This window comes from Citrus sinensis, chromosome 8 (assembly GCF_022201045.2).
Source record: "Citrus sinensis cultivar Valencia sweet orange chromosome 8, DVS_A1.0, whole genome shotgun sequence".
Taxonomy (NCBI): Eukaryota; Viridiplantae; Streptophyta; class Magnoliopsida; order Sapindales; family Rutaceae; genus Citrus; species Citrus sinensis.
The window spans coordinates 23,029,385-23,169,231 of record NC_068563.1 but is presented as its reverse complement, the minus strand read 5'-3'; the positions used below and the strand labels follow the sequence as shown (position 1 = coordinate 23,169,231).

The 139,847-nt window shown below is 35.0% G+C and overlaps 10 protein-coding genes across 23 annotated transcripts in view; 6 read left to right on the top strand and 4 right to left on the bottom strand.

The window, feature by feature from the left end:
• Nucleotides 1-30,203: 30,203 nt before the first annotated feature.
• Nucleotides 30,204-34,609, top strand: LOC102629793 (outer envelope protein 39, chloroplastic). Its single transcript, XM_006487792.4, has 11 exons — nucleotides 30,204-30,458; nucleotides 30,565-30,631; nucleotides 30,727-30,762; nucleotides 31,140-31,284; nucleotides 31,449-31,607; nucleotides 31,737-31,807; nucleotides 31,892-31,970; nucleotides 32,083-32,198; nucleotides 32,661-32,808; nucleotides 33,423-33,492; nucleotides 34,056-34,609. The coding sequence occupies exons 1-11, from the start codon at nucleotides 30,425-30,427 to the stop codon at nucleotides 34,211-34,213; spliced, it is 1,083 nt and encodes a 360-aa protein (XP_006487855.1). The 5' UTR covers nucleotides 30,204-30,424; the 3' UTR covers nucleotides 34,214-34,609.
• Nucleotides 34,610-47,561: 12,952 nt separating this feature from the next.
• LOC102629505 (glycosyltransferase BC10) lies at nucleotides 47,562-49,881 on the bottom strand. The gene is made up of 2 exons (XM_006487791.4): nucleotides 48,592-49,881; nucleotides 47,562-48,002 (listed from the first exon to the last, which is right to left on the bottom strand). Exon 1 carries the CDS (start codon nucleotides 49,722-49,724, stop codon nucleotides 48,618-48,620), a length of 1,107 nt encoding a protein of 368 aa, XP_006487854.1. The 5' UTR covers nucleotides 49,725-49,881; the 3' UTR covers nucleotides 47,562-48,002; nucleotides 48,592-48,617.
• Nucleotides 49,882-51,004: 1,123 nt separating this feature from the next.
• Nucleotides 51,005-54,260, bottom strand: LOC102629216 (B3 domain-containing transcription factor VRN1). 3 transcript variants are annotated; one of them, XM_025101949.2, is made up of 4 exons: nucleotides 54,025-54,260; nucleotides 53,776-53,869; nucleotides 51,504-52,064; nucleotides 51,005-51,422 (listed from the first exon to the last, which is right to left on the bottom strand). In XM_025101949.2, exons 3-4 carry the CDS (start codon nucleotides 51,966-51,968, stop codon nucleotides 51,162-51,164), a joined length of 726 nt encoding a protein of 241 aa, XP_024957717.1. In that variant the 5' UTR covers nucleotides 51,969-52,064; nucleotides 53,776-53,869; nucleotides 54,025-54,260; the 3' UTR covers nucleotides 51,005-51,161. The 3 variants fall into 3 exon arrangements, with proteins under 3 accessions (XP_024957717.1, XP_006487853.1, XP_052288953.1); XM_006487790.4 differs by having other exon boundaries at nucleotides 53,776-53,866; XM_052432993.1 differs by lacking the exons at nucleotides 53,776-53,869; nucleotides 54,025-54,260 and adding an exon at nucleotides 52,615-53,759.
• A 2,742-nt stretch (nucleotides 54,261-57,002) lies between these two features.
• On the bottom strand, nucleotides 57,003-62,558 carry LOC102627596 (protein IQ-DOMAIN 5). 8 transcript variants are annotated; one of them, XM_006487789.4, is made up of 9 exons: nucleotides 62,199-62,532; nucleotides 61,727-61,842; nucleotides 61,181-61,258; nucleotides 60,848-60,965; nucleotides 60,133-60,378; nucleotides 59,171-59,398; nucleotides 58,559-58,672; nucleotides 57,652-58,144; nucleotides 57,003-57,551 (listed from the first exon to the last, which is right to left on the bottom strand). In XM_006487789.4, exons 4-9 carry the CDS (start codon nucleotides 60,929-60,931, stop codon nucleotides 57,397-57,399), a joined length of 1,320 nt encoding a protein of 439 aa, XP_006487852.1. In that variant the 5' UTR covers nucleotides 60,932-60,965; nucleotides 61,181-61,258; nucleotides 61,727-61,842; nucleotides 62,199-62,532; the 3' UTR covers nucleotides 57,003-57,396. The 8 variants fall into 8 exon arrangements, with proteins under 8 accessions (XP_006487852.1, XP_052288253.1, XP_006487848.1 ...); XM_052432293.1 differs by having other exon boundaries at nucleotides 60,848-60,932; XM_006487785.4 differs by having other exon boundaries at nucleotides 62,288-62,532.
• An 8,418-nt stretch (nucleotides 62,559-70,976) lies between these two features.
• On the top strand, nucleotides 70,977-73,137 carry LOC102627308 (dnaJ protein homolog ANJ1). Its single transcript, XM_006487781.4, has 6 exons — nucleotides 70,977-71,260; nucleotides 71,417-71,582; nucleotides 71,690-71,828; nucleotides 71,926-72,202; nucleotides 72,312-72,510; nucleotides 72,609-73,137. The coding sequence occupies exons 1-6, from the start codon at nucleotides 71,111-71,113 to the stop codon at nucleotides 72,926-72,928; spliced, it is 1,251 nt and encodes a 416-aa protein (XP_006487844.2). The 5' UTR covers nucleotides 70,977-71,110; the 3' UTR covers nucleotides 72,929-73,137.
• A 93-nt stretch (nucleotides 73,138-73,230) lies between these two features.
• Nucleotides 73,231-76,520, bottom strand: LOC102627019 (probable receptor-like protein kinase At1g49730). Its single transcript, XM_006487780.4, has 7 exons — nucleotides 76,256-76,520; nucleotides 74,845-75,100; nucleotides 74,343-74,395; nucleotides 74,196-74,263; nucleotides 73,887-73,976; nucleotides 73,660-73,729; nucleotides 73,231-73,577 (listed from the first exon to the last, which is right to left on the bottom strand). Exons 1-7 carry the CDS (start codon nucleotides 76,317-76,319, stop codon nucleotides 73,249-73,251), a joined length of 930 nt encoding a protein of 309 aa, XP_006487843.2. The 5' UTR covers nucleotides 76,320-76,520; the 3' UTR covers nucleotides 73,231-73,248.
• A 22,145-nt stretch (nucleotides 76,521-98,665) lies between these two features.
• Nucleotides 98,666-101,302, top strand: LOC102626243 (uncharacterized). Its single transcript, XM_006487777.4, has 4 exons — nucleotides 98,666-98,936; nucleotides 99,060-99,161; nucleotides 99,981-100,141; nucleotides 100,776-101,302. Exons 1-4 carry the CDS (start codon nucleotides 98,858-98,860, stop codon nucleotides 100,881-100,883), a joined length of 450 nt encoding a protein of 149 aa, XP_006487840.2. The 5' UTR covers nucleotides 98,666-98,857; the 3' UTR covers nucleotides 100,884-101,302.
• A 1,953-nt stretch (nucleotides 101,303-103,255) lies between these two features.
• On the top strand, nucleotides 103,256-106,057 carry LOC102625954 (uncharacterized). Its single transcript, XM_006487776.4, has 4 exons — nucleotides 103,256-103,443; nucleotides 103,572-103,673; nucleotides 104,407-104,567; nucleotides 105,712-106,057. Exons 1-4 carry the CDS (start codon nucleotides 103,365-103,367, stop codon nucleotides 105,817-105,819), a joined length of 450 nt encoding a protein of 149 aa, XP_006487839.2. The 5' UTR covers nucleotides 103,256-103,364; the 3' UTR covers nucleotides 105,820-106,057.
• A 3,172-nt stretch (nucleotides 106,058-109,229) lies between these two features.
• LOC102625293 (uncharacterized) lies at nucleotides 109,230-114,925 on the top strand. Of its 4 annotated transcripts, none has more exons than XM_006487775.4 (4): nucleotides 109,230-109,410; nucleotides 110,957-111,194; nucleotides 112,157-112,404; nucleotides 114,286-114,925. In XM_006487775.4, exons 2-4 carry the CDS (start codon nucleotides 110,957-110,959, stop codon nucleotides 114,622-114,624), a joined length of 825 nt encoding a protein of 274 aa, XP_006487838.2. In that variant the 5' UTR covers nucleotides 109,230-109,410; the 3' UTR covers nucleotides 114,625-114,925. The 4 variants fall into 4 exon arrangements, with proteins under 4 accessions (XP_006487838.2, XP_015388644.2, XP_006487837.2 ...); XM_015533158.3 differs by having other exon boundaries at nucleotides 109,233-109,410; nucleotides 110,913-111,194; nucleotides 114,283-114,925; XM_006487774.4 differs by having other exon boundaries at nucleotides 109,234-109,410; nucleotides 110,952-111,194; nucleotides 114,283-114,925.
• A 22,435-nt stretch (nucleotides 114,926-137,360) lies between these two features.
• Nucleotides 137,361-139,847, top strand: part of LOC102625008 (ubiquitin carboxyl-terminal hydrolase 8) — a 10,218-nt gene continuing 7,731 nt past the window's right edge. For both annotated transcript variants that reach the window (XM_052431722.1, XM_006487772.4), the window contains exons 1-2: nucleotides 137,361-137,642; nucleotides 137,927-138,181. In XM_052431722.1, the coding sequence (XP_052287682.1) occupies nucleotides 137,527-137,642; nucleotides 137,927-138,181 (371 nt within the window). In that variant the 5' untranslated portion in view covers nucleotides 137,361-137,526. The remainder of the gene's footprint in view (nucleotides 137,643-137,926; nucleotides 138,182-139,847) is intronic.

Sequence of the window (139,847 nt, the reverse complement as noted above, 5' to 3'; positions counted from 1 at the left end):
TGCGTTTCTAGAGTAACTACACTCCATATTCAGCCATCTTCAACAAAAAACGTTAGCAACAGTTAGTTTCTACAACAAAAAATCAGTAAAAACTTAACCAAGATTCCACAATTGTCGACTATTTCCTCCCCCCAACTAGAACGAAACATTGTCCTCAATGTTTTAAAGGAAAGAAGTAGAGTTTAGAAGACATCACCTGGGTGGTGCAACACAGAAGAAAATATTTACAGGCGGAGAGTTAAATCTAATTTGTACTTCTTACTGCGGCTACTGTTACCATCATTATTTGGTCGCTCTAACACAAAGGTCCAGGGGTCTGGCTCCGATTTATAAGCTTGTAACATATCAAGTAGCTCATTAGCAGTGTGAGCACAAATAAAGAATTTTTTCACATTAGAAGGAATGAAATAGTTTTTTATTGCATGGTTAAGAAATGCGATAAAGCCATCATAAAAGTTATTGACATTTAACAAACCGATGGGTTTCTGGTGGATGTGCAGATGGGCCCAAGATGCTAGTGTGATAAGTGCCTCTAGTGTTGCAAGATCTCCTGGAAGGAAAATAAAAGCATCAGCATGGTTAAGCATTTCAGTTATTCTTTCTTGCATACATGAGATGACTAACTCTTCTCCAGTTGATGAGTCAGACGAACTGCCCAATGGTTTTAGGACTCTTGGGATGATGCCTAACACTTGACTTCCTATGATAAAAGCTGCTTCTGAGACCATTTTTGATAACCCTCGGTTACCTCCTCCATACACCAAATGTAATTTTCTCGCTGCTATGCTTCGACCAAGATCTATGGTTGCCTCAACAAACTCTTTATGTTTGCCATAGGTAAATCCAGAAAGCACACAAATGTTCTTGAATTGTCTATTGGGAGTAGCTGCCATTGGAATACTTCTCAAAAACAATTTGGGAGTGCTTGACAAAAAAGAAATCACATTTAAGAATCTTGGTGACAGTGGATCACAACTGTGAATGAGGTAACATGTCTGTGTTAAATAACGCGTGAAGCACATGGCTCGCGAGTAAAAAAGGAAACAGTAAAAAGGAAAAAGCAAACAATAATAAAATTATTAAAGACAATAATGCAAACAATAGAACAACAGTGAAATGAAATAAAATAACAGTAAAGTAAAAAGGCTATGTACAAGTAGTTGCGACTGTGGCTCACATCTTCCTCTGGTTTTACGTCCAAAAACGGCTTGAACGCCCTCTATGGGTCGAGGATAGGCTTCCCATCCAGTTTTCTTATAAACTGGCAAACATGGTCGTTTATAGTCAGATTCCCGAGACTATATCGTGCATGCTCTTTTTGGAATAATGGCCATAACTGGAGAATCGCTCCTTGCATATATCCACTGGGATGCGTTTCAAGAGACAGAAGGATATCATCCAATGACTCCTTATTCAAGCCATCCCTAATGAATTGAATCTTATCTTCCCTGTTATCAGACACTGTTCTTAAAGAACATGGATTTTTATCGCAACTCATTCTAGCACACTTATGACAAGCAACAGAAATTTTTCGAGCTCGTCGTTTTCTTGCATAATTTCCTTTACCACAACCAGGCATGTATGCAATAAATTTTGGAGGTAACTCACCTGCCGATCGTACTTTAGCCTCGATTAACCAACGGATGTCAGCAGGTATGTTATTCCTCATGAGTAATCGCATGCGTTCGGACCGAGCTTTATAGATCGTAAGGAGGGCATTCTGAGGAAGTGAAGGGAATCGCTTATGAAGCTTCGCTAGAATCTCGTTTCTGTCCATACTTTTGCCTCAGATTGTTAGTTATTATGGGAAACTGAAGTAACCGACTTGATTGTCACGGAGTACCGTTATCTGCCACTTCACCGGGGTAACAAACTAAAGCACACAAACAGAAAAACAAATTAAAATACACAAAGAAAATTAAAATCGTCCTCTTATTGAATTTACCTCAAGCTCCAACTGGATGTCGTAAACACTTCTCTCAATGTCTCTGAGTTGGCTTTCTAAACCCTCAACATACGCTACTAACTCTGGTGGTTGTAGAGCCCAAATGCGTTATGTTTTACAAAATTGAATCTGCTTTTTGAGATGAGTTTTGACACGTTGAAGTGGTTTAAGAGTGTTCAGGAGGAACGGTCTAAGTATGGTACTCATGATTAAAAATGATAAGAGAAAACTTAATAGTTAAACAAACACACTTATGCAAAAATAATTTCAACTAGCAAAAGAATAATAAAAAGAAAGAAAGAAAAATCAAATCAACGAAAAGAAAAAAATAAATCAATTCAAATCTGGTGGGTCACTCAAATTTATTTCGGTGTCTTCTCCATGTGGTTGGTATTCTAGATATGGCTTTAATCTTTGACCATTAACTTTAAACGTGACACCGTTCTTTGGGTCCTTAATTTCAATTGCCCCATGTGGAAAAACAGTATGAACAATAAAGGGACCAGACCATCGAGAGCGTAACTTACCTAGGAATAGGTGCAAGCGAGAATTGAATAAAAGCACTTTCTGACCTAGAGTGAAAGATTTTCTCATAATGTGCTTGTCATGAAAGACTTTCATTCGTTGTTTGTAAATTTTGGCATTTTCGTATGCATCATTGCGAATTTCTTCAAGTTCTGCCAGTTGTAATCTTCTTTCTGAGCTGGCTTGCTGCATGTCAAAGTTGAATTTCTTGATGGCCCAATATGCACGATGCCCGAGTTCCACAGGTAGGTGGCAAGCTTTTCCATACACTAGCCTGTAGGGTGACATCCCAATCGGGGTCTTGAAAGCCGTTCTATATGCCCATAATGCATCATCAAGTCTTAATGACCAATCTTTTCTGTCTGGCCTCACCGTCTTTTCTAATATGTGCTTTATTTCTCGATTGGAGATCTCAACTTGGCCACTGGTTTGCAGATGATATGAGGTCGCCACTTTGTGAGTGATTGAATACTTTGTCAAAAGAGCTTTGAATGCTTTGTTACAAAAGTGGGCACCACCATCACTGATTATTGCTCGAGGGAATCCAAAGCGTGAAACAATGTTGCTTTTCAAAAATCCTATCACCACCTTGTGATCATTGGTTGTATATGGAATTGCTTCTACCCATTTTGAGACGTAGTCAACAGCAACCAATATGTATTGATGGCCAAAAGAAGGGGGAAAGGGTCTCATGAAGTCGATACCCCACACATAAAAAATCTCAACCACTAAAATTGGATTTAATGGCATCATGTTCCTTCGCGTAATGCTCCCCATTCGTTGACACCTATCACATGAAGAACAGAAAGTGTAAGCGTCTCGAAATATAGTTGGCCAATAGAAACCACATTGTAAAACTTTAGTAGCTATTTTCTTAGCACTGAAATGGCCTCCACAAGCTTGTTCATGGCAGAATGAAAGAATATTCTGAATTTCATTTTCTGGGACATATCGTCTAACAATTTGATCTGCACAATACTTGAACAAATACGGGTCATCCCAAAAGAAATTCTTCATTTCTGCAAAGAATTTAGCCTTGTCTTGCTTAGTCCAATGCTCTGGAAGTTGACCTGTAATAAGATAATTAACTATATCAGCCTACCAAGGTAATACTTCCACACTCATCAATTGTTCATTTGGAAATGACTCATTCAATATTAATGGCTCTGTAATTGTGTCAAAATGGAGACGAGAGAGGTGGTCCGCCACAACATTTTCTGTCTATTTCTTATCTTTGAATTCCAAGTCAAATTCCTGCAAAAGTAACATCCAACGAATTAGTCTAGCTTTTGCATCTTTCTTTGTGAGAAGATATTTAAGAGCAGCATGATTTGTGAATATAATTATTTTACAACCAATGAGATAAGATCGAAATTTCTCTAATGCAAACACTACTGCTATCATTTCTTTTTCAGTAGTTGAATAGTTCAACTGTGCATCATTTAATGTCATACTAGCATAGTAAATAACATAGGGAATTCGATCAACTCTTTGTCTAAAACTGCTCCTACTGCATAATCAGATGCATCACACATTAGTTCAAATGGTAAGCTCCAGTTTGGGGCCTGAATGGTGGGTGATGATGTCAACAACTGCTTTAATTTTTCAAACGCCACAAGACATGAATCATTAAAGATAAAAGGTACATCCTTAGCAAGTAAATTACATAAGGGTCTAGAAACTTTGTTAAAATCTTTAATGAAACGTCTATAGAAACCAGCATGTCCAAGGAAAGATCTTACTTCTCTGACTGTTTTGGGTGGAGGAAGATTAGAAATGAGATCCACCTTAGCTTTGTCAACCTCAATACCTTTGCTCGAAATGATGTGACCGAGAATAATACCTTGTTTTACCATAACATGACATTTCTCCCAATTTAAAATTAAGTTCTTTTCGATACATCTCTGCAGAACTAATGTTAGATGATGTAAATATTGATCAAATGAGTCACCAAAAATAGCAAAATCATCCATAAAGACTTTAAGGAATCGTTCAACCATATCAGAAAAAATACTCAACATGCATCGTTGAAATGTAGCAGGTGCATTACATAATCCAAATGGCATTCTCCTATATGCAAATGTGCCAAAAGGGCAAGTGAAAGTAGTTTTCTCCTGATCTTTTGGTGCTATGGGAATCTGATTGTATCCTGAGTAGCCATCTAGAAAGCAATAAAATTCATGGCCTGCTAATCTATCAAGCATTTGATCGATAAATGGTAAAGGAAAATGATCTTTACGTGTGACAGAATTCAACTTTCTATAATCAATGCATACAAGTCATCCTGTAGTCACTCTAGTGGGTATCAATTCATTATCGGCATTCGTAACTACTGTAACTCCTGATTTTTTGGGGACAACTTGTACAGGACTGACCCATGAACTATCAGAAATTGGGTAAATGATACCTGCATCTAATAGCTTAAGGACTTCAGTTCTAACAACTTCTTTCATATTAGGATTTAACCGACGTTGCATTTCCCTAGTAGATTTAGCATTTTTATCAAGGTGAATGTAATGCATGCAGTCTACTGGGTTTATACATTTTATGTCCGCTATGGTCCATCCTAATGCTCTTTTATACTCTTTTAAAACATTCAACAACTTACCTTTTTGTTCGTCATTTAAGGATGATGAGATGATTACCGGCAAAGTACTTTCTTCTCCCAAAAATGCATATTCCAATGTGTTGGGCAATGATTTGAGCTCGAGTTTCGGTAGTGATTCTGATGATGGGATGAGTTTCTTCTCTGATGGTGCTAGTTCTTCAACTCTTAACTTCAATTTATTAGTGTCCATGGATGGTGCTGAGTCAAGTAGAGCGTTGACCTCATCGACCGATCTGTCAATATCAAAATCCAAACCAAAGTGAGTTAAACATGTTTGTAAAGGATCATCACTAAGGTTTGAAAGAAAAGTATTATCAACTATTGTTTCTATTAAATCCACATCAACAATTCCATCATCTGCACTGTGAGGTTGTTTGGCAATGTTGAAAATATTTAGCTCCATAGTCATGTTGCCGAAGGACAATTGCATATTTCCGGTCCTACATTGAATATGAGCATCTGCAGTTGCCAAGAAAGGTCGGCCTAGAATAATAGGGATGTGCTTCCTTGAATCCTGTATTGGTTGAGTGTCAATTACAATGAAATTAACAGGAAAATAAAACTTGTCTACCTGGATAAGCATGTTCTCTACAATACCACGAGGTATTTTCGTGGATCGATCTGCAAGCTGTAACACCACTGGAGTTGGGTGTAATTCTCCAAGTCCAAGTTTCAAAAATACTGAGTAAGGCAACAAATTTACACTAGCTCCTAAATCCAACAAAGCATTCTCAATTGTGTGGTTCCCTATGCTACATGAAATAGTGGGGGAGCCTGGGTCTTTACATTTCAGAGGAATTTTATGTTGGAGTATAGAACTAACATTTTCTGTTAAAAATGCATTCTTTTGAACATGAATGTTTCTCTTTTTAGTACAAAGGTCTTTAAGAAACTTGGTATAAGATGGAACTTGTTTAATAGCATCAAGCAAATGGATGTTAACACTTACCTGTTTGAAGATTTCAAGAATCTCACCTGTGGATTTTCCATTTTTTCCTTTCGCTAACCTCTGAGGAAATGGAGCTTTGGGAACATATTCTCGTGGGTTGGTTTCTTCTTTCTCCTCTGGTGGTGAGTCTTCAACATTTACAGGTACAATTTGATTTTCTTTTGTCACCGGCATCTCCACTTTGTTGTCGACTTCTTTTCCTTTTCGCAAGGTCATGATTGCTTTGACCTCTCCATGCTGTTGTGGTGAACTAGTACTTGCTTCATGTACTCCTTTAGAATTAGGCACTGGTTGACTTGGAAACTTTCCTTTCTCAACAGTTATTGCCAAGATCTGAACTGAAGAAGCAAGTTGTCTCACCATTTTCTCGAGGCTTGAAACTGATTGAGCTTGTGAGTTGAAGCCTGCTCTCAACTCATTTCGTAGTCCATCAATGGTGCGGTTCTGTTGCTCAATCGTGGAGTGAGTAATATTCTTGAAATTCTGGAATGCATCCTCCCATGGTCTGGGTTGAGAGTAGTTTTGGTTCTGATTGAATGGTCTAAATGGGGGCTGAGAGGCTTGAGGAATTTGAGAAATTTGTTGCATTGGTGGAGCTGGAGCCGCTGGTCCATTTTGTTGGAATCCTTGAGACCATGAAAAATTGGGGTGGTCTCTCCATCCAAGATTATATGTGTTGGAGTATGGGTTGTAATTTGATGGCTTTCTCATTACACATATGGCATTGGCTTGATCTGGGTATGAGTCATGGTCATGTGGTTCTGTTGATTTAGCAGTCGATAATGATGCTATTTGTCGAGCAAGACCTTCAACCATCTCCTTGACTTCTTTGATTTCTGAAGTTGACTCGCCAATTTGAACCTCATTCACTCCTTTAATTCTTTTAGTATTCCTGAGTGATCGACTCCGTTGTTGTGAATTATCTGCTTGTCGCTGGAAAAATTCCCAAATCTCTGATGCACTTTTTGACATTAGCTCTCATCCACTTGTTGCCATTAGCCATTCTTGCACATTCGGCAATAATCCCTCCAAAAGGTATTGGCATTGGTGTCATTTCTCGTACCCATGATGTGGACACTTCAAGAGTAGCCCATTAAATCGCTCCCATGTTTCGAAAAACTGCTCGTCCTCTCTCTGGGTAAACTCTGAAATTTCCCTGCAAATAGCATTGATTTTATGCACTGGGAAATATTTATTCAAAAATTTTGTAACCATTTGTTCCCATGATGCAATGCTATTAGCAGGCAATGTATTAAGCCATGAACGAGCTCTATCCTTTAAAGAAAATGGGAATAATCTGAGTTTAACATCATCGTCTGAAAAATTCTCATATTTAAATGTTTGACAAATAGCATGAAAATCATTCAGATGATTATATGGGTCCTCATTTTCTAAGCCATAGAATTTGGGGAGACAATTTAGCACACTAGGTTTTAGTTCAAAGCTCCTAGCAGCTACATTTGGGTATCTTATACATGATGTGCTCAAATTAGCTAAGGGACTAAAATAGTCCTTAAATGGCCTCTCCTGTGGTGCTTGTAAATCCATTCCAAATTTATTTTTAACGTGCTTGTGTGTGCGAAGTGTTTTCTCAAGTTTAAAGTCTATAGGTTCAAGATTAGGTAATAATGACCTACGACCATGCATGCAAAACAAATAAAATAAAAATAATGATGGGAACAAAACAAGTAAAAATAAAGAAGAGAGAGAAATTACGATACTAACCTTATTGCGCTATTACAACTTTACTATAAAAATACATAAAAAAAATACGTGAAATAAATTAACTAAAAATAAATTAATAAGATAAACCAAAAAAAAATTACAAAGAAAAATAAATTGAAAATTAAATTACAGAATTTTAAAGAAGAGAAAAAAAATACTAACCTTTAAATGTAGATTCACCCTTTTTTTCTTTTTCTTTTTTTTTAATAAAAAAAATACAAGAAAACAAATAAAAGAAATTATTCACAAAAATTAATTCTATGAATTACAATTACTTACCTCCCCGGCAATGGCGCCAAAAACTTGTTGTGCAAATTTTAATGTACTCGCAAGCGCACGAATCTATTGTAGTATGATCAATGGTGACGAGTGTCAATCCCACGAGGAGGTGGATTTTAATTGTGTAAAATTAATTTTGTAAATGGGTGATTGGATTTCTGGTGAAATTGATTTGGAATATTCTAAAACTTAAATTAAAATGGCGAGAATAAATTGAAGATAGATCTATTGAAATGAAGCACTTGGGTATCCGTATCCGTATCAACATGCATCATGGGCTATATAATCCTTATTAATGCCAATTAAATCATGAGGGGGGAATCCACACCTCATGAACCACGCTCTAATCAATATGGTGCTAAGGGCTTATCGTGCCAAATAATAATAACCTTGTACTAGGGGGCCGGTGAAACCAAGGCGGTACTAGACAAGATTAGTATTATTTGTCGACGAGAAGTCAAAACATCCACAAAAATTAAAGAGGAAGAGAAAGTAAATTTACCAAATAAAGCCCATGACATATGTTGAGACTTCACCTTCAACCCAAGCTTGAAAGAAAATTAGCCACTCATAATTGAACTAGAGGCAAAAAAAGAATTTATTAAAATACGTAGAAAATACAAGATGGAGAAGGAATTACAGAAAATGGATTCAGAGATATCAAATTCGAGGGGGGGGGAAGCCCCCTTTTTATAGATACATGGAGTAAATCATGGCCATCAGATTAAAAACAGTTTGGACGCTCAGGATTGCGCCACATCATCAGTCAACAGTACGCGGTTTGACCACGCGGATGAACAGTAACACGGTTTGACCCGGGTGAACAGTGACGCGGTTTGGTTAAAAATAATCCTATGTGATGCATGTACCGTACGCGGATTTTTCGTCCACTGATATGCTGCCACGTCACCATCAACAGTACATAAGAATTTTAGCCCAACAGGATCGTAACACCTCATCAACCAATGCCACATCATCGGTCAATGCCACGTCATCGATCCGTCTATGTGAACATTGTCATGAACAGTAATGTAGACAGTACCGTACACGTGAATAGTACCGTACATGTGAATAGTGCCATTTTTCTTTTTATGCTCCTCCTAAGGTTTTCAACCGTCCTGAGTTCAAAAGTGATGTCCGTTTTGCCGTCTGATCTCTCGTTTATTGTGAAATGACCATGATGCCCCTAAAATACATAAAATACTTAATTAAAATCAAACACACATAATTAAATTGCAAGAAGCTTAAACACATAAAAGTAAGGGTTGTTAGTAAAACTTGAAATGTAAAATGATGATTTTCTCCTTTATAAATATACATTTTCTAACACTCAACACTTTCCAAATAAGATTTTTTTTCCTTATAATTCCTATGAATCTGAATAGAAATAAATCTGATCTTTTTGTTTTGCTTGTCTCTCAAGAAACATTTAGAGCATTTAATAAACTTCTTATTTGAACCAACTTCTTATTGTAAATAGATCTCATGCGTCAATTATAGAATCTCATCATTAATTGACTTGCTAAATTAGACATCTAATTAAATTAGGAAATAAATATTCCTAATAAATTGGAATCTAACTAAATTAGGGAATTAATAAATTAATCATTATTACAAGATATGTGATAAATAAAATTCCAATTTAACTAAACTTGCCATAAGATCCCAACTCTATAAATAATGAACTTAACAGAACAACCAATTTCAAATGAATTAAAAAATGACGAAACAGTGAATGAAATAAACAACATTGAACATGATAACAATAAAAATACAGACAAAGTTGATGTAGGAAATTTATTTGTTTTAAATAATATTTATAATCTAGGAACATGGGAAAATGTTGATACAAAGTTAAGAGATCTTTTAGTAGAACAAGGCCCAAATAGAGAGAATGATTTAACTTTCCCCAAAGATGAAAGTCCTAGACATTTCTCTACTGCATTTCATGTCAAAATTACCGAATGGAGAAAAACATGATAGAAAATGGTTAATATAATCAACGGATTTTGACAAAGTATATTGTTTTTGTTGCAATTACTCAAAACAAATTGTAGCAAAAATCAGCTTAATGATGACGGAACAAGAGATTGGAAAAATCTTTATTCTAAACTTAAAAGTCACAAAAAAACCAATGTGAATGCATGGGTTGATTTAGAAGTAAGACTATCGAAAAGAAAAATGATTGATAAAGATGTTCAAGAAAGAATTGACAAAGAAAAAGAACATTGACAAAAAGCACTAATAAGAATTATGGTTGTTGTAATGAATCTTGCCAAAAATAATTTAGCATTTTAGCATCTTGCTAAAAATAATTGAACTTAATTTTTTTTTAATTTTAATTGAAATGATTGTAGAGTTTGATCCAACAATGCAAGAATATATTCAGCGTATTAAAATCCGAAATTCATGATCATTGTCTTGGAAATAATATACAAAATGAATTGGTATTGATGGTAGCACTTGAAATAAAAAAAAATATATATATATATATCAATTGTTAACAAAGCTAAGGAAGCAAAGTATTTTTCAGTTATACTTGATTATACTCCAAATGCAAGCCACCAAGAAAAAATGTCTCGTATATTAAGATGTGTGGATATTTCAACAAATCTAATCAAGGTAGAATAATATTTTTTAAGATTTTTATAAGTTGACAATACCATTAGAAAAGCTCTTTTGAATGAACTTGTGGATGTAATTAAAACTTTGACCTTGATATTAATAACATAAGAGGACAAGGATATGATAATGGATTTAATATGAAAGGAAAAAAAATCAAGGTGTGCAATAAAGATCATTAGATAAAAATCTCAGAGCATTTTATATACCATGTGGCTGTCGTAGTATTAACTTAGTACTTTGTGATGTGGCTAATTCTTGTCCTAAAGTTATTTCATTTTTTGGAGTTGTTCAACGTGTTTATTCACTATTTTCTTCTTCACCTAAGAGATGAAAAATTTTACAAGATAATATACCTAATTTAATTGTTAAATCATTGTCACAAACACGTTAGGAGAGTCGTATAGAAAGTGTCAAAGCAATAAGATTTCAAGCACCCCAAATTGGAGATGCTTTACTTCAATTAGTAGAAGTTGGTGAAGATCCTAAAATAAAAAGCGAAGCTAAACGTTTAGCAACATATGAAATGGAAAACTTTGAATTTTTGTTAGGTATGATTATTTGGTATGATATATTATTTGTTGTGAACACTGTTAGTTAAAGTTTACAGAAGGAAGATATGCAAATTGATGTTGCCATAAATCAATTAAGATGTCTTATGTACATCTGTCGAGGATTACAAAGAAAATGGTTTTGTCTCTACTATGATTTCATCTAAAGAGATTGCAAATGAAATGGAAATAGAACCAAAATTTCATGAAAAATGTATAATTTGTAGAAAAAATAAATTTAGTGAGAATAATAACAAAGAGAGAATTTTATCTCCTAAAGATTCTTTTAGAATTGATTACTTTGTATATGTAATAGATCAAGATATTTCTTCAATCAGCAATAGATTCAAGCAGCTTCAATTCTACGAAAATATTTTCAGATTTTTATTTAATTTTGAAAAATTAAAATCATTAGATGATGAAAGTTTAAAATGTTATTGTACTAATCTTGAAAATATCTTGAAATATGATATGTTTTCTGATGTTGATGGATTATATTTGTTTTCGGAGTTAAAAGTCTTAAAAGAAGTTTTACATATTGAAAGAAATACTCCACTTGATATACTTAATTATATTAAAAAAGTAGATTCTTTTCCAAATGCATTTCTTACTTGTAGAATATTATTTACAGTACCTGTAACAATTGCTTTTGTTGAGACAAGTTTTTCTAAATTAAAGTTAATAAAATCTTATTTAAGAACTACAATGTCACAAGAAAAATTGAATGGATTAGCTATATTAGCTATTGAAAAATATTTGTTAGCTAAATTAGAATATAACATTTTAATTAATAATTTTGCATCACAAAAAGAAAGAAGAATAAAACTTAATTGATTAGTAATTTGCATTAGTGATGGCTTGCAACAAGCAAGGATCATAGTAGGCAGGAGCAGTGATTTAAAGTTCATAGGAAGATTATGGTTGTAGCTAATGAAGATGCAGACTATCTTAAGGAGGTGGAATTTGTGGAAGATAAAGTCGGTTAATATTCGTGTGGAAATAAATAGATATCTTTCGTACTATGTTTTTTTTAGAATCTTGTTGATAATTTTTGTAATTCAAGATATTATTAAATATAGTTGAATTTTGAGTTACTTGATGTTCTTGTGAGAGTTTTTTGAACTATTTAATGTTCTTGTGGGAGTTGATATTTTAATATTAGAGGACCTAAAATAAAATTTTAAGGCCCCAATTGGTTAAAGCCAGCCTTGTAAAAGATTAAAGATTAGGTAGCTGTAACCTATAAGTATCGTAGAGGATCATGATCCTATACATATTTTCATGGAAAATTAAAATCTGAATTTTCTAACAAGCAATAATTAATGAAAAAGGACTAGAGGCTAAGTAGCTATAGCCTGTAAGTACATGGAATTTTAAATACAATATTTCATCTGAATTTTTCTAACAAGTAATAATTAATGACAAAAGATTAGAGGCTAGTAGCCTCTAAGTATTGTAGAATTTTAAATATAATACCCATTTTTAGAATAATGTGACATATTATTATTTGTTGAATTAAAAATATAGAAGAATATATATATATATATATTGAGGCCTGGATACCAAATGGGGATTTCATGCGGATCCACTATTACATCATATAGTATAATAGTTAATTGAGTAAAAACACTATAAATATATGTGTGTAATAATTCTTTTTTAGTGGGAATATTTGTATTTTATAATATACGAACGCACTATTTACAACACCAATTTTATGTCACAACCAACTTGAAGTTATACTTTAATCATTTTGGTGTCCATCAAAGAATGTTGAGTTTGCCATTGAGTAGGAGCACCGAATTTTTTTTTTTTTTCTATAATGAAGATACATACATAAAAAGTAGGTGAGATAATCTCCATATCACCTTATTGATATGGTGACATTTTTAAATTTAAATATGATAAGTATGACACTAGGGCTTAGTATTCGGTTCGTTTCTGAATTCAATTTTTAGATTAAAAAACACTAAATAGTTTAGAAATTTAAGAACCGAATGGTTCTTATTCAATTCGGTTCAAAATAAATTGGAGAACCAATTGGTTCACTGTTTAAAATAAAAAAGTATTACTTTTCAATAAATGACCATATTTATTTATTATAAAATTATTTTACATTAATATTTTGTATAAATCATGAATTGTAATGGTCACAACTGAATTGAATTAACAAAAGAATACAAATTTAGGTGAAAAGTCTAAAATTTTAGTAAATATAAAAGAAAAGTTATCAAAATTATTAATGCAAAGCAAACCGAACAAAACCGAACCAAAATAATTTGTTTCAGTTCGTTTCGATCTTAGTTTGGTTCTGCCCTCGAATCAAACCGACTTGTGCCCACCCGCATATGAGACAAGAATGGGGGGAAAGTCCCCTTGCAAATGAATTGGACAATGCTTGTTTTGATGAAAAGTCATTGTAAATTGCCTGCGTTTTACATCGAAGGGAGAGCGGACTTCTCTCCCTATGACAACAGATGTTGAAGTGTTCCTGATATTCGTTTGATAATTCAAGGATCACAAGTGCCAATAAGTAGAGTTTAACAAGAAAAATTGTGTGGCTTGACTTGTATTTGTGATAGATACCACCCATTTGATTCTGATATTTACAAAAACTGTGTGGCTCATTCATTGATTATGCGTGCTTTGTGGGTTACAACGTTTTTGTTAATCCTTAACCCGACTCAGAAGTCACAGTTGCAAAATCAATGAAAGAGAAGAAAATCCAATAAACCGAATATTTATATCACAGAGGCAAAAATTATTAATTCAATCTAATTTATTATGATTATTAACATTTTCAAGTAAAAAAAAATAATTATGAAAAGAGACAGAAACATAAAATACAAGTAATAGGTTCTAAGAAGCAATAATGATATGTTTATTCAGTTTTGAAAAATAAAATTATATGCATTAGAATTTTTAATCCTCTAAATTCTACAAAGTATTCATAATTTTCATGACATGAAGTAAAAAGAAAAATAATTAAATTACATTGATCTGATTATAGTAAATTGAATTTCCACCAAACTCTTCAATTAATTGATCGTGAGCCAAATTTATAAAAATTAAATAAAGTGAGAAACAAGAAAATTAAGTCAGCAACCTCTTTTATGGATTCACACTTAGGATAGGAATATCGGAAAAAATATATATGCATTCGACTTATTCAAGATGAAAATTGACTTGACTTATTTGCGTTTGTTTTTAATAATTTATTGACTGGAAAATGGTTGAAGGAAAGGGGCCTATATAATAACTTATATCTTCTCATTCATCTAATAATTTTGTATACATCTTTAGAAAACTCTTATGTGGTAAGAGGGCAATTAAAATGAGAAATGAGATGAAGCTGAACAATCTGCTTTGGTTTCTTTTGGAGTTATGCTGCATAATAATGCTTCTTCTTTTGCAACCATCCTTTGCTTTTCCATTCGGTCGCGGTTCCAGTCGCGGTCGTGTGAGAGATCATCCACGGGCTCCACCAGCACCTCCGAGAGGTCCAGCTGGCAGTCATCCATAAATTATTCAACAAGCATGCATGGAACCGCAATATGTGTCTATATTCTGTAACAATAATAACATCTTGCTAGTACGTAGCGCATGTTTTTGTAAGACCATAAGCGCATTCTGTGATTATGTTTCAATGCAATGTTTGAAAGATGTAGTTTTATATTATTACATAAATGATAAGTTCGCCGATATTCCTTGTGGGACTTTTGTATGCAGCCAAGTCCATTGGCGTAACCTGTATACAAATAATCGACAGGAAACTAAACTAAAAAAATAATCGAATTCTCACTTTGATAAGGCATATAACCTGTATTTGAGTGCTGATTTGGACTATGAGATGGGGACAGGTGGCTAATAAATGTAAACCAGAAGAAAGTTGGGAAGATATGCTCTCTGAGAAAGAACAGTTTTCGTAAAGAAGTCGACTTCAAGAGGTATAATCGAGACTCAAAAATAGCGGTTAGAGCCATGCACGTGTACAGTGGCATGCGATCAGTGAAGCAATAAATATCTATCTTTTTAGGTGTCCACCCAAGTTACAGCTGATTTACAGCTGTCCCGTAAAATTACATTTAGCCCCCTATCCTCTATATTATTTATAATTTATTCTCAAGTATTAAAAACTTTCTTCATTATAAAAATTCAATAAGCCCCTTCCATTCTGTTTTATTTCATTAAAATCTTTAGAGTACCAATTCGCTCTCCATAATTTTAAATTCTCAAAATATCTTTCATTTAATTAAAAAATATAATAATTATTAAATAAATTATAATTATAATAATTATTTTATTATAAATATAATTATAATTTTTAAATAGATTATTATTATTAATAACATGAATAAAAAGTATTATAATTAATTAATCTATTAGCAATAATTAATAATAATTTTTTTTGTTAAATTGTTAATAATCATAATTAATGATAATTATTATTAATAATCAATTTTTGAATAATAATAATAACAATAATTAAAATACAAAATAATAATTATGATAAAAATTAATTAAGGATTTTATAGTAATTTCTTACAATTTAACTCATTCTAATTTTGATTTTAAGACAAAGTAAACACATAAATGGTAATACAGCTTATTCTAATTACGATTCCTGAAGTTCAAGTAAATAAATTATTCTGATTCTAATTCCTCATTTCGATTATATCTATTTTCGGCTGATTTTGGGTCAATGAATAAAAAACCACAAAACCAATCTAAGAACAATAAATTTATTTTTTGTTGGGGAGTGGGGTGCCTCGCTTGTTCGGCACGTGCGGGCTGTATAGGCTTTTTGTGGAGTGAAGGAGGATTGAGATAGCGGCGGATATGAAGGGGGTCCGATTTAAGGTGCGGAAGGCTGGTGAAAATCGTCTTAAACCTGCGAAACAACCAAAAAATAGGCCAGAGGTGGAGTCGGGGGTGGTCGGCAACCACACTCCGATGCTCAAGTCAGAGTTGGGTTATCTCAGGTTAGAGATAACTCTTGGTAATGGAGGTTTTGAGGTTGAAGAAACCTTAGTTTTTCGTGTTGTGTGTGTTAACTTGATAAAAATTCAACCTTAGTATTTATATGGTGTACCCTGGGTCGCCATGCCACCTGACGTTATTATTGGCGTTCTCTGCGGTCATGTCAGGAATATTCTTATTTTCATGCATATGGCAGCTTAGGTATTTCAAAAATATGCGTAGAGAACAAGTTTGAGGTGTATTCACGTGCTAGGCGTAGTAGAGTGGTCTCGCGTACCTCTGCAATTCCGTTGTAATTTTGCAGGCATGGCAGGAAAAGTTGGTGGTCCTAACTGTCATAATATCGAACTTTTGGCTGATTCGCAGCTATCTCCTATTTTGTAGCACGAGATTTCCTCACTGATTCCTTATTTTTTGACACGTGTTCAGCCGATCCTTTTTAGATTTGGGGCCCATCTATCTCTTGATATTTTCCGAACATTTTTCCTAACCTTTTTGTCCTTGCTCGGTGTACCTCAGGTACCCCATGGAGCATCTGGGGTACCCGGTGTAAGCCAACCTTGTTTTGATGACTCCGGCTAATAAACTCTATATTGATAGAGGCGTTTCTCGTGACTGACTCTTTGGAGACTTTTCTTTGACCGTTTTGCGTCTGATCTGAGGTACCCTTCGTACATTTTTAATCTCCAGGTGTACCTCAGGTATCCGAATTCATGGTGAAGGTTAGGTATCTCGAGTAATAAGTTTATAGTGTAGGTCGGGTAACCAAGCTTATAGTGAATGTCGGGTACCGAGTTTATTGTGTAGGCTGAGTATCTTGGGTACCGAGCTAATAGTGTAGGTCGGGTACCTCGGGTATCGAATTTCTAGTGTAGATCGGGTATCTTAAGTACCAAGCTAATGATGTAGGTCGGGTACCTTGAGTACCGAATTTATTGTGTAGGCCGGGTATCTTAGGTACCGAGTTAATAATGTAGGTCGGGTACCTCCAGAAAATAACTAATAGTTACATAACCTTTGCATCGACACGTGGCGCTTCATTTTTAATACTCTATTTATCCCCAAACAATATCTATTTTAATTATAACTCATTATATTTCTAATTAATTTCGATTTTTGTTTAGTGAATGCAATATAAAGCTTGCATTGTAGAAAGAGATCTAAGAATTTTACAGCCTTGACACCATAACAATCACCCCAAACCTAGCATGATCATTAGTGACTCCACCTCTCACCTCGGTTTGCTATACTTTTACAGACCTCAAAGAGTGTTGAGACTTTTGGGATTTCATCCATTTTTCACCACTAAAACTTTGCCATATGCCGCTCTGAAAAGCACACCTTAGACTCGCTTAGGCAGCTGCACTCTTTAAAAACATACCTATTTGTTTTGATTAGATTTATCCAAAATTCGGTTAAAATATTTTTTATAAATTAAACTGGGGTATCTTAAGGAAAAAAAAAATTAAAAGTAGTATTAAAAGTTGGACTCTTTCAAATTTTAAAGTAAAATATTTTTTACCGGAAAGGGCCCAGCAGCAGGACACATTATTTTTTGAGTTCCAAAAATACCCTCAAATTTTTTTGGATACATTTATTATGTATTTATGCTTGTGAGTGATTAAAATGTTGAAATGTGTCATTTGCAATTGGCAAACTACTTCTAGAATAAGGAAAAGTATTTGGTGCTCCAAGATTATTGCTTCTTTTCCATTCGTTTCTTGCCACATTTCTGTTTCAATTAATCATGATAATATATATACTCACGTGGCAAGTATAGTATAATTAAGAAGTAATGCTCTAAGAGCATTAAAGACCTAATCTTAGAATAAATCCTCAAAAGCACTTTTTGAACAACAATCCTAAACTAACCTTGACGCTTTCTAACATCCTTTAGACATTGAAGTCGCATTTGTTATGTTGTGTTCTAATACACTATATTAATATAATCAATATTTAAAAATAAACTTAAAAGCAGCATTAAATTGCATTATTTTAATTATTTTGCAAGAGGTTTTTGAAATGAGATCCTCAATTGGGCTTGGACTCATGCGCGGGGGTGTTCATTTCATGAGTTTGTTACCATTTTAAAAGTAGGATATTGGTATTTTGAAATACCAACCTGTATGCTTAGTGTAGTTGAGAAGTTATGCCTGCATCATGGTTTTTTCATGTCCTAATCATATGTTGAACAAAAATTCAAGTTTTGAGTGGTGGTTACTAAATTTAAAAAATAAAGGAGCTAAATCATATACCCATACACTATTACAAAATGACACATAGCATAGGATCGCTTAATTCAAAGCTATATCTTTAAAGCATTTAATAAATACTTACGCCTGAAACTAAGGTGATTTCACACTACATATAGTTAGTTTAGTATGTTATATTTACCAAAATCATCATAACATCATTAGTTAACTTTTATTTCGTACAACAGTATTATGTACCAAACGTGGTTGCATTTTCCCAATATTTCACATTTCTTGTACTTAGCGCTACTTTCGGGTTAGAATTTCGACAAAAATAAAAAAAATTTGCTGCTGCATATTGCTTCGTTTTTAAAAATATCCACCCATTGATCATAAATATTTCAACTGGTGTTACTGCTGCTCTGTCTCGACTGGTGTTGTTGTTGCTCTCGCTCTCTTTTTCAAGTTGCTCCGATAACGAGATCTGAGCATATATGTTGAGGATCGACATTGGCTCACTAACATTATTCTTCTATTTGGGTAAATTTTGATTAATTATTATTTATCTTGTGCATATGATTTCATTATTCTTATATTTCCAAGCTTTACTTGTCCTTGCGTTTTAAGGAATGAGAAAAGAAAAGCAGTGTAAGAGAAATAATAAGAGTGGAAATGGCAATGTTGTCAATGAAGAAGAAACCTTTCATTTTTGCTTTGGTTCTGTGTCTTATTATGGATATAAGATTTGGTGTTGGTGTCTTATGAGAAAGCAAGTTATAGCCGTGGGTTTAGCAAATCTTTTGGCGAGATTTTTTATACTTCTAATTATGGAATTCTTCAACTCAATAACAGCTTGGCTTCTACACCTCAAATGGGGTAAGGGCTTTCATTTTTTTCTTATTGTCATGCTCCAATTTTCAAGGATTTAACTTAATAGCTACAAAAGGATAAACTTGCATATCATGTGACCTTGATGGTATGAGGATTTTGGTATTAGTGGGATTTTGGATTATTCTGGAGTTTGGTGTACGTTTTGAAAGGTAATTTTGTTGATGCATGCAATTGGAATAACTAGAATTTTTTTTGCTTGCAATATCAGTGAAGCCATCGTTAAAGAAATTGGTATTTGTTTGTTTTATTATATCATCTGAGAAGCAATTAACATATTGGCAATGACAATTTGGAAAGTCTTATTATCGAGAATAAGAGATAAGCACATTAATTCACTTGGGTTGCAAAGAATTTGGATGAATGAGGGATGATGATTCTAAAAAATAGTGCAATGGCAAATAAATAGCTAAAATTTGAAATATAGTTGGCTGGGGATAGAAAGAATGACTTTTGTCAAATACGCTTGATTAATTCAAATGGCGGATACTCATTTGAATTAATCTTTTTTTTTACAACTAGAGGGCTTGCATATCTTGAGCGTTTTAAGAAAGTGATCGCAATGATGATGATAATATTGATTCTCATTATGTCTTCACTCTTCACGATCACAAGTTTATCTTTTCGAGGTTTGCATAAGCTTTACAGGTTTACTGTATAAATAATACACTAGGAACATATAGTTTGTTATTATCTGATGATTTGCATTTTTCAATTTAATTTCTGCTGAATGCATTGAAATTACAACAAAATCGTTGTGATTGGATATGAAATACTCTGGGAACCTATGTATATATATATACCATATATTATTTTCATCTCTGTGTTTTGGACAATTTGGTTTTGATGTTGGCTTCATGTTATGTTTGTAATTGCTGTGCTTTTCCATCTTGTTTGTTGAACAAGCACTTTTCACTTGATGGCTTATGTCTATCAACCATCCTCACTTCATGGGTAGTTATTGCATTCAACAAAGCACCTGAATCTCAAATGTAGTTTCAATGGTTCTATGATTGATCATTGATCAATGTGTTGGGAAAATATGCTCTTTAAAAGCATATGTGTTTATTTAATTGTAATAAACTATTTTTCTGATTAATAAAATAAATGAGGTATTTTATTCAAATATCTTAATTGCATTAATACTTGTATTAAAGTCCATTTAATCATATTATATGTATTTATGTGATCACCATGTGGATTCACAGAAGACATAAATACAAGTTATCTTATGATTAAATAAATTTAGTTCGCAGTTGATAAATAAAGTTGGGCACTTTATTTAGGTATAGACTGTAATAAATTCATTGAATGATTTGTCTTAATCATGTATGAATTTATTGATGTAGTACGACTACATTGAACAGGATCACATATGAGATTTAATTAACTTTGTAATAACTGTCAGACTTATTAAATCTCATAGGCGTTGATTTTACTGTAATCTTAATCTTGAGTTAATTATGATTTCATGATTGTAATTGTTATTCCATTTGAGTTACCAATGGGCACGACACATCCTTGTGGTCAAGATTACCCGGTATCTTGGTGGGAGCAATTATGAGTATTGGAGTTATAGATTAACAATATAGAATTTGTACAACACATCTCTTGATGGGTTTTCGGCACTTGATCATAGAATTCTCTGGCCAGAGTGTGTCAACATATTTAGTATGTTGAAAATGATCATTAGAGAAAACCAGTAAGGATCAAGGAATAAGATGTTATTAAATTGATTGGACAGTTGAGATATCAATTTAATTAACGATGTGGTACAAAGGATTGTGCAGTAAAGAAATCAATGTGGCTTGGGACGAATTATTATTCGAGCATACAATTATGGAAGTCAGTTCCAATCTTTTAGTGGAGTAGATTTGGAATTAAATAATTGGGCTAGTTTAATTACATGCCTAATTATTGTAGCCACTATTGTATGTTCCCAAATGATCCCCGGGTTAGCTCATTTAATTGACTGCACCACTACTGGACTAATAAGCAAGATAACTAGCTATTTGGGTCAAAAGCCTAAATATATCATTTAGTGGGAGGCTCCATTTAATAAGCTTATGTGTAAGGGGCCTTATGTTATTTTACAAGGTGGGTCCCCTATTGAAAAAGAAAACAACGTGAGTTTTATTTTGAGCATTCTTGGAGCCTAGGGTTTTCACTAAAGGGTGATATAAAAGACTTATTTTTCCCTAAAGAAATGGGTGAAGCCACTTTATACAGATCAGAGAAAAAGATTTTTCTCTCCATTGTTGAGAGAAAAATTTTCTCGTGCTAGTTGCTTTGGTGGTGATAACGGCGCCCACACGTCAAGTGCAGATCGAACCTGAGTCATAACCTGGAAGATCATTGGTGATAGTTCGTGATCTAACAAGCGTGGTGGTGACGGATCGTGATCTAACAGGAGTGGTGGTGACGGATCGTGATCTGGGAGCCTAAATCACTTCAGCGGAAAAAGCCAACTCGGATTTTCAAGGTACGATTTCTGGATTACGTATTCCTATATATTATATGAGAGCGGTCCTTAAAAGGTTTTATAAAATTTTAAAAACCTGATTTTTCCCCAACAATTGGTATCAGAGCCATCTCATATTAATATATAAGAATTTCGTATGAAATTATTCTTGAAATTTATGTATTAAAGTGGCACAATTGATTCAGATATATATTATTTGTTTAATATATGAATAAAGCATGTTTTGGTTTGTCTTAATTTATGGTTAGATTTTCTGTTGTATTTTTTCTTTGGATCTGTAACAGGAGGGGTGGTTTTTTATCACCATGTTTCCCTCTTGATTTATTTTACTGTTATAGAATTTTTGTAAGCCAAAATTGGCCTAGGAAATTTGTAAATTAATCTCGGATTTTCAAGATCGAAGCGACGGAGGCCGAAAATTTTGACAGCGGCAACCAGCAGCAAGCAGCGCGCGGCCAGCAGCACATGCTGCCAGCAAGCGCGCGCTGCAAGCCAGCAGCCAGCGCTCGCGGGAAGCGTGGCTTGTGCGCGCAGCACGCGCTGGCACAGGCTGCTCGCGCAGCAAACAGCCCGTGCGGCGAGCGTGGCCAGTAGTGCGAGCTGCACGAGCAGCAAGTTGCGTGCGCGAGTTTGGAGCGTTTTCGGCAACATGGCGGCAGGTGGTTCGGCGTCGGAGATGGCTGGAAATTGTGAACAGTGGCTGCCCTGGTGATGGCGGCTGGGGAAGACAGGAAAGAGAAAAAGATGGATTTAGGGTTTCAATGGTTTCTATCATTGAGGTCCCTATGGCTCTATAGTTTTTTCTTTTTGGGCAGAAACGTTTCAAGTTTTTGCATTTAAGTCCAAAAACAGTTTTGGGCTTAAAGAATCCTAGTTTTAGGCCCAATTGAAATTTGGGCTTAATGGATTATAATGCATAGATAAATTGAACACATTAAATCTATTTTTGGTCCAAAAGTTTTATTTTAATAAAAAAAAAATTTAATTAATTATTTATTTCTTTTTAAAATTAAAAATTGGACCAATTATAAATTTAAAAGCCCAATTTCCCCTAGTCCATTAACAAAAACAAGATTATGAAAGATGGACATTGACAAGAAGCCCAATGAAGATTAGGCTTAGGGTTAATGTATTTTTCATTATTAGGAAAGCCATGAATTAAGATTATTTAATTGTTTTTCTATATGTTATGTTTTGGATGATAACATGTCATATAGAATAGGTAGTGCCACTCTATGCATAATGATACATGTCATTCATTAATTATGAATTTCATTATATTGTTTGAAATTTGCACATGCTTAATAATATTTGATATCATCTAGATAATATTATAGGAAGCATGCAATTAACAATATGTATGTTTTAAAAAGGAAAAACCAATTTTAAAATATTGAGTGGGAGAGGGAAAATTCAAGATAATTTTCCCACGGGCTCCATTGTTAGTTCAATAATAAAATTATATATATACCTCGACTTCATGATACGGTGATGCTCCCTTCGGAGGGTATATATATTAGATATTTTATTTGATGAACTTCTTCAAAGATAAAATTGAAATATTTTTCAATCGATTGTTCACCCCAACGGTGACTATTGATATGAAAAATACGTAGATTGAAACAATGGTTATACACTCAACTAAAGTTTGTTATTAACCTTCCCAACGAAGCTCTGTTAACAAATTTAGGTCCAAAGGGATAACGATAATTATTTATCATGTCTCTACATGAAAGTAAATAATCCAATGGATAATTGGGTCTAGTAAGTGTAGACATGACTTCCCCAACGGATAGCTTGTCAAAGCGGTACTAGATTATCGTTACAATAAATTAAAATGCATTTATGGTTTTTTGCATTTTTGTCATTTATTGTGAATATTGTTTCAAAGTATTTATACATGTGTATTTTGTTTTTTTCAGAAAATGTCTTCCATCAACCCATTATTATTTATCCTTGTTAAAAATGAACTCACTGGCGAAAATTATTTAGATTGGAAACGCAATTTATTTAATATCCTCACTGCTAAAGGAAGCAAATATGTGTTGACCCAGCCTTGCCCTCCTGAACCATCGTTATACAATTATAGAAATCAGAGGGAGCCTTATGAGAAATGGTGCGAAGCTAACAAAATGGCTAAGCGCTATATATTGGCTTCGATTTCTATGGAACTGCATAAGAAACATCGGAGCATGGAAACAGCCACTGAAATAATGGCTAGTCTTCATCAGATGTTTGGGCAAAATACCCATTTTGCCAGAGAAGCAGCATTAAAACGTATTATGGATACTAAGATGGAAGAGGGCACAAAAGTTCGTGATCATGTCCTCAAAATGATGGACTATTTGAATGAAGTAGAGATTCATGGTGTTCAAATCAATGATAAATTAAAGATTAACATGGTGATTGAATCTTTACCTGATACATTCAAAGAGTTTAAGGTCAGATATATCTTAAACAATAAAGATATGACCTTAATTGAATTAATGCACGAACTACATGCTATAGAAGAATGTTATAATAGCAGAAAACTTCCTGAAAAAGGATTCTCTTCAAGGCTTAAGTCGAAAGACAAGAATGAGCAAGCAAGAGTTCGGATCGGCAAACTGTCCATTAAAAGAAGTGGCAAGCCAAAAGGCAAGTGTTACAAATGTGGACAGAAGGGTCACTGGAAGAAAGATTGTCCTAAGATAATTAAAATCAGGTATAGGAAATCTTTAAGCTTCCTAATTAGTTCAGATTTCTATTGATTCATACAATAATGAATTCTGAGATAACTAATCTTATTTGTAATTCATTTATTTGGTTTTCAGGAAACCAAGAGATTAAGTGAAGAAAGCTTCAAATAGCAGTTGAGGACGTGTTAGTTTATATCAATTGAAAGACTAGATCAATTTTACAAGACTTTAGTTTTGATATTTGTCTTTATTTTTCCAAATATTAGAGGAATTTAATTTCGGTGGCTTGTTTTAATAAACAGGAGTACACTGTTATTTATGGATCCTCTGTTTATTACTTATTTTGGTTATTTATAAAGACAATTTATATCATAGAAGTACATTGATCTGTTCAAAGTAAGATATAATGATAAAAAGTATATGCATTTATCTAAGAAAAGAAATGTTTCTTCTAACCAAAAATCACCTCTGATATTTATGCTTAAGTCATATAAACTATAATAAGATTTTAAGAAAATGATTAATGATAGACTTGTTGGCCTATTAAGATTGATCATTGTAACTATATAAATCTTATTTAGAAAAGTAATATGACAAGGATGCTCTTTTTGAGCTAAAAGCATAACATTGTATTTGATGATTTAGCGCATACAAATGTATACGGACTAATCAGTTTACATGTTATAAGAGGTTATGAGTATTCTATCAATCTTGTTGATGAATATTCATTTTATTTATGTTTGTCTAAGTGCGTCATGATTCCATTGCTTTTGAAATTCAAAAGAGTACGTGGATAAGACAGAAGCAATTAGACAGGAACATAAAAGAACTTCGATATGATCGAAACAAAGAATATCTCTATGGAGAATTCAAGCACTATTTGGTTGTCAATGAACACTATGATACAATAGTGTAATTAAATGGAGAAACAAGATTCTTTTGGATAAGACAAGATATATACTAAGTGGTTTATCATTTACCTTTTTGATTCCAGATACTAGTATTTGAAACTACAAAGTTTATTGAACTTAGTTTCATCTATCTCGGTGTCTACTACTCCAAGATATTATGAAAAAGTCACAAACATAGTTTGAGACACATTCGTATTTGGAATTTACTAGAATCAGAGATAGAGAAGATGGATTCGTGTTCAGAAGCTTGCATGTTCTAGGTATCTTAAAGGAATAAGGGAAAGTCTGAATTATAGTCCTCAAGATAGGAATCTATTTATAGAAATATTCTTTACTTTCTTTGAGGAAGACTATATAATGACTTATAACCTAAGAGTAAGGTAAAACTAGAGAAATAAAAGAGATCAGGTTGATGCTCAGCTTTCAACACCTGTTATAGAACATGAAGAACAGCAACAACCAGCTGATCAGTACAGGATTATCCTTGAACAACCATCACTTTTAGAACCTCGTCGTAGTGGGAGGGTAACTAGGTTACCTGCGAGATACATGCTTTTGGGAGAAACCTATACGGCTATCTCAGATGAACATGTACAAGATCCCACTAGTTACAACGAAGCTCTAATAGATAGAGATGTTGAATTTTAGAAAAAGGCCATGAATCAAGAAATGGAATCTATGAATTCCAATAAAGTCTGGGAACTTGTAGAGGCACCAAATGGGGTAAAACCTATAGGGTGCAAGTAGATCTACAAGAGAAAAAGAGGAGTAGTCGTAAGGGTGGAAACATTTAAAGCAAGATTAGTAGCCAAAGGGTTTACTCAAAAAGAAGGAATCGATTATGAGGAAACCTTTTCTCCGGTTGCTATGCTTAAATCCATCAGGATTCTGCTCTCCATTCCTGCAGTGCTAGATTATGAAATTTGGCAAATGGATGTCAAGACTGCCTTTCTTAACGGGCATCTTGAAGAAAACATCTACATGTAGCAACCAGATGGATTTATACAAAAAGGCCAAGAACACATGGTATGTAAGTTACAGAGATCCATTTATGGATTGAAGCAAGCATCTCGGTCATGGAACATCAGATTTGATCAAGCGATTAAATCGCTTGGATTCATTCAGAACATTATGAACCATGTGTGTACAAGAAAATTCAGGAAAAATTTGTAGCCTTCCTAGTTCTTTGTGTAGACAATATTCTCCTGATTGGAAACGATATAGGAGTATTAACTACAATAAAGAGTTGGTTAGCAAAACAATTTGATATGAAAGACCTGGGAGAGATAAGTTATATTCTTGGTATCAAGTTACTACGAGACCGGAAGAATAAAACTTTAGCCTTGTCTCAAGCGGTCTATATCGATAAGATATTGGCTAGATTTAGCATGGAAAATTCCAAGACTGGTTTATTACCATTCAGACATGGAATTACATTCTCTAAGGATCAATCACCTAAAACATCTGAAGAGATAGAGAGAATGAGACGAGTTCCCTATGCAACAGCTGTGGGAAGTCTCATGTGTGCCATGCTTTGCACTAGGCCAGACATCTGTTTTGCGGTAGGGATGGTTAGTAGATATCAATCTAATCCTGGACCTGAACACTGGACTGCGGTCAAGCATATAATGAAGTATCTAAAAAGAACTTAAAATTATATGCTTGTGTATTCTGGTGATAAACTTATTCTAGTGGGTTATACTAATTCTGATTTTTTGTCAGATAAAGATTTTAGAAAATCAACTTCCGGCTATGTGTTTACATTGGGAAGTGGAGCTATTAGTTGGATGAGTGTGAAACAATCTTGTATCACAGACTCAATAACTAAAGCTGAATATGTGGCTACATCTGAAGCTGCAAAAGAAGCTATATGGCTCTGCAAGTTCCTACGAAATCTTGAGGTGGTACATGTTGTAACTGCACCTCTTAAACTATTTTGTGATAATGGTGGTGTGGTAGCTCAATCTAAGGAACCAAGGAACCACAAGAAACAAAACATATTGAAAGGAAGTATCATCTTATAAGGGAATAGTGTAGAAAGGTTATATGACAGTACCCTAAATGGCATTAGATGCTAAATGGCAGATCTTATTACAATGGTCATTAGTGGGAAACCTTTATAACCTGCACTTAGAGCCCTAGAGCATGAGCAATATGCCAGATATGCTTTGAGAGCTAGTGGGAGATTGTTGGGAAAATATGCTCTTTAAAAGCATATGTGTTTATTTAATTGTAATAAACTATTTTTCTAATTAATAAAATAAATGAGGTATTTTATTCAAATATCTTAATTGCATTAATACTTGTATTAAAGTCCATTTAATCATATTATATGTATTTATGTGATCACCATGTGGATTCACAGAAGACATAAATACAAGTTATCTTATGATTAAATAAATTTAGTTCGCAGTTGATAAATAAAGTTGGGCACTTTATTTAGGTATAGACTGTAATAAATTCATTGAATGATTTGTCTTAATCATGTATGAATTTATTGATGTAGTACGACTACATTGAACAGGATCACATATGAGATTTAATTAACTTTGTAATAACTGTCAGACTTATTAAATCTCATAGGCGTTGATTTTACTGTAATCTTAATCTTGAGTTAATTATGATTTCATGATTGTAATTGTTATTCCATTTGAGTTACCAATGGGCACGACACATCCTTGTGGTCAAGATTACCCGGTATCTTGGTGGGAGCAATTATGAGTATTGGAGTTATAGATTAACAATATAGAATTTGTACAACACATCTCTTGATGGGTTTTCGGCACTTGATCATAGAATTCTCTGGCCAGAGTGTGTCAACATATTTAGTATGTTGAAAATGATCATTAGAGAAAACCAGTAAGGATCAAGGAATAAGATGTTATTAAATTGATTGGACAGTTGAGATATCAATTTAATTAACGATGTTGTACAAAGGATTGTGCAGTAAAGAAATCAATGTGGTTTGGGACGAATTATTATTCGAGCATACAATTATGGAAGTCAGTTCCAATCTTTTAGTGGAGTAGATTTGGAATTAAATAATTGGGCTAGTTTAATTACATGCCTAATTATTGTAGCCACTATTGTATGTTCCCAAATGATCCCCGGGTTAGCTCATTTAATTGACTGCACCACTACTGGACTAATAAGCAAGATAACTAGCTATTTGGGTCAAAAGCCTAAATATATCATTTAGTGGGAGGCTCCATTTAATAAGCTTATGTGTAAGGGGCCTTATGTTATTTTACAAGGTGGGTCCCCTATTGAAAAAGAAAACAACGTGAGTTTTATTTTGAGCATTCTTGGAGCCTAGGGTTTTCACTAAAGGGTGATATAAAAGGCTTATTTTTCCCTAAAGAAATGGGTGAAGCCACTTTATACAGATCAGAGAAAAAGATTTTTCTCTCCATTGTTGAGAGAAAAATTTTCTCGTGCTAGTTGCTTTGGTGGTGATAACGGCGCCCACACGTCAAGTGCAGATCGAACCTGAGTCATAACCTGGAAGATCATTGGTGACAGTTCGTGATCTAACAAGCGTGGTGGTGACGGATCGTGATCTAACAGGAGTGGTGGTGACGGATCGTGATCTAACAGGAGTGGTGGTGACGGATCGTGATCTGGGAGCCTAAATCACTTCAGCGGAAAAAGCCAACTCGGATTTTCAAGGTACGATTTCTGGATTACGTATTCCTATATATTATATGAGAGCGGTCCTTAAAAGGTTTTATAAAATTTTAAAAACCTGATTTTTCCCCAACACAATGTATTCTCCCATTTCCTTGCTGACGATAATAATTCTGCTTTAATTTCTAAATAGCAAGCAATATTAAAGGCATGGTCCCAAACTCTAAGACCTTGAGATTGCAAGATGTAGGGCATCATAATCGAAAGCATGTGCTCATGGCAATTTTGGTGGCAATACTTTCAATCTCAGCCATTTATTTATTACACAGGAAACACTTCCTGTTAGATCATTTTTTATGAATGATTCTTGTCATCACTTTTTCTCTAAGATATGTGTTTGTCCGGTGTCATTTTTTTCCCCCCCTCTTGTACCACATTGTTTTCATTGGGTTGATTCCATTGTATTAATTCATTTTGTAAATAACTGATTGTTGTTGTATTCATCATTGATTAAATATGAATATTGTAAATTAAACTATTATTCTATTTGAATTCTTTTCTATGAATGATTTGATATGAAATCTAAATTGCAAAGATGAATGGTATAAGAGATAAAATTGCAATTTCTATGCAGCATGATTACAAACGTAATGCATGATGCCCATGTAATTTTTATAATTATTTTGTTTAAATCATAGGTATTGTAGTATTTTAATTATAGTGTAAAAATAAAGATAATATAAAACTTTTTCAATTAATACTATAATTAAATTTTATTATCATTTAGTTTTATATAATTATTTTGTTTAGATTATTTATGGTATGTTTGTGTATGTATTAATTAAACAATTACTCTTTAATTATAAGTATGGCTTAAATATTTAGTAAAATTTATTTTTGAAAATGGTACTACCAAGCACATATTCACTGATTTTATTATTCTTAATTATGTCTACCGAACACATATTACTGTTTTCAATTTTTAAATACATGATACATAAAATAATACCAAACGCATATTTAAATTCAAAATACAGTAACCGCAAAATATCATTTTCATTCTTATTTTTATTTTTAGAAAATACTAATTCAGAAATCTGAAAAGACAATTCACTAAAATTCAAAATTAACCGTAAAATAATTTAAAAGTGATTATATTTTATCCTTATAAAAGAGTAATCATTGCACGTGCGTGCAAAAACTAAAAGGAGAAGCAAAAGAAGATATCAAACTTGGGAACTTAGAGCTTCTTTACCCATCAGCACAAGCCAAGACCAAAAACAAAACGCTCGCCCAGAGCACCACACACATACACAGCACAAAACATTTTGCATGGTCGCACACTTAAACTTGATAATTGTTTCATTCATTATTGCAGAAAACGGAAAAACAAAATCCTTCCCATTTGATTAATTAATTAATTTATGTTTTATGAATAACCATCACCACTAGTAATGTCGCTATGGGCGCTCAGAAGAGCATCCATGCTGGCAAAGGTCAGTTGTTTAATCTTGATTTTTTTATATTGTTGGTTATTATTTTATTGATTAATTATCATATAATGTTGAATGAATGTCTTCGTTCTTGTTCTTGTGCTTGCAGCCAAGATTGATGTTAACGTCGATTTCACTCACAAGCTGTGTGCTTCTTTGATGCTTCCTCCTCCCAGGTTCTTTTTGCCCATCTCATTATTATTATTATTATTATACTGGTATTTATTTATTTGAAAGAAATGAAAAATTCTCATTACTGTTGTTTTATCAGGAACACTAGCAGTCCTCTTTCTCTTGTTATCGGCAGGTGCGAATTATTTTATTTGTTTGTTTGAATTCTTTTGTTTATCAGGCGATGAATGGTTATTGGGCTTTCTGGGTTCTTATTTTCGGATTAGTTTCTTTTTAGTAATGCCTGTGTGTTTGGTAATTTGTAGCTTCGAATGTGAGGGCAAAAATTTTAAAATTTTGTATTCGCTTAATTACTAAAATTCATGGTAACAAGAAAAACTTCCCTGTTTCTCTTTACTGCTTGCTTTTCATTCATTTTTTGTAAAAATCTGATAAAATGGACTATGAGTTTTAGAAACACAATCTTTCCCATCCTGAGTTTTACTGATGAGTACGTGTGTATGTACAGAAAGGGAAGTGTTGTAACAATTGTTTCAATTTTGTTCATTGCAGTCTTTGCATCAAACATCCAAACTTGTTTGGTGGAAGTGAGAAGCTTGATGTATCATGGGATAAGGGTCTTTATGATTCAAATGTTTTAGTTGCTTATCGGAGGCCAAGGCCCGAATGGCTTTCTCAACAGTGTTTTGTTATTCAGGTTGTTTTTCTTTACCAACAATTTGCATTTGGATTGGATTGTTGGAAAGTTCTCTAATCCAGATGGTTAATTAATGAAATCCCAGTTGAGAATTTGAAATGAAACTTGAGTTTGAGCTGGAATTTAGCATGTATCAGTTCTAATTCGGTAAATTATTTTCCCAGCATTCTCTTTCACCAGAAGTGGGGGTACATGGTCTGCCAATAGACAATTTCTCCCGTTCAGGGAGTGGAGGAGTGAATTTGTCTCGTTTATCACTGGGATTGGATATAAGTGAGCCTATAAGTTCAAAATGGAGCAACACAACTAGTTTAAAATTTGAGGTTTGATGAAGACTCTTTACTTATCACTTCATAGTTTCTACTAGGTATCCTTTTCTTGTAGTGTGTCCACCCACAATTCTTCAGTCTGTATTTATTCTACATGGAAAATAATCAACGTTAGCCTTGCAGCATGTTCGGCCTGTGAATGATGATTGGCGGTCTATAACTAGAGATCTTGATGGATTTCCCGTGACTTGCAGGTGATTGTGATTTGTACTTCTGATTCTCAAACAATATAGTGGACTGATTTTTTTAACACAGTCCTTATGATGTTTGCCATGCAGCGGGAGTAACCACGACAGTATGGTAGTTTTAAAGCAAGAATCTCGATATGCTAAGGCAAATGATCGCAGTTTCTCTCGTGTAAACTATCTCTACTTGCTGATCCATAGTGCAGCATTTTCCCTGCAGTTTGACATATCCATTCTGCTTGTTTGTTTGTATTCCACTGACTTTGAGTCTCCCTTGTTTACAGTTTAGCATGCAAATAGAACAGGGGATTCCAGTTCTATCCAAGTGGCTAATCTTCAACAGGTTCAAATTTGTTGCATCAAAGGGCGTCAAACTTGGACCAGCATTTCTATTGACGAGGTGAGCAATATTTTGTTGTTTCATTGGTCAACTATGCTCTGTTATTAGAGCATAGATTATGGGTAAACAATAGTTAAAAGCAGGGACATAGTAAGGCAAGAGTCTGAATTTAGTAGTTCTGCTAGGAAGCTTAAGAGATGCTCATAATAAGCATATTAGGAAGTGTTGGGTAATTTGATGAAATACACATACTATATTGTTGTTTCTCAGAAATAGGAAAGGATAGTTTGATGGGCAAAATAGAAATACCATAGAAGTTTGAAAAGAAAGCATCGATTTGTAATTAGTAAAATGACTAACTGTGCTAAAAGGGATTGCCTAACCAGACTCAGGTTCCATGAAACACATTTTGAAAGACAGGTGCACTTATCCATGTCTCCACATGCTTCAATTGTGTCATTGATATCTAACCAACATTTATATTCTTGCTTTTATTTGCTTTTCTGACCTTTCTTGTTACAGCCTGACAGGTGGCTCCATTGTAGGGGACATGGCTCCTTATCAAGCATTTGCAATTGGGGGTCTCGGTAGTGTGCGAGGGTATGGTGAGGGTGCTGTTGGATCCGGGAGATCATGTCTGGTTGCTAATACTGAATTGACATTCCCTCTGGTATGCAGTGGCTTTACCTTGTCATTACTTCAGTGGGTGTAAACTTGTAATCACTTGTTTTCAATTTGTTACATTCTCTTTGATATCTGGCCTCCTTGTAAAATTGGTGTGTCTTCTAGTTCTTAATTATGATATTGTTAATATTGCTGGATTTTGGTGAAAAATTTTTTGTAACGGGGAATCATTGAAATCTCATATCAAAGATTTGTAACCGTTATGTGGTCAGCATAAATCTGTTGTCAAATCCTATGAATTAGAGCATGACTGTCACGTATAATAGAAGCAGGGATTTTAGTGTGTGTGCTTATTTTGTTAGCAATTGCATGTTGCTTTGATTACATTTTGCTTGTTTTAACGTCTCATGCCCAGTACATTTTGCTTGCATAAAAACCCCTGTTAGAAGATGATTTATGTTTTGGCACATTATTTGCGTTGAAAAAATGCTGGTTACACTTCTGTTTGATAGGCTTTTTTAGGATCAATCATAGAACTTACTTTTCAGCAAATGATTGCTCTTTCTCATTAGGATACTTTGAAATTTGCTACTTATTTTTGAGCTCCAGTTTGTTGCTGGACTATCACTGACCCTCAAAATCCTTTTTAACTGTTTTCAGAACAACATGTTGGAAGGTGCTGTTTTCATGGACTGTGGAACTGATTTAGGCTCTGGTCGTCTTGTCCCTGGTGAGTTTCATTCTTTTCCTTGCTGAAGAAACAGGCACTGCTGGTAAATTTGATCTTTGTTCTGATAAAATTCCATCTCAGAAGTCTCAGTTTTTGAAAGTGCCATTTTCCTTTTTGTGATTGTACTTAGTTAAATTCCAAGGTGCGTGGAAAGGAAACAGAGTTGACTGTGATAGTTCTTCTCTGACTACTCATGGTGAATCAGCATTTTTACCCCAGAAATTTAATTTGTGACTGAGATAGTGTTATATGGCCCCAAACCTTGCATTCTTTTCCCTCTCTTTAAGAAAACACTCAGTTGTCTGTTAGTGGCTAGTCCAAACTAACAATGGTCAGTACCCATAAATTCTGGAATTTTTATTCTGAACTCTGAAATTTTCTCATTACTTTCTTATTGCGTACTGAGAATTTTTCTTGTTAGGTTCTGCTTGTGCTTGTTCTAACTAGCCTGGCTTCTCCAAACCCTGATGGCTTAATTATTATTTTCTTTACCGATGTGGTTCTTAGCCTGTCTCTTTCAGAAACTTGTTTTCCTCAGATGATTTTTGATGTGGGAATTTCAGGAAATCCAGCACTGAGACAAGGCAAACCGGGATCTGGAGCGGGGCTTGGATACGGGCTTCGATATAGGTCTCCTTTTGGTTCCCTTCAACTTGACTGTGCCATCAATGCATTCCAACAAAAAACTCTCTACTTTGGCATCACCAACCTTGCTTCATGAGTGTCTTAATCCAGAGGAAAGTTGCAAATTTCTCGCTTTCTGTCAGTTACATCGCCAAGAAAGATATCCTCATTTTGGAAGAAATATCAGAAGAGGAAGGATTGTAATGGAATCCGAACCACAAGAAATACTTACCTCATTCAAATTCAATCTCGGATAAGTTGCAGATTCATGAAGATGAGTGTTCAAGCTGCACATAGCCATTTTTATTATTTCCCACCCACACAGCCATTGGCTTACAATGTCAAAAGAGTATTTAGTACATGTTGCTCATAGTATGATCCTAATTATATTTTTTTGGTAACCTTAGAATCGCAGCACATAATTGTTATTCAAACATTTTCTGCCTAGAAGATGCCTAATTGCTTCATTTAAACAAAAATCTTCTTCCGACTCTGTTGGTCTTGCCTATTTAATTAATGTCCAGTGAAAGAGTATAACATTTTGAGGCAATAAAATCCATATAATCATAGGTTAATTTCGATGTAACCCTAACAAATTGACGATTTTCAAAACACCAATCAAATTATTGTAAACTTTAATTTACTTTTCAATTATTGTTAAGAAGATATTTTCTTTTTTATAAACGTGTCTCCATTAGTCCTTTTGAATGGTAATTAAAAATGAGTTGAAATTTACAATAAGTTGAAAATATTTTAAAGATAATCACTTTATTATGGGGTAAGGGTATCTACAATTGTCCAATCATTAGTTGACCCGACCGCAACCATTTATTCTAAAAATACTTCAACTCCTCACCCATACACATACAAGCATAAAACATGGTTCCTTCGCCTAAGTTTTTCTATTAAGCATGAGCAATAAGGCCAATTCCAATCCAAGCAATGCAAAAGACTTGCAAGTGAAAGTTGTATATTTTTTGTTGCCATAAGCAATCCAGGACACATTCTTCTGCCTGAACCAAATGGGAGAAAACACTTGTTGGCTCAATGGGGGAAAAAAAGGACGGATTGTAATTTATCTAATACACTATTTTTAAATTAACATATATATGAGTTTTGTTTATAACAATGACATAACATATAAAGGAGATTTGGTAAATCTTAACGAAATTAACATATATATTTTATCAAATATATCATTGTTTAGTTTGATATCACAATCATATCTATTAAAGTTCGTCTTTCATCATTTTTATTTAATGAGAGGAAAATATGTCTTTTATTAAAGGATCAATAATGACCTAAAATACAATGTCACATTAGGGTAAATAGGGTCATATCAGGCTTAAGTACAATATATAGAATATCTAAAACAATACTTAAATTTTCTTTTCATCATTAATTTATGAATATTCACACATTTCATCCTATATATAATTTTTTTTAATTTCTTTGTCACAATTATAGCGACTATATATCAATTCGGCATATTTAAATATTGATGAATGTCTGCTGCCAAATAGTTGTAAATGATAATAAAAATTAGTCACAAGCTCCTTAATTGAGTTGAACAACATCTCGTTTCCTTTATCCTTAAAGTAGAGAGTTCGAATTTCTTCGTATATAGTCCGCCCCTTTTTTTTACTTTTGGCCATAAATAGACTTGTCAATGCAAACCTTGGAGACGTACAAGTTGAAAGCCAGAGGCAAAAATGTTTTCCATTGATAACTTAGCTATGTGGTTCACTCTTCTAGTCCTTCATCTGCTGCTTTCAGTAATGAATAATAAGCTAAAAGCAAAGAGGAAGAAGCTTCCTCCAGTCCATCCATGGCTCCAAAGCTGCCACTCATGGGCAACTTGCTTCAATTGCTTGGTGGCTTGCCTCACGATCAAATCTTTTATCAATTATGCTCATTCAACTTGGTGGGTTACCAATAGGTGTCATTTCATCATCACAAGCAGCTGAAAAGTGTTAGATTTATTTCTCACTACTGGCATAAATCATTCTAATTATTTTTTATATTTTACCGAATTAATATATAATTGATGTCAAATATTAAAGAGTAATTTTAACAGACTCATTTATTAAATGATCAAATATTGTGTTAATGAATCTAATTTTAACATATCCTATACAATAGTATATTATAGACAAATATAATCTTTAATTGTGTTATTTTAGTTCATAATGAGATGGATAATTTTATACTAACACATGAGAGATTCATACACTTATTCACAGTATTTAAATCACTTTAGTCCATTAAAAGTTTAATGTTCACAAATATGTGGCATGAGCGCAACGCACCTCTCTCTCTCTCTCTCTCTCTCTCTCTCCCCCCCCCCCCCCCCCTTTCCTTTCCCGTGTGTGTACAGTGAATCAGGAGGAAAATCCGAATCTTGAGCTGAAGCAAAAGAAGCAAGCTTTCTGAAACTGGATCAAGGCTGTAGCAACTCAGTTAAAGCTCCATAACAAGCTTCCAAGTTCGGATTCATGGGTGATCAAGGTAAATTTCGAAATTTTATCTACAATATGTGTTTATTTGGAAATGCAAGATTAAGGGCATAAAGCTCGTATTTATTTCAGAAATTGGTATCAGAGCCCATGGTTATGCATTTCCTTGTAAACCATAGTCGATTTGTTAATGAAATCTCACTCATGGAATTTTTCCTTTAATTTCGAATTTTTCGAATTTGGGCATATTTGAGCAAATGGTTGTTAAATAATACATGAGTGATGATTTTGGAGTAAAAATATAATTTTTCCATAATTTTTGGTGGCCAAAATTGGGATGATATGAATAACTTTACTGTAGCTTACTGTAGCTACACTGTAGAACATCCCGAGGTTGGAGATGACATTGTGGGATAATATCGTTTGGATCCCTTAACTTTGTGAAATGTCATTATAGCCCAAAATATTTGCAAACTTTTCATAATAGTCCTCGACCGAAGGTCAATATAGTAAAATATCATTTGGTCCCTTGAAGTTTGGGTCAATTATTTTATGACCTAAAATTTATTTTATTTTATTTACAGTTTGGGCCACAAGTTGTAATATTTAAAATAGTAACTATAATTATGAAAATTCTTCATTGTAGTCCCAAAATCTTACAATTTTGGCATTTTTTTTAGAATTTTAAATTTAAAATAATCCATCATTGTTGGATGTTATGGGAATAATATTCATATTATTTCATTGAGCCATGTAGATATTTATTTGATTTAATATCTTGGTAGAAACTTTAATTGTGTTTGACAAAGTTCATTTAGCTTCAATTTTGTTAATGTATGAAATGTATATATGATGCAAAATTACAATTTAGAGTGATTGTGTATCTACTTGTCGTAGGACCAATCGTGATAAATTATTTGGTGTTTTGCAATTCAATGCCATTTATAATTATTAATTATGGATTATGCGATGGATTGTTATTGTTATTACCAAGATCCATACGGGTGATGATACTGCCCTGTCGGCAATCACTACTTGGTAGGATGCTTGGGTAGATAAAGAGATTTGTTGGGTATTTTTTACTGAGTGGCTTGATTATCCTGTCGGTAATAGGTTAATGTTGGTGTTATATTCAACTTGCCTGCTTTATCTTTAGATTAGTGCACTCCTATATTGTTAAAGGATGCCTAACATATTGTGTTGCTATTGGAGAAACTTAGAATAAGGAGTCATTGATTATAGCATGATTTTGTTTTCGCATGCTTGATAATTTTTTTTTTTTTTGGTTATTGATTCCTCAGCTCTAGATATTCTTTCTTTTCTCCAAGTTGCCTTCGTCAAGTCTTTAACTGGGACAAATTATGAGGATTGGCGTGAGTCCGTTATGTTTTATCTGTCTACATTGAACAGAGACTTTGCATTAAGAGTAGGGGTGGCAAAACGAATAAACGAATCGAATTTGAATCGAATCGTAAACGAATTGGGTCAAAATTTTATGGATTCGGATTCGATTCGTTTATTAAACGAATTGAAATTTCAGGATTCGGATTCGATTCGTTTATTAAACGAATTGAAATTTCAGGATTCAGATTCGATTCGTTTATTAAACGAATATTCAGTTCGATTCGTTTAATTCGTTTAATAGAATTGATAAGCGAATCGAATCGAATCCGGATTCGTTTATTATTCGTTTATCCTTTACGAATCCATAACGAATCGAATCGAATCAAGATTCGTTTACAATTCGTTTAGAAAAATATAATTAATAAACAAAATTAAGCAAAAAACACAAATTTAATATCCCACAACAAAATACAAATAATTCAAATCATATTATACAGTCATCCAAATACCAAATACCAAATCCTTAATATTACAAATAACAATAATTCTAATTCAAATTATAAAGAAATATAATTTCTTTAATTCTCTTCATTTGTCTTTGTCACCTTGAAAACAAAAATCCTACACCAAAAAGTAAATAAAATGTTATTAACATGCTGCAATATTGATAATAGTCATTGTAAAATTTCAAAAATCAAATATATAGCAAATTTGTAGCATTTTCAAGGAAATAATAATTAAACAAGATAAAAACTTTACCTACCACACTCACACACTGTCATTTGGATCATTGGCACTCTCTGCAGATGGAGCTCAATTAGTGCTCATGTTCATAATGTTTTGAGTAAGTTGGTCCACAGTGACATCCAAATTTTCTACAATAATTTTATAAAAATAAATCTTAATTAGAAACAATTGCACATAATATTATAAAAGAAAAGTAAATAAATTTTATGAGCAAGTTTTACCAATCTCTCCAAACTTCCAATCTCTAGTAGTAATAATTGCTTGGACTGTCTCTGGCTTCAATACACTTTGAAATTGATCAAGAACTCGACCGCCAACACTGAAAGTTGATTCAGATGCAACAGTGGATATAGGAATGCTCAAGATATCACGAGCCATGGAAGAAAGGTTAGGATAACAAAATCCATTTCCTTTCCAAAAACTTAGAATGTCCAAATCAATCTTTCTATCAATTCTTGGCTCATCTAAATAAAGCTCCAATTCAGATTTTCTAACATGAGCACTACAATCCATGTTATCAAAATCATCAAACTCCTACAAAATAATTAAGAAATAAGAATAGTCAAAATTCAAAACAAGCATGGAAATAATAAGTCTTACAATGAACAAATAAGAAAATTGTAAATATACCTTGAACATATCCATGGTCCTTTGGTTAAGTGTACTTTGACTATTGTCATTACGTCCCGCACTTGAACCAACATCACTCATTTGAGTGAGTACGGATGTAGTGGAGGAAGATGGTGTGATCAAATTATACTCACCAAAAATTGAAAACAACTTATCTCGAACATGTTTCAACTCCTCCGAATTTTGACCATAAGCCTTGCTATAAGCAAACTCAATAAATGCCATCTTGTATCTAAGATCCAAGATGACCGCTATGGCCAAAATGGTACAAAAATCAGACCAATACTTCTCAAATTTTTCGATCATTTTTTGTGCCATAGTTTTCATGTACACATCCTCACTACACAATAATTGATCCAAAGTAACCGTAGCCGCGAACACCTTCGGAAAATACAAATTTGAAGTGGGGTACTTTGAACCAGAAAAAATGCATGTGATCTCATAAAACATAGACAAGAATTTGCCAATCTTTTCTACTTCCCCCCATTCTTCTTCAGAAGGACAATTCTTGTAATTAGAATCACTCAATTGTAAATGACGGAAAGCATTTTTGTAATACAGAACACTATCAAGCATGAGAAAAGTTGAATTCCATCTTGTAGGAACATCCTGTCTTAATCCTTTCTTGTTATCTATAGATACTTGCTTAACACACTCTAAAAATTTTCTTTTTCTCACTTGTGACCCTTTGATATATTTCACACTCTCACGGGCTTTCTCAATTTCTTTCAATCCTTGTTGAACAATTAAATTAATAATATGAGCACAACATCGAATATGAAAGAAATCCTCATCACACACCAAAGCATTTCTTAATCTCAATTGACTTTTTAACATTACAACACAAACATCATTACTTGAAGCATTGTCTACAGTCAATGAAAAAATCCTTTTCTCAATACCCCATTCACACAACAATGACAATATTTTTTCAGCCAAAGCAACCCTAGTGTGTGGAGTTGGCATTTCCCAAAAATTCAGCACTTTTTTCTGTAAATTCCATCCTTTATCAATGAAATGTGCAGTGAGACACAAATAATCATCTGTAGTTATAGAAGTCCATAAATCAGTAGTAAGACATATTCTACTAGGAGCTTCTTCTAACATGCTTCTAATTTTTGTCTTTTCCCTATTATGCATTTTTAACACATTGGCTTTCGCAGTGTTCCTACAGATGTTGGGCACTTCATCACACAAATAATTCCAAATTCTTCTAATTCCCTCATATTTAACAAATTGAAATGGCAAATCATGCATAATAATGGCACAAAACAATAATTCACGAAACACGTGAGCTTCAAACTTGGGAACACGAGTTGACAGTCCATCACTACGATCTAACATCATTTGTACAGGATCACGCTTTTTAAATTTTGCACAAGTTTCATAATGTCTTCTTAGATTACCTGTACCAGAATTGCGCACAGCCACGTACTCAATGCTGCATTTTTTTACACACAGCTCTCGGCTTGTTGTCCGGATACTTATCCCCCGGAACCTTACGGAACAACGACCAAACTTGTGAAGTTAGTTTCCTTTGCCGTGGTGCCTTTTGTTCCACTGGCCTTAAACCTTTTTCAATCTCTTCTTCTAGTTCGATTATGTCATTTACATCATCATCTCCAATACTAGAATCGTTAATTGTGTAGGCTGAATTACTTTGGCTTGTGTCAATTCTCTTAAAAACAAAATAATTGAAAATTATTTTAAGGGCCCTGATTAATAGCAAAACAACACCAAAACAGTAAAAAAATAGCAGTAAAACAGCAGCAAACACAGCAAAACAACAACAAAAAAATAATAAAATAGCAGTAAAACAGCAACAAAACAGCAGTAAAATAGTAGTAAAACAACAATAAAAAGCAGTAAAATAGCAGTAAAACAGCAACAAAATAGTGGAAAAATAGCAAAAAAATGGCAGCGAAACAGCAGCCAAACAACAGCAGTAAAACAGCAGCGAAACAACAGTAAAACGACAGCAAAATAGTAGTAAAACAACAACAAAACAACAATAAAACAATAATAAAACAACAGTAAAATAGCAGTAAAACAACAACAAAATAGTGGAAAATAGTAAAAAAATGGCAGCAAAACAGTAGCCAAACAACAACAGTAAAACAACAGCGAAACAACAGTAAAACGACAGTAAAATAGCAACAAAACAACAGTAAAACAGCAATAAAAGGTAAAATTTCAGTGGTGTACCATGATGGTGGGTAGTTAGCGTGGCGGGAAGTGGTGCTGGGGATGAAAGTCTATCTTGTGCGCAGCTGTTGTGGTGGTGGCGCGGCTGTCGTGGCATGAGTTCGTGCCACCAGTGGCTGCGTCGGTGAGGGTTAGGGTGTGCCGTGTGGCCGGATTGGCGGCAGCGGCTAGGAGTTGCAGCAGCGGCCAACTGCTTTGATGGCTGCAGTGACAACTTCTCTTTCCCTACGCGTTAGGGTTTTTGTGTTTGTGGCCTTGTCCAATCGTGTGTGAGTGTGAAATGTCAAATGCGAATGTGTGAGTGTGTAATGTGTTTGTTATTTTTTTTATTGTCATATAGTAAATTACAATATTAACCTTCAAATTTTAAAAACCTTTCAAATAAATTGAATCATAAAAAAATAATTTAATTAAACGAATAATAAACGAATTTTAAACGAATCGACTCATATTTGATTCGTTTATGACTCATTTATTAAACGAATAAACGAATCAAAATTTTCAAACCCGCATTCGATTCGTTTAATTAACGAATCGAATCGAATTTACCAATTTATTAAACGAATCAATTTTTTCAAACCCAAACCTATTTAATTCGCATCGAATCGAATCGAATAAACAAATCCTGACCCATATTGCCACCCTTAATTAAGAGTTGATGAACCAGCCAAGCCCACAGATAAGAGCACCGCTGCTGAAAAAGCAGAGTGGGCAGCTTGGGATGAATCTAATAGACATTGTCTGGATACAATGAAATACACCATTGATAGAACAACTAGAGATAGCATCCTTGCATGTGATAAGGTCAAAGATTACTTGGCAGCTGTTTGAAGAACTTTCAAGAAGGTAGATAAGGTAAAAAATGGTAACTATCTGAGGCTACTTGCTAATACCCAATATGATGGTGTTTCTGGGGTGAAAGAGCACATCCTTAAGATGACAAGTTACTATAAGAAGCTAAAGGACATGGATGTCAATTTGCCTAATGACTACCTGGTCTTCCAAATCCTTAAATCCCTTCCACCACAGTTTGGCAATCTGAGAAGCCAATACAATACTCAGAGACACACTTGGAATATCACTGAGTTGACTGCTTATGTGGTTCAAGAAGAGGAATCATTGAAGAAGGGGAAATTTCACACTGCCATGATGGCAACTACTCAAGAGAGTGGAAGTGTGAAGAAAGACTCTTCAAAGGGCAGCAATAAGTTTTTCAAGAAGAAAAAGTTTGGAAAGAAAACTTCACGTGGTAATTCTTCTACCATTTCTGGTTCCACTTCTGAGAGCTTTAAGGGAAAATGCCACCTTTGTAAGAAATTTGGGCACAAGAGAGCTGAATGCATGGGATTCAAAGCATGGTTGGAAAGAAAAGGTATTCATGTAGCTTTTGTAGGCTTTGAATCTAATCTAGTTGATGTTCCTTCTGATACTTGGTGGTTGGATACTGGTGCAACCATTAATATAACGAATTCCTTACAGGAATTCAAAAGCAAGAGAGAGCCCAATGAAGGGGAGTTGATAGTTCATATGGGCAATGGAATGACAACCAAAGTTGAAAGTATAGGAGTTGTCAGACTACATCTAGCCACAAACTATTTTTTGGATTTGTTAGATACATCTTATATTCCTTCTATTATTAGAAACTTGATATCTATATCTATTTTGGATAGATGTGGCTATACTTTTCATTTTGGTGATAGAAAAGTTTACTTATTTCGCAATTCAGAATTAGTTGGTTCTGACACTTTATATGATGGCTTATATATGATTTATTTATTTCCCCGTGCTGTTGAATCATCATCCAATGATCATGTTATGAATGTTGTTAGCTCTGATACCAATTGCTGAAATAAATACGAGTTTTATGCCCTTAATCTTGCATTTCCAAATAAACACATATTTTAGGTAAAATTTCAAAATTTACCTTGATCACCCATGAATCCGAACTTAGAAGCTTGTTATGGAGCTTTAATCGAGTTGCTACAGCCTTGATCCAGCTTCAGAAAGCTTGCTTCCTTCACTTCAGCTCAAGATTCGGGTTTTCCTCCTGATTTACTGTACACACATAGGAAAAGAGAGGGGGAGAGAGAGAGGTGCACTGCACCCATGCCATAGATTCGTGAACAGTGAACTTCCAATGGGCTAAAGTTACTTAAATACTATGGCTGAGCGCAGGGACCCCTCATGTGTTAGTACAAAATTATTCATCCTATTATGAACTAAAATAACACAATTAAATGTTATATTTGTCCATAATATATTACTGTATAGGGTATGTCGAAATTAGACTCATTATGATGAAAAAGGAAAGCTCGCTTCTCGAGACATTTTGATAGAGTCTTATTATGGTTATGAAGAAGCGATGGTCTAGGAGACATATTGTTTTCGTCTCATTTTGCTAGACATGTGGACTTTGTGGAAATGAGCATGTTGATCACATTGTCATGTTATTTCCATAATTATACTTGTATACTACTATATAGTCACATGTTTATAGGTGTCTTGTTATGTGGAGCATCATGTCGGTGCACATATGATTTGATACTTATGACACATTTTGGATTTATTTATGTTTTGGGTGATTGCTCGCATTTGACCTTTTGTTATAGTCACATATTGATTAATTCGATTGTTTTCAAAATATTTATTTCATTTATTTTAAAATTATCATTAGAATGACTTCTGTTGTCCAAGTGGGAGATTGTTAGATTTATTTCTCATATTATGTGGACGGGCATAAATCATTCTAATTATTTTCTATATTTTGCCGAATTAATACGTGACTGATGTCAAATATTAAGGAGTAATTTTAACAGACTCATTTATTAAGTGATCAAATATTGTGTTAATGAGTCTAATTTCGACATACTCTATACAGTAATATATTATGGACAAGTATAGCCTTTAATTGTGTTATTTTAGCTCATAATAGGATGGGCAATTTTGTACTAACACATGAGGGGTCCCTGCGCTCAGCCACAATATTTAAGTAACTTCAGCCCATTAGAAGTTCACTGTTCACGAATCTGTGGCATGGATGCAGTGCACCTCTCTCTCTCTCCCTCTCCTTTCCCGTGTGTGTACAGTAAATCAGGAGGAAAACCCGAATCTTGAGCTGAAGTGAAGGAAGCAAGCTTGCTGAAGCTGGATCAAGGCTGTAGCAACTTGGTTAAAGCTCCATCACAAGCTTTCAAGTTCGGATTCATGGGTGATCAAGGTAAATTTCGAAATTTTACCTAAAATATGTGTTTATTTGGAAATGCAAGATTAAAGGCATAAAACTCGTATTTATTTCAGCAAAAAAGTCTTAAAGATTCATTAAGCAAAGTGCTGCTGCGTAATGGGTGCTCCAAAAATACTAACAATCATAGAAATTATGCGCGTTACAATGATTACCACGAGGAGCTGCGAAAGATATGCAACATTGAGCTCTTTACTACACAAAGGTTGCAATCACTGAGGCTGATTAGAGAAGAAGAGGTGGGTTTTCTCATTGACTCTTATCAGTTATTACTCAATTATGCAAATCTTAGTGAGAAGCTCTCGGCTTTTAGTGGGAACTTATTTTGTAGAATTGCTTTTGGAAAGAGCACAAGGGGATTTTATTATCAGTTGATTTTGGGATGCTCTTCAAATGATGGGAACCGTGTGGCTTCTGCTTTTTTTACCTTCGTTTGGTTCGATTATTGAAATATTTAGACGGCCAGATAGAAAGCATAAGAGGGTTTTTCCTGAATTGGATTCTTTTTGCCAAAAATTAATTGATGATAGCGTCGTCGTTATTAAGATGCAGACACAAGAACATGAATAGGTGTGTTGCTGAATATATAGAGAAATCAAAGTGGATTTGATCATGCACTTCCAACTCACAGGTGAACAAGTTGAAGCTACCATGTCTTGTGGTGATTTAGCACTCTTATTTATTTTCTGTTTTTCATTTACTACTATAATTTTAACACAATTTATTGGCATTAATACTAGCTACTTTGAAACTATAGAATTTGCACCATATCCATATATAATCACACTGATCTAAAAGAAAAATAGAGAAGTTGTCATGAGTTGGATTATAAACTCATCTCAATCAAATAGGGTTCAAGTCTCAAAAAATGAAAATAGGAGTAGACCTCGTCTTTACTATCGTAGATTTTCAAGATATGCTCGAAGAGTCGTAGACTTTGTTTATTATATACATTAATATTTTTGATAAACCCCCTAATAGTAAAATCAATATATTATATAATACCATGATTTACTTTTAGGTGGAGTTTAACTGCGAAACTACACCAACAACTATGATATAGACAATGGCAAAGCTTGATAGGAATCCAAATAAATACAATGAAGAAAGCACAAGAATAAATAAGTGGTTGTGTTGGGAACAAAGGAAAGGTTCTTGAAAGCGATGTTGATAAGCCTCAAAAACCTCAAGCGAGTGGTGAAAGAAACTTTGAGGCTGTACCTCTGTGCTTAAGAGAAGCTATGTCTCAATTCAAAACATATGATTATGACAGTTACCCAAAAACCAAAATCCATATCCCCAAAATTTGAGAAAGGCCGAGGGAACCATTTTGGCTTCGCAGTTTCTTCCATTTGGTTCATGTAGACGAATTTGTTAACCAAGAAATATTGTATTGCTTTGATCGGAAACTGCCAAGTGGCAAGAAAGTGGAAAATATTAACATGGAAGTGGAATCTGTACTTACAACTCTTTAAAAACTTCTCTCAAGTAGTTAAGCTGCTTGTGCCTATCAAATTAAGTTAAGCGAAGGACCTAGCTTAATTTTTGTTAAGCCTTTTATGTGTGGGAACTTGAAATGAATTTATTGAATTGCTAATGGTTAGATATGATTATTCCCTTTGTCGAATATGATAATTTCTTATCATTTGTAAATTTTAACATTTATTATAATTTATTCTATCATGTGTAATTATTTTTTTAATGTCGTAACTTGTGATATGATCTGTCTACTAAAATGATACGATAATTAAATGGGTTGAATTCTATATCACACGTTACTAAGCTGGATTTCAAATTTGTGAAGTATAAAGTCCTTTATGTCACAATTACTTATTCGATTAATTGCTTTCATCGACCTTTTTTAGCTAAATTTAAATATTAATAATATTGTGAGTAAACTCTGCGAATTTGGCATGATTCTTGGGAAAATGACAAATTTAACTGCAATAACACGATAAGCGTTAGTGGGCCGCGTTTTCTGCATGCTGGCGATAATTGAAGCTGCTTTTCTGAATGCAGCGATTCAACCCACAACCACAATCGTTCTTTTAATATTTTTGAAAAAGCGGAAGTTTGCGAGTGACCTTTTACAATTTAACATGATTATTTTAATGAAAAGTAGGCATTAGTGGAATGTGAGGTAATTGAATTAACTAAAGAATCGTGATCCATAAGAAACAGAGTCAAACATATCAACAGCTGAGCCGCAACAAAAATCACTACCTAAACTTTCCAGGTGTATGGAACTAACATGACTATTCAATTTGCTGAGCTCATCAATTTGGTGGGTATTTTGGTACTAAATGTTAGCTACTTGCTTTGTTTAGGCCAATCAAGTTTAGTTATTATTATTTGAGTTTAATTATGATGGACTTACTTTAAGATAAAACACTCCATCATAACAAGTCGATCAAAATTATAATAATTTTTTTATTATTTATTACTTTACGTATGTAGCTGACATTAACATTCGTACTCCACCGTAAATCTACTCCAAAATAACCATAGCCTTGTTATTTTTCCCTTGCAAGAAAATGTAATTCACAGACTTTGCCAACCGCCTACCAAAACGCAATAGTGAAAGAATTCATTTTGTACTATGTGTGAAAGTTGGTAGTATTGAGAATACTAATACTTATGACACTTTGACAACCAAGGGCTAAAGTAGCTGGCTTTAGCCAGCAGCAGTCTATTTACTCTTTCATTCGGATGTTGATGTTTTTGAAGTACCTGATTTTCAATCAAAAACTGTCGGCAGCTAGCAAGTCGCAACTATCAAGCTAGCTTTATCAAAGAATCCAAATTGTAAAAACAAAAAGGCAAAGGCCGAAAGGGGTTCGATAATTTACCCCTGGCTTCTTCATTCACTTCACTTAGCAGCATTATGTACCACTTTTCTCTCAAGCCTCCTACCAATTACATGCAACAACATTCCATTGATCTTTTTGATATGCAATATGTACAAGGATCCTAGAATCACATCACCATTAGCAACAGATACACAAAATAAAAATCCCCCTGTCGGCATCAATCAAGAAAGACCTACGAATCAAAGCTTCGACAAAAAGTACTTCCCACTAGTATCACTTTCCGATCCCCTTGTTTGTTAAAAAAAAAAACTCTTACAGTCGGGGCAGTAGATTTCGGGGTTTTGATATGTTTATGTGCACTTGAACGCGCACTCTTTCATTCTTGAACAGCATATTCCCCCATTAATCTTTACTCTATATTTCCACTTCCCTCAGAAACTCCTCTTGTTTCACCTGTAAAAATGGTCACAAATTGATCCCACTCCAATCAACTAATTGCCACTGAAAGTACTTTCAAATAAATAAAATCACTAAAACAAAACAAGATCCCAATTTCGCAGAGAAAAACATAAAGTTAATTTGGAGAATAATAAAAACAAGCCTTTTAAGGGTACCATATAAAGCATCAGTGACAAAAGTGTATATGCTTATAACACAAGTTGAGAATCATTCCAACAAATTTCTGCAAATTATTTTTTAAAAAAGGGGCTTATTTGCAGCATTTGGCTGAAATAGTGAAACAGCACTTGGTTTATCTATGGTATTGGCTAGCAACCTAGCATTTGGATATTTGATGGTTTTTTTTGGTCAAAAATCATTTTAAAATCCTAAAATGTACCCAAGATACGCTTCCTAAACAAGCACTTAATCAAAGAGCGCTTTCACAAAAGCTGAGATATTAGAAATTCCTTCCTAAGGATTTCCTAAAAAAATAAACTAATTGTCATAACTTATAATAAAATTACGAATCCATCCTTGACATCTTCATAACTCACTGAGTCGACTCACTACAGTAGCAAACAAAATTAACAACGGAACTCACCAGGAATATTAAACTTATGATCTGGATCAGTCACGGAAAATGACCGAATCGGTGATTTTCATCAACGGTCCCAGACAATCCGGCGAGAATTTCCTCGCGAACAAGTAAGACTCGGAGTAATTCGACTCCCTCAACTTGTAAATTAGCTCCGGCGACACCTCCCTCGGCTTGTACGTGTACGGGTGCCCGTTCGTGGTACCCGTCCAATTGACCCGAGTGAGAGTGTACCCGGTCAGCCCATCCGGATTCTGCATTGACAGCAATGTAGGAAAATAATGCTCCTCCGGGTAACACTCATCCGCCCGGTAACAAGGCATCCTAAATTTCCTCCAGAGCGCCCGATCTTTCACCACCATAACCGCGTGCTTACGGGTCAAGACGAAAAACTGAGATCCGACCCGGAAGTCGTCGAACGGCACTTCCGGCAGCATCGCGTAGCGGCCACGAGCCACGTACCGCTTCCACAATCTCGGATCCTTGGAGATGACCTCGATGAAGCTCTTGTGACTGAGCCGAATGTTGCCGTACGCGGCGGCGAAGGAGGAGCGATCGAAAGAGGCGGAGGTGACGACGGAGTTGTAGACGTAGTGGAAGGAGTGGAGGGGGATGCAGTGCTGGGAGAGGAGGGCGAAGAAGGCGTTGGCGGGGTCGTCGAGGATGGCGGTGGCGAGGAGGCGACGTGCGGCGGAGACAAGAGTCGGGGACGCGCGGAAGGTGATCTTAGAGGGGATGAATTTGGAGGAGTCGAATACGGTGTTGGTGCTGCCACGTGGAGTGGTGACGTTGGCGGTGGGGTCCGCGTGGACATAGATGTTGTAGAGTGGGTGGCGGCGGCGGTGTGGTTTGGGGAAGAAGCGGGACCAGAGAGGGGAGAAATGCAGGTCGGAGTTGGTGAGGAAGAGGAAGGCGATTTTGAGTTTAGGGTTAGGGGAGGAGAGGCGGGAGCGGGAGAGAGGGGAGGAGGAAGAAGAGGAAGCGCGCGTGAAGAGGGTTAGGTCGGAGACTTCGTCGGAGATGGGAATGGGCGGGGGGAGGGGAATGCGGGGAGGGAGGATGCGCGGGGCGAGGAGGAAGAAGAGGAGTGGCAGGGTGAGGATGAGGGAGAATGAGAGGACGTATGGTGAAGACAGCATTATTAGTCGAGCAATTTTTGAAAAAAAATGGGAAGATTGAGATTAGGGTTAGGGTTTGAGAGGGGATGAGATTGAGAGCATGAGAACAGTGAAGAGTGAAAGAGAAGAGAGAGCCGAGACAATGGGGCTGGAGGGTGAATTGTTTGTGTTTGCGGAGAGTGAGATTGGATTGGACGGGACGAAGATGATGAAGATTGCTTTGCCGTTAAATCTGACGGCATTTTGGACGGCGAGAAGGATGGACGTTAATCTAATAATCTTGCATTGCTCACAGGTTTGTTAGTGCAAACAGGTAATAAGCTTTGTGACCCTGTGTCTGCGTCTCTGTGACACCTGACACGCGCTAAAGATATTTTTTATTTTATTTATCTATTGTTTTAATTTTCTCATTATTTATTTAATGCTGTTTTAGGTTTAAAAAAATCAATGAGATTCAACAGGATGTGATGACGGACGAAGTACAATGTCCAAGTCCGAGTAGCTTAATCTGAAGAGTGGAGCTATTGGCACCCCTACATTTTTCTTACAAAACTCCACTTTAAATAAAATTACAATTAAAAACAATTGAAAATTAAACACATATATATTTTTTTTCAGCAAATTACTTAATTCATAATCAATCCTTTAAATATATATATATATATATATATATATATATGTTACTTCCTATCTAACTAAAATAATTTATACAAATTTAGAATAATCGATTGTTCTCTTTTGATTTCTTATTGATTAAATATTTTTATACTTAAAATTGCTTTGAAATTATAATTTGAAATATATGTTATTTCAGCCAATAATTAACACTAAAAAACTTATCACTCATATAACTTTTTAATTTGTGTGTAGAGTAATAATAAAATTGAAAATAATTAAAAAATATGATAATAATACTTTGAGTTTTAACAATAAAACAAATCAAATAAAAATTGAGAAGTGTATCTAAAAAAAGGAGTATTTTCGAAAATAAAATGAATATAACTAAAAAAGGGGTTTTATAAAGAGATTAGAGGGGTGCCAATAGTCCAACTCAATCTGAAACTCAAATTGGGCCTGATGACGGACGAAGGCCGAATCGCTCAATCTGTAATAATTGGGCCTGACTAAGGCCCATTTCTTTCTCTAACGTTTGATTAATTTCAATCCGCCCCATTGATTATAGTCAAACATAAGTAAACCCCCATATATATTGTAAGTCTACACTGCGACCGCACATTTTCATTCTCTTTACTTGCACATAATATACTCACTTGTGCGAAAGCAAGGTTAAGAAAAATGTCAGACGCATAACCAAAAGCATCAGTTAAATAGAACAAATTTAAGCATCAAATCCCCAATTAAATAGATCGCATTATTAAAATATCCTAATTGATAAACCTTTGGAATCTATAAATTCAAACATCGCCAACAGTAAAATATAACTTAGATTCACTCTAATTAGGCACGAAAAACTGAAAGTTCGAGGAGAACGTCTTTCCTGTCGATAAGCTTGAAGATGCAAATGTCTCCGTCCTTCAAATTTTTGTGCGTTGAAAATTTCATCCATCCTCTGGTTAAGTAGAAACCCCCGTTATCTCTCCACCAGATTCGAACTGACTTATCACTTCTCGGCAGGTTTAGCTCTGCATTAGAACCCCGTAACTTGATAGATTTGACATTTTGATTCACAAACCTGTAGGCAAAACTAGCAGGGACATACTGCACAACCAAACAGAGTTGTATCTAAGTACACATCAAAGGCAAACTTCACAAAAATTGCATTATATTAAAAAAACTCACCACTTCACGGCAAGGTTTCTCACGTTTTCGAAAGATAACCATGAACGAAGGATCTTTCAGCTTCAATGATCGGACAATCTTGATTGCTCTCTCGCTTTCTTCCACTGTAAAATCTTCACTCTTTTCAGAGATATACATTCCCATGTTTTCAAGTAAGTTCCGAAACAACCCTTTCACTTTGCTCTTCTTCTGTCTTTGGCATCGGCACTTGCTAGAAAACAACTCCTTGCTTATTTCAACACATTCCTCACTTTCCATGTCATCTTCGAACTCTGAACTCCATTCGTCAGATTCTTCATCACTATATGGATAGTCAATCTCACAAGCAGTCATATCATGTATGAGAACTTGAAAAGTTGAATTCTTCTCATATCTGAAAACCAGAAAATAACCAACAGAGATTGAATTACTTGCTACAAAGTCCTGCCAGCCATCACCAAAAGAAAACCTTCTCCCATTTTTCATCAACTTCACTCGCCAAACACGACCATTAGGAACCTTAATTGTAGCCACATCAGAAAGTTCGTGCCCAAAATTTCTCACAAGCGTTCGTGGAATTCTCTACATTTATGCAATTAAAGTCAGTGCATCTATTCCAAGAGGAGTGAAAATCAACCAGGGAAAAAAAAAAAATTGAATCAACGTTTTGAGGCTATTGCTGTCATGAATTGCAGCATAGATCAATGTCATAAATTTAGTTAACATTTATCACTGCTACAGAAACAAGGTGATATATTTGAGAAAGAAATGCATTTAAATGAAAAGATACTAAAGCCAGAGAGAGAAAGAACAATTTGCATGGAAAGACGAAGCTAAATGTTAATGCATTTAAATGAGGTTGGATGTGAAGTAAGTACATGCTAAACCTGTTATAGCAAATGCATTTGTCACTTGATAAAGTTTGTATCATGTGAAACTTCTCCAGAAAAATCTTGTAAAAAATCTGCTGCTATTGTCAAAACCAGAGTTTTAGGCAAAGGCATGCTCAACTGAGGTTCATGAATGTAACTCTTCACCATGCAATTTATAAGTTCTTCTGTGTATAAATGATTTAAAATGATACACAGCATGCAATTCGATGCTTGCTCTACCTTATAAGTCATAATTCTACCTTATCATTGATTTGAGTCTCTTCCACACTTCAACCATATACAAATTTTGTATGGAAGTGATACCCACAGTGAAAAACCTTCAAGGACAGGACAAAACTTATTTGGAGTCAAGAAAAAGGGCTTCACAACATTTCAGTTATAAATTTGTTAATTTTATATATTGAGACTACAAAACAAAGAAGATCTCCAAGTACTCTTACTACAAAGAAAAGAAGATGATTTTGATATAATGCAATACCATCACCAATGCACATGCATTTCGAAAGCTAACTTAGCAATGATGATATGTTTTGTTAAATGCTACAAACAAGGGAATGTTAATGCAAATGAAAAAGGTTGTTGCAGAAGCAAACTTATATAGCCCTTCACAAGCTTATGCAATTAGTCACTTAGGACAATTATCCTCTAATTAGATGACGGAAAAAATAACCTTTGCATTCAAATTGAAATTATTCTCCTCTACATTTCAATTCCAGACAAATTTCATATCGAAGTGATTCACGCAGTCAAGTCTAGCTACTAAAATTCAAGCTCGCAAGTAAAAAGATTTAGCACAGAGTAATCATAACTTTACCACATTAAACAACAATTTAAAGAAACAGAAACTATTGGAACCCCAAAAATAATTTAGTACAGACAAACTAAATGATTAAGTAAACAGAAAAATTTGTAGCGGGATAAAATCTCATTCTTACTGAGAAACATGCGATTTGCGAAGAAATGAAGAACGCAATGACTAGTTTCATAGGTCATACTAAAGCTCATTTCAGTTTTAACTGATTTATTTTATCAAGCAAGTTACGGCCATAATAATAGTAATGATCTACAAACTAGCCCACAGGAAAAGAAAATTCCAGATCATAAATCAAACAAATCAACCATCTCTCCTCATCAACACAGATCCAAGTCACTGAAATAAAAATAGTTGGTATCCATCTATCTATCAACCAACCATAACAGTGAAAGCAACAGCCCCAGTTTCAAATCCTCAGATTCACTAAATTATTACCTCAAAGCCAAAAGGGTCAAAACTCAAAACCAAAGGATCCTTTGTTGAAAAAAAAAGTCAGCGAATTAAAAGCATACAAAACTTAAAAAAGCTAGCTTTTTAGGGAAAAAAAAAGAAAAAGAAAGGCTTAAGGAAAAGAATTTAAGTATACTATTTCTTTGTCTCGAAGGGTAGACCGAAGGACAACTTTCAAGAAACTTCGAGGAGTCTCCGGCAAAGAACTTGACGAACTGGGCTGAAACCTGCTGCAAGAAGCCATTGAATCCCTTAGTTATCTAAAGCTAGAGGAGCCTCTAAAGCTTTGTTTCTTGTTTCAAGTTATATAAGCCAATTTAGGGTCTTCTTTTTTTTCTGAAAGCAAGAGTTAATGCAATTAACTTTGTGAGAGTTTTATGCTTACCAGCATCCTGAGCTCAGTACTGTCCTTGAGTCAAAACTCACAAGTTTGGAGCAGATGTGCAGTTGTGACAGCTTTAAGTTATGCTTCTGCAGTTCTGATTCTGAAACTGTGCTGAATCTGCTCTGCCCGATATCCTTTTCGATCACATTTCTTTACTGCCACGTTTCCTTCTTTCTTCTTCTACACTTTCCAGTTTCCACTTTGAAGGACCAGAAACCCGACTTTTTATTTTATATTGCACAGCCGCTGACGACGTCAATCTCAATGGCATTTTAGGCTGTTCGGCAATCCGAGTCCATTTGGTCAAAACGACATTACTTTACAAAATTAAACGGTAGTGATGACTTGATATAAAATGAACCATTTTGGTGGTAAATTGGTGAATAAATTAGTGTTAAATTGATTATTTTTAATTAAAAATATAAATATATTTATTAGTATTAAATTTAATATTGTAATTTATATGTATTTATTAAATTGAAGATAAAACTGTGGTACAACTGTGGTACCGTGCCACAATTGCACCCAATTGTTGGATTTCCACTTATTCAAGTGGATCCCACTCATTTGAGTGGATCCAACGGCTGGTGCAACTGTGGCACGGTACCACAGTTGTACTGTAGCCTGACCCTTAAATTGATATGAATATAAATGTTAAAAAGAACAAACAACGAAGATAACGTTAGTTAATTAATAAAATTATTTACTTTTCAAAAGTTTAGAATATTAAAAATATGGAAACAATCAATGTGTGACATGCTGCCCCTTGATTGATCGTTTATTAAAAGCTCAACTTAGTTCCAATTAATTATGGCAGCAGCCATAAAAACTACACAAATTTTCAGTTTTGTATCCGTTGGGTTGACCACCATTTTTTAAGTACATAAAAAAGATAATTTTTGTCCACTTAAATGTAGAAAACTACCCAAAAAAAAATGTTTGTAAAATTGCCCCTGCGGCACCTAATATGAAGAATTCATGATTCAATTTTTCATGTGATTTTACTTATTTTATATTTAATCTTTAAATACAAGCATAATTATTAGTTCTTAGTTGTCTATGAAGTGCCAACAGACTGTAAATCCTCTTGGTCCCTGATCCAGGATAATTAGCTCCAAAAATAGTGATACAAACATATCAATGTTAAGGCCAAGGATGGCCCTCTTCTTTGCGTTAAACCTGCTTGCCAAACATAACCATCAGGAACTGTGAGTTTAGCAACAGATGAGAGTTCATCTGCAAATATCCCCCACAAACTTTAGTAGGGAATGCTGGTACAATTGAAGAGGGCCATCTTCTGATATAACAGTCCTTCACAATCTTGCCATTCAGCAAGAAACCTGACCTAAAGTTGTTCGTCCTATGTGTTTTTGAATGCTAAAATCAAGGGGAACAATGTGTTTCATAATGAGACGAGCCGGAATGCTGATACAATTGAAAAGGGCCATCTCTGAAGCGAAGGCATGAAATTAATAATTTGTTATACAGCACAGAATAAGCATTCCATGTCTTAAATGAATCTAATTGTGTTGTAATTACTAAAGTGACAAAAACACCTTTTCAACAGATTAAATGGTGACTTTTGCCGGATTGAACATAGAGATGGCAAAACCCCGGGCCGGGTCCGGGTATTGTCATGACTGGACCCTACCCGGATGTAACCGGTCCGGGTCCGGGTCCGGGCCGTGTTTTAATCCGGGTATCCGAATTTTATATTTTTTAATATTTTATGTGTATATATTTTTTTATTTTTTGGTAATTTTATAAGTTTTAAATTTATTTCAATAAAATTTTACATGAAAATATAAACTTTAAGTGTTTAAAATTATATATATATATATAATAAATGAGTCAAATAAATATAAAATATTTAAAATAATATATATTTTATAATTTTTTTAATAAAATCCGGGTTCCGGGTTTATCAAGTGATGCCCAAGACCGACCCGGCTTCATACCCGGGCCGGGTATTACCTGGCCCGCAACGCCCGGGTACGGTCCGGGTCCGGACCGGACGGGTATTTTTGCCATCTCTAATTGAACAACAATCTAGAGCGAAAGTAAAAAATGGTAATCCTGAAAAAGTCACACGCTATAAAACAAACTGAACCAATTATCCCAAGATACACTTATGCTCAAATGACATGAATACATAACTTTATTATCGTTACCCAAATGATTCAATACTAATCACAGGGTGGGGGGAAAAAATAAAAAAATTTCAACCAAAGGCAGCTTCCTAAGCTTTTGTATGGACACATTAGGACATCAAAATCATTTGATTTTTAAAATACTGAATGCATGCCAAAACAAAACCCAGATACTCATGTGAAGGTCTTGTCTGCTGATTGAGAAACAAACAACAGATCATGATTATGAAATCTGGTTTATGTTAACTTAATAAACAAACAAATCCCAATACCTTTTCCTTGATCTTTTTCTCAACAATAAACTTTGCAAAACTATGAGAGTTAGCAGTTTTTTGTCTTCAATGGTGGAGAAATAATTTGTTAATTTAAATGGAAATTTACTAATTCGCGCTCCTCAAGTCACCACATAAGAAACAGAATACAATCGACAGGGGAGGAAAGTGAAAATATCCCTTCTGTTTTTCTTTATGCAGAATGTGACATGATTTTTTTGTTTCCCAAGAATACGCTACATGCATGCAAGAAACCAAAACCCATGTGCTTGAAAATATTACCATTTCCCTGCTACAGAAAATATTACCAGAATGGAATGATGGAAAAAGCAAAAAATCACCTGAAAACCTGCAACAATATTATCCATTCACAATCATAAAACCCACTGAAGATATAGTATATTTTTTCAAAATTTGAAGACAATTTGGCATCCTAAGGAAGAATTTAAGGAAAAAAAAGAAAGAAATATTCTCACAAAAGAATGAAAAAAATACAATAAACTTGTACATCGAAATACTCTACATACAGAGAATACTCTCACACCATACCCTGATCTAATTTTAAGTTATCTGATCCAATATATAGATGCTGTTAAGCAGAGAATGGACAAAGAAATAGAGATAATGATTAAGTATGTGAAGGACAACCGCTCTGGATATCATACATTTGAAAAATAAATAACATGTGATCACATAATTAACAACACTTCAACGAAAGAAGATTAAAACAGTGGAACCAAATCTGCTGATCTTATTCTGTAACAAACCCAACTCAAGCCAATAACCTCAGCCTCTGCCAACGTGAAACCAACTCTTCCATGGTAAAACTACCAAGTCCTTTTGACCAGAAAATAAGCAGGCAATGTGGTGTGGTGTAGCACTCGTAATGTGACTATATATACAAGATGGAAATGGAAACATCTGAAGGGATTTGCCTCTCTTCCATATAACTACAGACCAACAGGCTGTGGAACAGATTTTGTAGGATTCGAATCACCTTTGCCATTCATTCTGGATTTATTACTCATGGGTCTATTGGAGCTGGGTGTCACTTTAGCGGCAGTTCGACCGGGCCTGCCTGTCTGATTCCTGGGAGCAGCAGCTGCTAGAACAAAAGAAGTAAGGTGTTAATAAATTGCATTAAAAACTCCATTACATAATGGACACGGAAAATTCATGTGCAAAGCAGGTAGGGGAGAACCTACCGTTGTTGGGCAGAGACAAGCGCTTCTTCACTGGTTTATCAGATTGTGTGGTTCTCTCTTTTGGGTTGCTGTGGGATCTTGAACTGATACCAGCAGGCCTTGAGTTGGCTTCTTCCATTAGATCTTCAACAGGTGGCTTGGACTTTGGCTTGGGCAACTGTGTTGCTGTTGCTTCCAACATGCCTGCCGATATACCTGGTGAAGAACTACTGCCATCAGAATGCGATGGACCTGCTTTCTGACTAGACAGGCTGGAGTGAAGATTAGATGCAATTGGTTTCTTGCCAGCAGATTTTATCTGGGGCTTGGTGGCATTCTTATCTTCAGCTGATTCATTCTCACGTACCATGACTCCATCTCTGAGATTAATGTCAAGAAAGCGGTTCTCCCAGGGACGGACAGCCATCCATCTCTCCAACCAGTTCCAACCCCAGCTGCTTTTATCTGGTTGAAATCCGGAGGGAACAGATTGCTGTCTTGATCCTGCCTGCCACTAGAAGAACAAATTTTGATCTTATATGGAAGCCAGTTGAACTCGGCGAAAGTTATTGGAGAAAATATCAAAGGACGTGATAAGGCAGCCAACTGATATACCCACCAGAAGCAAGAGTTTGGAAAAAAGTTAAAAATTGTCTTACAAAATTTAGCACTCAGGATTGGGTGGTGCGAATATGGGAGAGAGATAGAGATGCACCACTGACTTAGAAAGGCACCTCCATACTAAATGAAAAATAAATGACTGTAACAGAACTTTCTACGAGTGCATGCTGAACACTCTCAGAAAAGTTTCAGAGAAAAGGAAGCTAATGAACATTAAAATAAGAATAGGGACTCTAATGCCAATTGAATAATTGTATGAAAATGAATTGGTTGATTCATAACTGAAAGAAAATTATCAAAATTATACCTGATGGGCTAGAGCATAAGCCATGGCTCTTTCACGCTTTGCTGCAGCCTCCTGCCTCTTTAGCAACTTGGCTTGTATTTCTTCAACAGATCCTACACTGTCACACCATCCTTCCTGCATAAAATCAGCACTCAGAAAACCAAACAGAATTCAAATGGCCATAGAAGTGGGTTGATATGAAAATGAAAATTTCCTAATCACTGATGAATAGCATAGTGATACAAGTTATTGTAATATAATTTCTAGTGTAAACAACAGTTTATAAACCACTTCTCATTACCATAAGGACCAATCAATGTCAGACATATTATACAATCACAGTTGGTATTAACTATGCAACTATAAGTCACATACAGAATCCAAGTCTTAAAAAGGTTTTCAGGTTCCACCTTCTTACTCAAACTACCATATTCTCAGTATCTAATCACTGCTTCCAAAATCATTCAGTTTAGCCTTCATCAATGCTGGTCATTGTTTTTGTGAACCAGAAGTAACCACCGGTAAAAACAGTAAGAAGCTCCCCGTGGCCCCAAAGAAAACCATTAAAGTAAACAGGTAACTGCAGAAAATAAATACATACAAACATTGTTACACGCTCTCTGAAGTTCTAACCTCTATTTCTCGAACACGAGCCTCATTTGCAAGTTGTTGCTGAAGTGTCTGTTGTGTGGTTTGACTTTCCAGAGCCAAACGAACACGTCTAGCTCGGACACGAGCCTGAACCCTTACTAAAGCTTGCATGCAGCGAAGAGTAATTGCAGCTTGTTTTCTCACAGCATGACCTCTGACAAGGGCTTGAAGTCTCACCAACCCTTTCAGTGCTCGTAAAGCTCTTCGAGCCTAACAAATATGTCACCAAGTCATTTACTCTGATCAAAATTGTTAGGCTTAAAGAATACAAAAAAGTATGAAGAGAACTTATTAAACCAGACACAAGAAGAGTACAATATACACTAGTTCTCAAGCATCTATTGTCTCAGAAAGGTAAATCACAGGAAAATGTCCAAAATATTTGGTAACACTTCAAATTTTTACCAAGACTTCAAATTTTTACCAAGGTCTGAAACTGGTACGATGGGAACACCTTCTTTTAATTGTCTATATGCTATTTTTTATTAAAAAATAATCTATGTAATATTAATAGTTATGCAGTCAAATCTAAGTTACAGGCTGGCTTCTTATTCTGGGGTTGTATGGAACCAAAGAGACTAACTTGGCCAGGAAATGTCCACTAACCCTTCTACATTTAGTCCTAGTCAGAATAAAGTATCGGGAGCTTGCATAGTCTATGAATTTACAGAAATTAGGCCATGGAGAAGAACGATTTCTGTAAAGTAATCTCCAACTACTACCTCTAATAAGCATAGAGGTTGAATTTGTTTTAAATTAAGGAATTTCTGCATTCAATAAAAGTTGGCAGGTAACCTTAATTTCCCAGAAAATATTTTGCATCTCTCTCTTCTATTTCTAGTTGTCGAAAACGATCCTGTTAGATCCAACTATAAGTAATCACACACAATTTTCTTAGTTACTGGTCAGAAACAGTTGAGTGATGCCAAGGGAAAATCAAGTACCAAAAATCCTCGGAATGCTGTTTGGATGCATGTTGCAGCCCATTCTTCTCTCACAACCTGTTGATTGTAGGTTGGATTTTGTACTTGAAGTGAATCTGAAGGAGAGCCAGTGGCTTCTGCTACGGCATTTAAATTAGCATCTCCAGCTGGTGAAGCAACATTCTGTTCAAACTCATTCTGTAGTTTCTCTGCATCAATCTCAACAGAGTGCTTTCTGCGGTGCTGAGACCTGCTTCCTGCTTTCCTCTGTGATGAGAAAACAAAACAAGATATAAAACTAGAAACATTTACCATTTAGTATGATGTTTTACTTTGTGTTAAATGTCATCTAATTATGATAAAATTAAATATGGTCATCAGATTGGCAGTCATCTAATTATTTTGAAAACGAACAAATAAATGTTTATTTCACAACAGAAAGGAGAGAGACGGAGAAGTACGGAAGATAATGACTTAATCCTGAACTTTAGTTTTAGATAAGATGCTTAACAACTCAAAATAAGCTTAGTCCTAGTCCATTGGGTTGAATACAACATAAGTAGAGATAGTCTTACTTGAAATATATGGAGCAAAGGAATAGCAACTAGCAAATAAAATCAGTACTTCATCATTCACAAGAATGCCAAATATAACAACCATATATTCGACTTTCCTGAAAAAATTGAAAGCTAAGCCGGTGAATATTGGAAAAAGAACTGAAAATAATGATACCCACATTTTCATCCTTTTCTGAAGACGGTGACTTTTCTGATTTCTTCAACCCAACTAATGCCTTTATCCATTTCCCTGAGACACCCATGCTGCAAGCCAAAATAGCTTCAGTAGAAACAGAACTGCAAGAGAATAGCCTATGAAAAATCAAAACAAAGCTCATTGAATATAAATCTAACTAGAAACTGAAGAAGCATGGTTGAGAAGGAGGGGTGGGGGGAATGGGCAAGAACATAGAAAATTATGCTTCAAGATAATTTCCTATCAATCTAATAAGAACACATAAGAAGTCCTTGGTGAAAACTAACATAAAAAGAAATCTTCAACAGTACAGTACCTTACCACTAAACCACCATCTACATGCCCAAGTCTACCCCTCCTTGGGGAAGGATGAGCCCTAGAATATATTTCGTTGCTGCAAGCATATGAGCAATTGAAGCTATTGGTCGATTGTGATCCATGAATTAAGTTTGACGCTCAAGTATAAATATACATTTCGCAATTTTGAGATGCTGCATAACTGAACCACAGAATCAATAACATTTTCATTGTTGGGCTACCTGGTTAATTGAGCCTTAGGCTTCTCTCTCTCTCTCTCTCTCTCTTAAGATGGTCAAACTTTTCCATGATAAGCTTCATTCTCTTAAAAACTACATCTCTATGGAGCAGTTGCACGAGGAACTGCCCTCCAATTTAACAATATTAAAGAAACCAATTACGAATTCTATCAGGAGGAGATTTACTAACAATAGAACTCAGCTTAGAAAATAAAACAACTTTTCCACATCATTAAATTCAATTGTTAAATGAGAAGCATCATTAAGCTGGTCATGCATTAACATATCACCTAAAATAAAATCATAATTAGGCCAAAACAACAAACCTGTCAAAATCAATTCGGCAATGAAAGACAACGTCCACTTCAAAAAAACCACTCCAATTTAAAAGGCCAGCGCCGAGAACACCGAATTCCCAAACAACCTCTTCATTCCCTGCATCCTGCAAATCCAAAAGAGCTCAAAAGTTTTTAAATCACCAAATTGCTTTAAACAGACAATATAATTCACTTGCATTTATGACCAACCAAACGTGTCCTTTAACCGCATTGTAAATTTGTAACTACTAACGCTAATAATTATCGACAAATTAAGCCCCCACGGAGGACAGATCCAATAAATACAATTTAATACATAATAATAATTGCAAAAAATGCAAATTTTCTATCATTTCGTTTCACTAACCAAATGCCATAAAATCCTCAGAAGATTTTTAAAATAAAATAAAATAACAGAATTTGGAAATTGAAAATTGTAGATCAACAGATCAAGAGCTTAAAAAAAAGGTTAAAATTTCACCTGAAAAAAGGTAAGAGAGTTTTGAATTGAGAGAGAAGAAGGATAAGATAAAGAGAAAGAGAGTGAGTGAGAGAGCTGAGGGGAGATACTTTCTTTCCAGCCGTTGATTTGATTCAATCAATCAGCATCACCGAGTCAAATTCAAAAAGCTTTACTTAAGCTTTACTTGATAAAAGCGGCCGGCAGAGTGAGAAGGCAGAGAGAGAGAGAGAGAGAGTGCGTGTGTGTGCGTGCTTGAGCAATGAGTTTTGGACCGGTGTCGGCTAAAGTACGCCGGGGAGGGGAGTGGTTTTGCGCGGTCAAACGATGTCGTTTGGGTGGAGGGTGGGTGAGTGGTGCCGCGTCGGGTCGTTATCACGCACGCGACCAAAGCGAGAGAGAGAGTCAATCACGCGACTGCGTGTCATCATCGATTCAGTTTGGCCCCGCCACGTCAGCTTCCTAATAAATTAACAACTTTGATAGAACTGGCTGGTGATTGGCGAAAAAGTAGTAAACGGTTGAAAAAATAAAAAAGGAATAAAGTTGGTGGGAAAATGTGAGAATGGGGCTCCGTAAAAGGAATTTTACAGCGCCAGTGCCACCAAGGCCTTCGCCTAATAATTAAATATGGCGTCCTTTGAGAATGTTACGGTAATAAATATGCTTCCTCCGCATAGAGATAAAAAATTGAATCCTCCGACTTTAAGGATCCCGGCAAAAAGGAATGAGTGGTGGTTCTGTACTTACAAAAATAATTAATCTACCTATTTTTTAAAGAAAATTATCAGTCATATACAATTAATTGATATTAGTATTAAATATGTTACAATACTTTTTAAATATATTACTCGGATGTTTTAAATTGACAAAATATTTCTATTGTTCACCAATTCATTAACCGCTGTTTGCAAGCACTGACATAATAAGGGTAATCTAATCCTTTAAAAAAAAGACACATTATCTCATTTACCTAGTAAAAATTGACATGTCATATCAGTCATATATATCATATGACATGTCATCCCATTTATCAAATAATTGTTAATAATTATTAAAAAAAAAACTACTTTACAACCGAATTTACTCTTTCAAAATTTAACTTAAATTTTTTAAGATTTACTCCTCCAAGCTCCAACGGAAATTTTTTATGGTATAATATGTATAATTGTAAATAATATATTGTTAATAATTTTTTATGGTATAATATGGATATTTTTTTTACAGATAATTGTTACAATATGTACCATTAATAATTTATATTTTTTTAATAAATGTATTGTTAATAAAAAATAAAAAAAATTATGTATTAAAAATTTACGTTAATTTTTTTTGGATAAATTTATCTTTTTACCTTATTTTGAGTTTTAAGAGTGAAATAGTCAATTTGCCACAATTCTGTTAACTTTCTAACAGGAGTTAACGGATTGGTGAACGGCATAAGTATTTTGTCAACTTATGGTATATGAGTGATATACTTAAAAAGTATTGTAACACGTTTGATACAGGTGTCATTTAAGGGTATATGACTAATAATTTCCTTTTTTTTCAGAGCATTTTATAAACGATGCTCCAAATACTTTTTGGCTGAGTGGTCAGGGCTGCTGCCCTCCAACTTGGAGGGCAGCAGTTCGAACCCCCACAAATGCATTGTGGGGGTATTTCCTTTCTCAATTAAATTTGAGTGAAGGCAGTCTTCTCTCTTACCCAAGTGTGAGGAGTAGATATCCCTCGAATATTTGTGGGGGTTAAAATCTGGGCAGCGCTCCATTAGCATTGATGTAAGTTGGTCTCAGTAATAGTCTGATTTGTAAATATCAATTATAGTCTCATGTAATATGAGTTGTAATTTGAGCAATAGTCTCATGTAATAAAAAAAAAAAACTACGCTACTCAACCGCGTGGTAGACAATGCTTTCATCGACGGTGACGGTGAGAGTCTAGATTCAAGTTCCCAAGTGAGACTCTTGGCCTAATTTTATGATCAAAATGAAGGGTCATATGCCTCAAAAAAATCCAATCTTTCAAGCTAAACATTAGGGCAAACTCAACATGTGTCATAATTTTTTTGTGTTATGTTGAATTTAGTTGTAAGGAATTTAATAAATTTTTATTTTTTTATTTAGCTTTAACAACAATACAACATGTAACAATTTAATCAAATTAACAGATTAACCAAACTAATAATAAATAAATAAATCAAATACAGAATAACTGAATTAATATGAAATAGACATAAATATACTTAAAAATTAAAATGTAGTTGTGACCACGTACGTGGTGTGTGTATTGCTTAATAACTTTTAAATATTAATTTTTTATTTTAAAAATTAGTTTAAGAATCAAAAGTCAGGGACTTTTTGGTACCCTGACCCTTTAAATTTAGACTAAAGTTTTAAAAATTAAGATAGGGTTAATCAATTCAATGGTTGGATCGTGCTTTTTACTATCCCTACTCAAGTTAGTTTTCCTCTTCCATATTTTCCAACTAGGGTTGGCAGAAAAGCCCGGGCCAGCCCAGGCCCGCGGCTTGAAATTATGGATAAGGGCTCATAATTAACAAAGCTCATAATATATGGGCTCAGTCAAGGGCCTGACTGAAAAGCCCGGGCTTAAGCCCGGACTTTATAATAAATAATATATATTTTTTAAAAAAAAATTGTATAATATATTAATATATCATAAAATTAAAATAAAAAAAATAATTAAAAATCCCTCATTAGTCATTCCCGTGACCGTGAGTCTGTAACTTGTAAGTGTAACTAGGAAAACAATTTATAATATTCAATTTCAACTGTGACAAAATCCCTAAATCGAAAATCCCTCGTTCCCTAACTTCTCACTCACCTCTCCGTTCTCACTCACTGTTCTCGCCGCTAGCAGCCAACAGCAGCGAGCATCTTCAGATTCCAGCAGCATCCAGCCAGCATCAACCATCAGCCACCCACCGTCCAGCAGCAGCAGCAAGTCAGCAACAGATTCCAGCAGCAGCAGCATCAGCCACCGTCCAGCCACCCAGCAAGGCAGCAACAGCATCTCCCGTGTGTCCAGCAGCGCCTCCCACCCACCAGCACAGCCGCGCGATTCCTCCCACCCAACAGCACAGCCGCGCGATTCCTCCCACCCAACAGCACAGCCGCGCGATTATCTAAAATTCAAGGTTTATTCTCTTTCCATCTTTGTTTGCTTTTTTATCTTTAGTTTGTTCAGTCTCTAATTTAGGAATTCGTTTTGCTCTCAACTTGATGGAGGCCTGGAGGCGGCTTTTTTTGATCTATTTGTTGTTCTAAATTTTGTAATGACAGAATTGATTAGATAATGAGAGTTCATTTAAATTTGGATAAGTTCAATTTTCGTTGAAAGCAAAATAAGAGTTTGCAACTTTGCATTTGTTCTGTCAAAGTTATTTTTGCAGAGTGTTTAAATTTGGATCATGCTGTTATTTTTGCAGAGTTATTATTTTTGCAGAGTTATTATTTTTGCAGAGTGTTTATATTATAATTGCAGAGCGTTTAATTTCCATATTCATATTATTTTTCTCAGCCTGTATTAACTATTAACTATTAAGGTGATGTCTTCATTGTATAGATACTGATATACTGTATGGAGTTCTGGACATTGTAAATTTATTGTCCTGTCACTGCTTTGCTTGTAAATGCAATATGCGTTTACTGCATTTACACTTAACTTAATTAATTTATTAATTTAATATTTTATCTCCTTTAATTTTGTATAGGTTTATAATGGAAAATGTTTCTGAATCTTCTAATTTGCCTTCAAATCCATCTGTGGAGTCAGAAAATGTTCAAGAAGAAATGCAGAGTGATAAAAAAAGAAAACAGAGGGTTGTTTCAAATTGTTGGGACCATTTCACAAAACTAAATGTTTGTGGTGTAGCAAAGGCAAAATGCAATAATTGTGGAACGGTTCTTTCTTGTGGGTCGGGAACTAGTCATTTGAATAGACATACTAGACAAATTCATGGTTTTAATCAACCGACAATTGAAGAAGTTTTTGAGAATAAGCAACACTTGGTGAAAACCGAAAGTGGTGAGCTTGGAATTCAGAAATTTGATCCATTGGTTGCACGTCAAAAACTTACAACAGTTGTTGTTAAACATGAGCTTCCTCTTAGATTTGTGGAGTATGAGTCATTTAGAGATTTTGTTGATTATTGCAATCCATTGGTGAAGCATATGTCTAGAAACACTTTAAAGAGTGAGATATTTAAGATATATAATATTGAAAAGGGGAAGGCAATGAATTTGTTGGAGATTACTAATAGTAGGGTGGCAATTACTACAGACATGTGGACGGCTTGTAATCAAAAGAAAGGTTATATGGTTGTTACAGGACATTTCATTGACAACTCTTGGCATTTGCAAAATCGAATTCTAAGGTATTTTTACTTTATTAAATATTTAAATTTTGTATTTAAATTTGTATAGCATAGGCACTTTATTAAGTTTAACAATTTTTTATTTAAATTTGAACAGATTTATATATGTGCAAGCCCCACATACAGCTGATTGCATTTCCCAAATTTTGGTAAAGTGTTTGATGGATTGGAATCTAGATAGAAAGTTATCCACGGTTACTTTGGATAATTGTTCAACTAATGATGCGATGGTTGCAAGATTGAAGGGATTGTTGTCCACTGAGTCAATGATATGGAGCGGTAATTTTTTTCATATGAGGTGTGCGGCTCATATTTTGAATTTAATTGTGAAGGGTGGGTTGTCGGTGATTGAGAGTGGTATTATACGTGTTAGAGACAGTGTGTCTTACTGGAGTTCATCGCCAAAACGGGTGGAAAAGTTTGAGTTGGCATGTCGTCAAATACAAATAGATGTGAAAAAGTTGGGGCTTGATTGTCCAACTAGATGGAATTCGACTTTTGTGATGCTTGAACTTGCAGTGAAGTACAAAATGAAATACTAACTAGGCAACCCAAGAGGGGGGTGAATTGAGATTTTAAAAATTATCTTAGGCAAACCACACAACAATTTAATCTAATGCCTTAATAAATTCGAGAACAATAAATTCAATAAAAGCACAATAATAAATGAGTAGGGGAAGAGAAAGCAAACTCAAGGATTTTTACGTGGTTCGGCAATCCCCGCCTACGTCCACGCCTCCAAGCACACCGAGCTTGAGGATTCCACTAAGCAAGCCTCCAAGGCTTCAAACGCTTACAATTGACTTCCAAGGTGTCAATGGACCTTTACAACAAGAGATTATCCCCAATCTCTTAACCCAAGTGTATCCCAACACTTACAATCTTTTAACTTGATTTTACAAAAAAGATTACAAATGAATCTCTCTCACACAATATGTTTGATCACAAGTGAAAGCTCAATGTGTGAATGAATGAGATGAATACAAAGATTTAAAGCTCAATGAAAGTTGTATTCTCTATATTTTGCTCAATGATGATCGTTGGAATTCTTCTTGTTTGAATTGGATTGAGCTTATTTATAGTTGGAACTGAAAAACTAGCCGTTATAGACTGTCGGACAGAAAACGGTTCGCCGTTAACCCTAAACGGTTAACCGTTTCGGTCGGTCAAAGTTACCGTTGGGCTAATTTTCAAATAAACGGTTAGCCGTTTCGGCTTACCCTTTCGCCGTTAATTTCCAGAGACCTACAAAACAAATTTGGTTTAACCGTTCTTACTAAACGGTTCAAGGTTAGCAAACTGGAAATAATCGGTTAACCGTTTTCAATAAACGATTCACCGTTAGTTTCCAGAATCATCATATTAACAATACTTTAAAGAACATGCTTTCTGGAAATTATCGGTTAGCCTTTTTTAAATAAACGGTTAGCCGTTTGCTACAGTGATTGCTACAGTAACTTGCACAATGCACTATTTTCTGAAATTATAGTTTGACCCCAAAACTTTACAAAACTGTACTATAACCCAAAACGTTATGAAAATTTGTAAATAGGTCCAATTTCAGAATTTCTAAGTAATGCTTTGTTAATCCCAAAACTTTCTGAAATTATGTTATAGCCCAAAATGCTATGACACTTTTCAAATAAGTCCTTCACCAAAATTTCAAGCAATACTTGTTTATTTCAAAGTTTTCAAAATGCTTTCAATTAAACCATAAACTTTGAAAAACAACCAATTTCATAAAATCATTTTTTCATTAAATATGAAACATTTATAATGTGAAAATAATGATTTATTATTTAAAAAGAATAAAAACAATCAATTTCATAAAATCATTTTTCCATTAAATACAAAACATTTATAATGTGAAAATAATGATTTATTTAAAAAGAATATTAAATAATTTGAGCTTAAAAGATTAATCATTCTTAATCTTGTTTGTTATCATCAAAATCAATATTATGGAAACATATATGTTAACACAAAAGTGTTTTTTCTCGACTGCAAACACTTGAGCCACAATACAAGTGTTTGCCTAGTAGTGAGGAATGGGAGTTGGCTAAGCAAATGCTAGATTATTTGAGGTCTTTTTCAAAGTTGACTGAGATGTTTTCGAGTACAACATACCCCACTACTAATCTTTTTTTTTCCATTGGTTTGTAAAATGAGGATTGCATTGAAGGGGTGGCAAACATCCGATGTTCCTGCAGTTAAGAATATGGCGGATAACATGATTGGAAAATTTTTGAAGTATTGGGATGAGATTAGTGGGGTATTGGTCATGGCTGTTATTCTTGATCCGAGATACAAGATGATGTTGATTAATTATTATTATCCGAAGATTTATGTAGTCGACCTTGAAAATCAACTTAAGAGAGTGCGGGAGCTTTGTGATGAAATGATGAATTATTATGAGGCCAAATCCGCAACTACGAGATATTGTGTTGTTGGTGAGTCTTCTACCGTACTTGTTGTTCCTTTCGACCAATCTCATATTGATTTTGATAATATAGATGATATGGGTGATTTTGATGCATATGCAACCCAAAATAGTCAACCTATTAGTTCGAAGTCTGACTTAGATAGGTATTTGGAGGATCCTTTAGTCAAACGAACTCCGGATTTTGATGTTTTACAATGGTGGAAGATGAACAAAGGTAAATATCCTATATTTGGCGGAGATGGCCAAGGATTTGCTAGCCATACATGTGACAACTGTTGCCTCGGAGTCGGCTTTTAGTACGGGAGGTAGAACATTGAGTCCACATCGAAGTAGACTACATCCAGACACGTTGGAAGCTATCATGTGCTCTCAGCATTGGTTATGGGCTACTAGCAGTAGAGGTATAAAAATATTTTTTTACAAAATTAATTACTAATTATTTTGTTTTATTATTTATTTTAACACTTTTTTTATCAGGTGGAGTTCCTGAAGAAGAAATTTTTGCTGGCGAGGAATTGAAGGATGAGGACGAAGATGGCCCGCAAATATTGGATTTGTTTTTTTGTTTTTATTTTAGTGGTTGATTACTTGATTTGTATGTTGTGTATGGTACTTGTGATGTTAGTATTTTTATATTTTGTGTTAGCTAATCATGTATTAGAGAATTATGTTTAAGTTTTTAGCCTATTGTAGTATTATGTATTGGATAATTATGCTTTAAAAAATTATATTTTTATTAAAAAAATTTAAAAATTCGTAAAAACCCAGGCCCGTCAAGGCCCGACCCGCCCAAAGCCCGCCCAATTTGGATGGGCTTTGAGAGGGCCTGTACTTTTAAAACAAGATATGGGCCTGATCCTGGGCTTGGCAAAGCCCGGCCCATATCCTTAAATTGCCAACCCTATTTCCAACATGGGAGAATTGGCCCGCCTGACTTTTGATAAATTTCAAAATTCAAAGTTTAATTTCCAAAAGAATCTTATTTTCTTTAAATTTTGTAAAAGTATTTCATAGGAGTTTTGGAACTAGGAAAATCCCCCAGCTAATTTTCAACATGCCCTGTACCTGAACATAAAATCTATTTGGTTATTTTGATTTTACAAAATGTATTATCCACCCCTAATAACTCACAATCATAAAATAGGCTAAAGAAATGACGTTTTAAAAACATGAAAAGTCGTTGAAAATTATAAATATTATAGTTGTGGTGCTATTCAATATTATGTAAAATTTTAAGTTATAATATATTTTAAGTTATGATAAAACTTTAGATTAAAATATAAATTCATACTCGTATTATATTTCAGTTTAAATATCTGTAAATCGTAATCATTCCAAAAAAAAAAAGGAAAAATAACTATATTTTACGGTGAATTCATGGCTTGGTCTTTAGCCGTGTATACTTTAATTGAACGTCTTTAAGCACTTAGTGGTATGTTACGGACGTGTCTTCATTCTACTAATTGGGTTACCTTCATATTTATAATAAATTTTGCATTTCAAGAAATTATAATCTAAACAAATTATTTAAAATAATCAAGTGTTTTGTTTCCATGAGATTAATTTCAATTAATTTTTACTATATTTGGATGAGATTATGGTCTTTTAAAGTCAATCAAATATGTATAAAAATTCGGAAAGCATTGCCAAATTCTGTTCGTATTTGGATATTTCTACCCCCATTTCCTCTTTCAAAAGACAAACCGTATTTTTGACGTAAAAGAGGGGCATCGAGAGAAGACTCTAGAACAAAATCTCCACCGTCAAATTTATCATCCAACGAACCCCAAACGTAGATATTTATTTATCACCTTTTTTTTTTCCATTTATTATTGGGTGTCCGAAGGAGAGAGGGAATTCTAGACCCTTCTTAACAAAGCTCACATTCACAGCCGACTAGGAAAAAATCTCAACCGTCCATCGTTATTAATACTCGTATAAATACACCCCCAACTCAACAATTGCTTCAACTTGTGAACCAGGTTATATTCCTTGGCTTTTGGGGGCTCTCCTGTAGCGTTCTCCGCGAGAAAAATAATTTTCTGGGTCTGTTTCGTTTCTGTGGATTCCTGTTAAGAAACTCAAAACAAGATGTTTGGAAGAGCACCGAAGAAGAGCAATAATACGAGGTACTATGAGATCCTGGGGGTGTCCAAGAACGCTTCCGCTGAGGACTTGAAGAAGGCTTATAAAAAAGCTGCCATCAAGAATCATCCCGACAAGGGCGGCGATCCTGAGAAGGTAACTAGCTAAACTTTCTTCATTATTTTTGTTGTAATAAATGATGGCTTTTTGGGTCAAGTATGTTTGTACGTTTTGAATGTGGGATGTGAGCGTGGTTCGAATCCCGGACCTCTTGTGACGTTGAATGGATTTTGTGTGTTTGTGTTGTTGTAGTTTAAAGAGTTGGCTCAGGCTTACGAGGTTCTGAGTGATCCTGAGAAGCGTGAGATATATGATCAGTACGGTGAGGATGCACTCAAGGAAGGAATGGGTGGTGGCGCTGGCGCCCATGACCCGTTTGATATCTTTTCGTCTTTCTTTGGCGGCAGCCCATTCGGAGGTAAAGGAATGAATATCTAAGCAATTAGATTATTAGTTTGCATATTGGATTTGGGATTACGGTGTTGATGTTGATTGAAATTGAATGATCGTCTTGATTGCGAGCAGGTGGTAGCAGCAGGGGACGGAGACAGAGGCGGGGCGAGGACGTGGTTCATCCTTTGAAGGTGTCCTTGGAGGATCTTTATCTGGGTACCTCGAAGAAGCTCTCACTTTCGCGGAATGTGATATGCTCGAAGTGCAGTGGGTGAGTGTTATTTGTTGGGTTCTTATCGTATTGGACTTGTTTTGTGCAAATATTGTTAATGGTTTCTAACATGGGAATTATTGGTTTATTATAACAGCAAAGGGTCAAAATCTGGCGCTTCGATGAAGTGTTCTGGTTGCCAAGGTACTGGTATGAAGGTCTCGATAAGGCACCTAGGACCCTCTATGATTCAGCAGATGCAGCATCCTTGCAATGAATGCAAGGGTACCGGTGAGACCATCAACGATAAAGATCGCTGCCCTCAGTGCAAGGGAGAGAAGGTTGTTCAGGAGAAAAAGGTGCTTGAGGTCATTGTTGAGAAGGGCATGCAAAATGGGCAGAAGATTACCTTCCCTGGTGAAGCAGATGAAGCGGTATGTTTCTGTTTTGGTTTGTTCACTTTGTTTTTGTTCATGCTGGCTTTTCTAACCTGTGCTGATGGTTTCGTTTTGTTTGTTTGTTTGTTTTGTTTGTGCTCTGCAGCCGGATACAGTCACTGGAGACATAGTATTTGTACTTCAGCAGAAGGAACATCCAAAGTTCAAGAGAAAGGGAGAAGATCTCTTTTATGAGCATACTTTGTCGCTAACTGAGGCCCTCTGCGGTTTCCAGTTTGCACTGACTCATCTGGATGGGAGGCAACTTCTGATTAAATCGAATCCTGGGGAAGTTGTTAAGCCTGGTTAGTATTAGTAGTCTCTGAGTTCTGGTCATTCGGGAAAGATTAATGTTTTCTGTTGATTATTGTTCGAATGATTGATATGTAATTCTCTTTTGCAGATTCATACAAGGCTATCAATGAGGAGGGTATGCCCTTGTACCAGAGGCCGTTCATGAAGGGGAAACTGTACATTCACTTCACAGTTGAATTCCCTGATTCTCTGACCCCAGATCAGGTTAAGGCCCTAGAGGCCATCCTCCCATCGAGGCCATTGTCTGGGATGACTGACATGGAGCTAGATGAATGTGAAGAGACTACATTGCATGATGTCAACATTGAGGAGGAGATGCGGAGGAAGCAGGCTCATGCTCAAGAGGCATATGAGGAGGACGAAGATATGCCTGGTGGTGCCCAGAGAGTGCAGTGTGCCCAACAGTGATGATGGCGAAGAACAATCATTGAAAGTGGTTTAAGTTGTTGTACGCTTACTAAAATGAAGCTAAATTTCAGTACCTATTTACTAAGGAAAGATAATTTGAATAGCACATGTGTCTGATGCTCAAAGCTGTGGACGCTTTGATGTTTGCAGTGTTTTTTGTTTACTAGATTTTTTTAAAGCAATGAAATGCCTTCTTTTAAACTGCACAATTTATGGTAGAGCTTTATATATGACGATTTAATTTCAAACAATGCGAGTACTGATAATTTTTGAAGATTTAATAACCTTGCCTTATTTCCGTGTAAAAGAAAGCAAAAACTTCAAATAAAAGAGACTCTGGAGTACTTATAACATGGAATATCTACCTCGTTCTGGAGATAGCGGGATATTTGAGGAATTGAAATTGTTGGCTTATCTTTAGTTTTAATACATAACCTTGCTACAGCAAGAAGCTTTTTGAGCTCTTTAGAATCATAGCTGCCCCCAAGATCGGGATCTATCATTCTATGAATGGAGCTGCTGATGCTAGATTCTTGAATCCACTGGATTAAATCAACATCCCCCTCCTCTGGTGATTGGCCTGTTACTAGCTCCAGAATTAGCACACCGAGCTGAAATATTATGTTGCTGCAGTCCTGAGTCGAACAGTCTGCAAAGGAAAATGGAAGAATAAGTTACAACTGACATGTTGCTTCTCGTAAGCCATGTAGTAGATAGAATGATGTTGTTACCTTCTGGACACGAGGAGTGAGGCATTGTAGCATAATTTCTGACGGAATTGAAGAAGCCAACGTCAGAGAGCTGTAATAAGAAAACAAAACCGAAGAATCAGGGTTTAGTTGATCTGTTGCATTACAAGAAAATTTTGACATATAGCCGAACGAGTAGTATGCAAAGTCAGTTCTGGATGTCAGCCGAATGCTGTAAATGAGAAGAAACTGAAAGAGCAGTAGTTGACCTTTGCGGTGAAGTTTTCATCTAACATGATACTACTTGAGCTGATGGAGACGTAGTACATAGGCAGGTTACTGAATAGAAGCAAATACTCCTGCAGTTTATATTAACAATAATCAGGATGCGAGCTTTAACTACTTGTTAGAATATTTTGTATGCTTACAGGATCTATTCCATAATGTCAATGTTCCCTAATGATCCAATTAACCTGAGACCGTAGCTAGGATACAGAAGTCTAAAGGGGCAAAAGAAATATCATTTGATAAGATTTTTCTGTGTACAAGTCACAACCTAGCTTGTCTTTAAAACATACCAGTGCAGCTGCCACTCCGATTGCTATTTGCAGCCTCGTCTTCCAGTCCAAGGGAGTCTTAAGAGGATCTGCTGAGGGCCGTTAGTTTATGATATGATTAGCTATCATAGACAAGTTTTCATGTACAAGTTATGCTCAAAGGAATACCGTTAAGATGTTCTTTCAAGCTTCCATTTTCTATGTTGTCAAATACTAGCAATCTGCAAAGATTTTAAGCAAAGATCCAAAAATAAATAATATATATTAGAAGCAGAGAAGGAATGCAACAATTTTCATCTAATCTGGAAATTATGGACGCGCTGAATGTGTTAAAAACAACTTATTTTTATTTCACGACACAGTTCAATTTCTTACCTAAATGAAACAAAAAATCTTATTGAATACTAATCCGCATCTTTTAGAGCATCAAATGGATAGACACACAAATATGCTTCTGTAACTCTGTCACACACACATGCACTCACATAAACAGAGAAGCTTTAGTTTAAACAATTAGTTATGAAGGAAATTCCCATAAACATTACAAGTAGGTATGAATTTCAAATTCAATCATTTTCGTTGAGTATGAATTTTTTAGAATATTTATGAAGTCATCTATATTCCCTTTTGTTTCACAATGTCATGAGAGATTGAGAGTTGATATTTGAACCTCTTACGTCCTGTAGAAAAACCTTGTAGTGCAAGAAGATGGCGGTGATGCAAACGCCCCAGTAGCTGAATTTCTCTATAGAAGGCATCTTTTTCTAGATTAAGAGCCTGTATTTCTTTCACCAAAGCAACCTCACCATCTTGAAATCTTGCCTTATAAGCAGCCCCATGGGAATTCGTGTAAACTATTCTGTGAAAACCGTCTGTTGCCATCTTTATATCCTTGTACGAAAAGCGTCTTATGAAACATTTCGGGCCTGGGATGATAACACTGTTAATTATATAGGTAGTGTAACAAAAACCTCATGAAACCCAAAAGCACAGACAAGAACATAAAGTTTACACCCTTTTTCTAATACTTACCAAAACTTGGTTTTACAGTATCATTGAAGTGAACAAGACAAAGAAGTAGGAGGGTGTAAAATTTTACTAACTAGAAGTCAACTTCCCCAGGTGTTTCACTGGAACTATCGCCCTAGATAGTCTACTGGTTTGACAAGCTCACTCACATGGAGTGCTTTAATTTTTGCTGATCGAAGACATTGAATAGGCTAAGTTTTCTTTACTCCCCATTTCATTCCTTTATCTTGGTCAAGAAGATCGAACTGAATCTCCAAGTATGCAATTGTAAACAATCACTTCCTAAACGTAATCAATTAGAAATTACAGAATTAAACGGTATATAGAATGGATGCTGAAAAGTAATTCATTTTGCTCTTCAAATTCTGTGAGACTGCACTTACTGCAAGACACTAAATGTCGCAGTCAGCCCGAGTCTGGTATCAAACACTTTGCTGTGAGGAGATCAAACAACAAAGTGCCTTGATTGGTTGTTTCCAGAGCTCAAATAGAGTCAATTCGCCACCAAGCAAATGAGAGACACCAACAGAGAGAGAAAGAGAGAGAGAAGTTTTGAACCAAAAGAATTGCAGGCTTCATCTATACCAATGCCTGCAAAAATCCATCTTATGCATTGATAGACACTTAAAATCTAAATACTTTCGTTGATCTTAATAAATTTACGCAATTGTTACTTAGTTTCGTAAATTTGCTCAGTATCTTAAACTTGGCTGCATTTAAATTTTCAAGCTTATTGACTTTACAAGGCAAGTTCCTTCACAAGTCAACCAATATCACTCTAAACCTTGGGAAGTTAGAAATTGTTTAAGAAATAAACTTTCAATTCATCATCGCAGAGTTAAGAACTTTACCAACAAACCAACAAATAAATCTGGGAATAATTAGATTTTAATGTACAAGCACATCTGGTATCACAAACGTGGAAGCAAATAACAAACACCACCATCAAAGCTAACATAAACCCACATAGAATCAAGCGAATTTAAATCCAAATCCGTGAAAATTCAACTAATTTATAAAGAATGAGTGAAAATTGAATCAAAGAAAAGTACCCGAACGAGATCTATGAAGCCACGAGAGAAGCAGCCGCCTGAACTTGCGGATCAAGCGATCCATTTACTGTGATTTCTTGCGTCTAGAGAGAGTGTGTAGTAGTATTATTATAAGTACAACTGAATTTCAGTCTGTGAATCGTTTGGTAGTTAATTGCCAAAAACAGTTAAAGAACCGTTAAAAGTTGTTTATTTATTCATTTTGCAAATTAGGGCTGAATATGATATAATTTGTATTTGCATAAATCCTGACTCATTGACAGGTCACATGTGGGGAGGCCAAGATGCCTTTGTGTCCCATGCACAATGATTGTTCAAGCTTTGACAACCAATATTAACATTTATTACATCAAATTATCAATAATTATTATACATCTATTGCTTGTTGGACAAACTTTATTTTTTTAATATAATTTGATGCAGCGATTTACGTGGCATAAGAAATTAGTTGGTTGAAAGCATCATATAACAAGATTATATTAATTATCACCAAACCATCCATAGTCGGATATAAAAAAATATTTTTTTAGGAATTAAATTAATTAATACTAAGATGTAATTTGAGTAAAGTGTAAGGGTGGGAGTTTTATGTTAAGGTTCGGTTTTTATGGATTTTGATTTTGGTTGCATCTCATTTAGTTTTGAGAATTTAACCAAATAGGTTCGGAAGTTAGTTCGGTTCGGGTTCGAATAATAATTTGGATAATAATTTCAGGCAAGAATTTAGTTTGGGCTACAATTGAGGGAATGAGAGTTAAGATAGGAGGGAAATCAGGTTTTTTTTTTTAAGATTTAATTTTTTCACTTTTTTTTATATATAAAATTTAGACTTTGGAATACTAATTTCCTTGACAAACATAGCCATGACATTTATAATTAAACATCGTTTCAATTTCTAAAAACGGAAGAAAGGGGACCAAGTGGAAGCTGTGGACAAATTAATCAGAAGTGATGTTTGATGGTGCATGCATGCCAATATTTTCTCCATGTAAATGTTTGATTTTGTGTCAATTTTTCCCTTTACTTAGAATTCACAACACAAGCTGTTGATGCGAGATTCCGGTTCTCCTCGTCCTACGACCAGGATCTCTGCTTGATCAACTTCCCCTCGACCAGGAGGTCTCCTAGTAATGCTTCTTCTCCAGATATCCCTGCACACACAGACAAGTCAGAGTACGCCGGTTGTTCTCCCGGCGCAAACCCTCCGACGCTCAAGTCAGATATCAAGGTTCGGGGAACGCTTGCCACAAGTCTTATGGCTTTTTCGTGGTTTTTTTTTCTTTTATCTCAAAAATGCCAACCCTTTTACCTTCGTTGGCTACCTTTTTATAGGCTTCCTCTGAATCCCAGTTTTTCGCTTTTTTCGAGACGGTCTGGGGCTCTGACTGCTGCGTTATGGGCAAACGGGGGATCTTGCGTGTTACGCCATGGTTCAGGGGAAAGCGTGGCTGTCGTGGTTCTGTGAGATCTTGCGTGTTACGCCACAGTTCAGGGGAAAGCGTGGCTGTCGTGGTTCTGTGAGACCTTGCGTGTTACGCCACGGTTCAGGGGAAAGCGCGGCTGTCGTGGTTCTGTGAGATCTTGCGTGTTACGCCACGGTTCAGGGGAAAGCGTGGCTGTCGTGGTTCTGTGAGACCTTGCGTGTTACGCCACGGCTCAGGAGAAAGCGTGGATGTCGTGCCTAGATTCTCGGGCTGGAGAGCATGTCTTGCCAACTGCCGTCGACCGGGTCTCCTCGCCTATCGACCTCTAGCCGGAATGGCCGTATACCTTTTATAGGGAATTGGCCTCGCGGATGACAACATCGTGGACGAGCAGGATATTTCTGCTCCTGTTCCTCCGCGCACCAGGCTTTTACGGAACACACCGGTTCGCAGAACTCTGCCATCAGATATCTGCTCGTCATTCCTGGTCTCGTCGACATATTTATCCCAAACAGTATCTCTCCCAAACACCAGTCCCCCAGTTTCTGGTGTTGGGTAATGTAGTGGACCAGCAGTGGAAACTCGACAGCACTCGCTCGCGTGGGATTGGAAAAGGCTGCCAAGAGTCATGTCGCATTTAATTGCGGACGAGGTGACGTGGCAGAAATCCCCCCCTCCATTTGAATTTCAAACCGACGGTTATGAGGCCCTCGGGATTCGGCGCAGTTATATGTTGGCAACCCAAGAGTCCGTCCTCATTTGGAAAGCCAAATCCTCTCGAACGGCATATTCACCATTCACTCCGTCTCCGTCTACGTCTCTGTTTCTCCGGCAAAGAAGTTCCAGCACGAAGCCCCCCTCCTTGCCTTTCTCCGATTGAAGCAGTACTTCAGGTATTACTTCTCTCTCCTCGGTCTCGAATAGTTTGTAGATAACTTCTTTTTTCTTTCGTTTGGGTAGTAGTTGGTGGTGTTGTGGTTAGAGTTTAGGGAATGTCGAAAGGCAAAGAGAAGGTCATTGAGGTTGATGACGACGAGTTGGACTTCCTGCCTAGTCTGCTCACCGATCCCGCCTTTGACCCCGAGGTCCCCTTAGAGCCTATTAGGTCTAGTGTCAGGACTAGTGCTAGGAGCATGTCTCCCCAAACGACCTCTACGAGCGGGAGTAATGGTGAGGATGGATCTTCTGACTCCGAGGATACTTTGAGTGAGGGTCGAGGAGGTGATTCTGGTGAGGCGTCCCCATCGGGAGCGCCGCGACCAGAGGGGAGGAGTACAATAGGAGGTAGAGCCCTATCGCGGGATTATGCTATTGATTACATGACGTGCACGACCACGTTTGATGAGCTCGAGGACCTCCGGCTGAGGTATAGCATTCCTGGCGAGATACCTCTCAAGGTCCCGGAAAAGAAGGATGCTCCCAGCCGGCCTCCTAGGGGATATGTTACCCTGTATCTGGACAGCTTTAAGTACGGGCTGAGGTGTCCCTTGCAACTTTACTTTACCCGGATACTTAACGGGCTAAATCTAGCTCCTGGTCAGCTGAATCCCAATGGGTGGAGAGTGCTCTCTGGTCTGTTCATATTGTGGGACAGATGTTGCCAAAGCGAGCCCACGGTTGATGAGGTGAAGCACCTGTACCAGCTAAAGAGCAGCCCCAAAGATGCCGGCTGGTACTACTTCCAATCTAGCACCAAGAGCAGGAAACCTATAACCGACCTCCCTACTGGTGGTGGTGGGAATTGGAAGAGAAAGTTCTTTTTTGCTGGGGGTCCTTGGGGTCAGGTCGCACAAACGGACGGGAAGGATTATCGGGTCCCACCCCGTTTCACGGTCCCAGGTTGCCTGCTCGCTCCAGATGCCTTGTATCCATAATTGTTCTTGTTTCATTGGCTTGTTTCTAACCAAGTGCCTGTTTATGTTGTAGTTTCTTGGGGTGTTCATTTCCCACTCCGACCCGGCCAGCTCAAACGGGTTGAGGCTGTACTAGTCAATTCCTGCTCTAGCCGGGAACTGATATCCACATACAACTTGCTCGAGTCTCGCTTGATACTTCCTGGCCATAGGATGGAGGATGCTGTGATTGGGGCTCTGACCCGAAAACGTTCTCGACCTCCAACCACGAAGAGGGACGAGAGTAAGGATGCCCCTACCGCAAAGCGGGCCAACATCGTGCAGCAGGCCCCACCCTTGAAGATTTTACCTCCGGCTCCTGTAAAAGTCGGGGAAGCTAGTGGAGTAGCCACAGATCCTGCTACCTCTTCTCCTCCTGTCGGGCCTCGATCTCGCTTACCTGACAGCCGAGCAGAGCATCTGGTCCCTTACCTCAATGAGTTAACTAAATCCGTGAGCAAGAGGGACCTGGAGGCCTTTGACGGCCGCACCTTGGGTGAGCTGGTGGGGGCCATGTAACATAGCGCTTTCCACCTCAGCTGCATGACCACCTATTACAAGGCTAAGGTTGGCCGCTACGACCGGAAGATGAAGGAGGATATCCAATCGGCGACGAACAGAGCTGACGTTGCCGAGAAGAAAGCAGGGGAGCTGAATCTCGAGAATCTGAAGCTGATAGAGCAAGAATCACTTGCTCAAGCAAAAGCCATTACCCTCGAGGAGGAGTTTACCAAGGTCAAGGAGGATCTGCAAAGGCATAAGGCTATGTATAAGGCTCAGCTCGAGTCTCTCCGTGACTCCCACCGAGCTCAGGTCGAGAACTTGGAGAGGGAGGCCGACAACCAGTATGACCAGGGACTTCGGCATTCCTATCGTTGCATCATGGCCATCCTCGGGAAGCAACACCCTGACCTGAAGATGGATGACCTTGCAGCTGGTGTTGCTCGGCATATGGATGAGGAGGCGGCCAAGGAAGATGCCGAGGGGGTAGAGCCGATCGTGATTGAGGAGGAAAACTCTCCTCCTCGTGCAGTCCCTGCTGAAGTTGGCGAGGCGAGCACCCCCCCGGACGCAACTGGCGATACCCCCCCCACACCTGAGGAGGTCCAGCCAACCGATGCTGCTCGGCTCACTGATCCGCCGTCTTTTTGATATATTTCTTTTGTTGTAATGGACAATGTTCATGAAGATTATCCCCTCTGTTAATCATTAACTAATTAATAAAAATATTTTTTGATTACTTTCTTGTGTTGTAATTATGAGTTAATTTTCGTTTGAGAATCTGCTTGTCTTTGTCTAGACGAGCAGGTTCCGGCTTGGCTCATGGTTTTGCCGCATGCCTTTTAAGATTTTTCAATGCCTAGGATTCGGTTTGCCTTTGCGCGGTCGAGCAGATCCTGGCACGCTTGGCTTTGGTCTCGCCATAAGACAGGCTTTGAGACTTGGCGAGCCTTTGCATGCCTTGGATAATTTCTTCAAACGTTTTGGAGTCTGCTCGCCTTCTCGTGGTCGAGCAGATCCTGGCATGCTTGGCTTCTGTCTCGCCATAAGACAGGCTTTGAGACTTGGCGAGCCTTTGCATGCCTTGGATAATTTCTTCAAACGTTTTGGAGTCTGCTCGCCTTCTCGTGGTCGAGCAGATCCTAGCATGCTTGGCTTCTGTCTCGCCATAAGACAGGCTTTGAGACTTGGCGAGCCTTTGCATACCGTGGGAATTTCTTCGAATGTTTTGGAGTCTGCTCGCCTTCTCGTGGTCGAGCAGATCCTGGCATGCTTGGCTTCTGTCTCGCCATAAGACAGGCTTTGAGACTTGGCGAGCCTTTGCATGCCTTGGATAATTTCTTCAAACGTTTTGGAGTCTGCTCGCCTTCTCGTGGTCGAGCAGATCCTGGCATGCTTGGCTTCTGTCTCGCCATAAGACAGGCTTTGAGACTTGGCGAGCCTTTGCATGCCTTGGATAATTTCTTCAAACGTTTTGGAGTCTGCTCGCCTTCTCGTGGTCGAGCAGATCCTGGCATGCTTGACTTCTGTCTCGCCATAAGACAGGCTTTGAGACTTGGCGAGCCTTTGCATGCCTTGGATAATTTCTTCAAACGTTTTGGAGTCTGCTCGCCTTCTCGTGGTCGAGCAGATCCTGGCATGCTTGGCTTCTGTCTCGCCATAAGACAGGCTTTGAGACTTGGCGAGCCTTTGCATGCCTTGGATAATTTCTTCAAACGTTTTGGAGTCTGCTCGCCTTCTCGTGGTCGAGCAGATCCTGGCATGCTTGGCTTCTGTCTCGCCATAAGACAGGCTTTGAGACTTGGCGAGCCTTTGCATGCCTTGGATAATTTCTTCAAACGTTTTGGAGTCTGCTCGCCTTCTCGTGGTCGAGCAGATCCTGGCATGCTTGGCTTCTGTCTCGCCATAAGACAGGCTTTGAGACTTGGCGAGCCTTTGCATGCCTTGGATTTTTCTCGGTTTCGAGCGAATGAAGTTCCGCGACGTTCCATTAATGGCAGGATTTGACTTACATGAAATTGTTCGGACATAAAGCGTGAAAGATAAACGATAATGAACATGAGCGAAAATAGCTGTCAAATGTGAACAAGTCTTACTGGAAGTACTTCCGGAGGTGTGCTGCGTTCCATGGGCGTTTCACCTCGTGGCCGTCCGCGCGGACCAGCTTGTAAGCTCCGGGTCCCGCTATCTGCTTGACTCTATATGGCCCTTCCCAATTCGGTCCCAGCACTCCTTGAGTCGAATCTTTGGTGCTCTGATTCACTCTTCTCAGTACCCAGTCTTCGACCCTGAATTGCCGTATGTTCACCTTCTGATTATAATACCGAGCAACCCTTTGTTGGTAAGTGACTGAACGCTCGGCTGCTTGCTCCCTCCTTTCCGTTAGCAGATCAAGATTCAAACATATCTGCTCGTCGTTCTCCTGCTCATTGAAATGACCTGTCCGGTGTGTGGTCGTTCCTATCTCAGCCGGCACGACCGCTTCATGTCCAAAAGCCAAAGCGAACGGTGTCTCCCCAGTTGCGGTTTTGTGGGTTGTTCTGTATGCCCATAGCACACCTGACAGCTCGTCAACCCAAGCACCCTTTTTTGCTCCGAGCCTGGTTTTCAGAAGCCTCTTGATGATCTTGTTGGCTGCTTCTACTTGTCCATTCGATTGAGGGTGAGCAGGCGAGCAATACTTCAGCTCTATCCCGAGGTTCTGGCAGAAATCCCTGAAGCTGTGATTATCGAACTGCCTGCCATTATCCGTTACCAAGGCATAAGGGATCCCGTATCGACAGACCAGGTTTCTCCACACGAAGTCTGTTGTTTTCTTCTCTGTGATCCTGCTAAGGGCTTCCACCTCTATCCACTTCGTGAAGTAATCTATAGCAACTATTGCATGTGTTGCTGCTCCTCGTCCTTTTGGCAATGGGCCGATCAGATCAATTCCCCATTGAGCAAATGGCCAAGGGGAGGCCATGGAGGTGAGCTTCTCTGGTGGTTGGTTGGAGAAATTTGCAAAACTCTGGCAGCTTGCACAACCCCTGGTCTTCTTTTGCGCATCCTGGTGCATTGTCGGCCAGAAATATCCCTGCCTTAGAACCTTGTGGGCCAGGGACCTCCCGCCAGAATGATTTCCGCAAATTCCTTCATGTACTTCACTCAGCACGTAATCCGCGTCGTCCTCATCCAAACACCGAAGGAACGGTAGTGTATATCCTCGCCGATACAGTACCCCATCGATCATCGTGTATCTCGAGGCCTGGGCCCTAATCTTCCGAGCTCGCAGCTTATCTGGTGGTAATACCCCGTCTCTAAGGTATGAAACTATCGGGTCCCTCCACGAGCATTTTTGTTCTATCCGTAACACCCCCAAATTCTGTTCGATACTTGGGCTGGACTTCACCTCCAGAGGGACCGACTTTGGCATTTTTGGGTCGGCTACTGCTGCCATCCTCGCCAAAATGTCTGCTCGACTATTCTGCTCCCTGGGGATTTGTATCACCTCCACTGCCTCGAACTTCCCCATCATCTGCTTGACTATTTTCAGGTACTGTTCCATCTTCTCCTCTCTTGGTTGGAATCTTTCACTGACATGATTCGCAACCAGCTGGGAATCGGTTCTGATCTTAACTCTATCTGCTTTCACGGCCTTAGCCAATTCCAGACCTGCTATCAAGGCTTCATACTCTGCCTGGTTATTTGTGGTTGCAAATTCCAACTTTACAGTATAAGAGATCTCCTCCCCCTCTGGGCCTTCCAGGACAATCCCTGCTCCTGAACCCCGCTCCCCTGATGACCCATCCACAGACATCTGCCATATTTGAGTTTCGTCATTGCCTATAGCTGCATCTTGTTGATCTAAGCATACTTCAGGCTCTGTGAATTCAGCTACGAAATCGGCCATTGCCTGGGCCTTTATCGCCGCGTGGGGTTTATAGTCTATGTCGAACTCGCTCAGCTCCACAGCCCACTTGACGAGCCGACCAGAGGCATCTGGCTTGCGCAGAGTTTGACGCAATGGCTGGTTTGTTATTACCGAGACCGGGAAGGCTTGGAAATATGGCCTCAACTTCCGAGCAGCAACCACAAGGGCAAGTGCCCATTTTTCCAACGGTGGGTATCTGGCCTCAGCGTCGAGCAGGGCCTTGCTGGTGTAGTATATCGGATACTGAACTCCTTCTTCCTCTCTTACCAGAACAGAACTGGCGGCCCGATCCGATACCGCCAAATACAGATACAACTTGTCCCCATCCCTCGGTGTGGACAGCAGCGGAGCTTGCTGTAAGTATTGCTTCAAGTTTCGGAAGGCTTCCTCGCATTCGGGGGTCCATTCTGTTTTCTTTCCCCTGCTTATCACTTGAAAGAATGGCTGACACTTATCTATAGCCTTGGATATGAATCTGCTCAACGCCGCCAACCTCCCCGTGAGGCTCTGCATCTCCTTCAGGTTACGAGGAGACGTCATTTGCACAATCGCCTGGATTTTCTCGGGATTTGCTTCAATCCCCCTATGGCTCACCATGAATCCCAGGAATTTCCCTGACTCGACCCCAAACACACACTTCTCCGGGTTGAGCTTCATCTTATACTTCCTCAAAAGCTCGAATGTCTCCTCGAGGTGTCTGACGTGTTCATTCGGGATTTTGGACTTGGTAATCATGTCATCCACGTACACCTCCATGGTTTTCCCGATCAACGGCTTAAAGACTTTGTTCACCAGCCTTTGATAGGTGGCCCCAGCATTCTTGAGACCGAATGGCATCACCCTGTAACAGAACAAACCTTGGTTAGTGATGAAAGCCGTGCTCTCCTCATCCTGCTCGTACATGGGGATCTGGTTGTATCCCGAGAATGCGTCCATGAAGCTAAGCAGACCATGTCCAGCCGTTGAATCTACTAGCTGATCGATCTTTGGTAAAGGGAAGCTGTCTTTTGGGCACGCCTTGTTGAGGTCTGTGAAATCCACACACATTCTCCACTTGCCGTTTGCCTTCTTTACCAGCACCACATTTGATATCCATTCTGGGTAACTGACTTCCCGAATGAACCCTGCTCTCAAGAGCTTCTCCACCTCGTCATTTACAGCCTCATACCTCTCCTGGTTGAAGCACCTCCTCTTCTGCCTTACTGCCCGGGCACCTTTCTTTATTGCCAGCTTATGACATGCTACCTCAGGGTCAATTCCCGGCATGTCTTCATGTGTCCAGGCAAACACATCAGCATGAGCCTGCAAGCATTTCACCAACTCCTGCTTTTGCTCTCTCTTAAGTCTCGACCCGATTCTGATCGTCTTTCCCGAGTTCTCTGGTCCTATGCTCACTGTTTCCAGATCCTCCACAGGTTCTTGTCTGCCAGTCTTGTTTTCCACTCGGGTATCGAGGGACGTTATCTGCATTGCCTCCCTTGCTGCCGAGGAGTAGCAGCTTCTTGCGATCCTCTAGTCTCCTCGTACCACTCCTACTACCCCATTCACCCAGTACTTCAGAGCCAGATAATGGTTGGACAACACCGCTTTGCTCATCCTTAAAAATGGCCGACCTAGGATCATCTGGTAAGGACCTTCCTCATCCACTACGACAAAGTCCAGTATCACTGTTCTTTCTGCGGGGGGCTCCCAATTGTGATGGGCAGTTCGACCATGCCCAGAGGAACCAGCTTCCCTCTTCCGAACCCCTTCAAGGAGGTGTTGGTGTATTCCAACTTTCGGTCGGCTATTCCCATCTCTTCCAGGGTTGACTTAAATAACACATCAACTGAGCTCCCTGTATCAACCAGTATCCGGTCAAACTTCTTGCTAGCGACCGTAGCCCTGATGACTAAGGCATCCTCGTGGGGGTATAGAATCCCTTCCTCATCCTCATCCGTCCACATGATTGGCACTTGCCTGACCCTTACTCGTTTGGCTGCTGGGGTGTTGAGGAGTACCTCTTTACTGGTCATGGCGTACCTAGCATAATTTTTTCTCGATCTATTTGAATCTCCGGCCAACGTTGGGCCCCCAGCTATCACCCTTACTGCGGGCCGCTCGCGCCTCAAGATTCTATCACTCTGCCCCCCTTCATCTGTCGTGGCCACCATCGGAAAAGTCTCATCCATAAACTCGTCCAGGTACCGATTTCTCACCAAATCTTCGACCTGGGTCTTGAGATCTCTACACTCTGTTGTGGTATGGCCGTGGGTACCATGGAACTTACAATAACGTCCTCTATCCCTCCTGTTGGGCAGCTTTGTTATTGGTGTAGGGAGGTGCAGCAGCCCTCGATCCTTTATGGCCTCGTATACCTCATCCAGGGACATCTTCAGGGGAGTGTACCGCCCATAGTCCTGGTTCTGGTCGATCAGATGCACTGCTCCTTCTCTGTTTGCCCCGCTCTGAGTTGGGGGCGGTGGAAGTACTCCTGGTCTGCTCGTCCTGCCACCGTGGGAATGTTGATGAAGACCGCCAGATGCCGGATCATTTCTTGTCCAAGGTTCCCTAGCTGGGGAACGAGGAGGTTGCGCCCTGCTGCGCTGATACTGTGGTGGCCTCTGAGGAGGCTGGTAAGCGGTGACCCTACCTCCTGCTCCACTACCGGAGGCCTGGTGGTCCCTCCTCCTGATCGGCTCATTCCCTGGTAATGCTTTCTTCTCTTTCCTCCCCAACCCTTCTAACTGGTCTGTCTTGATCCGTGTAGCCTTCTCCTCTTCAATCTCGATGTCTCTTTTAGCCTGCTCGTATGCTGCCGCATACGTTTGAATAGCTGGGCTTCTCAAATTGTACCACAGCCTTCCTATCTTCACCCCTTCTTTCAATCCCCTTAACGCCTGAGGGTGGTTGAAGGCTCCCAAGTCGAGGACAGCCCGATGAAACCTCTTGATGAATTCCCGAAGGGTTTCTTGCTCCCCCTGTTTCATGCTTTTCAGCTCCATCATGTCATCTTCCGGTGACATCGCCCCACTGAACTGCTCTGCGAATTCCTGGCACATCTGCTCGAAGGTTTTAATGCTGCCCCGAGGAAGTTTCCTGTACCATTCTCGTGCACGTCCCTCGAGGGATAGTGGGAACACCCTGCACCTTTGGGATTGAGATAGTCCTTGTACCCCAGTTATGTCGTTGAAGCGCTCTATGTGCATCAGCGGATCGGTTCTTCCCGAGTATCTGAGGTCGGGGAGGCGGAAATCTCTCGGAATAACTGCCCTCATGATCTCCGCTGCGAGCGGCGATTCTCCGTCCAGCATTATCCTCCAACCAGGGGCTCTGTTCCTCCCTTGCATGTCGTCAATTATCTGCGCTAGTCTGCGCACTTCCTCCTCCAGCTGCCCTGCACGACCAGGGTCACGTGCTGCAACTTGATCCCGCTCTTGCTCTACATCTTGCAAGTGTTGCCTCAACTCTGTTTCCTCTGCATTCACCACCCCGTCGTCCGCGTCACAAGTCTGTCTTGCCGGAGACCGCTCTCTTTCTCTATGAAATTCTCCCCGTAGAGGTACGTTACCCCTCTCACCACCAAATCTCCCTGTGGTTTGACTTCTCCCCGCACTATCGGGACCTGGTGCCACTCCACCACCTCTCACCCTTCCTTCTTGGGTTACCCTTCGCTCGCTCCGCAGCTCATGCAGGATGGTTGTCAAGGTCTCCATCTGCTTTTCCATCCGTTCCATCCGGTCGAACATGACTTTTTCCCGTGCTTCGCTGACTATCTCCCTCAGCGTCACGGAATCGTTAAGCCTCATATCACCCCCTTGTGCACTACTTCCTCCTGTCTCCATTGCTTTTCGCTTATTTCACCCCTCTTCTTGCTATCAACAGAAGCTTTTTGCTCTGGATCCCCACAGACGGCGCCAAAATGTTGATGCGAGATTCCGGTTCTCCTCGTCCTACGACCAGGATCTCTGCTCGATCAACTTCCCCTCGACCAGGAGGTCTCCTAGTAATGCTTCTTCTCCAGATATCCCTGCACACACAGACAAGTCAGAGTACGCCGGTTGTTCTCCCGGCGCAAACCCTCCGACGCTCAAGTCAGATATCAAGGTTCGGGGAACGCTTGCCACAAGTCTTATGGCTTTTTCGTGGTTTTTTTTTTCTTTTATCTCAAAAATGCCAACCCTTTTACCTTCGTTGGCTATCTTTTTATAGGCTTCCTCTGAATCCCAGTTTTCCGCTTTTTTCGAGACGGTCTGGGGCTCTGACTGCTGCGTTATGGGCAAACGGGGGATCTTGCGTGTTACGCCATGGTTCAGGGGAAAGCGTGGCTGTCGTGGTTCTGTGAGATCTTGCGTGTTACGCCACGGTTCAGGGGAAAGCGTGGCTGTCGTGGTTCTGTGAGACCTTGCGTGTTACGCCACGGTTCAGGGGAAAGCGCGGCTGTCGTGGTTCTGTGAGATCTTGCGTGTTACGCCACGGTTCAGGGGAAAGCGTGGCTGTCGTGGTTCTGTGAGACCTTGCGTGTTACGCCACGGCTCAGGAGAAAGCGTGGATGTCGTGCCTAGATTCTCGGGCTGGAGAGCATGTCTTGCCAACTGCCGTCGACCGGGTCTCCTCGCCTATCGACCTCTAGCCGGAATGGCCGTATACCTTTTATAGGGAATTGGCCTCGCGGATGACAACATCGTGGACGAGCAGGATATTTCTACCAGGCTTTTATCGCGCACCAGGCTTTTACGGAACACACCGGTTCGCAGAACTCTGCCATCAGATATCTGCTCGTCATTCCTGGTCTCGTCGACATATTTATCCCAAACAGTATCTCTCCCAAACACAAGCCAAAGCTGGAAACACCACCAACTAACACCTACTCCTTTACTGCTTCTTGGAACTTGAAATTCTTGACATTCTTCGTAAAATTTGTGGAAATTCATTCGCTTTTTGTGCTTCGTTTTGTTGGAATAATATTTTCATGACAAAAATTTGGCAAACGTACACTTATGATTAGGGATGACAAAATTACCTCTCAAATAGTAAAATCGTCCAAACTCAATCGTAAAAACTCACCCGCTGTAAATAATTTTGTAGGTTGCGAGTGGATTTAGTTTTAAGAAAAAATTCGTTAGGTACCAGTGCGGGTATCTACCAATTCGCATTTTTTATTTTTTATTTTAATCACAAAAATTACATTAAAAAAATTTAATCATAAATATATTGAAGTTAGAGTTTCTAATTCCTAAATCTAACTTATTTTATTGCAACATATATACAATAAGGAACTTTTAATAAGTAGAAATTTTAGAATTTTTATTAATAATATTTTATTTTACTTTAATTGATTTTGTTTATTTTGCCTTAACGATAATTGTATAAAATCTACTTGTTAATATTATTAATAATACTTGTATATTGATTAAAAGATGAAGTAAGGCATTGATATTAGTGATGATAATTTGCCTAAAATATAAATATTTTGTGTTATATTAATATATTTTGTTTATTTTTTTAATGTTGAAATTTTAATTTCTTATATATATTGATAAAGTTTAGAATTGAATATTGGCTGCGGATCTTTTAGGCTATTATTATATATTTATAGTTTGAATTATACAATTTAAGTTTTTATTTATTATTAAAAGTATTTTTTATATTCATGATTTCAAATAAGAAAACCCGCAAAAAATAAGCTACAGATTGCGGATGGGTTTCGTAATTGTTAAAATCCGCAGCGAGCAGGTTTCTCTAAAAAATAAAAATCCGCTGCGGGTTACGGACATATTTGATAATTTAAATTTTTTACGGATGCAGTTTGATAATGACAAACCCACAGCAGGCAATGCTCATTGCCATCCCTACTTTTGATATTAGTTAAATTAATTGATTATTTTAATTAATTATTTTTAACATAAAAGTAAATATTGAATACATACAACTGAAATACTAGCTAGGCAACCCAAGAGGGGGGGTGAATTGGAATTTTAAAAATTATCCTAGGCAAACCACACAACAATTTAATCTAATGCCTTAATAAATTCGAAAACAATAAATTTGATAAAAGCACAATAATAAATGAGTAAGGGAAGAGAAAGCAAACTCAAGGATTTTTACGTGGTTCGGCTATCCCCGCCTACGTCCACGCCTCCAAGCTCACCGGGCTTGAGGATTTCACTAAGCTAGCCTCCCAAGGCTTCAAACGCTTACAATTGACTTCAAGGTGTCAATGAACCTTTACAACAAGAGATTATATCTCCAATCTCTTCACCCCAAGTGTTTCCCACACTTGTACACTCACAATTTGATGAGAAATGAAAATTACAACAAAAACTCTCTTTAAGAGTGGATATACAAATTATAGCTCAATGATGATTCAACAAATGATGATTTACGAAATGGAAGCTCAATATATGTTGTGTGCACTTGTTTATACTTGCTTGAGTTACCAAAAATGAATTGGTTTTGAGTTTATATAGTTTGAACTCAAAAACTAGCCGTTACTAGCCGTTATGCACATTTTTTGTCGTAACCGGCTTGCCGTTTATGGACATCCGGTTAGCCGCTTTCGTTCTGGTGCTTACTGCCCCGAATCCGGATTTCCGATTTTTAGAATCCGGTAAGCCGTTTTCGTTCTGGATGCTTACTGCCCCGAATTCGGCCTGCCGTTTATCAGTATCCGGTAAGCCGCTTGCTACAGTAACTGCTACAGTGAAACATTTCCCGAAATTTACAGTTTGACCCCAAAACTTTATAAAACTGTAGTATGGCCCAAAACGTTATGAAAGTTTGCAAATAGGTCCAATTTCAGAATTTTAAATAATGCTTTCTCAATCCCACAACTTTCTGAAATTATGACTTCGCCCACACTTTATGAAATTATATAATGGCCCAAAAACATTTAAATAGTTTCAAATAGGTCCAAATCCGAAATTTCAAGCACTACTTGTTTATTTCAAAGTTTTCAAAATTCTTTCAATTAAACCATAAACTTTGAAAAACAACCAATTTCATAAAATCATTTTTCCATTAAATATGAAACATTTATAAAGTGAAAATAATGATTTATTCAAAAGGAATAAAAACAATCAATTGCATAAAATCATTTTTCCATTAAAATATAAAACATTTATAATGTGAAAAAAAATGATTTATTTAAAATATATTTTTCAATAATTTGAGCTTAAAAGATTAATCATTCTTAATCTTGTTTGTTATCATCAAAATCAATATTATGGAAACATATATGTTAACAATCTCCCCCTTTTTGATGATGACAAACATTTCATGTATTTAAACAATGATTCCACAAATATAGTCTTCTTTTACAATTTGCCAATTAGCTAAATTAATGATTTAAATACATGGGTTTTTCTCCCCCTCATCATCAAAAAGAAAAACTTAATTGGCAAAGACAAAAGTAGCAAATTTTTATAGATTTGAAAAACATGTATTCTTCTCCCCCTTCATCATCAAAAAGAAAACTTTAAAGGAAAAGAAAAAAAATAGCAAATTTGTTACCCATGTTGTTTGAGTAGAAATTTTGAAAGAATCTCCCCCTAACAACAAGCATCACCTCAAATACAAGATTAGTGATATCACTTCCAAAATATCATATAAAACAATGTAATCAAATCATTATCATATCTTAAAAAACATCACCATAAGCACATATTCATCATCAAAAGAATATTCAAAGTGCATGTTATTCTCCCCCTTTTGACAACAAAAAAGTTCAAAATGCATATTGTTCAAAATCATATTGTATGCTCCCCCTAAATATATGGCCAATTAAAAAATTTAACCAAAATGATTTTATCCAAAAACATATCATATTTATCTCCCCCTTCATCGTAAAAAGGAAAGATAGATGCAATTGAAACAATATCATGAAAATAATTCGATGAAGATATTACCCATTTTGTGAGAGCAAACATTTCGGTAAAGTCTCCCCTTAAAAATGAACAAATTATCAAATACACAACATGGTTAAAAAGATATAAGCTTCAACAATTATAACAAACCAATAACTCCATCAATTCATCAAGCAACGCACATTTAATCATCAAAATCAATATGAATTCCTCCAACACATGTAACAATTAAATCTGAGAATTCCATAATCATATATCAACCATTAAAAGAATGCTCAAAATGCATGTTATTTTCCCCAATTTACATCATTAAAATGATTTATTACTTTGTCTCCCCCTTTGGACAATAAAAATGTTCAAAAAGCATATTATCCAAAATAGAACAAGTAATAAGCTAAGCAAGGGAATGCAAAAGTCATAAGAGCATAATGTCAACAATTCAAGCTCTATAATTACTAATCACATTTTAGAAATTAAGACAACTAAACTCATCAAATATAATGTGTCATTTTAATATAACTTACACTCGCGTATACGCCAAGATCTCAATGATCATGTATTTCTCCCCCTTTTGATGTTATTTAAAGCAAGTAATGCATATTTAACAATACGTCAAGAAAGCATACAAAAAATGTATCCATTCACCAATCATAGATTCCATAAGATCAAATTTCATCAAATACAATGGAATCATCAAAACACATTCTTTGTCATCAAAGCATAAGTATATAATAGCAATATATAGATAATCAAAATCAACATAGCTAAAAAGCTATCATTATGAGCTAAAGAACAAGTGATCAAATCCATTATTACAAATGCTCACATATATTTTTAAGTGATGATCTAGTAGTTACACCTTGTGATGGATCTTCAAAATTAAATTCTTAAGGTGAGAAGAAATATACCTCCACTCTTTAGGGAGTGTTTGAGAAGTACCTTCATCTTACTCCGCATTTGTTTCTTCATGTTGCTCCTTTTGATTTTCAAGTGGTGCATTCTTTTGGCTATCATTTGATAATCTTCTTGTAGCTTTTCATCTACATTATCATCAACAACAACTTTCTCCATAGAGGAAGAATTAGACTCATCAAATATAACATGTATAAATTCTTCCACAATCAAAGTTCTTTTGATATACACTCCATAAGTTTTGCTTGTGTTTGAATAGCCAAGAGAAATACCAACATAAAAATTTGCCAAGATTATCTTTTGTGCTCAAAATAAAACATTTGCATCCAAATATCAAACAATAATCATCATCAATCCACAATGAAAGCAACAATGCATATGAAAATGTAAGTGCATAATATAATAGAAAACTATGGTAAAATCCATAAGGAGAGCACACTATGGAAGTGGTAATTTGAAATACTCAAAATGCACAAATTCGAATTTTCAAGATATTGAGTAAAATGAGTAAGTTTGAATCAATTAAAATGATTTTAAACACAAGAATGATTTTAGACACAAGAATGGATGGGGAATAATTTATATGAATCAATTTGGATTGAAAACGAATGAGAATGATGGATTTTGGAATGAAATCAAGTGAGGAGTAATCGGCTTTTAGTGAGAGAGAGAGAAACGGAAAGCCGAAAGAGAGGGAGAAGATGAATAGTTGAAATAGCACCCGAAACCGGATTGCCGAATGAGCTTAACCGGAAATCCGGTTGGTTCCAGCAAATGTTTCACGCAAATCCGGTTTTCCGGATAACACGAACCGGCTTGCCGGTTGGATCCAGAAGATAGCAAGAGAGAATCGGCTTGCCGGTTTGCCAAAATGCAGCTCGAATTCGGAATTCCGAATTGACAGAACCGGAAATCCGGTTTGGTCCAGCAAGCGTTCCTTGCGAATCCGGCTTTCCGGTTTTGCTAACCGGTAGTCCGATTTGAGGCAGAAAGTAACGTGCAAGCTATATACCGTTGGAAAGATAATTAAGTTAGCTTTCCAATAAATTTTACAGAGCTGGATTTGGAGTTCTCTAGAAGGAGTTATGACCAATTCATTATAGCATGTGCAGACTAGAGATTTTCACAAAAATTAAACATATAAGCATTCAAAAGTGAATAAATCAAACACACCACTTATCTATCATGCTTAAACACTTCATAAACATTAACATCAAACAAAACCATCATGATGAGTTGACAAGCTATCATCTTATATATATAACCATGCATCATGATAAAGCACTCAATGTTAAACACAATGATAATTCAATCATATAACCATACAAGTATACTTTCACAAATTCAAGTTATTATCCATTTATCATGATCCATTCAACAAAATTAATATGGCAAGAATTGTTACCAAAATAATCATCTTGCCTCATCTTTTTTTTTTTTTTTAGATCATGCTCAAATGATTATCTCACAAGTTTCATCAAGGAACTCTCCACCATTCCTTATTTGTGGTACCTACAAAAAAATTCAAGTTGTGTGCTTTGGTACCCAAATACTCTTGGGTCCTTGAGTGTTAGCAATGGTTCCTTTTGGAACCCAAATACACTTGACTCCATAATATACATTTCTCTTAATTGGACATCTATAACTCATATGACCATTTTGATTGCAATAATGACAAACAATTTTATGATCACTTGTGGAGGTAGCCTTAACAAAATAATTCTTATAATATTTTTGTTTCAAGTGAGGCTTATACCCAAGTCCTCCTTTATCAAACACACATTTTTTAGAATTAAGCATGTTATCCAACATCTTTTGCCCATTTGTGAATTTCAAAACAATTTCATTGAGCTCGTTACTCTTTTTCTTAAGCGCTTCATTTTCTTTCATCAACTCATCAACATGTGATTTTTCATGCTCATACGAAATACTTTGTTGACATGTGAATGATGCAATTCTATCATGCAACATTTTATTATCTAACTCTAGTCCTTTAATCTTTTCATTTAATGAATCATTGCATTTTTGTAAAGCATCCTTTTCATTATTCAAGTCATCTACATATGATTCTAAATGCTCATGTGAAGTACTAGATTTCTCATTTGATAATGCAACTCTATCATGCAATGTTTTATTCTCTAATTCTAGGCATGTAATCTTTGCACATAGAGATTCATTTTCATTTTTGAGCTCTACCATTTTCTTTTTAAGACATGCATTCTTTTTACCAATTTTTATCCAATTATCATGCAATTCTTTAAAAGCATCATGTAATTCATCATAAGTAGGAAGATCATTTACCTCATCAAGTTCATCATCAGATTCATCTCCAATTGCCATAAGTGCCAAATTCGACACTTCATGAAATTCCTCCTCGCTCGTAATCTCCTCATACACAATTTCAAGTTTTCTCCAAATTTCATAAGCATTAGAACAATTTGAAACTCTATGAAATTCATTTTTATCTAAGGCACAAAATAAAGCATTCATAGCCTTGGAATTTAAAGACATCTTTTTCTTATCCAATTCACTTAAAACATTCTTTCTAGGAATGAGTAAATCATCACAAACAACTTCCCAAATTTCATAATCTAAAGCTTGTAAATAAATTCTCATCCTAGTTTTCCAATAAGGATAATCATTTCCATCAAAGTAAGGTGGTCTAGTGGTGGACTGTCCTTCCCTAAATGTGGAATCGTTTTGAGTTGCCATTGATCTTTAACTCTAGATGGTTAAATCTAAATAAGAGCACCTAGCTCTGATACCAAATGAAATACTAGCTAGGCAACCCAAGAGGGGGGGTGAATTGGAATTTTAAAAATTATCCTAGGCAAACCACACAACAATTTAATCTAATGCCTTAATAAATTCGAAAACAATAAATTTGATAAAAGCACAATAATAAATGAGTAAGGGAAGAGAAAGCAAACTCAAGGATTTTTACGTGGTTCGGCTATCCCCGCCTACGTCCACGCCTCCAAGCTCACCGGGCTTGAGGATTTCACTAAGCTAGCCTCCCAAGGCTTCAAACGCTTACAATTGACTTCAAGGTGTCAATGAACCTTTACAACAAGAGATTATATCTCCAATCTCTTCACCCCAAGTGTTTCCCACACTTGTACACTCACAATTTGATGAGAAATGAAAATTACAACAAAAACTCTCTTTAAGAGTGGATATACAAATTATAGCTCAATGATGATTCAACAAATGATGATTTACGAAATGGAAGCTCAATATATGTTGTGTGCACTTGTTTATACTTGCTTGAGTTACCAAAAATGAATTGGTTTTGAGTTTATATAGTTTGAACTCAAAAACTAGCCGTTACTAGCCGTTATGCACATTTTTTGTCGTAACCGGCTTGCCGTTTATGGACATCCGGTTAGCCGCTTTCGTTCTGGTGCTTACTGCCCCGAATCCGGATTTCCGATTTTTAGAATCCGGTAAGCCGTTTTCGTTCTGGATGCTTACTGCCCCGAATTCGGCCTGCCGTTTATCAGTATCCGGTAAGCCGCTTGCTACAGTAACTGCTACAGTGAAACATTTCCCAAAATTTACAGTTTGACCCCAAAACTTTATAAAACTGTAGTATGGCCCAAAACGTTATGAAAGTTTGCAAATAGGTCCAATTTCAGAATTTTAAATAATGCTTTCTCAATCCCACAACTTTCTGAAATTATGACTTCGCCCACACTTTATGAAATTATATAATGGCCCAAAAACATTTAAATAGTTTCAAATAGGTCCAAATCCGAAATTTCAAGCACTACTTGTTTATTTCAAAGTTTTCAAAATTCTTTCAATTAAACCATAAACTTTGAAAAACAACCAATTTCATAAAATCATTTTTCCATTAAATATGAAACATTTATAAAGTGAAAATAATGATTTATTCAAAAGGAATAAAAACAATCAATTGCATAAAATCATTTTTCCATTAAAATATAAAACATTTATAATGTGAAAAAAAATGATTTATTTAAAATATATTTTTCAATAATTTGAGCTTAAAAGATTAATCATTCTTAATCTTGTTTGTTATCATCAAAATCAATATTATGGAAACATATATGTTAACAACAACAACCCTACATATCAACCTAACGCCCGCCTCAAAATGTCAGAGCAATAAGGGCAACGGGAAAATCCGAAACTACATAAAATAATAAATGAAAAAAATTTCCACTCCTATAGATAGGTTTGTCAACAAGACGAGATAGGTCGGAATTTACTAATTCTGATCTTGTCCGAAATTGTAAATTAAGATAAAAACGTGTCTTGATCAGAATTTCGAATCTTGATTGAAATTTGAATTATCCTAGATGACATAAATTTTCTATTATATGCTGCTAATTCTGTTACAAACAACATATTATACTTATATGAATGACATGTCATATATATTATTTATTAAAATAATCTGTTATATATATATGACCAACATGTTAAATATATGTAGTTCATTAAACCGACTTGTTATATATTTTTTAAAAGTTAGATTTTTAAACATTTAGATCCCAATCAAGATTTTTAAATGTCCCAATTATTTTATCTGAATAATAGATCGATACAACATTTTATTTCAAATTCTGTTTTGAACGAATCGGAATCCTAAATCTCAATCCAGATTCGAAGAACTCTGACAACCCCACCTACAGAGATCCTTGGATCATCTATCTCAAATCTAATCAATTCAACTAAGGAATAGATAAATAAATTTGATTAATATTATATTTAATAAGATATCTTAATTAATATGACATCTTATATGTACATATAATAATAATAATAAAAAAGATGTCCAATCGATTCTGATGCAAATCAAATATCTCACTATAATAAAGTATCACGACCTTTCACTTTAAAGTTAACAAATGTCATAATATTATTATTATTTGTAAAGTTAATTTCGAATTATCCCTATAGGAATTGATTATTTTTAAATTATTTTTTTAATCTTTTTTTTCTTTTCAAAAGAAAAAAAATCATAAACCCATCTCCTATTCATTTATTTTTAAATAAAAATATGAATAATTTTTTTAAAAAAAAATCAATTAATAAACAGGCTATTCCGAAATTTACTCTGATTCATAGCAGACAAAGTTTGAATAACGGAATGCTGCGTTTACTTTTTGGATTGGAGTGAGAATCCTGAGAAGTGGGAATCCTTGGATTAAGAGTGTGGAGTGGGAGTGGGAGTATGATGTTTACTTAGACTAAATAAAAGTATGGATTGTCAATCAGAATCCTAATTATTTGTTTACTTTGTCTTCGATTGGGAATAAATTGTTTTAAATTATAATTTTATCCTTATGTACAGAATTATAATTTGTAATTAAAAAATTAATAAAAAATATATTTGGAAAATAAAATAAATATTTTATTATATTTATAAATTAATAATAATTACTAATATTCTTAATTATGTAAATCATAATTTTTTATTAATTTTAATTTAAATTATGTGAATAAAAATTATTAATAATAGCAACACAAATGAAATATTATTATTGATAATATAGTACAAAATTAATATTTTTTTAGAATAAAATATTTATTATTATTAATTAAATAAATAATTAATATTTATTAAAATTAATGTTTAATATTATTAATTTAAATATAATATTTATTTATTTTTATCTATTAAATTTAATAAAACAAATATGATATAATTATTATTTTTAATAAATATGATATTATTTATTTTATTAAATATGATATTATTTATTTATTTATTTTTATAAGGATAAAATGAGAAGAGGGAGAGTGGATTCCCACTCCCACCTCTCCCATGAGAGTGGAAATCCCACTCCCCATTCTAAAATTAGATAAAATCCATAAATTTTTACTCTCACTCCTCAATTTTTTAAAGTAAATAAATATTAGAGTAGGAGAACCTACTCTCCACACTCCTCATTCTTAAAAGTAAACACTGGCTGCACTCCCATTCTTGAAAGTAAACACTGGCTAAAAGTATCGTACCTCCCTTAATTAACGGTTTATTTTAGATGCGGGCTTTTGTCTCCTTTTCATGATCATCAGGACACTCGTTTACTCACTAGCTGCAGGCCTGCAGCTTTCAAGTCATCATCGTCATCTTCGCTGAAGCCATGAACCGTCAGTTGTTATTATTGTTCACTTTTTATGTTCTGGTTTCTTCCATTCAAGCCATAGATTTCACATACTGCGGTCAGTGTCAGTTTCTTCAATCTCAGTCTTTGTTTCCTTTTTTTTTTCTCCTCCTTCATTTGATTGGATTTTCAAGTTCGTTTTAAATTCTGGGTTTACTTTAATTGAGGTTTTTGTTTACAGATGATGAAGAAAATTTCCCTGTAAAGGTTCAACAAATTAAGATAATTCCTGACCCTGTAGTCACAGGCAAGCCAGCCATCTTTAACATCTCAGCTGTTACAGGTAATTTCAATTCCCTTTGTTTTAAGCTTTGTCAATCTTGTTTATTTTATTTATTTGCTTAATTTACGCAAATTTTTGTAGTGCTTTCTTAGACCCTTAAGCTCGGAATTTATTATTGAGCACATTTGTGAAGAAATAGAAAGTGGGCCATGCTTTGAAAATGAGCTGTGCGTAGGAAAATTGCATACCAAGATCTTAATATTCGTCAGCAATTTTTTTTTTGTTTTGAAAATACAGAAGGTAAATTTAGTAGAAATGATGGAATGCAAATATAATAATACAGATGAATGAGTGATTATGATAATGGGTATATGTGGTAACTAGTAAGATTATTCTAATTGATGGTTCTTGACTGTAAATTGCGAAAGACCAAAAAATCTCAATTAAAATTTTGCGTTCTATAGTAACAATGGCAAACTCTCGTTGTAGTAACTAGTTAGATTTAGGATCTTTTCAAGTCTAAGTGGATTGTTTGGTGGGTTCAAACTGCATAATTGATAGGCAGACCCTGCTTCCCAGCTGGTCTTGAGTCTCAAACATGGTTTATGACCTTTCATTTCTCAAGCATCCACTTAGTTTCATGACATGATGCTTTAAGATTGTAATCTGAGTTCAGAACTGTCAGTTGGGGCTCTTTGATGCATCAGATAAAGATTTTTTACATCTGGAGCAGCCTTGGCATTCTCCATCCATTCTCTTATTTTACGGCTTCTTCTTGCTTGGATTGGTACATGTTTATGAGGCCGCTTTTGTGATTACAGTTCCTTGACTTGATTGTCGGGGTTTCATCAATCACTGTTCTGTTTGCCTTTTGTACAGATCGATCTGTCTCTGGTGGGAAAGTTATGATAGAAGTTAGGTACTTTGGGATTCGTGTCCATTCTGAAACCCATGACATTTGTGAAGAGGTATCTTGTCCCATCGAAGCAGGAAACTTTGTGCTGTCCCACGCTGAGACTCTGCCTGGTTACACTCCTCCAGTAAGTTCACTTGACGGGGATTAATACTCGTGAGCTTTTAGACCAACCTTGGCCACACTCAAACTTTTTAAATAAAGACATTTCTAATTAAATATTGAGCACCAAAGCAATTGTGCGCTGACACTAACTGATAGGCCTTGGTCCTCGTTGCAGGTGTTAAAGGGGTGGTATGGAGTGGGGCTATATATGTTTAGGTTCCATTCAGATTTATGAAAATAAAAATCTTCCAGTTGCTGATTGTTTCATTTTCTCAGTCCCTACACATGTTGCTGCCCCTTGTTAGCCTTCTTTTGTACTTAGTCTCTCCTTTGCTGCTATTGGTTCTTAGAGACAGAAAGGAGATTAAAATGACTACAAAAATTTCTTTTTCTGCTTTTTAAGTTGTATATGAAGGTCTTTGGTTGTCAGAGTAGAAACTAATGAGGGTGATAAGTTATAATTGCCAATCATAATTCTAAATTTTGGTTCTCAGCCTAGCAAGAATGTTTTAGACATCTTGTATATCTGGTCATTTTTGTCCTTTTAATTTAAACTTACTTATTTCGCAAGGTGTTTCGTTTTGGCATCATTTGTTTCCTCTGCAATACGAAATGTATTAGCAAATGGCATTTATGTCTGGCTATGATTTCTACAGGGGGTCTACACGCTTAAGATGAAAATGATAGGCAAGAACGGTTACCAGCTGACTTGCTTTAGCTTCAAATTCAAAATTGGTTTTGGTGCTCTGGTGTCTGAGAACTAAAACTAGAAGTCCCTGCTACAGGACTATGATCCCTCACGTTTCGAGTGTCAAGTACATCCTTAACATGGCAGAATGAGAAGGTAAAAAAACGTGTGCTCTATGCGGCTGCTAGTATATTTTTAGTTCTGTGTTCAGTGGTCTTTGATGCTGTAATATTCTTGCAAGAATCACATCTGTGTGTTGCATTGCTTCTCAAGGGTAAAGATGTCAATAGACGTGATTCATGAATGGTGATTATGGCTCTTTTGATCCTTGAACTTGAAGTAAATAAGTCGCATTCCCCTTACTTTTATGAGTAAATACTAGACGTCACCACATTGAGTGTTAATTGGAGTTTCAATTACCACCTATTCCTTTACTCCTTGTAAATCGAAACTCTTGAAATTTCTTTATAAAATTTGCAGCATTATAGCAGTTCAGTCCCTTGTATTGTGTTTTATATTCTCCAGTCCACCACGTATTTTTAATTTTCTCCCTGAAATTTGGCAAAAGCGTTAAATTAATTAATTAATTATTTTTTTAAAAGATTATCCCTAAATTAAATGTGAGTAGATAAAATAACTTGTCTGTATATAGTTAAAAGATAATAAATAATGTACATTGTTACTGTACTATTAATATTACCCAACTGGATGTGGATGGCCTCACAATCACATGACTCTAAACGATAATATTGGCAAGAGTTATTTACTAGTGAGTGAGAATTTTTCTCCTAATTTAATATTATTTTAAAAAAAAGGATGACACTCATGATTCGGTGATTGGATCAGGATTCTTTCTTAATTTAATCATGTCCTGAGTAAATAACTTAATTTTTGATTGGTTATTAATAAATAAAAAAGTAAAAAAAATTAAAATTTATCCATACACTACCACTAAAAAATACAGAACAAAAAATCCTTAAAAGCTCAGTAATACTCAGATCAGGAGAGGAATATAGTCACGGAGATCTCTTGTTTTGTAAATGAGCACATAAATTGTTTTTGAGATAAGTATACCCTTTGATTATAATGTCTAACTGCTTTTTATTAATGGTTATAATAAATTGGACGGTTGGAATGAAAAGAGAAATTGGAGTTGTGCTATTAACGCACTAATAATAATCCCTATTATAAAAACCCATGTTTTGCTGTTTACAATTTTACCCCTAACAAAAATTACTGCATGAAAAAATGCATTCTAATTTTTGCACCCACGCAACACACGTTTTATCCTTCTTCCAAACTATTTATTACACCCATGCTAGTGAAGGAGACTGAAAATTATTTTCTAGGAAAAAAAAAGATCGTTACAATGAAGACACTTGCAAATATTCGTTCTTCTCAATCTTTTTATTTTACCTGCTTAGATTTCAAAACTCTACAAATATATAGTCATCTCAATTAGTAATTGACATTCGAACTTTGCCAAATCCTATTAGTGCCTATCTAATATGACTTATTTAATCGTAAAAGTTCTTTTCAAAGTTTTCATTGTTGTTTAGTTTTATTTTGAGTAGAGTTTTTTTGGAGATTGAAAAAGTTTTCTCTCTATTAATAAAAGCTCAAATTTTCAACTTCTTAAGAGTAGATGTTCAAGAATTCTTTTTAAAAAAATTAAATTGTTTAAAATACCCATTACTTATTTTATATTCCTATTTCATTTATTTTATTACATAACTTTAAAAACTTATTTATTAATATAATTTTATAATTTTTAATAAGAACTCTTGTTGACAATCGAAAAATTAAATTTTCTTTTGTAAAAATTCTACTTATAAAAATTCAATTAATAAAACATCAATTATAATTGGCTCTACTTAACAAAAAAAACACAATAAACAAAACTTGGGTCATTTCGTTTGGCGGCCCAAATGTCTTGTGACCCACAGAATCAAGACAACCAAACTCAGTTTCCAATCAACTTTCAATTAACTTCAAACCCATTTGCAAACTCTTCAAACCAACTTTCCGTTTCAACCCCTAACAATTTTTGTCAATTTTGGTAAGAAACTGTAACACCACCTGCCCAACCGATCTCTCAACAAAGTACATTAAAAAAAATTCGGACGTACAACCTTATCTTATGATAAAAAAATTTTTAATCAGATTCTCTCCTAATTTTAATTTTATATTAAGTAAAAAATTTAAATAAGGATTAATGATTAATAAATATAAATATAAAAATTAAATTATACCTATCATTATTGCTTAAAAAAATAAACATTTAAATAAAAAACTCAAATTATCCGAAGACGATTTTAATCTTAATTTTGTAAGCAATGCACCCACCACAAATTTTTATTTTTTATTTTTACTTTTTCCAACAATACAGATGGCCAAGTCATGTTGCTTCAAGCAAGACCCTTTATTTATGAGATCCTGGGCTTTTGTCTCATCATATCATTATCATTACTTAAGGGCACTCGTTTGCTTACTCCCGTTGCTGCAACTCTCAAGTCGTCGTCGTCGTCGTCGTCACTTCATCATCTTCGCTGAAGCCATGGACCGTCAGTTGATGCTGTTCGCTTGTTTTCTTCTTCTAGTTTCTTCCACTCAAGCCATAGGTGTCAAATACTGCGGTCAGTGTCGGTTACTTCAAATCTCAGTCTTTGTTTCTTCACTTAGTTTTTCAATTTGATTGCATTTTGCTGTTTCTTTTGAAGTTTTAAGTTCTGGGTTCACTTTAATTGAAGTTTTTTGTTTGCAGATAAGAAGAAAAACTACGCTGTAACGATTCAGCAAGTTAAGATAATTCCTGATCCCGTAGTCACAGGCAAGCCAGCCACCTTTAACATCTCAGCTGTTACAGGTAATTTCAAATTCTCTTTGTTTTATAATCTTTTGCCAATGTTGTTGATTTAATTTATTTGCTTAATTTACTCATTTTAGTGCTTTGCTAGACCCTTCGGCTCAGTATTAGGTATTATATTGCCTTGTTAGACCCTTAAGCGTTGCTTAGGAAAAGTGCATATCCGAAAGATAATATTTGAGGAAATGAGAGATGTAGATGAGTGATTGTGATGATCGGTATGTGTGGGGAGATTTATTCGGTCGCGACATCTATTCTAATTGAGGGTTCTTGACTGTAAACTGCGAAAGACCAAAAGATCCCGGCTAAAATGTTACATATTATTATAGTAACATTGAAAATCTCTTGTCCTAGTTAGATGTGGAACCGTTGCTGGTCTACACAAGTTCTGTTGCTAGGTTTTGGTTCAATCTGCATAATCAACCAGCAGACCCTGCTTGCTTGGTAGCTGGTCTCGACCATGGTTTCCTGTATGAAGCTGTAGATTGTTTGAGTTCAGATTTTGGTAAATCATATTCAATTTGAGAATTCCAAACTGTTGGTTGGGGCTCTTTGATGCATCGGATAAAGATTTTTCACATCTGGAGAACCACAGCATTCTCGATCCTTTTTTTTTTTTCCAGCTTCTTATTGCATGGATTAGTTGGTTTATGAGGCTGCTTTTTGTGATTACAATTCCTTGATGTGATTGTTGGAGTTTCATCAAAGCTGTTTTGTTTGCATTTTTATATAGGTCAAGCTGTCTATGGTGGGAAAGTGGTGATAAATGTTGCTTACTTTGGGGTACCTGTCCATCAAGAAACCCGTGACGTTTGTGAGGAGGTATCGTGTCCCATTGCAGCAGGAGACTTTGTACTGTCCCACACCCAGACTCTGCCTAGTTTCACTCCTCCGGTAAGTTTCACTTCACCAGTATTTATATTCATGAGCTTTTAGACCGACCTTGGACACTCACAAACTTTTTAAGTGAAGACTTTCTAATGAAAAATTGAAACACCCAAATTAATTGTACACTCACATTACTGATAGGCCTTGGGCCTTGGCGCTGGTGGTAAAGTGGTGGCGTGGAGTAAGGTTATGTTGGTTTTAAGTCCCACTCAGATTTATCACAAGAAAAATCTTTCAGTCGCTGATTGTTCCATTTTTCCCTTAACGTATTTTTCCCCTTTTGGTTTATAGCTCAATCCTTCTTTTCTACTCTATTATTTATCTTTGCTGCAATTGGTTTCCCGAGACAGAAGGGAGAAATGAAATGACGGCAAAAATTATTTTTCTGCTTTTTTAAGTTTATGAAGTTCTTTTGCCGTAGACATTTATGGTTAGAGTAGAAACTAATGAGGGTGACATGTGCCTCTCAATTTTTTAATTTTTTAATTGGGCCTAGCAAGATTATTATAGACATCTTTTATATCAAGTTGAATTTTCCTTTTAATTTAAATTTACTTTCACAAGGTCTTTCATTTTGGCATCATCTGTTTCATCTGGAAATGCTGCATTAGGCAACGTATGACAAAAGTGCATATATAATTGTTGCACTTACACATCTTATATTAGAAATAGAACCTCTTTCATCATCGTGTTTTTTTTTTCCCGCCCGGGGGGGGGGGGGGGGGGGGGGGGGCCGGGGGTAGTTTGCATTTATAAAAAATTAAAAAGTTTCTTCTTGCAGTTCTAATTAAAAATTTATCTGGCTTCTCCTTGTCTGGCCCATTTCTTTAGATTAACGATTAGCTTGCAGATGGTTAACTAATGATACAATGTTGTTGCATATGCAACTTCTCCTGTTTTTGTTAGACTCTTTGTTCCAATCAGCAGGATCTTAGTAACAGCAATAGCAACATAACTTCGATCACCCAGCCCGAGTTCGATAAATATAGCTAATGAAAATGTTAGGGGAAAAAATATACTCATTACTTTTTCTTTATTACCAAAATCAACCAGTATAAGAAACACTAACAGTGTCCTTCAAACAATTACTTATCTTGTTTTCTTTACGCATAATTTTTTTGGGTGCTTAATCTGGCTGCGGTTTTTACAGGGCTCCTACACACTTAAGATGACAATGGAGGACAAGAACAATGAAGAACTGACTTGCTTTAGCTTCAACTTCAAAATTGGCTTTCATTCTCTGGTCTCTGATAGTTAAAAGTGCCCGGTACCGTATTATGATCTCTTGCGTTTCGAATGGTCAAGTTCATCCTTAACACCAACCCAATGTAAACAAGTGTGCGCTCTATGTGGCTGCTTGTATATTATTTTAGTTCTGTGTTCGATGGTGTTTGATGTTGTAATATTCTTGTAAGATTCGTATCTGTAATCTGTGTTCTGTCTGTGTGTTGAATTTCTTCTCAAGGGTAAAGACGTCAATGGACTTGATTCGCGAATGGTGACTATTGCTCTTGTGATCCCTGAAAGTTATCGAGTCATGTGATCCTGTTGTTCCATGCGTGGCACGTATGTTCTGTTTTTGCAACGTGTGGAGATCTATCTAATCACAGACTCATACTTCATTTAAAAGGGTAAAAAAATTGTAATAATAATAATAATAATGATAATACAGCACGTGTAAGATCAAATCTTATAATATTTTTCCTGGAAGTGAGATTAATTGTATTCTAAAAATTATTGTGAACATTTTAATTGTAGTAAAAATTTTATTATAAAATTTTTTATCATATAAATTATTAATAAAGACATAAATTTTAAAATTTTATTTTTAACGAGGAAATTAATATTTTGAAAAAAGAAATTTGACTATGAAATATGAGAGACTTTTTATTTTTTCAAAATAAAATAAAACAAAAGTATTGTAATATAACCTTTTTTTTGTAGCCCTTGTTGCTCTCCTTCTTGGCCTTCTTCTCCATTTTTTTTTGGTGGTATTTATAATTTTTTTTATTATTATGATGTTCTCATTGCATATTGTTTTGAATGTTCAAAATTTATCACAAGATGGAGATTTTCTTAAAAAAGTTTTTAGTTTTGCTTTACATTTCAAAAATTTATACATGGTTCCGCCTCTTGCCTACAGTAACTTCTTAGAATAGCTCCCTGTATATGCTTTATATATGTCTACACACACACACACACACATATAGATATATATATATATATATATATATATATATTGTGAAGTGAAGTAGAAGAGAAATATCTTTGTTAAATACCTGTGTAATAGGCAGAAAAGTGATTTAATCCTGGAGCGAAAGGAGTGATATTATGTTCACATTTGGAGTGTGAGTAGGTAATGCCAATTTGATTTCATTTAAACTAAATCTTGTTTCATTTTTAAACCAATTGTGTATTGTTATATTTACATTATTCGAAATCTTGGACTAAATTCAGAGGACAAAAGTATTCTAGTTAACAGAAATAATATTTATGAATGTTACTTTTTTTACCATTCAAATAATATTGGACCCCTCACATCTTCTTAGTACAAATGACAGTTTATGCGTTCTGTTTAAAAGTCTGTAGTCATGTTATTATTTTATTTTATGGGCATTAAAATTAAGACCAAATACAAAGGTTAATTTCATCATGTGCGAATATATTTACAAGTCATTACTTTAAATAATATTATGCAATTAGCTGTTAGCAAGCTTACAACTTCTAGTTCTAATGTTTTGTCTAATATTTAGGGTGCGTTTGAGATTGAAGTTGGACAGCTGTAACTTAAAAAATTACAGTGCTAAATTTTTTATAAATACTAGTTGCTGTAACTTGAAAGTTATGTTGATATGATTTTTCACTTGTATCATGCAAAATCTATTAAACCTTTAATAATTTTATCAAAATTATTATTTTAAATTTATATTTACTACAAATTATTAGCTTATATTTTATAATTATAATTTTTTTTAACAACTGTAACTTAAAAGTTACAACACATCAATCCCAGACACATCTTATCTATCAACGAGTTATTATTATTCGCATTTTTCTTCCATTCAAGCAGGGGATATCATCTACTGCGGTCAGTGCCAGCTGTCACTTGCAATCTCAATCTTTGTTTCCTTATATTTATTGTATTTTCTCAATTTGATTGCATTTGATTTTTTTATTAATTATTGTTATTTTCTCTTTCATTGTTATGGTGTTTCTTTTAAGTTTTAATTAAGGTGGTGTTTTGTTAAAGAAATGAGAGAAAAGAAGTGAAAATGAATAATTTATTTTTTTCTTAAGTGTGTCCTTATATCAATTTCAACTAAATTAAATGAAATGTTATTCTACAATTAAGTTAGGACTCGTTTGTTAAATGTCTTAAGTAGGCCTTGTTTGTTAAACGTCTTAAGTCTAGTATTTTATAAATTTAAGATCTTTTTTAAAATTTAATTGTTTGTTTTTTGTTACTTATGTATAATGTTCCTACATTCACATTTGAATAAGAAAATAAACTTTTTTGACTTTTATCTAAATAAGTTTGAATGAGAAGTAATTTATTTTATTTACAAGAATATAAATATCAAATAACCATATTTTAAAGTGATTTTATTCATAAAAACAAATAAGATACCACTTATATTCAAATATTTAAAAAATAAAACAAATATATCATTCGAATATTCCTATTCATAAACATTCAAGCTTCAAAAAAAAAATTATATCCATTTATATTTCAAACAAAAAATAAACACTGCCCTACTCGAAGGTTTCAATGGAAAAGTTATTGGGACAATAATGTATTATCTAGACTTTTAATAAGATGACTTAAAATATTTCCAACACTATATAGATGATAGATATATGAAATAGTTTTCCAAAACTATACCAGAGCTGACATGCTTCATTAATTAATAAATAATGTAGAACATACTTCACTCTGCATCACTTGCACTAAGAATAATCAAGTCAAAATAATAATTTTTATAACTACACCTCTATTAAGTTATGATATCATCATAATAATAAATTCATTTTGGTCCTATTATTATGACTATAGGGAAGTTTTAATGTAATTAATTAATTTATTTTAAAAGTACACGTGGCAGAATTTGATTATCTTTTAATATAATTTATATTAATTATGTTAAATGTGACAATTAATAAGGGAGTTGCATATGTCAGCTGCTGATTGTTGTCAATATTTTAATATTTTTTAATATTAAGAATTTTGAAAATAAATAGTTATTTTAAGAAACTATTTATCTTAATTATTTATTTATATAAATTATTTAATTAATACATATCAATTATATTAAATTTAATAATAGCAATTACATTTTTTTATTTAATGCATACATATAAGTAAATAACACTTGCCAAGTGTTATTATTTAATAAAATAAAAATATTTTTTTTGATAATCAAAAGGGGCAAATTAATTATTTGCATTATAATCAAAATATTACGTCTAAACTGATTTATTAATGGAGCAATTTTTGTATTTATTTAGTTGAGATATTTAATTTGTATCTTAAATAATTTAACATCTAATTAATAAAAATAAAGTCAATTACTGTTGTACACACGACAATAATTAACAGAGGCTTGTACATTTTTTAAATATTAGAGATTTTTTTTGGCTAATTTCCCAAAACATTGGAGTTTAAGTTTCATTTTTCCAATTTTCTCCTATTGTCATTTTACTTTACCCAAACTGGCACGGGTTACGTAACCCGAACCCGGTCGTCACGATTTAATAAGACCGAGTATGGTAGCCGGATCGACTTTCTTCGTTCTGCCTCATCTCTCCCTGAAGGAAGAAGCAAAAATATAAAACAAAAATATCGAAGAAGGTAAGGCGAATTCTTGTTGATTTCTTTTTTCAAATTTACGCACCCCGTGTAATTTTTAGTGCTTTTTAGTTGTATGTTCATCTTTTTTAAATGGATTATTTTGATTGTATGTTATTAATCAGTTCAGTTCAGTATTTTGTTAAATTTAGGTTGTGTGTGAGTTGCTTGATAAAATGCCACAGAGAGAGTATATAGGCTATGTTTTGTTTGAGATTGAGGTGTTGTAGCTTTTAATTCGCAACTGTTTACTAAAAAGTTGTGTAGAAGCATAGCGGTTATGAACCTAGCCTTAGTCATGTGCACGGTGTACCGAGTATAATAAATAATATGTGTGATCAAATGTGTATGAATATTCAAAAATTTTTATGTTTATGGATTTTTCTTGCATGCGTTTAAATGTTGGCGTTTTAGCTTTTCTGAATTAGCAATTTGGGTTCTAATAGATCTTTTGCCTTGACAACTGTGTTGTCCATTTGATAATATATGTAATTGTTTTGAATTGCCGTGTTCACTCTGATGTATTGATTAGAAATGGTTTCAATTGCCTTGTTTAGAATGGAAGACAGACTTTTTAAGTTTTAACTTTTAGTGAGTGAATGTTTGAAATTGGATTGTTCTTATTGATTGCAAAAATAAAAAGTTAAAACTACCACAGAAAAGAGCGGTTGATTGGAATTTCATAGGTTTAAGGAAGCAGACTGGAGTATTTTTGAAATTGTTACCAAATATATATTTAGTGCACCCTGAAGTTTGTTTAATCGAAATTGACTGGAGTTGTTCTGAAGGATTTGAATACATGATGAAATGATGAGAAGCAATCTGAAGCCTTAACCGTTCATTCTCCAAACAAAGCAAATAGTTGCATCTATGTAAGAACTGTTTTTTGTATCACGAAAAATTAGATCATGCCATGTTACTACGTTATAAAACATCAAATTGAAATCCCCGTGTCAGGACATAATTTTGCTGCACTGTGTTCATGTTTATTCTGTTTCATTTGTACGGGACATGGTGCCTTTTGTTCTGACTTTTTGATCTGGAGCAGTTGCATGAAAGAAAATTGTGGAACTTTTTTTTTTTTGTGTTGGGGGAGGGTGGGGGGGGGGGGGGAGGTTTCCTTATAGGAGATCAAATCATCTTTGCTCTTCTCTTTGGGGTTGCCTCTTAATTTTCTACTGTTCTTTTGGAATATCTTGATTCTTTGTATTGTAACTCTTGATATGTCTTTAGAGGAACAGCTGTTGTTATACTCCTATGTACATCAACTTTTGCCTCTTGGATTGTTTGCCTGTAAAAATTTTCGCTTTGCTCGAAGAATTATAATTTATCTTTTCTTAAATTCTTATTTAATGTTGGATTTGAAGTTTGAGCTCAATAGCTCTCCATCACCGAATTCAGAATCATCTGAATGAAATATTTCTTTCATTACTGAGAGATTGGTGATGGCAAGATTTACTGATTTGTGCTGTTAATTTATTGGATCTATTTCCTGTGACTTTCAGTCCTGTTAGGTTCTCTACTGAACTTGATTTGCCAAATAGTGCAGATGAGACGGCAGGGACAATATGCAGATCCTGGTGCCAATACATATGGTGCTGGCCGTATGCAGCATATGCCTGGTCAAAGGATGGAACAGAATTCTGGTCCTTTTCAAGGACAGCTGGAGGCCTTCACTCCTGAGAGAGAGCAACCATATGTAACTTCAAAATCAGAGAGACAATGGAGATGGGAAAGAGATGGGTCAAAAGTGTCCAACTCAATGACACCTCAAATGTTTAATGAAGGCATGTTTATACCAGATCTCTCTCATTTTTTCTTTTTGGTAGAGGCTTCTTGTGTGTTAGGAATGCTCAATCTCACACAAAATTTTCACTCAAGAACTTCTGCTTAATATACTTAATTGTTGTAGAGAAGTCGAAGATTCATAGTTTTAATAAGACGCGTCGCATATACATTTTTTCATGTCTGAAGTCGAGGTAATCTGCAGCCATGATGATGTAGGTTTAGATTATTTTTTAATCTTCTTACGTTTCTTATTATTTAATCTTTCATTTATGTGTTCTGAGCTTCATAGTATATTCATAGTTGTTGAGAGTTATTAGAAACTATGTGAAAGTCAGTAATTGAAGTCCTTTTTCACTTTCAGTATCTTATACAATCTTTTGGTGGCTATATTAGGATTCGGTACCTTGACATCTCACATTTTCTTTTTTTAAATAATGAAAGCCAATATAATTTGCTTTGTACTGTTCTTGAGTACAAGAAGCAGAAGCATCCTTTTTGTATGAATGGAGGGCTTTTCTTTTTTTATTCTCCCCTCTCTTTTGTCTAGGGTCATATAGTTTTTGTTAATGTATTGCAAATTAATGTGCTAGGGAGATTTTTTCTCTTTGCTTTTGTTCTCCTCATATTTAACCCTGTGTGTAATTTTCTTCATTTTATGACAGATTTTGATAAATGGCACTTAACTATTTTGTATTTAATCTAAAATTCACTTGAAGTTTTATTTAAGAAAAGAATGCTACTGATAAAGCATTAAATTTTTCAAAAATATTTAACTTCTTTCTTTTGGTTGCATTTTTTACTTTCCATTACGTTTTCTACGTGATTAAATTAATAGCTTTTGTTCACACACCCGAGACATACTTGTAGTTTATGAAGGACTAAAGGTTAGATATGCCTCAAATGTTCTTAAAAAGTATGCTGTAAACTTTAATTCCTAGGATTCATGTCTACGGTGATGTAGGTCAAGGGGTTGATTCTTCTAGATCATATTTTCAAGGTCAGAGGCCAGATGCAAAACTAGCTTTAGAGAAACAAAACAATAGTGATCTGAGATCTCGACCTCATGAAGAAGATATGGATGTTGGGTATGAGAACAAGCCTTTGTCGCAAACTTTTGAAGGTCTTGAGCAGAAATTCCTTGATGACATAATGAAACTAGCTAAAGAACAGAGTGATGCTGAAGATGCTGAAAATGCTAGACATAAAGAGGTTTGTATGATAATGAATGTGCTTCTTTCCTTAGCTATTAGCTTCATCTCTTTTGTGATTTATTTATAACTGCAGTTTCCACAACGAGGAATTTCTTGCAGAAATACATTTGATGGTTTGTTGCTGAACATATTGAACCAAAATTTCATGAAAAAAAATTTGATGTAAGAAAATGAAGTAGAATTTTCATGAAAAATAGATTTATCCTTTTGTAAAGATAAGAATAATAGTTGCAAGATACCTCCTTTTTCTTCATTGATCTTAATTGCAGGGAGTTTTGCCCTTTTCTTTTCTTTTCGGGGGTTGGGATGGCGTGGGGAACCTGAGTGGAAGACCTAGTCCACTATATGCCTGTAATATGTTTTTTAGATTAATGGTAGGGATCCCATCATTTGAGCCCCAACTGATGCGGCAGTCTGTACATCAAATTAGTTATTAACCACATTAGTGTAATTATTAATGTTTAACATGATGGGGTAGTTACAAATAAGCTGCCACATCAGTTGGGACTCAAATGTTGGAATCTCTAACATTCTTCATAATTCTTCCAAAAGTTAAAAGAATTTCAGAAAACAATAATGTTTATGCTGGATAATTGTGGTTAGCGTATGTCAAAATATGGAATTTACTTTTTTTTTTCGTTTTTTTTTTAAGGGTGTTTTGTTGTATGGCAGCTTATTAAGGTTAGGTTTATAACCAGTATGTTATAATTAAAAAGGTTTGATATTATGTGGAATTGCTTCTTCTGCAAATTGCGTTGTTCGTTTCCTAGACTGGATTGCTTTGAAAATTACATAACGTGCTACTCACCTGAAGCCCCCTGAAACCATAAAATTGAAGAAGTGATGCAATTTTCTTATCACAAAAACCAAAAGAATTAGTGACAAATTTTTTGTGTTTGTTCTACTAGTAGTTGTCAGTCCTGCATTGTTTATCAACACCATCCTATTATCTTTGTAAGAAATAATCTGGGAGCCATTAAAGAAGTGCTGAATTTTTTAAAGTCCTGGATGTGATTTTGCTTCATCAGGTTATAGCTTCTCAAACCTGTTGTGGTTTCAGGGCAAAGTGAATTTTATTAACCATCTCTGTGCTTACAGGGCCCCATTTCTATCCTTCTACGGGCAGCACAGAGCAGGTTGCCCTCTTTATTCCTAGTATCATCCCTACTTTGGAACTTTTTGTTCTATTTGACTGTTCTGCAAATAAACTAAAAACATCATGTTGTCATAGTTTTTAAGTCTATGGTATATTCCGAAGTTGACACCTATTATAAGAATCCCCCTAGTTTGGTGAACATGATTTCTAAAAAAGAGTTCAACACTAATAGTTAGACACTTTTATATAGTAGTTTGACCAGGTCTCTTTGCTACCTCCTGCCAATTGAAATGCTGGCATTCTTGCCTCTGAAAATCTGGTGAACATAATGCCAGAATCGACTCAACTCTTATCACAGAGCCTCTTTATCTGCCTTTGTGCAGTGCCTGTTGTTATAAATTCAGGAGAACATGTAGTAAGCATGAGTTTATGGAATGACAACATTGAGTCGCTCAATCTTATAAACATCTTCTAAATCTGATGTTTTTCTAGGTTGCTGGATTCTAATATGAAAGTGCCATGTAAGATGACAATGCCTTAAACTGCTTTATGTATAGTTTCTGGAAGGTCTGTTCATCTATGAAGATTGTGTGACATGGATATTTTCTGCTTTAAGAGAATTGTAAAAAGTTTATCATTGTACTATTATGTCCTTGATCTGTTGGGAATTTTGGCCTTGGTGTTTGATTTTTTATCCATTGTAAGGTAGTAGCAAGCTGACCAAATCTTCCAACCTTTATTTATGCCTCACACGGTGATATCTCATTTTTTCTGTTTCAGAAGATAAAAGCCATCAATGCTCAATATGAAGGACAACTAGCTGCTCTTAGAGCCCGGCATGCGAGTCGGAGAGATGAATTCCTGCGGAAGGAATCACATGCACGACAACAGCAGTACCAGCAAGCCATTATGGACCATTTCCCAAACAGTGGCATGGGTCCTGGTGATCCTCATGGTTATGGAGGTACTGTTGGAGAAGCATACCGATCGTACAACTCAGATTATTATGACACATACAGAGAGCGGGCTCGTTTCCTTGGGGATCCTAGGGATCAAGGGTTTGAGCCCAGAGGTCCATATCCTGGAGGCCGAGTTTATGATACCGGCTCACGCTACTACTAGATGAGTCGTTTTAGATTTGCATAGCTTTCTATTGTCTCAGCATCCAGGTATCTTCATCCCTACTTAAGCCGGTTTTACTAAAAGTATTATGGCTGAAATTTCCGTTGATGCCTCAGCAGCGTTCTGCTGCTTGTTTCGTCTTGCTTGTAATTTTAATTAATTAATCAATTTTTTTTTTTTTTGGGTTCATGAAATTAACAACTTTGAGAATGTCATCATTGTACATGTTACATATCGGTAAGAGTTTGGTAATTGACAAAATTAGTATCAATGATCCTGATCAATGGAGGGGTTTGTTGGATTTGGGAGTTAGAGACCCATTGATTCATACAAGTCATTATCTAAATACTGATTATGCCTTCCTGTGGCGTTGATTAGTTATAATTGTTTTATTTTCGAGCAGCATATAAATTTTAGTTGATTTCCTTCTAAACTTTGATCGCCATCACTGACATTGAGGGGCCGAATAATAGAACTTCAATCTTAGACGGGCCAAATAGAAGGTTCGGAAAATCTTATATTCAAGTGCCGGCCCCTCTTTAACTTTTAGTAGTTAACCTTATTTACTTGTACATTTCTTTTGTGACATTTTAGATTTGTATCAGGTTATGATAATATATTGAATTTTTCATTAAATATGATTTGATTCGACATTGATTGTAATTATTTTAAATACTAAATGCTTCCAGGAATTTTTCTTTTTTAATTATGCTTCGTTGTCACGCTAATTTTTCAAGATCAGGATTCAGCGAGTTTTTTTTTTTTAAAAAAATAATATTGTCATTGTTGGTTACTGGGAAAAAAAAATAAGATATTTAGTTCAACTCATAACAGCATTAAATCCAAATTTTATTTTTCATGTCATTGCCCGTTACAACTCAATGGTATTGGTATGTATTTAATTGTGTCATGGAATCTACTCTTAATTGTTGGTAATTTCTTTTAATACTTTTAAAACTAATTGTTGCCAAAAAAAAGAAAAAAAGAAACTGTAACACAATTATTGCATCTCAATATCTCAGAGGATTTGGTGAGTGGGACGATGGGGTCTCCTCTCAAAATCATACTCATGAGCACACAATTTGTGGGTATCCTTCTGTTTAGTGTTGTCATTTTTCTTTTTTCTTTTTTCTTTTTAACTTCGTACGCTTAAAAACTACCTCATGTATTAAAAAAGATTAAATAATTTCTTCAAAATTAGTATAGAGTAGGAATCCAGTAATAAATTATCCTTCATTCAGGATAATCTCATAAATATCATGATCTATCAGATTATTAGAAGATCGACAGACAAAATCTAGTAACCTGACGGTGCTTAAGTGACGGGTACAAGACTCCTAAAATACTGTAGTCATAGCTTTTTTTTTTTTTTGTATTTTTAATTTTCCATTTTGATATAAACACCTACTTATGTTTCTCAAATAGAAAATATACTTAAATTAGATTACCGGAGAATTCTTGATTTAGTAACTTTAGTGCTATTTATTAATTCGTGATTTTGCAAGTGATCAAACATTTAGAATTCATTATATATAATTTTAGATACAAATCTCGAAAATTCAACAGAAAATTAAAATAAGTAAATAAATAAAAACTCTTGTAGACATCATCGTCCGAAACTTGAGCTCAGGATTTTGAATCCATCAAAGTTTTATATGCACAAAGTTATATATGCATAGGGGAAAAAAAAAGAGAAAAATTGTACCCTTTAATTATTTCTTTTATTTTCTACTTTTCCTCACATATCTCTTCATCTTTCTTAACAGGAAGCTGAGAAACTCTCACTAGGTTGTCGTGTCTAACACTGCAAGATCGCTTACATGAGAAATTAAACGTACCCTTGTAACTATTTTTGGGCAGCAGCTTGGTGCTCTTCCTACTAGAACTTGTTTTGGTGCACTCTTTAAAGGCCACCAAAAAGGGGTCTTGATCATGATGCTTCATCATGTTCATCATCATGAGACCTTTTCTTGAAGAACTTCTTGAAGGAGGACGAGGAGGAGGAGGAGGCTGAAAGGCACATGGAGGCAAGGGGATTTGTATGTCATGCAACACTTTATTTGTACTAAACCTCCCGCTGCTTCCCTCCGGACAAGGCGGCGGCGGCAGCTTCGAGAAGAGATGATGCTTGTCCCCGTCGCCGTCGCAGCTGTGTTGGCGCTGCCTTGTGATCGCCTTGGAGACTCCAGGCTTGTTTTCCCACGAGAAGGGAACTTCGCTAGTTTGGTTCATTTTTTTGATGGTTGCATTTCTTTCTTGGGATGAAATCGCGAGAAGTGGGATTTATATAGGAAGGTGGGAGTATTTTCTACGCATGGGGTTGTGTATAAATGTGTTATATATGATTGCGCGCAATCTTGTTTGTGAGCAACTTAGTAGTAAATTAGGGCTATAAAACGCGTACAGGGGGAGGTGAGGTGACTTGCTGACTTTGTTGGTAATTAAAGCTTTTTAAAAGACTGAACCGAAGGAGAAAAGAGACAATTGAATTTGGAGAAAATAGACCGAGTCCATATGAAGTCTACATCATGGAAAATTGAGAGGTTTGATAATTTGCGATTTCAGTATTATTGACTGGGGGAAACTTATGGTGCAACTATGGTACCGTGTCACAGTTGTATCTAGTCGTTGGATGTTAGTAGACTCTATTAATTTAAATACATCCAACGACTGGATGCAATTATAACACGGTACCACAATTACACAGTAGACTGATCCGACTGACTGAGCTCGGGCTCATCTAACTAAAGATATACTTATCGTCATTGAAGAATAAAATGGGTTGTTTACATAAAATACTGAGGGCGTTGCTAAGGTGCGTCGGCTGTACCGTGCATTCGTCATTAATTTTTTTAATTTATTGTTCGTTAAAGAGAATTTCGTTAATGATGACAATATTATCGCGTTACGTGCAACACGTTCCATAACATGCATATTACATGCCAATATAAATTATATATATAGATAATGTGAGTATTTGCTATTAATAACAAAAAGAATTGTCACTAATAATGAAAAAGACTGCAGCAAATTGCACTTTAATCACTATCGCCATGCTTGCCGACCTATATGGTTAAAGAAATAACATCTGAAGCCCAAAACTTTATGTGGTTTTTCAAGGAAGGACATGATTTTCCCTTTTAGATCAAATAGGTCCCCCAACCCATTTGAAAGCCATATTCTCGTATATGGTCAAAGTCCATAACTCCATACCATGTGAGTAATTAATTAAGCTGTATCATAATAGTCACTGTCTGTGAATAACTTAGTAGTTATGCACATAATTATTGATAGGAGTCGATCACTGTTTAATATTCTTTTAACTTATTGTTGGACATCTCGCTTTATTATTGAAGTTGAGGATTCGATTCCCTCTATGCATATTGTAAGATTAAATTTTATTTTCTTTGAGAATATATAATTTTAGACTAAACTTTAAGTACATCGGGATGGATCCCGACAACCGTCCAACGCATACATAAGTAGATGTGTAATGTGATATTAATTATATAAAAAAAAAAAAGGTCGATACGGACCTATTTGAACAAATGAACAAACTATGACGGACCTCATATATAAGTTTCGAATTATGATAAACTGAGAGGAATTGTAACCAGTTTTATCACGTAATGTCATTTTAAAATCAAGTATTTAAAAATAAAATGAAAAAAAACTGACAAATATCAATTTGAAAAATCCCATTTGTTTCTCAAATCACTTGGGGGAAACGCAACAGTTATCTAAAATTTGAAGGTGATATTGATATGTAATATTATTATAAGCATATGTTAATATTAGTCACAAAGAGCAATTTGATGTGTTTCTTTTTGCTATTCTTTGAAAGCAATTGCTACGTACACGATAGAGAGACCACTAATCTATTTGAAAATATTTATAGATACTTCCAAAATGGATTCAGCATTTTTCTCCAGAATTTACCTATATATATATACATATATATATAATTGCCACCGTACACACGTGAAAAATGAGAACTTGCTGCCTCTCACACAAGCTGGCATTATTGTTAAATTAGTTCAACAATTGTGATATATCCTAAATTTTGTTTTTAATATTAAAATAATACAAAATATGACCATCATGAGAGTAGACAAAAAAAAGCAAAGACGCAGCCTTCTAAATTAATAATTTATTATAAGGGAAATTATCTCTGCACTTTTAGATAACCACTATAAAATTTTGACTTATTTTTTACCCCAAATTCTTTCTCTTATAAACTTATTTCAATCAATCACTTCGATACCAAGAATTTAAATAAAATACCTATTTTACCCTTAAATTGATTAAAAAACTATTTTATCTTACAAAATTTTTAAAAATAAAAATTATAATTTCAAGAATATATATGAATTTAATAAAATAAATAAATCTCAAAATTCAAGATGTTAATGTTTATAATTATAATTTTAACTGATAATTGTTGTAATTATAATTTTATTATTATTAAAATTTAGTTTAGACTATTTTTATTTTGGTGATTGATTTAAAAAATGAAAATTGTTTGATAATTGTGATTGTATGATTGATATAAAAAAAAAAAACAAAAATAGAAAACATTTGAGATAGTATTTCACGTTTTTTAGGTCAAAAGGATTGATTTTATCAATTAATTAAATGGTACTCACACATCCAATTTTTCAATAATATTTTATCAATTAATTAAATGGTAACTATAATTTCTTTATCTTAAAATCTTTTAGGGTAAAATAGTCTTTTAACTCATTTAAGGATAAAATAATTATTTTATTTAAATTCTTATTGTCAAAATAATTAATTAATATAAATTTAAAAATAAAAGTGGTGCAAAGAATATGTTAAAATTTAGTCTTATTTAGACGTACATATGACAAAACAAAGGTAGTGGAAATGTAATTTCTCTTATTATAAAAAGTTATTGGTGGGGACAATTTGAACGTATTAAATTTCTTTCTACACCCACATAAAATAAATATATTAGTTATTAAAATTAAAACTTTTTCAATCTCAAACTTAGGTGGCCTTTGTTTTTTAACTTAATGACTTAAAGTGACTTAACTTAATTAATTAAGTTAATTAGAGGTGTTTGTTTTTATAACTTAATGAGACTTTTTACTTAATGGAGAATTTTGAATTAAGTCAATTACTTACTAATGTCAAAAATATCCATGTTTCATAATTTATTTTTCATGTCTATCCCAAAACTCACCCATAGACATTTATCCCACATAAAAATATCCATGTCTTTTCTTTCTTATATTATATACAATAAAATTTAAAATTTATGATATTTTATCTATTAAAATTCTAAAATCATTATGTATTCACTTGAATATAATTTTACTTATAAATGTTAAAATATTGTGGTATTTAATATATTATTTATTTGACATTCAAATTTAATAAGGATACAAATGTAAAAGTACATATTTTCAGCTTTTTCAGTAGAAAAAAACAAACAACTTAATACTTATTTTCCGAGATTCAGACAAAAAATAAACATATTATTCAGATTCAGACATTTAGATCTATTCAGAATTCAAACTAATTCAGGTCTATTCAGATTTCAGACAAAAAAACAAACGCCACCTTACTCTTCACTTATTTTTCTCTCTACTTTAAGATTTGTATTTTCTTTATCAAATAATATTATTGGGACTAAAATAAAATATTATTTTAACAAAATTATTTATTTATCAATAAATGAATTTTATTAACTTATTTATAAATGAAATTTTATTAATTTAAAAATAGATTTTTATAAGAAGAGTTTTCTTGGTATATGTACATACTTAAGGTAAAAACTTGTTTAGTCCCAATATTTTTTAGGTTAGCTCCTATTATTCGCTATATTTTTTAAAATATCTGAAAACTTCACTGCCATTAAATTATTGATGCCCTTGCAATTATTTTTTGTTCCTTTTGGTTTGATTTACAATATTACCCTCTTACAATAATGTTTCTTTTTCTTACATCAATAAAAAGAAAAAATTAAATTACCAATTTAGCCCCCAAAAAACAAAATAGAAACAAAAAGAACATATAGTAATTTTTGTAGAACATCTACTAAAGAGTTTATATATTAATTTTTTTTATTAATGTCCAAAAAATTAGTAATTTAATTTCTTACAATATTGTGAGCCTTAACAAAAGTTAATATATATTTTTTGTTTTTATTTTATTTTATTTTTTGGAAATACTATTATTTAAATAATAAGAATGAAATGGGTGAATACATCAAAATTTAGGATTAAAAAGGACAATTTCCCTTTATATTTTTATTGGGCCAAAATAATTTAAATTTATTTTATGCATTTAGTAAAATTATTAATTTAGTACACTGACCCAAGTTTGGGATCAGAAGATTTTATTATTTAATTAAAATTATTAATTCATCCACTATTTTATTCATGGAGGTTTACTGGAGTTTGAAAATTATGTACAAAATTTTTAATTTCTTTTATAAGATTAAAAAAAAAAATAAATGGTCCTTATCGTAAATTTCCCTCCGAAACTTCCTCATGTTGGCCTTTACGAAAAATTGGAGACCTTCACCCCATACCACAAGGCAACTTCGTGTGAAAGAGGCACATACGCGTCTCTCTTAACAGCAACTTTAGTACAAAAATTTCGGTATACGAAACGGCCAAAGACTACATTTATTAAGTGATTGATTCATGTGTCTTCAATAATCGTGAACAAACAACAATAAATTTTTCAATAATCATGAAAAATATCAATAAATAAATAAATTTGGTGCTTAAATGTGGACGTCTCGATATGATTAAGATTTTTTTTTTATCTGGATTTTTCAGAGCTTTTAAAAATTTTATAATATATGTTTTTTAATGATAGTATATAAATATAATTTTATATCAAAGTGAGGAATGAGGATTCCGTTAAAATATAAAAAGTTACAGATTTCAATTTGTTGGAAACCTGACCTACTTTTTTTTTGTTAAAATAAAGATATTCTTAATAGAAAAAAGTTAGATATAACTATAACTAGTCATGAATCGCATTGTACTTGTACATAAAGAATTTAAGAAAATAAAAACGAAAATTCAAACGTTTGGAATACGTTATTAATCAATTGATTCAAAAAAGATTAGCCTATCAATTTTATTCGATGACATCTGTATATAAAAAATGACATGGTCAAGGTATTGACTTGAACAGTTGAACCTCTAGTAGAAGTCAAATAGAATGCTATGACCAGCCAATCCAATCAATTACGGTATCAAGATACAGTGATCTATTCCTATCAAAATTGATATGCAATTGATGTATTATCACAATATAATAGCGTGTTTGGGGCAGCTGCTCCCTATGCCATATTCTAAGAGAATATTCTCTTAAAATATGTATGGGGAGCAGCTGTGCTGTCACAGCGCAGCTGTCCCAAACGCGTCTTAAATATATTTTAAATTTTTAAGATATGCAATAATAATATAATATTGATCCATTAATTTTGTTTATCGTATGGATAGAGTTTGTATTTCTAGTGTTATTGTTCGATCAATGAACAATTGGTTATTTTCGTTTTTTTTTTTGGGTCCTTTTTTAGCCAAATTAGAGATAGCCAACGGAATATTTTTTTTTTCAACATAAAAAGAAAATTGTAAGACTAAAGAGAATTAAAACTACAGAAACATTGATTATGAGTGCGAGTAAGTAAAATTATTAATTACTTATTGTATATACGGTTCTAGCGTATATCTAATGGGACTTAAATGTCACATTTATTGACATGGAAAAACTTCAGAAAAAAAAATTAAGTAAATAACAGAAGAAATTTTTTAGTTCGATTTCGACACGATATTTGTTAAGCAAATATGTTCACAAGAATTGCCTAATACAAATCTACTTCATCTTTTTATTTATAAAAGTTTTGCATATAAATTACCCTAAGCAGATATGAATATTCTTCTCAACATCTTCTTAGTTGTCATGTTATTATTATTTCTTTTTTTGATAAACAGATGTCAAAACATAAAGTTTATCATTGGATTGGGATCTTATCCTTCTAGAAAAAAAAAATCTAATAGCAGCCTAATTTTCATCCCATCTATGTGAGCGGAGTTTGAACCTCTGATTTCTTATTTTCACGCAATAGCTTTTATCAATTGAATAAACTGGCCCCCACACTTTGCTAATGTCCTGATAGCATAATGTTTTTGTAAACATTATATCAGGTTCATCCAGTAATTTTTTATTTTTTTTTGGAGAAGCATCTAGTAATTAAGATAATTACATGATAACTTGAGAAATCATTATTGTCTCTAGAAAGAAGACTGGCAATATCTAAAGGGGGATCATCCCACCAATATTGGCCAACATATCTGCATCAGCATTTGATTCTCTATAAGTATGTGTTACTCAAAAATTCATAGAAGCAAGCATATGTCTGCAGATAAGCCATCAGTTACTCAAAATCAATGGAGGCTCAAATTAAGAATTTTAAATGTGTGTGTGTGTGTGTGTGTGTGTGTGTGTGTGTCGGCATCTTTCTACTAGTTTACTTGATTTATTTTTCTTTTCTTTTTTTTTTATAACCTCGACAGAAAGGAAAAATTTATTGATAAAATATACATCTAGAAAATGGGAGATATAAAAATTCTAACCTCTTAGATAAAATAATTAGCGTAGACCCGTATTACATGCCTGTTTACTAAAATGTTCTAAATATTTCTAATATATGCTATAAATCTAAAGTCTATATGTATCGATTCTCAACAACAAGACCTTAATTATCCCTTGTTTATCTTCAATTACCGGTAGGAAGTCAATTTTCAATTGGGCACGTAATCAAAGAGGAAGTCAGAAATTCAATTTATAAGAGACTAAGGTAACAATGAATGTAATCTAAAATGTCACAATTAAATAATTAATTTAAGAGTTCTTTTTTTTCTTTTAATCAAGTCAGGGTAGCTGCTCTTCCTTGTGCTGGATTAGCCTTGTCCCTGATGAAAAAGGCACATTTGAGTGAATTTAGATGGATATTAATTCCATTGACATATGGATCCTTACGTCAAAATAAATAAATAGGTAAATAGAAGGTTCAAGAATCTTGTGAGGCTGTATCAATGAACATAAAAATCAGGTTAATTAGTCTTGTTTTCGTGAAAATGGGTTTAGGGATGGCAATTAAATCCGAATTCGGTCCATATTTGGATACGAAAATTTGGGATCCACACGGATCCAGCTCCGAATAAATTTTATTTTAAATTAAAAATTAAGTTAAAAATATATATATTAAAAATTAAATAAAAAATTAAAAAAAATAAATTTTATTTGTGGATTTATGATGTTGTTGTATATTATTCACGTTGAATTATTAATTGTTTGATTATGATTGAATTTTATTTGATTTTATTAGGTAAATTATTGAATTTTATTTTAAATTAAAAAATATATTAAAAATGAAATAAAAAATAAAAAATAAAATTTTATTTGTAGATTTATGAGATTATTGTATGTTATTCGTGTTGAATTATCAATTGTTAAATTATGATTGGATTTTATTTGATATTGTTAGGTAAATTATTGAATTTTAATTTTTGCTTATCCGGATATCCGGAATATCCACCTGTATTCGTTGCGGATATTAACCACATTCGGATCTGCATCTTTTTTTGCGGATCCAAAATATAGAAATACTAATCCGGATCCGGATTTTCGCAACCCTAAATGGGTTGGATTAATACTAGTTTGGATGTGGCAAGACAATTGTGGCACGGGTGAATTTTTAACAATGTCAAATTGTGATGGTGCCAGAATTCAATCTAACAGGGGCTAAGTTAAGATAAAAATATAATTTAAAAATATTCAACATTAAAATAAAAATTCATTAATATATTCAATTCAATACATTTATTATTGTTCTCAACGTATTTTCATATGTTGAAAATATTGAATAATAGCATCATCATCAAGATTATAAAATATATCTTTTTCTATATATATAATTAGTTTCTCCCATCTGATTTTACTATGATTTTTTACAAAATTCAAAGTTGAAGATGCCCTTTCTATTATAGTTGTGGTAACAGGTAAAATCAATATGAATACAATTTATCCTTCTTAATATCAATTATTATTTTTACTTGTTCACCAATCCCTTTCAATCTTAAAAATTAAGAATTCTTTATTTCCACAAAATCAGGCCATACAAGAATTTTATCTCCACAAATTCACAAATTCACAAATCAAATGGTAATAGAAATGTGGAAAATGTAAGCTTTTGTAAAGAAATAATGATATACTTAAAGTTGGGATACAAAATTTGTATACTAAATAATGTGTCGCCAATCAGTGACTGTCATATGTTTAGTAATAGTTAACTTTTTATGTCATCATTCATGAGATGATTTCACAATACTAATGAATGAATAACACGTTATCGTTATGTGCCACACAACATTATTCGGAATACAAATTTTGTATCTCAAGTTTGTAAATATATTAACTCTAAATTATTATAGGTACGAAACTTTTTGCAGACAAATATCCCATCCATGATTTTCCTTCCTCATTTTTTTGCAACTTCTTATAATCCATTGTTGAATAAGAAGTCCCATTCCAGCTCCACTTGATCGTTTACAAGCGTGTGGGAGCTGTCAATTAATTCACAATCAAGATATGGTACGAGTTCTCTCTCTCTCTCTCTGCTCTAGCATGCAGACTTTGGTCTACAATTTCATACTGTGAAGATAAAAGGAATTGAGTGATCTCATTTTTATTTTTTTTTTGCCTAAATATATAACCAGGGTAAAGGGATTTGGTGCGATGGTTTTGCTAAGGGTAAGCCTCATATATTCCCCCCAAAATTGTATCTTTTATTTTAATTGTTAAGTTCCTTTGCTTCGGCAAGGGCCATAAAACAGATATCTCTTTGAATAAAATCTCTTAAAATGTCAGGAGCATGTTATTATTGGTGTTTTTATATATACGTCGCTTGATATTCATTTTTCTTATATATTTTTGTTTTGATCAAACTTTCACACTAACGGAAAATGCTTGCACCATGCATCTGTCTGAGGATGGATATTTTGCAAGGTTAATTCCATGGAGGAATCGTAGGAGTTAACCCATAAACAAAATTTCCCAGATTTGGATTTTGGGCTCACAAACCTTTTCGTACCATATATTTGCGAGTGGTTCATCAGGGAAAAAGAACTGTTTACACGACGTTCTTGTCCATCATCAACGATAATTTAATGCTTAATGGCGAAATAATAATATTATTGTTGTCATTATAGTCTTTAAGGTTCTTGTCTAATGTATACCAAGATTTACGGGCATCAAAGATTTTACGGGCCGTCCTGATAGAATTTAGAAAAAAAATAAAAGGTTCTAACAATATTTAGTGATTTAATTCCACGTTATTCAAATCCTTTAGATTATAGCATTGCATTTGGATTAGATCCTACAAATATCGACTACGTACAAGGTAATTTTTATAAGCATGTTGTACAATTAATGACAAAGTTAATGACTATTCTCACGAATCTCTAGCTGTAATATACACTTCAAGAACCAAGTCCAAATTAATCCCTTCGTTTCCTACGGGTGATGAGAAATTCCAAGAGATTCAAAAGCCATAAGTTCACGAATCACGCGTAGGCGAGTATTAGCTACTAGGGTTTCACAATGACTCTCTGAGCGTGTTATACATAACTAGATTCAATCAATAATGTTTAAATTTGAGGGTGATGAAAAAGAGATGAATTATTGGATCAAACAATTAATTGTGATGAACCAATAGTGGGGATTGGTTATTCACTTGGATTTGGGAAGAATGGTGCAATTTTCTTAGGTTTTTGTAAACGGAAGACTACTTTTGTTGTACCAAAATTATAATAAGCTCCAACAAAAAAAAGAGAAGCCCACATGAGTATATGCCCAATAAGTAGTAACTCGGGTCCATTGTAAATAAAACACCCAAAGGGCAATTCTTCGATAAAGCGCTAAAGATAAATTTCTACAAAAAGTGACATAGATCCATTTTCTACAGAAAATGATTTAGGTCCACTCTTTATAAAGAAGGACCTAGGTCCATTCTAAATAAAACGCCCAAAGGGCAACTCTTCGGCAAAGCGCTAAAGATAAGTTTCTACAAAAAGTGACCTAGATCCATCTTCTACAAAGAGCGACCTAGGTCAACTTTTTATAAAGAATGACCTAGGTCTATTCTAAATAAAACGCCCAAAGGGCAACTCTTCGACAAAGCGCTAAAGGTAAGTTTCTACAAAAGTGACCTAGATTTATTTTCTACAAAGAGCGACTTAGGTCCACTTTTCATAAAGAAGGACCTAGGTCCATTTTAAACGCCCAAAGGGCAACTTTTCGGCAAAATGCCAAACGTTTGTGTCTACAGAGAGCGACCTAGGTCTATTCATTACAAAGAATGACCTAGGTCAATTTTCTACGAATAATGACCTAGATGTTCAGCATTTACTTGAAAGTAACATTCTACAAAGGTTACATACATGTGAAATGCCACAAAACTAATCCTCTTTATAAGGAACCAACATAAGAGCTGAAGTGCTTGAGCCCAACGAAGGTCAAGAGCGCGAAATCATGACAAGTGTCCAAAGAGGACTTGATAGTGAGCAAGCTTGACACGTAATGACAGGCGTCTTCATGCATGAGTTTTGCAGACAATTGTCACTAAAATAATGCCATGTGTCATGATGACACCTCCACCTCATGAATCAAACTGCCTATATAATGATCAGAACTTCCCACACAAGAGGAGGAGAAAAAAATGGTAATGAAATGCTGTCCTTCTTTCTTTAAATTCTCTCTCTATAATAAAATTTGAAAAGCTGACTTGAGTGTCGGAGGGTCATCGCTGGCAACCCCGGCACCTTTTGACAGTTTCATTTCTTTTGCAGAACCTTTGACAATAGAAACTTTCATATCATGGAGAGATAATTCATAAGACTTAATATAGAAAGGAATCCAAAGCAAAAAGTTAGTTATTACGTGTCGAGCAAAAAATTGCAACAACTTTCATATGATCCTACAGCCCAAGAAGTAAGGGATCTTGGATGGTTATTAGAACAACAAATTATCATAGAATTGAAATTCTTAATTTGCTATAAAGAGAGTTTAATTAGATTAATGGTGCGTTTATTTACTTGTTTACTTATACATCTAAGAAGGGAATTGGGGGTTCCAGTCTATGGGTTCTGTTGTGCAAATTTTAATGTACTCGCAAGCACGCGAATCTATTGTAGTATAGACTAATGGTGACGAGTGTCGATCCCACGAGGAGGTGGATTTTAATTATATATAGAATTAATTTTGTAAATGGGTAGTTGGATTTATGGTGGAAATGATTTGGAATATGCTAATACTTAAATTAAAATGGCGAGAATAAATTCTAAAATTGGAATTGCAATGGAGAGAATAAATTGAAAAGAAAATCTATTAAATTAGCGTACTTGGGTATCTGGATCCGTATCAACATGCATCATGGGCTAAATATTCCTTATTAATGCCAATTAAATCATGAGGGGGGAATCCACACCTCATGAACCACGCTCTAATCAATATGGTGCTAAGGGCTTATCGTGCCAAATAATAATAACCTTGTACTAGAGGGCTGGTGAAACCAAGGCGGTACCAGACAATATTAGTATTATTTATCAACGAGAAGTCAAAACATCCACAAAAACTAGAGGGGAAGAGAAAATAAATTTACCAAATAAAGCCCATGACACATGTTGAGACTTCACCTTCAACCCAAGCTTGAAAGAAAATTAGCCACTCATAATTGAACTAGGGGCAAAATAGGAATTTATTAAAATACGAAGAAAATAAAATACAAGATGGATAGGAAATTACAGAAAATGGAGTCCAAAAATGGATTCAGAGATATCAAATTAGGGGGGAGAGGCCCCCTTTTTATAGATACATCAAGAAAATCATGGCCATCGGATTAAAAACAGTTTGGACGCTCAGGATTGCACCACGTCATCAGTCAACAGTACGCGGTTTGACCACGCGGATGAACAGTAACACGGTTTGACCCGGATGAACAGTAACGCGGTTTGACTCCGATGAACAGTAACGCGGTTTTGTTGAAAATAATCTTGTGTGATGCATGTACTGTACGCGAGATTTTTCATCCACTGATATGCTGCCACGTCACCATCAACAGTACATAAGAATTTTAGCCCAACAGGATCGTGACACCTCATCAGTCAATGCCACATCATCGGTCAATGCCACGTCATCGATCCGTCTATATGAACAGTGTTGTAAACAGTAACGTAGATAGTACCGTACACGTGAATAGTACCGTACATATGAATAGTGTCATTTTTCCTTTTATGCTCCTCTTAAGGTTTTCGACCGTTCTGAGTTCAAAAGTGATGTCCGTTTTGCCGTCTGATCTCTCCTTTATTGTGAAATGACTATAATGCCCCTAAAATACATAAAATACTTAATTAAAATAAAACATATGTAATTAAATCACAAGAAGGTTAAATACATAAAAGTAAGGGTTGTTAGTAAAACTTGAAATGTAAAATGACGGTTTTCTCCTTTATAAATATGCATTTTCTAACACTCAACAGGTTCCACTCATTTTTTAAATAAGAAGTGAGATTCCCACTCTCTATGGAGGAATTAATATTGAAAATATAATATTACTATAACCATATTTATTTGATTATTAATAATATTACTATATACTATCTTTATTTGAAAATATAATATTATTATATTTATTTAATTTTTAATGTATTATATTTATTTAATATTAATAATTAATAATAAAAAATAGTTTATTATAATATTAATTTTATACTATATTATTTATAATAATGTTTCATTCGTGTTGCTCTTATGAATAATTTTTAATTTATATAATTAAAATTAATAAAATACATAGTTTATTTTACAAATATATTTTTTTACTTTGTAATTAAAAACTGAAATTCTTTAAATAAGAGTAAAACTGTAATTTGAAATAATTCACTCCTAATCCAAAACAAAGTAAACACATAAATGATATTTTAATTTCTATTCCGTACTCCTATTCTAGTGTAAGTAAACAACATACTCCTAATCCCGCTCCACACTTTCAATCCCAAGATTCCAACTCTTGAGCATTTTCATTCCAATCCGAAAAGTAAACACTACCTAAAGGGAGAGGATCTTCATTCAAGCCTTTTGACATTCCATGACATATATTAGGGGTAGAGTAGTGATATTAATTTGTAAATATTTAACATTATTTTTTCTCTCCCTAATTTATTTTATGTATGTTCAGAATATAAGTGATATTGAACGTCATAAACTGAACGCATTTTTTTAGTACTGCAAAACACACACTTGTTATTTCTGTGCATATTTCAGACGTATCATTAGACTAGCAAATGTTTCTACACCTCGCATTTGAAAATTTTGGTTTTCTAATTGTACTGCAGCATACTTAATTTATCTTTCAAAATAATAATAATAATAAAAGATTTAATTCATACTTCAAAAGATAACTATATATCAATCTGTCTCAAAAGATAACTACCAATTAAAATGGATTAGGATGTTAAACTAGCAATATGTCACGGGCCGCTCAAATTTGCCGAAAATGGGGGCTTATTGGGCCGCGCGAGTATGCTCAGTAAAAGTCTACCTAACAGCAAGATGCGCTCAGCAGCAGGGTGCACTTAGCGATGGGCCACCTTATACAACTAACAAGTCGTGGTGTGCTTAGCAAGCGAACAATCCACATTCATCAAGCCCCGCTTGATTTCTAAAACTCTATACACATTGTAAATGGATAGATTTTTAGGCAAGTTACAAGATTACTCTAGACCTAGGGAGCAACTCTATAAATAGGGGTAAGCTTTCACCATTTGCTCACCACCACACTGTTGAGTGTTAGAAAATGCATATTTATAAAGGAGAAAATCGTCATTTTACATTTCAAGTCTTACTAACAACCCTTACTTTTATGTATTTAACCTTCTTGTGATTTAATTACATGTGTTTTATTTTAATTAAGTATTTTATGTATTTTAGGGGCATTATAGTCATTTCACAATAAAGGAGAAATCAGACGGCAAAACGGACATCACTTTTGAACTCAGGACGGTCAAAAACCTTAGGAGGAGCATAAAAGGAAAAATGGCACTATTCACATGTACGGTACTATTCACGTGTACGGTACTGTATACGTTACTGTTCACGACACTGTTCACATAGACGGATGATGACGTGGCATTGACCGATGATGTGGCATTGACTGATGAGGTGTCACGATCCTGTTGGACTAAAATTCTTATGTACTGTTGATGGTGACGTGGCAGCATATCAGTGGACGAAAAATCTTGCGTACGGTGCATGCATCACACAGGATTATTTTCAACAAAACCGCGTTACTGTTCATCCGGGTCAAACCGCGTTACTGTTCAAAGTCGGGTCAAACCGTGTTACTGTTCATCCGCGTGGTCAAACCGTGGACTGTTGACTGATGACGTGGCGCAATCCTGAGCGTCCAAACTGTTTTTAATCCGATGGCCATGATTTACTCCATGTATCTATAAAAAGGGGGCCTCTCCCCCCTAATTTGATATCTCTGAATCCATTTTTGGGATCCATTTTCTGTAATTCCCTCTCCATCTTGTATTTTCTTCGTATTTTAATAAATTTCCATTTTGCCCCTAGTTCAATTATGAGTAGCTAATTTCCGTTCGAGCTTGGGTTGAAGGTGAAGTCTCAACATGTGTCATGGGCTTAATTTGGTAAATTTATTTTCTCTTCCCCTCTAGTTTTTGTGGATGTTTTGACTTCTCGTCGACAAATAATAATATTCTTGTCTAGTACCGCCTTGGTTTCACCGGCCCCCTAGTACAAGGTTATTATTATTTGGCACGATAAGCTCTTAGCACCATATTGATTAGAGCGTGGTTCATGAGGTGTGGATTCCCCCCTCATGATTTAATTGGCATTAATACGGATTATTTAGCCCATGATGCATGTTGATACGGATCCAGATACCCAAGTACGTCATTTCAATAGAATTATCTTCAATTTATTCTCGCCATTGCAATTCCAATTTTAGAATTTATTCTCGCCATTTTAATTTAAGTTTTAGCATATACCAAATCATTTCCACCATAAATCCAACAACCCATTTACAAAATTAATTCTATACACAATTAAAATCCACCTCCTCGTGGGATCGACACTCGTCACCATAGATCTATACTACAATAGATTCGTGCGCTTGCGAGTACATTAAAATTTGCACAACACACACCATACAAATCACACTAGCACACACACACAACACACAAGCCACTCCAACTCTCTTGTAAAAAGATCTCTTGTATTTTTTCTTTATAAGTAATAAAATTATATTTGGTCATATTACTTATTTTTCTCTCTAGCATTTCCTCAAGCATCCTTGTTTAGCTAGCTTGAAAAGATCTAAAGGCTTACTTAACAACTTTTGTGCTAGAAGTTATCTAAGTGCCACACAGGTTGCTATGCAAAACACTTATCCCCGTGATAGATAGATCTACAAACTTACAATAAATGTTGCCTCAAGCTTATATTATATTATTAATTTAAGGTCAATTTTTAGTCGATGTGGCATTGTTTCGCTTAGTCAAACCAGATGGCTCTCTATACAATAGCGATGTGGTTGTGGCTCCTCTCTCTTCCTGATTCCGGTTAAAGAACTGTTGGAGAACTGCCTCACTAATCTTTATGTAGCAACTCTCCAATAAATATAACCCGGCCGTCATCCTTCTTAACTAAACATGGTCTTATACCCCTTGTTGTAATCTCCTTTGCAGAGGAAGCAAATTAAAAAGGTCTAGAAAGTTTGTGACCATTGGAGACAGATAATGAAGTTATGTGTAGTCGAGTTTTTTAATCAGAAAAGGTTGCAGACGTACAATCATTTTGGTTCATCAAGCAAGAAAAAGTTGCCTCACTTATGGATTAGATCTCTCCAGTATCCTCCTCCACTATTCCTATTGAAGTTTCTAAGAAGATGTTGGCTTTAGCAGGAAGTATATATATACTTAAAGTTGAAAGGACAAACCAAGAGGATGAAGACATAATCAACTTCTCTCGTCACACTCAGGCGGTCTAATATTTTTCATCAACACCTCATGTTATAGACTCAACGAATGTGGGCCAATGAAGGGACAATCTCCTCATCACCCTCATTATGGGCAAGCCGGTCCATATTCTGTGTCAACACAACTATCACATGTAGAAAAATTCAATGCTCTATATTCTTAGTTAGTATCCTATCACGTGTAAGCAGGTCTTTCTATATGGTCCACTTGTGCATGAGAAGTACATGAACCTAATTTATACTTAAAATCTAACTCAATAATTGAGACTCGCCTTAATTTTATATTCTTACTTCATAAATTGTTCTCAACCGCTGTGAGAATTTTCATCAACAATAACTAAGTTGATCATTTTTAAGCTTCCAAAATTTGTATACTTTGCCAAGCAACACCACTAAGCAAGTATTATACTACCAAATCCAAGCATGATGAATATACCATAAGATGAAGTCAGCAGATACATTAGAAATTAAGATCGTGATTGATATTGTGGTTGGACAACTCTTGGTTAAAAGTTATAATGTTAAATTATTTGATAAATACTTGTTATTTTGATTTGGAAGTATGATTGATTATATCTTACACTTGCACAATAAAAAAATTTATAATATATATCTTTGTTGTTTTTGTCAAAATTATAATTTAAATATCATATTTATGGCTTCTTAAATGGAAGATTTGTAGATAATGATATTGATCAACTTCAATACCCTCAAGATGATAATCAAAGAAAATATGAGATTGCACATTCTTGCCGCACTGCTACTTCTAAGAGAAACTATTTAAATCACACTTTAAAGACTGTTGAGGTTCTAATAAGGGGGAAAAAGAAGAAGAAGAAAAGAAAAAAAAAGCGTACGTTGCATTTGTTTATTAGTGTATAATATTTATTTTAAGGAACTAAAATTTAGTATGTCCTCCAAGCTCCAACTATTAAAAAAATATTGTTAATAAAATTTTCTCGTACCACTAAAATTTAACAAAAGAAAAAAAATAATGCAACATAATAGGAAACCTAATAAATTCAATCAGGAAAAGTTCATTGACAACTCGATGTTTTAGATGACAAAATTTAAATAACTTATTTACTATTTAAATTTTATAACTGTCAAACTGTCTAGTATTGGGAAGAATTTTAGAATACATATTAGATAATACAACTAATTAATGTATGCATAATATGTGTAATTGAATTTAATATAACTTTTACTTATATGGTAGTTTTTAACAATAAATACATACTTGTCATAATATCATTTTTTTTATATGGCTGATATGATATCTCAAATATATTTTAGAATTTCTCTTAATACTTGATATGGTAAAATCTCTCTTTTTAAATACAAGAGGATTGAATGAGTTTGAATGCACTTCAATGAATTGTCGGTAAGTTAAAAAAATAGTAATAATAAAATTTAAATATTTGAATCTCAACTTCTATTTCATAATCACTCATTTATTGACCATTAATATAAAATTATTTATTCAGTAGATGAATACTATGTCTGATTAACTCAAATTGGAACTTAATTAATGAAATCTCTAACATTACTAAAAAAATCTAATAAAAATTATTAAAATTATTTTGCTTTCTACTCCAAAGAGTCTGGGGGAAAAATATAGAGAATTTCTAAATTCCAACCTTTGTACTTATTTTTGAAAATGCATGTTTCGGAAAATTTATAAAAATAGTCACAAAACTTTTTTTTTTAAGTTTGACCCGCCAAATTCTTTTTCCTATTATAATTAACCAAATACTAGTTTTTTGGACCAAGTAGTCCTTATCATTTACAGCAAATTTACAAACATATCACACTCTTAAAAATCCAGAAAAAAATCTAATATTCTGAATACTCTTAACAAATTACTAAGCCTCATCACTCTCAACAAATCACAAAATCTCATCAAACAAGTATTATATAACTGAAGATATAATCATTAATCGGGAAGTTTTTTAAGGTTAATGTATGTTCTTGCACAATATGAACCTTTTATGTATTAAATTTAGTGTTTAGGTTCAAAATTAATATGGCTTTATTGTAAATGTTATTACTTTTCATTTATAAAATAATATAATTTGTTAAAACACTTAGTTTGAGTTGAGAAATAAAAAAATATATTGAAAATAATAGAAATTCAAAGTAAAAACAAAATTTAGATTCAGTGAGATAGGCTGATTTAGTGCGATAGATAGTAGGACAGGTGCAATCATACTAAATTAATTTGTCCTACTAAATTTCTTCATATTTTCTTGAAGTCATAACTTAGACTACATGTGTTCATTTTGGGCAAATAACATATTGTTTTGAAGCTTGCGACGAGACGAATCAAATTCAAAACTTTTTATGCCACAAAACAGACACATGTAACATAAGTTATGATTTCAAGAAAGTATCCAGGAATTTAATGGGATAGGCTGATTTAGTGCAACAGGCAGTGGGACAAGTGCCTACCGCACATAGTCAACACTGTGTTTATGTACAACAATCACGTGTCATACTGCCTTTCGCACATAAACAAAATGTTGATTTAGTGCGACGGGCACCTGTCCCACTACATGTAGTAGTCCCACTACTTGTAGTAGTAAATCAGCTTGTGTCCACAAAATTTGGATTTCATTTCTACTTTAAATTTCTATTGTTTTCAATTATTATTTTTATTTTTCAACTCAAATTAAGTACTTTTAACAAATTACATTGTTTTATGAATGGAAAGTAACAACATTTACAACAAAGCCATATCATTTTTGAACCTAAATACTAAATTTAATAAATAAAAGGTTCATATTGTGCAGAACATATACTAACCTTAAGAAGCTGCCAATTGATGATTATATCTTCAGTTATATAATACTTTTTTGATGAAATTTATTAATTTGTTAAGAGTAATGAGGCTTGGTGATTTATTGAGAATGTTAGATTTTTCCTAGATTTTCAAGAGTGGGATTTGTTTGTAAATTTGCTGAAAATGATAAGGACTACTTGGTTCAAAAAACTAACATTTGACTAGTTTAGGCATGACAATTTGTCGAATTAGGCTTGGGCCTAGGCACAACATAAATAAAGGGCCGGAGTCCTATAAAAAGCCCAAATTTTCACCCTTTGGTCTGGGTCGGGCTTGGACTATATTTTTAATTTTTTAATATTTAAGTAATTTAAATTTACCTCTCCTAATATATTAAAATTAAATATAAAATCACTCTAATCAATATTTCAACCATAAAATTATATAAATAACTAAACATAAACAAAAAAAAACTATGTTTAATTCAAATAAAGACACAATTCAAATAAAAACACATTTTCTTTTATTATTAAGTAATCGGGCTGGGTTGGGTAGACTAAGGCTCGAATCCTAACTCGAATTTGATCAGACTTTTATTTTTAAACCCAAACACGAATTTTGATCCTTAAAATCGGGTTAAAACCCGAAAAATTTAGGCTGGATTAAGGATGACAATTTAACCCCGACCTGGACCGGACCCAGACGAACCCGGATAATCCGGTCCGGGTTCAACCCGTACCGGATGAAAATAAATATGGTATCCGGATTAAATTTTATTAACTCGGACATATCCGGGTCCGGTTTTGGGTTCGGATGAACCCGTATATCCGGAACCCGGACCCGAATATCTTTAATTTAAAATTATTTTTTTAATATGAATAGAAAAAAAAAAAGAGAGATGCCCTAATTTCACACTTTCACAACCTAACCGCCACCTCCATTCTTTTCCTCCTTCAACTCTTCTCTTCTCTTCTCTTCTCTTCACAAATCATGCTCTTCTCTTCATTAAATCATCAACGTCACTCGTCATATCTTCGTTGTGTTCATGCTCATCAGCACCATCAGCCTCCATTTGGCCGTCATTTGTCCACCTTTACCAATTGTAATCGTGACTGTGACGTTGTGGTCGTCATCATCGTCATCGTCCGCATCATCATTATCAATAGTCGACGTTTGTTGCTTCGCCGGACGCTGATCCTTGAAGTTCATGAACTGAAGCTGTGAATTGTGAGTTTGAATTGTAGTCTGTAGACATGGATTTTGTATTTTGTGAATGTTGTGTTATAGATTTATATTTGTGAATGGTTTATTGCTATGAAACATTGAATTGAATGGTTTATTGCTTTGAAACATTGAAAATTTTACAATTTGTATTTGATTTTTAGGAATTTGGGTTGTATTTGATTTTTGTAGAACTGGGTTTGTATTCTTTTTATTTGTATGTGATCCGGGTTTAAAAACCCGCAATTCGGAAATCCAAATTTTTTCGAGTTTAACCCGGACCGGACCCGTACTCATAAAAGGCAGGTTTAAATTCGTGTTCGGTATGACTTTTTGGTGCTCGGGTCCGGAACCAGAAACACCAAACCCGAACCCGGACCCGAAAATTGCCATCCCTGGGCCGGATCAATCACGCTTAAATTTCAATCGGACTTTTTTGCCATTCCTAGACTAGTTGTGACGGGAAAAAATTTAGAGGATCAAATTTAAAAAATTGAAAAGTTTTGTGGACATTTTGTAAATTTGCCGCATGTTCCTCTCAACTTGTCCAAAACTTTTATTTTTCCAAATTATTTTTTAAAAATAAATATAAATATAAATAGTGACATATTATTTATTTTCCCTCCTTAAATCCTCTTCACAGAAAAGCTCCGCTTGTTTCTCTCTGCAAATCCGCCACTGTCTCTCTCTCTCTCTCCCCCCTGTCTCTCTTGTCTCTCTCTCTTTCTCTCTCTTCACAATTCTGTGCAAACTTCATGATCTGCATTTCCTTTGTCCTTTGCACTCTTTAAAAATGGGCGCTCTCGCTGAAGATCACTCCGATTCAACTCACCGAGTCGACTCGGACAATAGTAGTAGTAATAATAATAATAATGATAATGACCAGCGTGTTTACCTTGTCCCTTACAGGTAGGTGCTCCTCTTTTCCCCTCAAATTCAATCCATTTATATCCATTATTCACAAATCTTAACCCAAATTAAACAAATCTACTGAACATTTTAATCATAACTTCAAAGGTCGCCTCCTTTTTTTTGTTTCATTCTGTCTTTGCTTAGCTCAGCTTAATGTGATTCGTTAATTAGTATCTATATTGCTGAAACTTTTGATCGAATTAATGATCAGATATAGAATGTCTATCGTCTGGAGTGAGATGTGAATTGGGTTCTTTTTTTCTTTTTTTGGTTTTTTACAGGTGGTGGAGAGATGCACAAGAATCTACATCGCGTGATTCGGATAAGAAGAGAGGGGTTTTGTACACGGCAACGCAAGGAACATCTTACGGGGGCCCAATGAAGATCATTAACAACATATTCAACTCGGACCTTGTTTTCAATCTGAGGAGAGAAGAGGAGGTGTCTTTGCAGAACGGCGAAAATGGTGAAGTAGGTGTCTCGGGAAGAGACTATGCATTGGTCCCGGGAGAAATGTGGCTGCAGGCTCTCAAATGGTCAGTGTTTCAATTGTCATTTGGTAATGTTGGGATCTTTATTGTGAATACATGCATATTTGTGTGTGTTCTTTGATGCTAATGTTTCTTAATGATCAATGTTTTCAATGGTTTGTCTGGTGCTTGAAATTTTTCTGATTTGTTAAGGACGTATATTTAACTGGAAATTTTACGTTTTTGAATTTGTGGTGATAGATATTTTGACTAGGTGCTGGTAATTTTTAATAAATTAAAAAGCTCGTTTCAAAATTCCTATGGTGCTAGATTTTTTGTGATATTGGCAATGGTTGTTTAAAGTGCCTGAGACTTCTGGCTAGTAAATGGAAAGAAATTAAAGCAGAATATTAACCAGTGCATCTACTAGCAGAAAGTGTTTACTTTTTGCTGTGTGAGTTGTGCTTCATACTCATCCATTCTCTTTAGCATCCGAACATGTATTTCTGCATTTTCGATGTTTGCTGTTGCACCATTGTGGTTGATTCATGTGACACCACCAGTGTGTTAGGAAATGGATGCATGTAAATAGAAGAGTTTGATTATTGTGCCTTTTTGCCGACTCCAGAATTGAACCCACGATTGCCAACCTCTGTGATTTCTGAGATGGATTAATTTTTCCTGATTTTGGTGATTGACAAATATTTGCCCACAAATTTTGTGCTTTTAGTAGTCCATTTGATTTGAATTCTTTTTAGCACTTCTAAAAAATGGGCGCACATCATATTTAGGGAGTCTTTAATAGTGAAATGATTATGGATGCAAATTACTAGTTCTTAGTATCATTTTTACTTGTGTTGAGAAATTAATTCTTAGAATGTAAATATGTGATATTATATTTAATAACTGAGCTCATCCATGCAGTTTAATCTATAATATGCTTTAAGCAAATAAAGCTAATTATTTAATCTCTGAGTTGGCATTCTGTGCATGATACATAAATAAATTTTCTCACTGAAGGAATTTATTGATTGCATTTGAAGTTTTGGTTGTTCTAAGTGAATTTTCTTTAGCGGTCATTTGATGGAGGCTTACATCCTGAGTAATCTAGTAGACTTTTAAGTCAAATCCAATCTAGAGGGACCTAGATAGTCTTCTCAGTTCAGAAATCTTCACCAGATGCTACAAGTTGTAGCAACTGTGGAATCTGAGAATGCTGCCAAATCTATATCAATTATTTACTTCCCCCCTCATGGCTATCACATTTTTCTGGTATCAATACACTGTTGAGCAAATAGTAAACCTTCTGAAATGTGGGAAGTCTATCTGAGTTGTCTGCATTTTATTTTGTTTATCACAATTTGTTGCTTAACATTTCCTAATGACCCATAAAGATTTATAAAAGAACAGAGATAATTTTTCACTAGCTCTTGAAAATTTTTAACGAGATATGGCATTAGATGTGTGAACCATAGAAGCAATATTCTATTGGTCCTTATAGAAGATCTACAGTGGATAATTTATTTTCCATTCATGGGGTTGGCAGGTGGATGGGTTGGGGGTGAGGAAAGGTACTGAGGATAGGTGGGGAAGCAGGGTATTGGGGTCAGGTGGGGATGGAGCCTTTCACTTTTTTATCATTTCCCGCTCATGATATTTTTAGCTTATGATTAAATTTGTAGAATGCAAATCTATTGATTCTATTGCGAGAATTAAAGCTTAATGAAACATT

Bases quoted from the DNA above. Each gene is read 5' to 3' on its own strand.
- LOC102629793 (XM_006487792.4), top strand. From the start codon at position 30,425: ATGGGCGCTCAGAAGAGCATCCATGCTGGCAAAG. The intron at 30,459-30,564 runs GTCAGTTGTTTA...TTGTGCTTGCAG, and splicing joins GAGCATCCATGCTGGCAAAG to CCAAGATTGATGTTAACGTC. The intron at 31,608-31,736 runs GTTTGATGAAGA...TTAGCCTTGCAG, and splicing joins CAACTAGTTTAAAATTTGAG to CATGTTCGGCCTGTGAATGA.
- LOC102629505 (XM_006487791.4), bottom strand. From the start codon at position 49,724: ATGCTGTCTTCACCATACGTCCTCTCATTCTCCCTCATCCTCACCCTG.
- LOC102629216 (XM_025101949.2), bottom strand. From the start codon at position 51,968: ATGAAAAATGGGAGAAGGTTTTCTTTTGGTGATGGCTGGCAGGACTTT. The intron at 51,423-51,503 runs GTGAGTTTTTTT...TTGGTTGTGCAG, and splicing joins AGAAACCTTGCCGTGAAGTG to TATGTCCCTGCTAGTTTTGC.
- LOC102627596 (XM_006487782.4), bottom strand. From the start codon at position 60,931: ATGGGTGTCTCAGGGAAATGGATAAAGGCATTAGTTGGGTTGAAGAAA. The intron at 59,399-60,132 runs GTACTTGATTTT...CATATTTGTTAG, and splicing joins CAGCATTCCGAGGATTTTTG to GCTCGAAGAGCTTTACGAGC. The intron at 57,552-57,651 runs GTAGGTTCTCCC...CTTTTGTTCTAG, and splicing joins CTTGTCTCTGCCCAACAACG to CAGCTGCTGCTCCCAGGAAT.
- LOC102627308 (XM_006487781.4), top strand. From the start codon at position 71,111: ATGTTTGGAAGAGCACCGAAGAAGAGCAATAATACGAGGTACTATGAG. The intron at 71,261-71,416 runs GTAACTAGCTAA...GTGTTGTTGTAG, and splicing joins AGGGCGGCGATCCTGAGAAG to TTTAAAGAGTTGGCTCAGGC. The intron at 71,583-71,689 runs GTAAAGGAATGA...GATTGCGAGCAG, and splicing joins TGGCGGCAGCCCATTCGGAG to GTGGTAGCAGCAGGGGACGG.
- LOC102627019 (XM_006487780.4), bottom strand. From the start codon at position 76,319: ATGGATCGCTTGATCCGCAAGTTCAGGCGGCTGCTTCTCTCGTGGCTT. The intron at 75,101-76,255 runs GTACTTTTCTTT...TTATCATCCCAG, and splicing joins GCTTCATAGATCTCGTTCGG to GCCCGAAATGTTTCATAAGA. The intron at 73,730-73,886 runs GTCAACTACTGC...TTCTTATTACAG, and splicing joins ATGAAAACTTCACCGCAAAG to CTCTCTGACGTTGGCTTCTT.
- LOC102626243 (XM_006487777.4), top strand. From the start codon at position 98,858: ATGAACCGTCAGTTGTTATTATTGTTCACTTTTTATGTTCTGGTTTCT. The intron at 98,937-99,059 runs GTCAGTGTCAGT...TTTTGTTTACAG, and splicing joins CATAGATTTCACATACTGCG to ATGATGAAGAAAATTTCCCT. The intron at 100,142-100,775 runs GTAAGTTCACTT...TGATTTCTACAG, and splicing joins TGCCTGGTTACACTCCTCCA to GGGGTCTACACGCTTAAGAT.
- LOC102625954 (XM_006487776.4), top strand. From the start codon at position 103,365: ATGGACCGTCAGTTGATGCTGTTCGCTTGTTTTCTTCTTCTAGTTTCT. The intron at 103,674-104,406 runs GTAATTTCAAAT...ATTTTTATATAG, and splicing joins TAACATCTCAGCTGTTACAG to GTCAAGCTGTCTATGGTGGG. The intron at 104,568-105,711 runs GTAAGTTTCACT...CGGTTTTTACAG, and splicing joins TGCCTAGTTTCACTCCTCCG to GGCTCCTACACACTTAAGAT.
- LOC102625293 (XM_015533158.3), top strand. From the start codon at position 110,957: ATGAGACGGCAGGGACAATATGCAGATCCTGGTGCCAATACATATGGT. The intron at 111,195-112,156 runs GCATGTTTATAC...ACGGTGATGTAG, and splicing joins ACCTCAAATGTTTAATGAAG to GTCAAGGGGTTGATTCTTCT. The intron at 112,405-114,282 runs GTTTGTATGATA...TTTCTGTTTCAG, and splicing joins AAAATGCTAGACATAAAGAG to AAGATAAAAGCCATCAATGC.